This window comes from Bos indicus x Bos taurus, chromosome 7 (genome assembly GCF_003369695.1).
Source record: "Bos indicus x Bos taurus breed Angus x Brahman F1 hybrid chromosome 7, Bos_hybrid_MaternalHap_v2.0, whole genome shotgun sequence".
In the NCBI taxonomy this organism is placed as follows: Eukaryota; Metazoa; Chordata; class Mammalia; order Artiodactyla; family Bovidae; genus Bos; species Bos indicus x Bos taurus.
Genome location: NC_040082.1, coordinates 70144715 through 70285214, shown reverse-complemented (window position 1 = coordinate 70285214; position 140500 = coordinate 70144715). Strand labels below are relative to the sequence as shown.

The following is a 140500-nucleotide window of genomic DNA, read 5'->3' as shown; positions in this document are numbered from 1 at the left end:
TCATGTCCAACTCTGCAACCCCATGAATTGCAGCACGCCAGGCCTCCCTGTCCATCACCAACTCCCAGAGTTCGCTCAAACTCACGTCCATCGAGTTGGTGATGCCATCCAGCCATCTTATCCTCTGTCGTCCCCTTCTCTTCCTGTCCCCAATCCCTCCCAGCATCAGAGTCTTTTCCAATGAGTCAACTCTTTGCATGAGGTGGCCAAAGTACTGGAGTTTCAGCTTTAGCATCATTCCTTCCAAAGAACACCCAGGACTGATCTCCTTCAGAATGGACTGGTTGGATCTCCTTGCAGTCCAAGGGACTCTCAAGAGTCTTCTCCAACACCACAGTTCAAAAGCATCAATTCTTTGGCACTCAGCTTTCTTCACAGTCCAACTCTCACATCCATACATGACTACTGGAAAAACCATAGCCTTGACTAGACAGGCCTTTGTTGGCAAAGCAATGTCTCTGCTTTTCAATATTCTATGTGGGTTGGTCATAACTTTCCTTCCAAGGAGTAAGCGTCTTTTAATTTCATGGCTGCAATCACCATCTGCAGTGATTTTGGAGCCCCAAAAAATAAAGTCTGACACTGTTTTCAGTGTTTCCCCATCTATTTCCCATGAAGTGGTGGGACCAGATGCCATGATCTTCATTTTCTGAATGTTGAGCTTTAAGCCAACTTTTCCCACTCTCCTCTTTCACTTTCATCAAGAGGCTTTTTAGTTCCTCTTCACTTTCTGCCATAAGGGTGGTGTCATCTGCATATCTGAGGTTATTGATATTTCTCCCGGCAATCTTGATTCCAGCTTGTGCTTCTTCCAGCCCCTGTATGTCTTCTTTGGAGAAATGTCTGTTTAGTCCTTTGGCCCATTTTTTTATTGGGTCATTTATTTTTCTGGTATTGATCTGCATGAGCTGCTTGTGTATTTTTGAGATTAATTCTTTGTCAGTTGCTTTGTTTGCTATTATTTTCTCCCATTCTGAAGGCTGTCTTTTCACCTTGCTTATAGTTTCCTTCGTTATGCAAAAGCTTTTAAGTTTAATTAGGTCCCATTTGTTTATTTTTGCTTCTATTTCCTGGGAGGTGGGTTATAGAGGATCCTGCTGTGATTTATGTTAGAGAATGTTTTGCCTATGTTTTCTTCTAGGAGTTTTATAGTTTCTGGTCTTACATTTAGATCTTTAACCCATTTTGAGTTTATTTTTGTGTATGGTGTTAGAAAGTGTTCTAGTTTCATTCTTTTGCAGATGGTTGACCAGTTTTCCCAGCATCACTTTTTAAGAGATTGTCCTTTCTCTATTGTATATTTTTGTCTCTTTTGTCAAAGATAAGTTGTCCATAGGTGTGTGGGTTTATCTCTGGGCTTCCTATTTTGTTCCATTGACCTATATTTCTGTCTTTGTGGCAGTATCATACTGTCTTTATGACTGTAGCTTTGTAGTATAGTCTAAAGTCAGGCAGGTTGATTCCTCCAGTTCCATTCTTCTTTCTCAATATTGCTTTGGCTATTTGAGATTTTTTGTGTTTCCATACAAATTGTGAAATTATTTGTTCTAGTTCTGTGAAAAATACCATTGGTAGCTTGATAGGGATTTCATTGAATCTATAGATTACTTTTGGTAGTACACTCAACTATATTGATTCTTCTGATCCATGAACATGGTATATTTCTCCATTGATTTGTGTCATCTTTGATTTCTTTCATCAGTGTTTTATAGTTTTATATATATAGGTCTTTTGTTTCTTTAGGTAGATATATTTCTAAATATTTTATTTTTTTCCGTTGCAATGGTGAATGGAATTGTTTCCTTAATTTCTCTTTCTGTTTTCTCATTGTTCATGTATAGGAATGCAAGGGGTTTCTGTGTACCAATTTTATATCCTGAAACTTTACTATACTAATTGATTAGCTCTAGTAATTTTCTGGTGGTGTCTTTAGGGTTTTCTATGTAGAGGATCATGTCATCTGCAAACAGTGAGAGTTTTACTTCTTCTTTTCCAATCTGGATTCCTTTTATTTCTTTTTCTTCTATTACTGCTGTGGCTAAAACTTCCAAAACTATGTTAAACAGTAGTGGTGAGAGTGGGCACCCTTGTCTTGTTCCTGACTTTAGAGGATATGCTTTCAATTTTTTACCACTGAGGATAATGTTTGCTGTGGGTTTATCATATATGGCTTTTATTGTGTTGAGGTATGTTCCTTCTATTCCTCTTTTCTGGAGGGTTTTTATCATAAATGGATGTTGAATTTTGTCAGAGGCTTTCCCTGCATCTATTGAGATAATCATATGGTTTTTATCTTTCAATTTGTTAATGTGAGGTATCACATTGATAGATTTGCAAATATTGAAGAATCCTTGCATCCCTGGGATAAAGCCCACTTGGTCATGATGTATGATCTTTTTAATATGTTGCTGGATTCTGTTTGCTAGAATTTTGTTGAGGATTTTTGCATCTGTGTTCTTCAGTGATATTGGCCTGTAGTTTTCTTTTTTTGTGGCATCTATGTCTGGTTTTGGTATTAGGGTGATGGTGGCCTCATAGAATGAATTTGGAAGTTTATCTTCCTCTGCAATTTTCTGGAAGAGTTTGATTAGGATAGGTGTTGGCTCTTCTCTAAATTTTTGGTAGAATTCAACTGTGAAGCCATCTGGTCCTGGGCTTTTGTTTGTTGGAAGATTCTTATTACAGTTTTGATTTCTGTGCTTGTGATGGGTATGTTGAGATTTTCTATTTCTTCCTGGCTGTAGGTTCTAAAATATCCCAGAACTGGTGCAGACCCAGGTATCTGGGCTAGATACAAGGGCATCTGGCTGTCAAGTCCAAAGCATCTCAGAGCTGACATTGGTTTGTTTGTAAGTGTGGCCAAGGTTAGGGGGATCCTGAGAATGGTGTCAAACTGCTGGTGCATGGGGCTATGGCTCAGAGGATTCGGGCCCAGTACTGGCTCACATGTAGGTGGAACCTGGTCTGAGGATCTCTGGCTAGACAGCCTAAGTGTTCCAGCCCTATGGTGAGTGGTACCAGATCCCAGGGTAGCTGGCTGCAAGGCCCAGGGGATCCAAGGTCTGTGCTAGCAAGCTGGTGAGTGGACTGGGTCCTGTCACAGCCAGCTGTGTGATTGCAATGATCCTGAGGCTGGTGTCTGCCCACTTGGTAGCTATATCTGGATCCCAGATTCTCTGTCTGAAGAGCTCTAAGTTTCCACAGTTGGTGTGTTAGCCTGCTGGTGGGTGGGGCTGGGACCCAAAGGGTCCTGAGTCTGGTGCTTAACTGCTGATGGATGAGATTGGTCATGGGGTTAATGCTAGCCCACTAGTGGACTGAACTGAGTCAGTCTCTGGCTGCAGGACCCTAGGGGTTCCTGAGCTAGTGCCAGCACACTCATGTGTAGGGCCATGAGCTGGGCTGCCTGGTGGACATGACCATGTCTCCTGGTAGCCATGGATTCAAGAGGTCTTAAGGCAGCCTGTCAATTGGTGGGTGGGGCCGTGTCCCTGCCTGGCTAAGTGCTTGGCCTGCAGTGTCCTAGAACTCGTGTGGACAGGCTGTGAGTAGGGCTGGGTCCTGATGCTAATAAGCTAGAGGGAGGATTCCAAAATGGTACTAGTCAGCATGAGCTCCTAAAAGTGTCTTCCACCAGTGCTTATGTCCCCAAAGTGAGATCCAGTTACCTCCTGCCTCTCCAGAGACTCTCCAACACCAGCAGGTTGATATGACCCAGATTCTGATCAAATTACTGCATCTACCCTGGGTCCCAGAGTGTGTGAGATTTCTGATGTATCCTTTAAAAGTGAAGTCTCTATTTCCCACAATCCTCTGTGACATCTGAAAGTAAACATTGACAGCCTTCAAAGCCAAATGTTCTGGAGGCTCACATTCCTGGGGCAGGACCTGCAGGCTGAGGAGCCTAATGTGGGGTTTAAACCTGTTACTCCTTGAGGAAAATCTTCACAGTTTTAATTATCCTCCCATTTATGGGTCATTCATCTCAGTAGTTATGATCTTGACTATATCGAGTCATCATCTCCTACTTGTCTCCTTATGGTTCCTTCTTTATATCTTTACTTGTAGAGTATCTTTCCTGCTAGATTCTGATCTTTCTCATCAGCAGTTGCTCTCTTAAAAGTTATTTCTTCAGTTGGTCATGAGGGGAGATGAGCCTAGGGATCTCCCTATTCTGCCATCTTGTCCTGAACACCCCCACTCAGTTGTTTATAATTATTTATTTTTTATTTGCCTTGGGTTCAGATATTATGAATATCACCAAGGAAGCTTTATCATTTTATTAATAATACGCATTACTTCTTTTCTCAATTTGGTTTTTGTCTATGTAAAACCAGACCATGTCTGTTCTTTTATACAATAAGATATTTAGGAAAAAAATCTGGACCAAATATCCAGGAAATATCTGGGAAAATATCTTTTCATTGACATGTGCTGTGCTGTACTTAGTCTCTCAGTCGCTACTCTTTGTGACCCCATGGACTGTAGCCTGCCAGGCTCCTCTCCATGGAATTTTCCCTGCAAGAACACTGGGGTGAGTTGCCATTTCCTTCTCCTTGATTTCACAGTACTCTTGCCTGGAAAATCCCATGGATGGAGGAGCCTGGTGGGCTGCAGTCCATGGGGTCGCGAAAAGTCGGGCATGACTGGGCGACTTCATTTTCACTTTTCACTTTCATGCATTGGAGAAGGAAATGGCAACCCACTCCACTGTTCTTGCCTGGAGAATCCCAGGGATGGGGGAGCCTGGTGGGCTGCCGTCTATGGGGTCGCACAGAGTCGGACACGACTGAAGTGACTTAGCAGCAGCAGCAGCATACTGAAGTAGGATTACCTGCCCTTGATTTCAGCACCATTATATGAAAGCCCCAATCCTGGAGTCAGTCAGGCTCTCATTCTTCTTAAGAGGTTTGGGGACCAAGTCACTGCTTCTCCCTTGTGACTTTTCTATCACTCCCAATATAATTGACAACAATGATATCCAACTGCGACTCTTCCTTTTCACATGGGGCACTAGAGAGCCCTTCCTTTCTATATATATTTAAAATACTGCAGAGTGGCTATCATAACAAAACTCTAAGAACAAAGAGAAAGATGTAGACTAAAGATAAACTCATGCTTCATTCCCTTCCTTTTTATAACACATATAAATTGTCTCTTAAGAATTAAATGATTTAAGTCCTGTTAAACATAATTTTGGAGAAGGCAATGGCACCCCACTCCGGTGCTCTTGCCTGGAAAATCCCATGGATGGAGGAGCCTGGTGGGCTGCAGTCCATGGGGTCGCTAAGAGTCGGACATGACTGAGCAACTTCACTTTCACTTTTTCACTTTCATGCATTGGAGAAGGAAATGGCAACCCACTCCAGTGTTCTTGCCTGGAGAATCCCAGGGGCAGGAGAGCCTGGTGGGCTGACATCTATGGGGTCACACAGAGTCAGACATGACTGAAGTGACTTAGCAGCAGCAGCAGCAGACATAATTTACCAAGTCAATGTGCTCTCTGATAAAAGGCTCAGTGTAATATAGTAAAGCCAATACCTTCTCTGTTGAAGGAAATTGACCAAAAACCTATGAAAGATAAAATAATTCTTTCCATTCTTATTGACACAGATACATCCCAATACGGCTATGTAGTCCAATTCTGTATACTAGAAAGTTTCCTGTTGCTATGTTGGGGATATGAAGGGTTGCCTGCTTCAATGTCCCAAAGCTTATGTTGTTAAACATTCTTGAGTTACAAACATAACAGCTGCCTGAAGATGTGGAATATAGAGGAAGCTGAGGAATATATAGAGGAATATAGAGGAATTTATAAATAAATTTCAGTCAATCCAATATTTTTTGTCCATGTTCTCAGGTGACCAGGAACATCAGCTGAGCCATGAAGATATGGTTGAATCAATCATCTTCAGATGACTTTGTCCTCTTAGGCATCTTTTCCCACAATCCCACTGACCTTGTTCTTTTCTCAGCAGTCATGATGGTCTTCATAGTGGCCCTCTGTGGGAATGTCCTCCTCATCCGCCTCATCTACATGGATTCTCGACTTCATACACCCATGTACTTCTTCCTTAGTCAGCTCTCCCTCATGGACCTGATGTTAGTCTGCACCAATGTGCCCAAGATGGCAGTCAACTTCCTGTCTGGCAGGAAGTCCATCTCCTTTGTAGGTTGTGGCATACAAATGGGTCTTTTTGTCTCTCTCGTGGGATCTGAAGGGCTCTTGCTGGGACTTATGGCTTATGACCGCTATGTGGCCATTAGCCATCCACTTCACTATCCTATCCTCATGAGTCAGAGGGCCTGTCTCAAGATTGTTGGGAGCTCCTGGGCCTTTGGGATAATAGATGGTTTGATCCAGATGGTGGTAGTAATGACATTTCCTTTCTGTGGCTTGAGGGAGGTGGACCACTTCTTTTGTGAGATGTTATCCTTAATGAAGCTGGCCTGTGCAGACACATCTATTTTTGAGAACTTTGCTTTTGCTTGCTGCATCATCATGCTGTTTCTTCCCTTCTCCATTATCGTGGCCTCCTATGCTCGCATCCTGAGAACTGTGCTCCACATGTGCTCTACTCAAGCTGGTAAAAAGGCTCTGGCCACATGTTCCTCCCACCTGACAGCTGTGTTCCTCTTCTATGGGGCAGCCATGTTCATCTACCTGAGACCTAGGAGCTACCGGGCCCCAAGCCATGACAAGGTGGTATCTATCTTCTACACAGTCCTTACTCCTATGCTCAACCCCCTCATTTATAGCTTGAGAAACCAGGAGGTGATGGGAGCCCTGAAGAAGGGGCTGGACCATTGCAGAATTGGCAACCAAACCTGAACTTCAGGCCAGATATTGTGACTCTGTGATGTTGGATAAATAAACTCTATGTGAGGTTCAATTATCTTATTAATAAAAGAATCATGAAACCTGAAGCCTTGGAGAGGTCTTTTTCAATCCCAAGGAACTATTAGATGACTCTGATTGGAAAAAAAATAAAAAGGCTTTCCCCTTCCATTGTTTTTGAACTGATCATTTTGTTTAAAATGGAATGCAGGATTTTGTAAACTCAAGAGCAGTGTGGAAATAAGACATTGGGATTTTGGTCTCTTAAATTGAAATTGTTCATACTATCAGAGAATGCCCTGACCCTAACTTCCTCACTGGTAACCTCCACCATAGAGTCAGAGCCTGCTACTGCTGCTGCTGCTAAGTCGCTTCAGTCGTGTCCGACTCTGTGCAACCCCATAGACAGCAGCCCACCAGGCTCCCCTGTCCCTGGGATTCTCCAGGCAAGAACAGTGGAGTGGGTTGCCATTTCCTTCTCCAATATATGAAAGTGAAAAGTGAAAATGAAGTCTCTCAGTCATGTCCAACTCTTCGAGACCCCCTGGACTGCAGCCTACCAGGCTCCTCTGCCCATGGCATTTTCCAGGCAAGAGTACTGGAGTGGGGTGCCATTGCCTTCTCCAGAGTCAAAGCCTACTATATGCCAAACACAGTGCTTTGTTCCTTCTATGTTTACAGAGGTATCACTTGTGTTTTATTTATATGTATAACACAGATATACCCTCACACTACTGTCTTAGATGAAATACTTCTAGATGACAAAAAAAGAAGTTAGTAAAATTCTCTAGAGAATGTGAATGCTTCACTCTAGTACCAGAATCATTATAATGACTTTCTCAAAGAATAAAAATGCAGTCTTTTAGATTCATGATGAAAGAAGTAAGTACTTGCTTATTGGTATATTCACATAAAAATATGCATAAATGTTATATATACATATATGCAAACTTCCAATGAAATCAGTCATTTTTTTAATTTATTTGTTTTTAACTGAAGGATGATTGCTTTACAATATTGGTTTGATTTCTGCCACACATCAACATGAAGTAGCCATAGTTGTATATATGCCCCCTCCCTCTTGAAGCTCTCTCCCACCCCGCTACTCCTTTTCCTACCCCTCTAGGTTGTTAGAGCTCCAGTTTGAGTTCCCTGAGTCATATAGCAAATTTCCATTGAATCAGCCATATTTTATCATTTCAGTTTCTATCAATAAACTAGGAAAATTAGCTATATTATTTTTCTTTGGGGGATTAAGATTGAAACATAAATGGGAGAATTTGATTTGTTATTTCAAATTTATTTTCACACACTTTTATTTGAACCACTGGGATTATTTGTACTCATATAGCTAAGCTCTGGACTAGCTCTTATACACATTTGCAATAAAACCATCTTTTCCTGGGGTAAAAATAATCTTAGTTGCATGCAGACAGAAGAGAAAGGATAGAACTGGGTTCTGGAAGTTGGACCAAGCCACAGGAAGGCATTTGCTCTGTGTTCTGTTTTCAGGCTTGGAGAGAATGGAGACTAGAGAATGTCATTAGCAATGACACTAATAGTAATTATGATTCTTAGGACCAACCAGGGAGAGCTGACTTAATGACTCAGTTTAATGTCACCATAAACATTTCACGGTGAACATCATTCACTTTTTGCAGGCAAGAAAACTGGACCTCAGATTAGTTAAGTCACTTGTCCTCATGCCCCAGTTTTCCTCTCCACATCCCCCAGGGAGAGTTTGTTGGAGCAGCTGAGATGAAAAGAGAACTTTGCAAGAGGCTTCCTTCTGTTGGAGTTTAATTTGCAAACTGAGGGGAATGATGTAGCATGTGTGGAGTCTCTGGAAATTTGTGAAAACAGAAGTAACTTTCCTTACTCACATCAGAGGGGAGAATGATGGATGGCAGTGAGGAGTGGCAGAGAATAAAATCTCTGAGCCCGGAGGTGGACCTGGCCCAATGAGGCATTTTTTCCACTCCCTCACTGGCTCCCAGTAACAGGCACCCCCTCCTAGTCCAGTCCACTCCCACAGTGTTCCCCTCATGGATGAGGATGAAAGTCCTCCTCGTGCTATAATTTTTGTTTCTGGAAAGCTTTTTCTTACCCCTAAATATTCTGCCAGAGTTTTAGGATGAAGCTCTCTCAGGTTTTTCTGGGTTCCTTTTTTCAGATCTATTTTCTTCCCATTTTAACCAATCAGTACATTTCTTCAAAATGTTTCTACAACCCTGTGGATGAGCACCCCAAACATCTCCATCAACTCTTATTTTCAAATGATAAGAGGAGATATTCTAGGGGAATTCTGACTGTGCAAGACTTTCTTTCTTCTGGAAATTTCTCTATTCTACCTTTCCTAGGCCCCTCCCTCCATTTCAGGCCCATTTTCTTCAAGGTGATGAAGATAAACTGGTTTACCTACAAACCCAACTGACTGATCAGAGCAGCCCTCCCTGGATTGTGGAGTCAGTTCACCAAGGACATTGTGCCCCAGATTGGAACAATGCCCCCTGACCCTCTGGCACTTCTTGGTGTTATTGACTAGAAAGTTTCTATAAAACATTCTCCCTTTTTTAATATGTTCATTTACCATCTCTGTCATCGGATATTTTAAAATGTTCTTTATTCATTATCTTAAAAACTGTTAAGTAAAGTGTAAATTGATACAACCACTATGGAGAACTGTATGGAGGTTCCTTAAAAAATAAAAATGAAATTACCACATGACCCAGCAATTCCACTACTGGGCATATGCCCTGAAAAAACCATAATTCAAAAAGACACATTTACCCCCCACCAATGTTCATTGCAGCATTATTTACAATAGCTAGGACATGGAAGCAACCTAGATGTTCATCAACAGATGGATGGATAAAGAAGTTGTGATACATAAGCACAATAGAATGTTACTCAGCCAGAAAAAGGAGTGAAACTGGGGCAGTTGTAGGGAGATGGATAAACCTAAAGTGTCTCATATAGGGTAAAATAAGTCAGAAAGAGAAACACAAATATCGTATATTAATGGATATATATGGAATTTAGAAAAACAGTACTGATGACACTATTGCAGGACAGGAATAGAGACACAGACATAGCAGACATAGCAAACAGATTTGTGGACACAGCTGGGGAAGGAGAGGGTGAGATGAATTAAAAGAGTAGCACTGACATATATATACTACCACGTATAAAATAGATAGCTAGTGGGAAGCTGCTGTATAGCACAGGGAGCTCAGCTCACTGCTCTGTGATGACCTAAAGCGGTAAGATGGGTGGGTGGGAGGGAGCTTCAAGAGGAAAAGGATATATGTATACTATAGCTGATTCACATTGTTGTACAGCAAAAACTAACACAACGTTGAAAACCAATTATCTTCCAATAGAAAATAAATAATAAATAAATATATAAAAGATAAACTTGATGATTAAAAAAAACTGTTAAGGGGAGGATTGAACCACGCATCCCTTTTCTGGATGAGCTTGTCAAAGTTTTGGGTTTTTGTACAGACAAAAACACAATTCTTGCTCTTGTTGCAAGCAGGCTGGTGTCAGTGAGAGCTTCCTGTCCCCCACTGTCTGAGTAGGAATGGTATTGAGACCTGAGGAGTTCAGGGTTCCCATCACTTCCTTAGGGTCTTGACTCGAAGGTACCGCTCTTCCCACCTCAAACCATTGGACAACTGTGTGGAAAATGTGATGGCAAGTGTGCGATCTGTGAGTCTGAGTCCTCTATGCATCCTGCACCCTGATGTGCATATGCAATGTGTATAACTATGGCTGTTACCAGGGATGCTCTGTGATTGGTAGAGGCCTTGAGTTTGATACTGGAGTTCATCACCCAAGAGAAAGATAGAGATGGTTACCCAAAGATTGTCAGTTTGAGGAGCTCTAAGGCAAATCTCTTCTTTAAATACAAAAAGTATGGCCTCAAGAAGAGGCGATTGATGGGCTGCCACTTCCTTTCCTCATCAAACTGCTGCAGCTGCCAAGACAAATGCCTATGACTGCAAGCAGAAAGGAAGTGGAACACAGAGCCTCAACTGAATTGCCTATTAGTACACTAGAACCTATCCACCCTTTCCTCTTCTCTCACTCAGAAGTGGTAAGAATGAAAAAAAGATTCTTCGCAGCACATTCTGGCAGGCAGTATCAGAGAAAAACTGATAGATTAGTTTCATAGTGTTTCTTAAATTCAAGAAGCAAGGCTGTGTTATCCACATCGAAAAGTTCTTTACACCAAAACCCTCTAAAACAGAAGTATCATTTCAGTCTTCTGTTTGAGGAGTTGACTGTGACACTATCTGCAGTGAGATGCATGTCTTACAGCAGCTCTGATAGCAGTTGTCCTTGATGAAACATCTGCAGTGTGGTGGAGAGCTCTAAGAACTATAAATATAGACATTTCATCTTGCAATCATATTACTTTTCTGTTAGAAAATTGAAAACCCTTTCTGCTGCTCTTGTATTTTAAAGTAGCACACTGACTTTTAAAAAATTTTTACTTTCAGTTCAGTTCACTTGAGTTGCTTAGTTGTGTCTGACTCTTTGCAACCCCATGGACTGCAGCATGCCAGGCCTCCCTGCCCATAACCAACTCCCAGAGTTTACCCAAACTCATTTCCATTGAGTCAGTGACGCCATCCAACCATCTCAACCTCTGTCATCCCCTTCCTTTAAATTCTATTTAACTCATTAGTGAATGGGAAAAGTGAAAGTGAAGTTGCTCAATCATGTCTGACTCTTTGCAACCTCATGGACTGTAGCCTACCAGGCTCCTCGTCCATGGAATTCTCCAGACAAGAGTATTAGAGTGGGTTGCCATTTCCTTCTCCAAGGGATCTATCTAACCCAGGGATCGAACCCAGGTCTCCCACATTGCAGGCAGATGCCTTATCATCTGAGCCACCAGGGAAGCTATCAGACAGTAAAACCAGTTCTAAAAGCAACTGAGTCTGCATGGGCTATCAGAAAATTTCCTTTAAAAAATCAAAGAATATTAGAATAAGATTTCTAAGGTACACAAATGGTGAAAGTCCTATAAGATAATAAAACCATAACCTTTATAGCTGTGTTTTCTACTGGACATAAATCTACAAGTTAACATGGAACTTCACAGGGCCTGGCCTTAAGTTAAATAGCAAATATAAACACATACAATAAGAATTATTTTTCCCTATCATCCTTCTAGCATATATCAGCAAATGCATGAAAACAGATTCTCAATTTTTGCTGCTATCAATGGAGAATCAATTATCAGTCATGTGCAGCACAGAACTAATCTTTCCCAAGAACTAAAAACAAAAGCAAAGACACAAATACAGAACATCAAGAACAACAAGAAAATGAAAACCAGAGAGCCAGCAAAGAAAAAATTCTTAGCCCCCAGGGAATCATTATTCTGGGAGCCATGCTTGGGTTTAAGCAGCCCTGAGGTACACTTCTTCAGCAAAGTTTACCTGTTCCCTCAGGTGAGTCCACTCAAGCAAGTATATGGGACCTCCAAAGCTGTCCAAGCATAATTTTTTGAAAGGTAAAAACCTGACTCTCATATAAACATAAAAGAAACATGTCAAGTATTTTTATTTCATTTATATTAATTGATGAAGCAAGCAATAGGATGGTAAAGATGGCTCAAAGAGTAATTGAAGAGTTGAGAGTATGGGCTATCTAATAAAGAGCTGACAGGATAAAATGCTAGGTAAGGTAAAAAACTTCATGACCCAGATAATCACGATGGTATGATCACTAACCTAGAGCCAGACATCCTGGAATGCGAAGTCAAGCAGGCCTTAGGAAACATTGCTACAAACAAAGCTAGTGGATGTGACAGAATTCCAGTTGAGCTATTTCAAATCTTAAAAGATGATGCTGTGAAAGTGCTGCACTCCTAGGATGACCCAGAGGGATGGGGTGGGGAGGGAGGTAGAAGGGGGGTTCAGGATAGGGAACACATGTAAACCCATGGCTGATTCATGTCAATGTATGGCAAAAACCACTACAATAATGTAAAGTAATTAGCCTCCAACTAAAATAGATAAATTTTTCAAAAAAGAAAAGAAAGTGCTGCACTCAATACACCAGCAAATTTGGAAAACTCAGCAGTGGCCACAGGATGGGAAAAGGTCAGTTTTCATTCCAATCCCAAAGAAAGACAATGCCAAAGAATGCTCAAACTACTGCACAATTGCACTCATCTCACACACTAGTAAAGTAATGCTCAAAATTCTCCAAGACAGGCTTCAACAGTACGTGAACTGTGAACTTCCAGACGTTCAAGCTGGATTTAGAAAAAGCGGAGGAACCAGAGATCAAACTGCCAACATCCGTTGAATCACTGAAAAAGCAAGAGAGTTCCAGAAAAACATCTATTTCTGCTTTATTGACTACACCCAAGCCTTTGACTGTGTGGATTACAACAAACTGTTGAAAATTCTTAAAGAGATGGGAATACCAGACCACCTGACCTGCCTCTTGAGAAATCCGTATGCAGGTCAGGAAGCAACAGTTAGAACTGGACATGGAACAACAGACTGGTTCCAAATCGGGAAAGGAGTATAAGGCTATATATTGTCACCCTGCTTATTTAACTTATATGCAGAATAATCATGAGAAACGCTGGGCTAGATGAAGCACGAGCTGGAATCAAGATTGCCAGGAGAAATATCGATAACCTCAGATATGCAGATGACACCACCCTTATGGCAGAAAGTGAAGAAGAACTAAAGAGCCTCTTGATGAAGGTGAAAGAGGAGAGTGAAAAAATTGGCTTAAAGCTCAACATTCAGAAAACTAAGATCATGGCATCTGGTCCCATCACTTCATGGCAAATAGATGGGGAAACACTGGAAATAGTGGAAACAATGAGAGACTATTTTGGGGGTTCCAAAATCTCTGCAGCTGGTGAATGCAGCCATGAAATTGAAAGATGCTTGCTCCTTGGAAGAAAAGTTATGACCAACCTAGACAGCATATTAAAAAACAGAGACATTACTTTGCCAAAAAATGTTCATCTAGTCAAAGCTTTCCAGTAGTCATGTATGGATGTGAGAGTTGGACTATAAAGAAAGCTGAGTGCCAAAGAATTGATGCTTTTGAACTGTGGTGTTGGAGACAACTCTTGAGAGTCCCTTGGACTGCAAGGAGATCCAACTAGTCCATCCTAAAGGAGATCAGTCCTGAGGGTTTATTCGAAGGACTGATGTTGAAGCTGAAACTTCAGTACTTTGGCCACTTGATGCAAAGAGGTTATTGGAAAAGGCCACTTGATTAGAAAAGACCCTGATGCTGGGAAAGATTGAAGGCAGGAGGAGAAGGGGATGACAGAGGTTGAGATGGTTGGATGGCATCACTGAATCAATGGAGATGAGTTTGGGTAAACTCCGGGAGTTGGTGATGGACAGGGAGGCCTGGCATGCTGCAGTCCATGGGATCGCAAAGAGTCAGATACGACTAAGCAACTCGACTCAATTGAACTGAAAGTAAAAAATTTTTAAAAAGTCAGTGTGCTACAGAATAATATGTTAAATCTTTGGGATTATTTTTTCCATCTGACAGAAATTTACAAGTTCAGGGTAGAACCTCACAATGTCTAAGCTCTAATCAAATAGTAAGTAGCAAAGTCAAACATACATATTAGAATATTAAATAATCCTTTGACAATCCTGTGAAACACAGATACTGAAAGGATATGCCTAGAATATTAAATAAACCTTAGCTGAGCTTGTGAAACGACATTGAAAGGATATGCATTTATCCTCAAGCCATATTTCCAAACTTTGGATGACTTTTAACTCAGAGCTCAGATGATATTTAAAGCCATGAAACCAGATGAGATGGTTTATGAGTTGCCTAAAACTAGGAATGATTAAGCAATCCCTCTACCTTTTTGTGTTTCCGCAAATGGCTAAGGGACTAACCATGAAAGACAACTTCATTCTCACATAGTCTAAGAGCTGCCTCCGCTCTTCCTCAATGACTTTCTTGTTTTACAAAACCCCAGTTTTCTTCCTCTTCTTTGAGACTTTCCTCATTACTAAACATTCTCTGTATTATAATAGTCTGAATTAAATAATCTCTTTAGCTTTCTAGTGCATTTTGTCTTTGACAATCACTTAGGCATCATAAAGAAAGAAGAATCTGCTTTTTCTATGAAGCCCTCCATTCTTTGCCCCATTTCCCCAACTGCATTTTCAATGTAAATTATTGTATTCATTTTTAAAAGGTAATAAATACAAAACAGAGAAAAAGACATACAGTGAAAAATGTCTCCTTTTCTCCTCCTCCTTCTGCTGTCTATTTCACCTCCCAAAGCAACAATTTCTTTCATTCTTTTCAAGAACTTCAGTGTGTTCCATTGTGTGGATGAACCACAATTTATTTTACTGTTCCCTTTTGATAGCCAAACTTACTCCTTGGAAGAAAAGTTATTACAAACCTAGACAGTATATTTAAAAAAAAAAAAAGCAGAGACATCACTTTGCCAACATATATCCATCCGGTCAAAGGTACGGTTTTTCCAGTAGTCATGTATGGATGTAGAGTTGGACCATAAATAAGGCTGAGCACCAAAGAATTGATGCTTTTCAAATTGTGGTGCTGGAGAAGATTATTGAAAGTCCTATGGACTGCAAGGAGATCCAACCAGTCCATCCTAAAGGAAATCAGTCCTGATTATTCATTGAAAGGACTGATGCTGAAGCTGAAACTCCAATACTTTGGCCACCTGATGGGAAGTGCTGAATCATTGGAAAAGACCCTGATGCTGGGAAAGACAGAGGGCAAGAGGAGAGGGGGATGACAAAGGATGAGATGGTTGGATGGCATCACTGACTCAATGGACATGAGTTTGGGTACACTCCGGGAGTTGAGATGGACAGGGAGGCCTGGATTGCTGCAGTCATGGGGCCACAATCAGACACAACTGAGTGATTGAACTGAACTGAGAAGTCAGTGATCAAGAAGCAAAGAGGCTTCAGGTAAGACCCAGATAGGATTACAGTCAATATCTTGTAATAACCTCTGTGGACAAAGAATGATGCCTGCCATATCAGTAAACAAAGGATATCACAGTCATCACCGATTTCAGGCACCTCGAGGGAGAGCCCTGAGGGAACTCAGGAAAGAAACAAAGAATGCCTGCCATCTAGTGGTTACCAGTCTGCAGCCACCCCTCAAGGGTGCAGCTTTAGGAATCTCAGGATGCGAAAACATAAGATACTTGCCCCAGATAGCTGAGTTCAGTTCAGTTCAGTTCAGTTCAGTCGCATAGTTGTGTCCGACTCTTTGCAACCCCATGGACTGCAGCATGCCAGGCTTCCCTGTCCAACAGCAACTCCTAGAGTTTGCTCAAACTCATGTCCATTGAGTCGGTGATGCCATCCAACCATCTCATCCTCTGCTGTCCTCTTCTCCTCCTGTCCTCAATCTTTCCTAGCATCAAGGTCTTTTCCAATGAGTCAACTCTTCACATGAGGTGGCTGAAGTATTGGACTTGAGCATCTTCTTTCCAATGAATATTCAGGGTTGACTTCCTTTAGGATTGATGGTTTGATCTCCTTGCAGTCCAAGGGACTCTCAAGAGTCTTCTCCAGAAAAATGTTATAGTTAACCTGAGATATCTAGTTTATTTTTATTAACAGTAACCTTTTATTCAACCATCTGCTTTTTGTTGCAAAACTCGTATTTCCAAGCTCCCCTCTTGCCTCTGCAAAGAAGTTTTCTCAGTGTTACTTGAGATGCTGCCTCCCAGGCTTGATGTCCTAAAAATGTCCACTGAATGAAACATATCTCTCAACTTTTAGGTTGTGTGTATTTCCCAGTTGACACCTGTAGTGGAAAAGAATCTGATAAATGAGATTTTTATATATATATATATTTATATATATATATATATATATCATATATCAAACACAACATTGTAAATCAGCCGTACTTCAATTTTTTTTTAATTTCAAAGAAAAAACAAGAAAAGAAAACCCAGATAAGGAACACCCCCACCCCACCAAAAAATGCTGTAGGCTTTTGAAATATAACCTCTGAGGCTCCCTCCTGTTCATCGCAGCACTTTACACCATTCATCTACATTTTGCTCCCTGAATCCTTGCCTTTGAGGACTAACTGATGAGAACATTTCTGGTACATTCACCACAACTCTGTCCTAATGCGAGTAGGGTGAGGAAACCTGAGGGCAGTTTTCCCAGGCCCTCCCTGTCTTCAGGGACCCCATGTGGGTCCTTTTGAGACAACAGCTGGATATGTCCCAACCCAGAGCAAAGGAACCAGTAGTTGGAACAGCTCTGGTGACAGACTACTTCTTTTCTGAACTTCTGTGTCCCAGGCCCAGGCTGCGTAAAATGAAGAACAATGGTGGGGAGGTGTTGGGGCAGTTTAAGGTTGGTGCCTCATTACATGTCACAGAGGCCAACTTTGCCAACAGTACTCAGGCAGTCCAGAAAATGACCTCTTGATTTGGGCCTTTCAGTCACCCTGATAATGGACAGGATGCTCGGCAGAGACATTATTGGAAATAAGACAAATCTAAATGCCACAAGAGCAGGGAATTTCAGAGCTAGAAGGGACTTTTCAAGATCAACTTATTCTGCCCTCTCATTTTACAGATGTGAAAACAAGCTCAGAGATGGGGATGGATGGCTGGCATCACAGAGCATGTCCCCACACTCCATGCTCAGGTCTCCCAGGCCGTGCAGCCCTGGAACTGAATCCACATGGAGTTCCAAATAGGCAGAGACCAGCCAACATAGTTGTCCCATGGATGCCAGACTCAGAATGACCCTACCTGTGAAACTTCCAAAGCAAAGCTCCCCCCATTAAGTCTGGATTGCGCCTCTGTGCTCAATTTGACCTCTGGGGGTCAAAAGGACCTCAGATCTCTCAGGTTCCTTTCCAGGGTGCCTGAAGGCCAGGAGAAATGTCAAGGGAACCAGAGGCTGATCTCTGAGCATCAGAATATTTCCTGCCTTATCAGTAAACAAAGGAAGTCACAGTCATCAGGGATTGCTGTCATCCCAAGGGTGAGCCCTGAAGGAACTCAGGAAGGAAACAAAGAATGCCTGCCATCTAGTGGTCATCAGACTGCAGCTACTTCCTATGGTGAACCCTGAGGAAACTCCAATATGAAAACACAAGATACTGGCCCCAGACAGCTGAGGAGCATATAAAAGGAATGATTTCAGTGAGTCCAGACTCTTGCATCTTCCCATGAATAGAAAAGTACTACATTCCTTAACTTTGGATATCTGGTTTTCTTGAACTAACAATCATGTTTTGATGTTCCACCTACCTGCCCTTTGTTGCAAAACTTCTGTATAACTTAGCTCCCCTGCGCACTCCTCAGAGAAATGCTTTCAGCGTTACTTGAGATGTTTTCTTCAGGGCTTGAAGTCCTAAAACTTCCCACCAAATAAAACATGATTCTCAAATTCAGGTTGAGAATATTTTTCAAGTCAACACCTCCATGCCAGATGAACTTGGTACATGGGGAGCTAGTCTGAAACCTTCTCCAGAAAGCTGTTTTCAGTCCCCGGGTGGAAGGTGTCACCCTCTTCCCAATCCCTCTTTTGTCATGTGCTTCATCTTATCCTATCCTATCCTATCTAATTTGGGACATCATATTTACAGTCAGTTAAGTTTTGAAAACCAGTGAACATACCTAGCTCCCTCTGATCCTCAAACCAGCCCTAGGAGGGGATGATTCAGATGATGCTCCCATTAAACAGCCCTTCAAGGAGAGAAGTGTGAGCCATGGCATGTCAGTGTAGAAAGGAATGCCAGGGGGACATTCTCCTGGCAACAGAGAGGGGAAGTTCCTGCTCCTATGATGGGAAGAGCAGCAACTGTCCTCTACCCTGGAGCCCTGGCAGATCTCCCTGGAGCTGTTGCCAAGGACATGTGGCTTCCACCAGATGGGTGAGTGCTCCCAGTGGGAGTAGCCAAGACTCCAAGGCAGGGAGGGACTCTTTCTATCGAACTTGCATCCTTGGTAAGTTTCCAGTAAGACCAGGGACCTTTATGTCCCAAGGAATGCTTGCCTCTCCCAGCAGCTCTCTTGCTGAAACTTTCCTGTTAATGAGCCTGGAGTAAGGCACAAGGAGCAGGGAAAAGGAGAGAGAAGACTCTGCACTCTGAGCAGGTGTACCTGAAGCCTGAGGAGCAGGTTTCAAAGGGACCCCAGGATGACCTCAACCCTCCTTGGTCCATGTCCACCTGAAAGAGCTCCTAAAAGAGCTTTCAGAGTGAAAGGCTCAGGGCCATCTGCTTTACATAAGTTGTAACAGTTAAGAGAAAAGCAGAAGCTTAGGCTGCAGGAAAATGGGGCAACTACCAACACTTTTATTTTTTCTTTAGTATCCTTGATGATAATACACAGAAACCTCGGCCCAGCAGCCCCCCACCCACACATCCACCCACCCACGTCAGGCCGGTGTGTTAGTCCCCTCCACTGTTTGTGATCCCATGGACTGTAGCCTGCCAGGCTCCTCTGTCCATGGGATTCTCCAGGCAGGAATACTGGAGTGGGTAGCCATTCCCTTCTCTAGGGGAATCTTCCTGACTCAGGGATCAAAACCAGGTCTACTGCACTGCAGGCAGATTCTTTACCTTGTCTGAGCCACCAGGGAAGCCCAGGCCCCCATTTTGTCTTTCATTGTTCTAATCCCTCCCAGGGCTTCCTCTGGTCCTACTTCAGATGTCCTCCTCCCAGCCATCCTCCATTCTTGCTGGTCTGTATATTGTGTCTTCCTATTGCGCAACCATCCCTTCCCCCACCCCTCTGATTGTAGTGCTGGAGAGCAGGGTACTCCTCTGTCTCCTTGCCTTCCTGCTGTATCCCCTGAACCTAAAACAAAGCCTACCCTGGCACACCTGCTGATCCAGTAAGCATTTCTCAACTTGTGCTTTGCACTTGTTAATTCGTTTAACCCTCCTCATCACCCTATAAGAACACTACTATCATCTGTTCTGCAGATGAGAAATCTGGGACCTCCAGATGATGGCTAACTTGCCCAGGATCCACCCTGATGGTGAGGATGCAGAGGGGAGGCCTGACACCACCCCAGGTGGGAGTAGTCCAGAAGTCACACACACTCTTAACACTACAACTTCTCTGCAGTTCTAAGTGCTTATAAACAGAATCCTTTGAATTTTAATTTAAAAAGACAGTTATAGGGACTTCCCTGGAGTTCCAGTGGTTTAAAATTCACCTACCAATGCAGGGGACACAGGTTTGATCCTTTCTCTGGTGAGATTCCACATGGGCAATTAAGCCCATGTACACAGCTACTGAACCCCTACTCCGGAGACCATGGTCACAACAAGAAAGGGAACTGTACCTAGAGAGCAGCCCCTGCTCACTGCAACCAGAGAAAGCCCAGTGAAGCGACAAAGCCCCATGCAACCAAAACAAAGAGACAGTTAGAGCATATAAAAGGTGAAAATCTCCTACTTGTTCAAGCACCAGTAAATAGCTTTCACATCATGCACAAAACATCAACATAAACTGGCACGTCGTGCAGACACACCATGGGGTGTGTGCTCGTTTTCACCATAAACTGGATTTTTTTATTTCTGTGACATTCAGTTTTCATTTTTTAAACTATCTCATGGTAAGTTCTCTGTTTTGGTAATTTTATGTTGGATGACTTCCATCACTCTCATTCAACTTCTGCAATCTTACAATGGCTGCTCACTTCATTTAATTGACATTTCTTTAAATGTACTCATATCTTTGTTACTTATATAACTACTCTAGCTTCATCGCAAGCAATACCATCAATAAATTTCAACTTTCAAGGTGCAAGATACACACCTGCTAAGCTACATTGAAATGTTACATGAACAGTTGTCTCTGGGTCATTTAAGTAATTTTGCACACTACACTTGTCACCCGTGCCGTTCCCTGAAAAATGCCTGCACACTGTTGTGGCTTTGGTTTTTTGTTTTAGCATTTCGTAACAGCTTTCTTGAGGTATGATTAATGTGTAACAAAGTTCATTCACTGTAAGTATACAGTTTTGTGATTCTTTACTCAATCTTTTTTACAGATTTCTGCGACTATCACCACAATTCAATTTTAAGTGTTCCATTATGATAAAAATTTCCTACATCCCCATTTGCAGTCAGTCTTCGCTCTCTCCTTTAGGCACAGACAACCATTGGTCTGCCTTCTGTCTCTATGGATTTTCCTTTTCTGGAGATTTCATATAAATGGTAGCACTGGAATTGTCGTGTGTTAAGTTTTAACTCTGCTATCAAAAAGTCAAACACAGAGTTACCATTGCCTTCTCCGCAGAGTTACTATACAACTCAGCAATTCACTCCTAGGTACATATCAAAAAGACTGAAAAGCATGTGTTCATGCAAAAACTTACACGTGTAATATTCATACTAGTATTATTCCTAATAGCCAACAAGTGGAAACAATCCAAATGTCCATCAAATGGGTAAATAAAATGTAGTACAGCTATAAAGAGCTTCCCAGGTGACGCTAGATAAAGAACCTGCCTGCCAGTGCAGGAAACTTAAAGAGATGTGAATTTGATCCCTGGGCCTGGAAGAGGGCATGGCAACCCACTCCAGTATTCTTGCCTGGAGAATCCCATGGGCAGAGGAGCCTGGTGGGCTACAGTCCGTAGGATTGCACGACTAAAGTGACTTAGCACGCACTCATAGCTATACAGTGTGATATTATTCAGCCATAAAAAGAAAAAAGTGAAAGAAGCCAGACACAAAGGCCATATCGTACAGGCTAGCTCTCTTCCTCTTCCCCAGTGCCAGAGATGACTCAGCATTATTCACAAGACTCTTCAAGGCCACAGCAGATAAGAGGGTGGCTTGGTTTAAGGCCCTGCTGTGTTGAAATTCTTTATGATTTGGTCTTTGAAGGTGGGCTGCCATCCATGGGGTCACGTAGAGTCAGACATGACTGAAGCGACTTAGCAGCAGCAGCAGCAGCAGCAGCAGCAGGACAATGAAGCACATCTATGAACAGAGATCTATGCACTGTTGTGCATTATGTGTCCCATGTTCCTTGCCACCCCATTTGTACACAATCAACAACATCTCTTGGGCCCACAAGGCATGCTAATGTTAAGTCGCTTCGGTCGTGTCCGACTCTGTGTGATCCCATGGACAGCAGCCCACCAGGCTCCTCCGTCCACAGGATTCTCCAGGCAAGAATACTGGAGTGGGGTGCCATTTCCTTCTCCATAAGGCGTGGGAATTCAGTAAAACTCAAAGTCGAATTCAAGGTAATCTGTTAGCTTAGGACTGAGTAAGGAGAGACAAGGAAAGGGAAAGATAGGGAGACCCACTACTCCTTCAATCTTTTCTTGTCAGTAAGCAGAAGGTAGAATGTCATTTCAAGAAGTGAAATAAAAATAGTTGAGCTAGTTTTGTGTAGTGCTTCCACTGTTACAATAAGAATGAAGTACCTGTGCGTTTATGAGCTACCAAATGAGGATCTTTTACCAAATGGCAATTCTGTATTTGAGTGAAATGTTCTTTTATCTGCATTTAAAACCAGCATTGCATAATAAAAAGGTGAATAGAAAGCCCATGCTAATAATTTAGGTTTTTAATTTTTCTTTACTTAGAATGACATTGACTAGCAAAAGAAAAAACAAACAAAAAAACAAAATCCACCATGACAAGTCATGAGCAAGACCACAGAAGAGTGGGAAAGCCTTGCATTTACGGTTTTAGCTTTACTATCTTTAACTTTCTTGCTTGTTTGAACAAGAGTCCCTACATTTTTTATTTTTCTTTTTTTTTTTTTTTTTTTGCTCTGTGCCCTGCAAATTATGTAGTAGACCCTGTCCTTGAACCTGTGACCCATTATTCTCCGAGCATGCACCTCCAGCAATACTCACTGCCCACCCCCCTCCCCGCCCACCCTGTCCCACCCCACTCCACCTGGGGGCCACAGGTGAGGTCTGATGTAAGAATGCACCTGCGTGCACCAGAACCATGAATGCTGCCCCTGCTGCACTCTGACTCTCCCATGTGCCTGAAAACTTGTACTTCTCCCTTTGCAGCTTTCTGCCTCTCCCCCGCCCCCCCCTCCATTTAGGGCACATTCACTTGTCTCTCAGTATGAAACCCTATCTTCCCCACGAGTCCATGAGTTCTCTAAGGCACACATCCCTTTATGCTTAAGATCTAGAGCAGGGCCTAGAACAGGAGCAGGTCACAGAAATGTACGAATGAACTGAGTATATGAGTGAATAAAAAGTAAAAGTGTGGGTTGCGATAATCCTTCATTCCTTCAACAAGCAAATCCTGACCAGCCCATACTCTTGACGAGGGACATTTCTTGCAGAAGTAGACTTAACTCTAGCCCTGACCAGTCCCAGATGGCATGCCAGTTTCCACCAACTTCTCCCCAGTGTGCTAGTGGAGACCACCAGCACCTCTTTGCTACTTTACAAGTGTGAAACTCTCCCTAACCACCCTGGGTTCTGGGCCCTCCTGGTTCTTGGAAAGTCACTGCTCTTTTATTAAAGGGGGTTGTGTTCCACCTCTCTTGCACTATTTCCAAGAGTCTCAACATTTTTGGGATCGTGAACCCCTTGGTAAGTCTGGTGAACATTATGAACCTTCTCTCAGAATCATGTTTTATGTGTACAAAATACATTGCATCTTAAAGAACCCAATTCTACTGAAAAGAAAGAAAGAAAGTGAAGTCGTTCAATCTTGTCCAACTCTTTGCGACTCCATGGGCTGTAGTCCACCAGGCTCCTCCATCCATGGAATTTTCTAGGCAAGAGTACTGGAGTAGGTTGCCATTTCCTTCTCCAGGGGATCTTCCCAACTCAGAGATAGAAACAAGGTCTTCTGCATTGCAGGTAGATGCTTTACCATCTGAGCCACCAGTTACCATTAAATCAATTTTCAGTATAGAAATAAATATACTGCTTTATTAACACACTTAATAACAAGATCCAGAAGCATATCTAGTAATTATCATAATTTTTTTAAATACTAAGGAGCATAAAGGATAAAAAGTATTTACAACAACTGTGATGAGATGTGAAAACATCTGCAATTTCTATAGGCAGTGAAGTCACAGGTCCTGTTAATCCTACTGGGGTCTGTTTCCTGCATTAAGAATGGAAATAAAGACTGTATTTCACTTAGTGATTAGGAAGAATATGAATTCTGTTCTTTTTTCCCATCCAGGTTCACAGAACCGCCCCCTCACCTCCAAAGAATTCTCTTCCAAGATTGCAACTACCGCTTATTGGCAGTAGAGGGCGCCAACAGCAAGGGGTTCCCTCTGCCTGTTGGGAATAGAACCAGAACAGGCAGAATTGAGTCCTCAAGCTTTGACAGAAGAGTTTCCTTCTGTTAAATCGTGAATATCATTATTAGAAAAACTAAGAATGCTCTTATCTAGATGACCGTTATTTAGCTAAAAGTATTATTTTAGCTAAAAGATTCATCTAAATGATTTCTTCAATGAGACAAGACATTACCCACACGGTTTGAAAGGATTCTATCCAGGTGATAGAGTTTGTCATGCCGGGTACCTGCTCACCTATTACTTTCTGGTTTCCCCCCTTGTTGCTTAACACCCATCGCCAGTGTCAATTGTGTTTTATTTCTTACTGAAAATTCTGGGCTTTGTCCACACATCCCTTTGAGCTTGGTTAATAGAGTAAGCAGAGAAGAAATGGACAACTTTCTGATGTTCTGGAAGGAGGTGTTGTGGGGGTTCCTGATGAAGGGTATATCAACAATCCTGAAGAGAGATGATGGCGGCAATAGTGTTGGATGGAGCTACCCTGTGGGCTTGTGAGTTGAACAGCGGGGAGGATGCTGGCAGCACTTCCTGAAGGCAAAGAAAATGTGATGTATCTATAGATACAGGTTCCCACAATGGTGCCCATGCCTAGTATAATCCTTTTCCCATGAGTGGCTATGACCGGATGTCACTCCCAGGATCATGTTATGTTTTATAGAAACAATGATTTTGCAGAGGAAATTAAGGTTACTGGTCAGTTGGCTATGAGCTAATCGAAAGGGGAATCATCTGGCTGGGACTGACTTAATCGGTGGGAACCTTTTCAGTTCAGTTCAGTTCAGTTCAGTCGCTCAGTCATGTCTGACTCTGCGACCCCACGAGTTGCAGCATGCCAGGCCTCCCTGTCCATCACCAACTCCCTAAGTTCATCCAAACTCATGTCCATCGAGTCGGTGATGCCATCCAGCCATCTCATCCTTTGTCGTCCCCTTCTCCTCCTGCCCCCAATCCCTCCCAGTGTCAGGGTCTTTTCCAATGAGTCAACTCTTCGAATGAGGTGGCCAAAGTATTGGAGTTTCAGCTTTAGCATCAGTCCTTCCAAAGAACACCCAGGACTGATCTCCTTTAGAATGGACTAGTTGGATCTCCTTGCAGTCCAAGGACCTTTAGAAGAAGATAAAGTCTTAGAGAGGCCTTACAGTGACCTCAAAGGAGGAGTAAACTGCCCTACTGTGAGATGGCCAGTGAACCAGCAGAGGGGCTCTTAGAAGAGCCCCCAGCCAACAGCTAACAGGGAAATGGGGATTTCAGTCCTACAACAGCAAGGAACTGAACTCTGCCAACAGCTAGTGAGGATGGGATAGAACCTGAGCCTGCTGCCATGTAGCAGCAACAGCCAACACCTTGATTTTACCTGGTAAGCCATGAGGAGAGGACCTTGCTAACCTGTCGCCAGGCTCCTGACTCACCAAAACTATATGGTAATAAATTTGTGTTGTTTTAAGCCACTAAATTTGTGGAAAATTTTTATGCAGTAATAAAAAACTACTGCAGTGGTTTTCTCATTAACTAATATTCTTTATAATTTTTGTGCAAAGATATCTTTGTTATGTACTCTTATATGTGCAAAACTCATAAGTGCACAACTAAGTGAATACATGTCTGTGTCTGTGTGTGTCACCCAGATTAATACAGAACATTTTCAGCACCCAAAACACTTTCCTCATGTCACTTGTCAGTATCAGTACTTCCTTCCCCACAGTAACAAAATTTCTAACCTCACCACTGATTAGTTTTACTCATTCTTGAGTGTCATATGTATGAAATCAACAGAATTCAAACTGGTTTTTTGTTGCTATTTAGTCACAAAGTCATGTGTTGTTGTTTTTGTTTAGTTGCTAAGTCTGACTCTTTGCAACCCCGTGGACTGTAGCCCACCAGGCTCCTCTGTCCATGGGATTTCCCAGGCAAGAATACTGGAGTGGGGACTTCCCTGGTGGTGCATTGGGTAGAACACCGAGCTCCCAATGCAGGGAGCCTGAGTTTGATCCCTGGACAGGGGACTAGATCCCACATGCTACAACAAAGGCCTGGCACAGCCAAATAAATAAAAAAAAATTTTAAAAATACTAGAGTGGGTTGCCATTTCCTTCTCCAGAGGATCTTCCCAACCCAGGGTTCAAACCTGGGTCTCTTGCTTGTCAAGTGGATTCTTTACCTCTGAGCCACCTGGGAAGCCCGTACAAACTGTTTTACATCCAATTTATTGTGCTCGATATTAATGTCAATGAAATCATTCATGTTGTTGTTTGTAGCTGTAAGCCTGTCTTAGTCTGTTCAGGCTGCTGTGATACAATACCACAGACTGGGTGACTTATAAACAGAAAAAAATTATTTCTCACAGTTCTGGAAGCTGGAAGTCTGAGATCAGAGTGCCAACCAAGCCAAGTTCTGGTGAGGGCCGTTTTTCAGACGGTCAGTCAGTCTGTTCAGTTGCTTAGTCCTGTCCAGCTCTGTAGCCCACCAGGCTCCTCTGTCCATAGAACTCTCCAAGCAAGAATACTGGAGTGGGTTGCCATTCCCTTCTCTAGGGGATCTTCCCGACCCAGGAATCAAACCCACGTCTCCTGTATTGCTGGCAGATGCTTTACCATCTGAGCTCTCAGGGAAGCAATGTGTAGACAGCAAAAGCTCTGCTGCTGTCAGGGGCTGTGGTCAATTAATGATTCCGTGTAGTTTTACAGACACATTTTCTAATCCACACTGAGGTCCTCACTGTAGAGCAGAGGAAGGCCCTGTTATTAAAATGATTGAGAGGAAGTTCGTGTTATTAATATTAAAACAAAATACTTAGCCGAGGCCATCTCTGCAAGCCCATGAGGCCTGAAATACACACATGTTGGCTGAAAAACAGACAGCTATACAGTTCTAAAAATCACACCATCATCTTTACATTAAGGTTTAACATAAGCACCAAGAACACGGCCACACAATGCCGCAGTTATCTCAGTGTAGTCTACTCTAGCATTGGTAACCATCCTGTCTTTCAATCTCCCATTCAAAGTCAGGGGCCAGGGGCAGAAATCTGGCTACTTTTTTCTTCTAGAAATTGAGCTTTCAAGTGAAGTTTTGCACTCTGGGAAATGTGGGACTGTGCCATCTAGATTCTAGATTCTAAATTAAAGTTGAATATTCATAATCAGGAAAAAAAAGACAAATGAGATTTTGGAATGTTTAATGACACAAAATCTGTCATTTTTTTAAATGACAAAAATCTGAGTTTAAAAAAAAACTTGTCTCAAAGCATAGCTCCCTTCTTAGTATAATCGCCTTTTGGGAGGTTGAGCCACTTGCACAATATTGGAAATGTACGATCAGTCTCAGCTCTATGAAGAGAGTATTGACATGCAGACGGATCTGATACATGGCAAGACTGACCTTCCGCAGATGCAGGTAGGCAGCTGGAGCCAGGAGCATCCCCGAACCACCCACAAAGGAGAGCTGCCACAGCCGACCAGGAGGCCCAGTCGAGCAGGAGGAGACACAGCCAACGGCAGAGCAAGAGAGGGACCAGGGTTTTGCTAACTGGTCCAAGTCTGGGGAGCAGCCAAGCCAGATTGCCAGCCCTGGCTTCGAGAAGGGGGGTGGGGGTAGGCGGACACAAGGAAGGCTGGGAATTTGATGACTAGGACTATCTGGAAGAGGAGCAATCAAGTGGTGCAGATTACAGAATTTCAGCAGCCCTTGAAGAAGCCAATAAGATGTTTCTGAGAACATCCTGAGCAAGAGAAGCAACTCTGGATGGTGGGTTTCAGATGCATTATGAGAAGACCTCGTTTCATCAGTTGGCTTTTATCGAAGAGCTTTTTTCCACTCATGATTGTCAATCATTTGACTGAAAAACAATGATTAGGTTATCTATATGATAGTAGTTCAACGATGCTATAAGAGGAAACTAGTCGGAAAAGACCCAGCATTCCATTGTCTCTAGGGTTCATTCCAAATAGTTACTTGCCAATGCTTCAATAGTAAGTTTCCCCTTGGTCTCATGGCGCCAAGAATTGAACCTGTGCCTTTGGTAGCAATTCCAAAGAGTCCTTTCTGCTAGTTCAGTTCAGTTCAGTTTAGTCGCTCAGTCGTATCCGACTCTGCGACCCCATGGACCGCAGCATGCCAGGCCTCCCTGTCCATCACCAGCTCCCGGAGCTTACTCAGACTCATGGTGCCATCCAACCATCTCATCCTCTGTTGTCTCCTTCTCCTCTTGCCCTCTGTCTTTCCCAGCATCAGGGTCTTTTCCAATGATTCAGCACTTCCCATCAGGTGGCCAAAGTATTGGAGTTTCAGCTTCAGCTTCCAATGAATATTCAGGACTAATTTCCTTTAGGATGGACTGGTTGGATCTCCTTGCAGTCCAAGGGACTCTCAAGAGTCTTCTCCAACACCACAGTTCAAAAGCATCAATTCATTGGTGCTCAGCTTTCTTTATTATCCAACTCTCACATTCATACATGACCACTGGAAAAACCATAGCTTTGACTAGATGGACCTTTGTTGGCAAAGTAATGTCTCTTCTTTTTAATATGCTGTCTAGGTTGGTCATAACTTTTCTTCCAAGGATCAAGCATCTTTTAATTTCATGGCTGCAGTCACCACCTGCAGTGATTTTGGAGCCCCCAAAATAAAGTCTATCACTGTTTCCATTGTTTCCCCATCTATTTGCCATGAAGTGATGGGACCAGATGCCATCATTTTAGTTTTCTGAATGTTGAGTTTTAAGCCAGTTTTTTCACTCTTCTCTTTCACTTTCATTAAGAGGCTCTTTAGTTCTTCTTCACTTTCTGCCATAAGGGTGGTGTCATCTGTATATCTGAGGCTATTGATATTTCTCCCAGCAATCTTGATTACAGCTTGTGCTTCATCCAGCCCAGCATTTCTCATGATGTACTCTGCATAGAAGTTAAATAAGCAGAGTGACAATATATAGCCTTATACTCCTTTCCCGATTTGGAACCAGTCTGTTGTTCCATGTCCAGTTCTAACTATTGCTTCTTGATCTACATACAGATTTCTCAGGAGGCAGGTCAGGTGGTCTGGTATTCCCATCTCTTTAAGAATTTTCAACAGTTTGTTGTGGTCCACACGGTCAAAGGCTTTGGCATAGTCAATAAAATAGATGTTTTTCTGGAATTCTCTTGCTTTTTCATAGGTCCAACAGATGTTGGCAATTTGATCTCTGGTTCCTGCACCTTTTCTAAATCCAGCTTGAACATCTGGAAGTTCATGGTTCATGTACTGCTGAAGACTGACTTGGAGAATTTTGAGCATTATTTTGCTAGTGTGTGAGATGAGTGCAATTCCGCTAGGCCACCAGGGAATTCCCCAGACTGAGGGTATATTGAGAAACCTTTGAAGATTCCACTTTGTGCTCTATCCAAGTTGTGGTTATCAAAGGCTAAATTTGTAATGTAAGATAAACTGAGTATTCTTCAATATCTCAAAAGGATAATCAAGCCCCCAAAGACATATGTATCATGTGTGCTGTATCCAAAAATGTACTTCCAAGAGCATCTGAGATTTTGCTTGTACTTGTATCTTAAACGTTTAGAAAGCTACTGTGATCTGTAAATCAAGAAAATTCTTTGTCTTGACAATTTTTGAAAGTCAAAATTAAGACTTCCTTAATGAAGTTTCAAATTTTATACATTAAGATGTTTGTGAAAGGAAACCAAACTATTTCTAACATCTTTATACTCTAGAGAAATTGTTTATTTCTCTCGCTCTCTATTTTTCATTTGCTTTACAGGTAAAAGACTATTTCAACTTCATAATGTAAGAACTGTTAAGTGAAAATTGTCAAGTGGAAGGAAAGCCCTACATCTAAAAGAGATTTCGTGAACACTCATGTCTGTCAACCCTTAAATATTTTAAACCTGCCCAGAAATCTACCTCAGTATCTGAAGTTTCCCTCTGTCTTCTCCTCTAATTAAGCTTGTCATAAGTTATGCACTGGCATGGAGATAGATAATTTTTTTAAAAAAAGCTTAATTCAAATCTGTATCTGTAGCATGATCACAAGTAAAGACATAGCCTCACTGTTGTTCGGTCTCTAGGTCCTGTGGGACTCTTGGCGGCCCCATGGACTGCAGCATGCCAGGCTTCCCTGTCCTACACTATCTCCTGGAGTTTGCTTAAGCGCATGTCAGTTGAGTCCGTGACGCCATCCAACCATCTCATCCTCTGTCACCTTCTTCTCCACTGGTGCAGGTAAAAATCAACAGAAAAGCAAACTGGAGATTAGTTCACCAAGTATTGATGGTTGTCTCTGAGTTTGGGGCTTGCGAGGGGATTTTTTTCTATACATTTTTCTAGGATTTGCTATTTTTTAAGAAATTGGTTTTTATGATTGGTGAGGGGCGGGGAGGCGGGGAGGTCTCCATATAGTGTTCAATCAAGCTTGTTTTGTTAAGGCCCTATACCTCCACCTGGAACATTTGTTTCAAGGGTGGAAACATCAGGCAACAAAACTGCAAGGATGGAGGCTTCTGAGATGGTGGCCACGCGATCGTTAATGAGCCACTTCTGAATGTGTCCATGTTATTACCAAAAAATGTTATGGGGTAAACAAAAAAGAACCGGGAGAAGTAGTGTAGGGTTCCTTTCTGTTTTTTTTTTTTTTTTTAATTTATAAAACCAACAGAAGATCACAGTTAAAATATAAAAATAAAACAAGTGATAGTGTAGAAGTCTTCCCCTGCGTCCACGCCCACTTCCCAAAAGTGAAATGTCGGAGTGACTGGAATGTTCTTCCCCAAACCATTGTGTGCGGTGGTCTGGACTTCACGACTCATCCTTTGTCAGAGGAGCGCAGGGTGCAGATTCCGCTCCTGAGATTCTGGACAATCTAATTCTGCTAGTTGGGGTGTGGTTGGTTCTGCTCTGACCTGTAGAGGCACCGGAACACAAGATTTCCCTCAGGAGCCTGGGGACGTTATCTAAATTGAAAAACAACACCAAAAAAAGTCACTTCCCGGTACGGTAGCGTGGCCGAGCGGTCTAAGGCGCTGGATTAAGGCTCCAGTCTCTCCGGGGACGTGGGTTCGAATCCCACCGCTGCCAGCTTGTTGACAACTTTTTTTCTCCCGCCCCCTCGCCCCTTCAATCCTCCACACAAAAAGATTATGCATATTGGTCGCTCAATCGCGACCTTACCTTTATTCTGAACATGAGACTGTGTTTGCCAGCTTTCAGCGAAATACCCCTTGGATCATAGAAAAAGCAAGAGAATTCCAGAAAAACATCAACTTCTGCTTCATTGACTATGTTAAAGCCTTTGACTGTGTGGATCACAACAAATTGTAAAAAATTCTTAAAGAGATGGTAATACCAGACCTCCTTACCTACCTCCTGGGAAACCTGTATGCAGGTCAAGAAGCAACAGTTGGAACAACAGACTGGTTCAAAATTGGGAAAGGAGTAGACAAGCCTGTATATTGTCATCCTGCTTATTTAACTTATATGCAGAGTACATCATGCAAAATGCTGGAATGGATGAAGTACAAGCTGGAATCAAGATTGCTGGGAGAAATATCACTACCCTCAGATACTCAGATGACACCACCCTAAGGGCAGAAATCGAAGAACTAAAGAGCCTCTTGATAAAAGTGAAAGAGGAGAGTGTAAAAGCTGGCTTAAAGCTCAACATTCAAAAAAGGAAGATCATGGCATCCAGTCCCATCACTTTATGGCAAATAGAAAGGGGAAAAGTGGAAACAGTGACAGGCTTTATTTTCTTAGGCTCCAAAATCACTGCAGAAGGTGACCGTAGCCACGAAATCAAAAGATGCTTGCTCCTTGGAAGAAAGGCTATGACAAACCTAGACAGCATATTAAAAAGCAGAGATATTACTTTGCTGACAAAGGTCCGTCTAGTCAAAGCTATGATTTTTCCAGTAGTCATGTATGGATGTGAGAGTTGGACCATAGAGAAGGCTGAATGCAGAAGAATTGATGCTTTTGAACTGTGGTGTTGGAAAAGACTCTTGAGAGTCCCTTGGGCTGCAAGGAGAACAAACCATCAATCCTAAAGGAAATCAACCCTGAATGTTCATTTGAAAAATAGATGCTCAAGTTGAAGCTCCAATACTTCCGGTGTGAAGAGTTGACTCATTGGGAAAGACCTTGATGCTGGGAAAGACTGAAGGCAGGAAGAGAAGGGGACGACAAAGGATGAGATGGTTGGATGGCACCACCGACTCAATGGACATGAGTCTGAGCAAGCTCCAGGAGATGGTGAAGGACAGGGAAGCCTGGTATGCTGCAGTCCATGGCGACACAGAGTTGGACACGACTGAGCGACTGAAAACAAGCAAAATCACCCAACTTAGTGAGTGCAAAGTCCCAAAGTGAAAGTGGGGTGGGTTAATACTACTTTCATGGGTTAATGCCTCTTGAGTATGAGAATCCAGAGGTGTAAATGTTAAATTTCTCTTCCCTGGAAAAGTGTACACCTCTGTAACCAGGTGAAGGTGATGACTGGATGTCTTGGACTGGGACGTCCTGGACTAGGACTAAATTTACCTCCAAGTAATAAATTTCCAATAGTGGAAAAAAACAAAAACCCTCAAGATGCTACCAACTTTGTTTCCCCTCAGCTTCAAACTGGAGACCTTTCATCTGTTAGATGAAGATAATATCTACTACAATACAGAAACGCCTGAGCTTGGTCATCTTTGTGACACTATTGATTTTTAGGAAAACTGGTGGGATCAGTGAATATACAGTTCTGTGGTGGGAAAGGATGGTCCCACGACCCAATCAGTGGAAACACCCGTGGGAGGCTCTGCTCCCAGTCTCTCACCGGGAACCATGGGCTCTGAAGCGCCTCACCCACTCTACTACCCGAACTTCTTTCCCATCCCCGAACGTTTGGTAATGCCCATTACCCGTCCAGGACCAAAACTGTCCACATGAGAGATTTTTAGAAAGAAAGGGACAAAGGAAAAAAAGAAAAGGGCTCGTCTGGAGTCTGAACCTGGGACCTCTCACGTCAGAGGCAAAAACTGTAACCTGTAGACAAAATAGCCTGCCCCCCACTCGGGAATGATTGGGTCAGTCCCTGGTATGACGCTATGTGGACTCTTTTACCCACTGAGAAACCAATTTTTCTTTCTGGCACGTTGAAAATGTTCTGTGCATCTCGGACTTTCTCACGCCCGACCTATCCCAGTTCGACGATATCCACGTCCGCCTCCACGTCCGCCTTCTCAGCTGTTAGTTCTGCTGCTGCTGCTGCTGCTAAGTCGCTTCAGTCGTGTCCAACTTTGTGCGACCCCATAGACTGCAGCCCACCAGGCTCCACCATTCCTGGGATTCTCCAGGCAAGAACACTGGAGTGGGTTGCCATTTCCTTCTCCAATGCATGAAAGTGAAAAGTGAAAGTGAAGTCGCTCAGTTGTGTCCGACTCTTCGCGACCCCATGGACTGCAGCCCACCAGGCTCCTCCGTCCATGGGATTTTCCAGGCAAGAGTGCTGGAGTGGGGTGCCATTGCTTTCTCCGGTAGATAGTTCACTCAGCATCAATTCTCAGTATCTCTCGGCCCCTCTGAGACCTCCTGGAATGCCAACGAGCGCCTCGTTGCTAAGATTTCTCGGGCAGCAGGCAGGGGCACCCTTCCACTGTGGGGACTCTTTTCCCAGTGGAGCCCAAATAAGGCGCAAGTCTGGAGAACTGGAGGCAGGGCACAGAAGCCGGGAGAGCCTGAGGGTCCCTGAAGAGAGTCGGGGACGAGGAGAGATAGACTGGGTCAGTACCTGCCGCAGACGAAAGGAAATCTGGATAATCGCTTCCTATCGAGCGCCTGATAAGGGGGCGGGGGCTTTTCTCTATCATTTTATGAAAATGTTTTCTAAAACAACTACTTAATTGCAAAGTATTCCGAAAATGTAGAAAAGTGAGAAATGAAAAGCATACATGAGATGACCAGGAACCCCGCTCCTTCAAGGGTGACCGGCAGCGGCGGTTGGTGCACACCCGGCAAAGTTCGCCTCCGTGCCCTCGCGCACACATAGGCGCGGCGCCCAGGCCGCGTGTCCCGGCTATCCGCCCTTGCTGCCTTCGGCCGGGATCGTCCCACAACAGTCTTAGGTCGGGTGAACCGAAGGCCCAGACTCTGCGGGTGCTTTCCTGTTCCAATTCCACTGGGTAACCCAGTTGTGAAAAGCGGTTATTCTGATTCCTTGCTAGAAAAATTCACGAAAATCCACTTAGAGTTGACCCCAAAGTGTATTTTTGTGCCACTAGCAGAGAAATTCCCCTACACAGATGGCTGTTACAAAACAGCGTGGGAGATGAATGCTGGAAAACCCACTTCGGGATGGGGGTGGGAGGGTGGGGCAGAGAGTGCTCTTTTTTCCTATTGCCATTCTCTTAGATCTTAGCTCAGCGCTCTGCCGTGGCCTCTCCACTCAAGTGCTCCTCCTCTCGGCCTCTTCCTTGGAGACTACGATGCTCACGCACCTCATCTCCACGCGCTGTGTCTTCCCCTTCTCCATTGCGCATTCAGCAATGGAGGTAGGTGGGCTCACCTCTGCTTACCGCCGCGGTGCGTCCTTGGCCCCTTGGCCACTACTGCCTCGGTGTTGTAAGCATTCGCCTGTCTTCTCTATGGAATTATATAAAGAAAAATGCAACAAAAAGAAAGAAAGAAAGAATCCACATTCGTGATACCTGGACCTAAAGACCACAACTTTGTCACATTCACTTCCAATCTTTAAAAAAAAAAAAAAAAAAAAACTTTTGGTTTTCCTTTTAACGAACCAAAAGCAGTAATTCATGATGACCTGTCTGATTGATTTATTAATGCCGTGAATGGAAATCAAGTGCACAAATAAGCCTAAATCCTAAGTGAACAATGGGGGCCCTGCCCAATGGGCAGAACCAGGCCCGCTGGAGGTCTTGGGTGCCCGCCCGCCATGGCCTTCGCAGGCATGACCCATGGCAGGGGGTGGGGGTCTTGGCAGAGGCAGAGACGTGATTAATCCCGCCGCGCCATCCGGCGGGTGAGGACCCTCAGAAAAGCCCCGAGTGAGTCGCCAGTCCACATGAGGTCTAGCTTGGATCAGCTTTGGAAAATAGAGCCCGGGCCGTATCACCAGAGGAGAGAATACTGCTCTCGGGAACCTGGGCAGACGCCCAGGAGGGGTGAATGAGATAGGTGGGGTGAGTGGCAGAGGAGGGACTCGCTTCTCTCCGTCACACAAGGCAGATCTCACCCAAAGAATCACGCTTTGCGTCAAGAGCCGAATGGACCTGCCCCACACTGGCACGATGGGGCATTTGTGCGGCCCGAACTCCTGGATTCTTCAATCCCAAAGTGACTACCCTACTGGAAGGCCACCTCATTGAAGAAGCCAGATTTCGGGGACCAAAGGCAGACTTCCCGGGGTCTTAAACACAGCCCCACTCTCAACTAAAATAATAGATTCCCAGAGTACGGAGGTGGGTGTGGAGCGTTCACAGGTGCTCCCCGCTCAACGAAGAAGAACGAATTAGAGAACACGGCAAAGCCCCTGGCCCGAGTCAGTGACGGGAGGGGAACAAAAAGACTCGCTATGAATTTGCCAAGACGACGCGCAGAAAGAAGCGAGGGAGGGGTCGCTGGGGAGAAGGCGCGCGGAGCCAGCGGAATCTGTGACCGCAAGTCCAAGGGAGCAGTGGGTCTGGTTCTTAAAGAGATAATGTTAGAGGAGGGGTGGAGGGAGCGATAAGTGACGGCCACTTGAGGGGCAAAAGCACTCAGATCTGCTTAATTTAAGTCTACCCTTTCAGTATGGCGGAAAGTCGTGTTGGCAAGCGCATCTTCTCCTCTCCAGAAATAGGGGGGTGGGGGAAAAAAGGGCAATTAGGCCCCAGCGAGATTTGAACTCGCGACCCCTGGTTTACAAGACCAGTGCTCTAACCCCTGAGCTATGGAGCCAACTGCGATTCTGCACTCTGCGCACGAGCAGTTGATACCGCTATGGTCACCGCGCAGCCGCAGACAGAAGAGCGACGCGGAAAGGCGGGGCCCACGCTCCTCAGCCAGTGACCGCCCTGTCCGGCTGCCACAGCTGAGTCTGCAGCGTCAGTAAGTGTCAGTGTCACAGACTGAGCCGCAAATCCTGGGAGAAGTCCAGCGTAGAGGGGACCACGTGGGTGGGCGGAAGCTGGGAAGGATCGGGTGAGGGCGGGGCGCGCTGCGGAAGAGGGTGGGGCCACCAGTGGGCGGAATTGTTGGAGGGCCGGGGGCCTTCCTCCTGCCCTCGGGATCAGGGGCAAGACTTGAGTAGAGAGGTCCACTAGTAATTGTGTATGAGAACAGGGTTCAGGGAGAAGGCAATGGCACCCCACTCCAGTACTCTTGCCTGGAAAATCCCATGGACGGAGGAGCCTGGTAGGCTGCAGTCCATGGGGTCGCTAAGAGTCGGACACGACTGAGCAACTTCACTTTCACTTTTCACTTTCATGCATTGGAGGAGGAAATGGCAACCCACTCCAGTGTTCTTGCCTGGAGAATCCCAGGGACGGCGGGGCCTGGTGGGCTGCGGTCTATGGGGTCGCACAGAGTCGGACACGACTGAAGCGACTTAGCAGCAGCAGCATAGGGTTCAAGGCCGAGGCCCTGAGGGGAAGGCTAAAGGAATGGTGTCAACATGCCTGTCCTGAGAGGAATCCAGCTAGGCTGGTAGAAGAGATGATCAGGAGGGAGAGATTGGTAGAGAATGTGAGAAAATCAGGTGGTCAGTGTGTTAACAACTGCATCAAGACAGGAGACCCAGATCGCTGGGTAGCCAGGCCCAACGAAGTTTCCTAGGTGCCTTCCTGCCTGGATGCTGAGGACCAGTGTGAGGGTCTGGTGTCAAGGATGTGGGTTCTCATATCTATCGCAACTTAAAGCAAATTAGGAAAAAGCAACCCTTAGAAGCCTGTCTTGGACTTTGGGAAAGCTGGGTCCATCATGGCTCCCCAAAGGACCCACGGAGCAAAGGGCAGAGGTTGAAAGCCCAGGTAAGGGACAGGAACCCTAGCCCAGAAATGGTCAGAAAATGTGTCTGTAGTTGGTAGAACTTGGTCTGATGGCCCAATCTGTTCTTTGGTGCCTTCAAGGCCAGATGACTTTGATCACTGGGTAGCCAGGCCCAAGGAAGTTCCCTAGGTCCCTCCTGTCTGGATGCTGAGGACTAGTGTGAGGGTCTGGTGTCAAGGATGTGAGTTCTCGTATCAAAGTAGCTCTCAAGGATCTAGGACCAATGAACAGGTTGTGTCAGAAGGAAACCAAATTAGGCCAGTCATTGCTTTCAGAGGCCCAGACATCTCAGAGAGCTTACAATGGTCACAGGATGGAAGAGGAAAATGTATACACAGGCATACTCACACCAGTATTGTGACATCCTAAGTCACTGCACCACCCTGGAGACCAAGAGAGAACATCTCTCTTACCAACCACGTGTGATTGTTATGTACTGTTGTTACGTCTTCGGATATGTATATATCTATCTAGTTATTCTACAAACTCTGAAAGACATATAGTCATATTCACAAACATAAAAGCTGAAAATATACACACAGACAGCCAGCTCTGCAGTGCCCAGGCCTGATCCTACAGGCACCTCCACAAGTCACCCTACCTTCTGTGATCCATAATGTGTTGCCGTACTTCAGCACAGTTATTAGAGGATAGAAAGGGTAATTGTGACACTCAGTCAAAAAGCCATACAAGCCATACAGCCATACATAAGGGCTTGATGATTTTCCTTGTAGAAATCAGTATATTCAAATACATGGATTGGGTACAGTGTTCTAGAGCTATACAACATAGGATTTACCCTTTGGGATGCTGCTGTAGGCTGGACTCTTAAATGATCCTGTCCCCAGCCTATAGGACACTGGATTCTGATTGCCTGGTGTTATGTCCACTGGGTCTACCTCTAGAACAGTGTCATGCTGGCCTGACCAAAACATCTCTCTTACAGTCCCTTGTATGCAAAGTGTGCTTGAAGTATCTCAGGGACAGAGCATGGAAACTCCAAGATGCTTGTAAGTCAGACTATTTAATTGTCAGTGTCCCTGCATGCCAACAATATGTGCAGGACAGAATTAGGTCTGAGACTGGCTTTCATCTAGCTAGGTAGCTAGGTAATGGGGGAAGGAAACCTTTGACCTTCACCTAAATATGGGGTGGCTAATATTAATATTTTACAACAACAAATCAATAATAGGGTGTAACCATACTGACTTAGGTCTGTTCGTACCTAAACCCTATATGCATACTTATAAATGCCCTCTATAAAATTTACATGGCCCTGCACCCCATTCCTGAGATCTAAGACATATACACACATACAGATGTTCCTCACACACATAACACACATGGCCACCTAGTCTGGCAGAAACTTTGCTCACAACTGCTCTTGCATTCAAACTGGGGGAGTTAAGAATTCGCCAAGGCACCATACAAATGAGCTCACAGTCTGTATTTCCATCCTCTTTTCCAGGAGCATACTAAGCAGTGAACAGCCCACCTCCACACTCCCAGAAATGCAGCCATACAGAAGCTGGGGAACAGTTAGCCAAGGGAATAACACAGGCCAGGGTACAGACTGAGCAGAGCTTGAAACCAGGGTCTTCTGCCGTTGGCATACATTTGAGAAGCTCCAGGAACTGTCAGGGGTATGCCTGTGCCCTGCACATTTCCATTAATTGGAGTTAATTGCTTCTGTAAAATTATAAGTGCTGCCTTGAGTTTCAAAATTCCATAATCTTTGGTCTCCTTTCCCAGGGGAGACTGTACTTTGGCACTTGGAAAGGTTTAGGCAAATGTGAGAATGTGGGACTGTCATTGTGGCCAAGGATATACATATAATCTCATCAGGCTAAGCTGTGTTGAGTGACAGCAATGTCAATAGGCTGTTATCCTGGGCTGTTCCTATTGTACATATCAAGGGTCTCTTCCCACTTCTGGCCTAGACTCTCCTTTGGGCTGGGAATACCATGCTCCTCCCTGAGTAGACGACTTTGTCAAGCTAGCCAGATTCAGGTTCTGAAGGCAAAGCTGGCAGCTGACAAGAAGGCAAAGCAGAAGGGATCATGAAGCTGAGCAGTCTGGGAGGAAGCTGCTCCCTTGCACAGCCAAGAGCTTGGTTTTGTTCCATGAAACTAGAGGTCCTGGTGAATTGGGGCAGTGATAGGAAGCACCTCTGATGGAGCTGGGCTCCTCTCATCCACCTCCACCTCCTTACAGCTCATGCCAAATCCTCACCAGGACAACAGGCAAGAGACAGAAGGGAGAGTCCAAGGCCATATATTCCCCTGCTGAATTAACCTTAGAACACTTTTCCCCAGTAGCCCAATCTCATGTGTTTGATGTTGTGGTCTGCAGAAGCCCCTCTAAGGCAGCCTGGGGCAACAGTCAGGAAGACAGACCCAAAGTATCCAGGAGGTTCCATCCGAGGGCAACAACCCTTCCCATGGGCAGCCAGGACTGGGAGGAGTTCACCCTTGACTGGTTTACTCCCTCCGGGAGGCTGGACAATGACTCTCAAGGCCAGATTCGCAAGTAGGTGCCGGTAGAGCAGACAGAGAAAAGAGGGAACACGCGCTCTTGGAAGTTGACGCGGAAGGTATAGATGTGGCGCATGTCCTCTGCAGCGTAGAAGGACACAGCCCCCACCTCCAGGTCCAGGGCGACCCGCACGCGGGACAGGTGCCCACAGCTGAGGGGCGTCCGTTCAGGGCTGGTCACCGCCCAGTACTGCCCGTTGTTGAGCTGCAGCGCCCAGACGCCCTCCTCCGGGGTGAAGGGCGTGAGACCCTTGCGGCGCACGCTCTCACGGGCCACGCCGAAGGCCCAGCCGTCCTTGGAGCCCACTTCCACTTCCCAGTGGTGCCTCCCAGAGGAGAAACCGCAGGAAGCCAGAACTCGTGTGTTGGTGTCGAAGCGGCGCGGGTGGCTGGGCAGGTCCTGGGCTTGTTGTCCAAGGCGCACGCTCTTAAGATCCAGAGAGAGGATGAGGCGGGGGTTGGCCGTGTCGGGGTCCAAGGTCAGCTCCACTGCGGGGGATGGGTGGTTTAGGGAGGTGGGGAGACAGAGGACTTCCCATGCAGGCTCCTTGCACAGCTCCCCTTGCCCAACTGTCCCCTCAAATAAGTATATGTTGAAATCACACAGCTACAGTTTATGGGTTTGATTTGGATCTCAATTCACACAAATTGATAAATCCAATTTAAAACACTTGTATCATAATTTATGGAAAAGTTTTTCCATAAAGTTTTCTTTGATATTGTATTACCTTTGTGATACTATGTAAAATTTTACTTAAAACATATATGTATTATGAAACTGTATTTTATAGCAAAAAGACACCTGGGGAATTTTGGACACTAGATACTGGAAAGAATCATTAATTTTTTATTTATAACAATGGTTTCCTCTTTATGCTTTTTAAAAAGTATGTCTCTTTAGAGACAGCATACTGAGATATATATGAAATGATATATATGAAATCACAGTTATCTATGATTTGCTTCAAAATAATCCAGTGGCAAGAAGTGGGTAGGGATGTTTATGAAAAATACTAGTCATGAGTTGATAATTGCTGAAGGTATATGATGAATACATAATACTTGTTATGTTCTTCTCTCTATTTTAGTGCATGTTTGAAACCTTCCATAATGAAAAGTTAAAATACGCACAGTTGCTGTAAATACTACTATGTTCCACGTCTGTGCTAGGCCCTGTGAATCCCACAGAGGAATATCCCTGCCCTCCTGCAGCTTCCTTTCTATGGGGAGAAGGAGGAGAGACAATAAATGATAAAGGGATCAGAAGAGCAGGCTGTAATTTCAACTAGACAGTCCAGGGAAGGCCTTACCGAAAATGTGCATATGAGCATAGACATCAAGGAGATGAGAAAGCCAGACAGGTGGCTGTCTGTGGGAAGGGTGTTCCAGGCCCTGGCACAGCCAGTGCAGTGCAAAGGCCCTGAGGTAGCTGTGTGCTCCTGGTGCATTCCAGGAGCAGCAAGCACGTGTGTGACTGCACAGAGTGAACCAGGGGAAGAGTATGCAGTGAGGCTAGATTTCATGAGACCTTGAAGACCAGTTACTCCACCCCTTACTGAGTGAGAGGGAGAGGCAGGGCTGTCACAGAGTCCTGAGCAGAGGAGGACATAGTCTGACTCAGTTGGTTCACTAGGTAAGATATGACTTAGCTTAGTCATCAGCATCAGGAATATTTGCCTTCCCTTCCCCACTTTCCCAGCCCATTGGGGTTAGATCCCACTCACCCCAGAACTCTGCAAGAGTAATAACCGCTTCCCTTCCTGTTTTCAGTCTGACCCCTGACCCAGTACACAATCCCTGTCCCAAGAAGAGGTCTCCGTCTGTCTGGGAGTGGGAACAGGGAAGAGAGATTTGTCCAGGTGACTGACAAGCACTTCCAGATCTAAATACCCCAAGGTGCAGGGCACTCCTACTCTGGAATGACCCATAGCTTTATCAGCCTATGGGCCCCGCTGTGACATGAAGGAATCATAATTATGAGGATGAGGGAGAAAGGACAGCTGATGGCAGAGTTGCTTAGGTAGATGGGCAGAAGGAACCAACCATGCACAGAGCCCAGAGACAGTTACTGTATCTCCACATGGCCAAATGACAGGTACTCACTGTCACAACAACCATCGTACCTTTTTCCTCTTTGTCCAGCTCTCCCCGAAGATCCTCTGAAGAGAAGAAACAGAGCAGGTTGTGCATGAATGACATGGAAAATTTCTATCTGGCAATGACAGTGACACCATCTCTTGACTTGTAAGCCCCACTGACTCACTCACTCCCTAGATAACCTAGAGATGACAGGCAGGTACCGGGCCAAGCACAAGGGTGGAAAGGGGACAGTAGTCTAACTCTACCTCTCCCACTTCCCCCTCTTTTGTCTGGAGCCATTCTGAGCTGAGCTCTCCTTCCTCATCCTTCTTTCCGCCCCTAATGACCCTCGACTCCATCTGTCTTCAGTTGAAGCTTTGTGTCCTGGGGTAGGGATGGGGGTTCTAAATAAATTAGCCACCACTAACTGCCCAAACCAATCTGGCTTTGAGAGACACACTAGTTCCTGTTTTATCACACAGCTTCTGGAAAGGCACATCCTTAGGACCCTAAACCACCAACACCAGGACTGCAAGACCCAGCCCCACACACAGGCCCCTACCTTTGAACTTCTTGAGCAGCCCCTTTAAGACAAAGGTCTTGAGGGAAGCATTCCAGACTTTATTCTTCATCTCAGAAGAGACTGTGGTTGGCTTGGGGGCAGGCACATTGCTGCACCTGCAGGACAAGGACCCTGAAAAAGGCCCACAACCACTGTCCCACTCCCCCTGGGCTTGACAATTAGAATAGTGAGGTCCTCTGGGTAAAGAAAGGTGAAAAGAAGAGCCTGACCCTGTGCCAAATACCCATGGCCAGGCAGCAGATGTTTGCCTCAGAAAGTACTCAGGTAAGTTGGTGAGGGGAACAGGAGGTGAGAAGTCAGGATGGGGAATGACAAGAGGAAGCACAGTAGAAGAGAAGAGCCACCTTAGAGAGGCCTCAGGTATTGTTAGGTCCACTCACCTGCTTAGTGTGTTTTTGAATTCCTGGAAGGAAGGGTGAGAGAAAACCAAATCAGCATTCACCTTTGAGAAAATAAAACTGGTCCCTTGCCCTGCTTCCAGAGGAATAAGCAATACGGAGATGCATTACCCCCTCTACACACACTGCTTGCATGGGCCCCATGTGGCAACAGCTTCCTCATATGGCAGACCACTGCGTGTCTCATCAACAAGGTAGACCCCTCAACCCTGCCCACACCTCTGCAATTGCTCCCATCATTACAGAATCATCACTGGAGACAAGTGCCAGGAGTCAACGTTGCTTCTGCTTTTAACATAGCCTAAGAAAACTGATGGGGCTTCTCTAGTGGCTCAGATGGTAAAGAATCTGCCTAAAATGCCAGAGACCTGGGTTCGATCCCTGGGTAGGGAAGATCCCCTGGGAAAGGAAACGGCAACCCACTCTAGTATTCTTGCCTATACAGAAGACCCTGGCTGGCTATAGTCCATGGGATTGCAAAGAGTTGGACATCACTGAGTGACTAACACTTTCAAGAAAACTGACAGCCCCTATGCAACAACTGGTCACTCAGATCAGTGCTTTTTTTCCCCCATATATTATTATTTTTCTTCTTTTTTATTTTTCAAATTATGAAAGTATGATAACACATTTACCAGAGACTTGGAAAGTACAGAAAAAAGTTACATACAGTTCCATTATATATCACAATTATTTTTTAAGTAGATAAGAATTTTAGTTGAATTTTCAATATCAGACTCTCAAAAATTAAAAAAATGAATAGACAGATAAGTAGAAGGATATAATAGATCTGAAAAGCACTGTGAACCAATCCAACATAATTAAGATTTATACAATTTTCAGACAACAGCAAGATACAAATTCTATTCAAGTTCCTATAGACTATAAACCAGGAAACATTGGAACGTATCTAGGGACATAAAGTGTTAGTTGCTCGGTCATGTCCATAAAACAAGGTGAAAAAATTCTTAGACCAGTGCCTTTTAAATGACCCTTCTTTTTGGGGGGGGGGGCGCTGCATGGCTTGTGGGATCTTATTTCCCTGATCTGTGTGGAAGCACGAGAGTCCTAACCACCAGGGAATTCCCTTAAATGACCTCTCAATCCATTTGTCCATTTGTGACTTGTGAAGTTTAATTAGTGGGTTGTGACTATTTATTTTAGAAGGACATATGATAGGAAAGATCAAAGTGCATCATATGTAGTACAGGTGTTATTTTCTGAGACTTTTTTCACACATATGTATATAATAGAATGCATTGTAAGATATATTATTGTGGATCATGGTCAAGAAAAATTTTAATCACATCCTTTTAGACTGCTAACCCCAGGAAAATCAGGGCTTTTCTCTTCAATACCCTTTGGCTCCAGATTGTGTGATTCTACTAAACTAATTCTGTTCTCGCTGCTGTTTCCTCATTTGAAAAGTTGGAGGGATACATTCAAGCCTCCTGCCTTAAAATTAATGACTCATACCCCTGGCCAAGCCAGACTCACCTGGAGAAAGTCAAGATCAGGCTTGCAAGTTGTCTCCTGGATCTGACTGCTGAGCTTGGAGAGCTGGGCAATCTCATCCCCAAGCTGGGCCAAGTTCTCATTCTGCTTCTGTGTCACCTCCCGGGACAGCTCCTCCAGGCGGCCTAGGAGTCGACCCTCCTGCTCCACCAGAAAGGCCCGCAAAGCCTGGAACTCTGCCCCTACCTTCTCCTGCTCAGCTGCCATCTGCTTCTGTCTCAGGAGAAACGAAGTTGAAGAAGGCAAGGGATGTGGTCATCGATGGGTCATCAATCCCATCCCATTTGGATGGGAGCCTCTGTGCCATCTCACAGGACAGGGTTCCATCTCCCTCCGTGCTCGGGGGTCAGAGACTCATGTACACATACCCACAGTGCACACACTCTAGTTAAGTATCACAGTTCCGAGCATGCGGTAGCCTCGACATGTGCTTTCCCTTCCCCTGTCACAGTTGTGCCCGTGTGTCACTTTAGACCTGGGCTCTCCCATCAACCTAGAACAACTTCAAACTCACTCCAGAACCACCCAGGGCTGCAGTTTCCTCATTTGAAAAATGGAAGGGATAAATCAGTGCCTTCTGTAGTTACTGTAAAGATTAAGCTGAGGTCCCCAAACACATTTATTTTGTGTTAAAAACAAGACAACAGGCTCCAAATGGAGTCACTTATGCTAAGCCCCATGTCACCAAACCGAGACCTAATTACAGTTTCAGCTCTCCCAGAAATATTACCTTAAACCATCCTATAAGGAATGGCCTCCTCAACATTTGTTTAGTAACCTGTCTGATAAAACCATGCCAGCCACTACAAGGAAAGTAACTTTGCAGTAGCCAACCCACTTTTCTGTGTGTGTGACCAAATTTATGATCTTTATTCTGCGGAAATCCAAACACATTATGGTTTCAAGTTACTAGAGTTGGAAAGTTGGAAAACATTAAAGTTGCAGAGTTGGAAAGCACCTTTTATAGCACACAGTGAGATCTCAAACGTAATGCTGTCAAACTCTTCTCACTTCTTTTTAGTTCAACATTTTTGGCAATGATTTAATAGATGATTTACAAGGCAACTTTAAGGTGTGACTTTGAAGCAAAACCTTTGTGGAGCTGGGGGTGCCAGTGAAAATTCATTTTAAGACACAGAAATTTAAAGTGAACCAACAATGTCACTGGCTGTCAGACGGACAAGCCAACATAGTACCCTAAGTCATTGTTAGGCTGCGAGGCTGAAGCAAGGTGTGGAGAGATGGTGTCAGGTCTCACATTTAAAGAAGCACATTCAGTGTTAAAACACGTACTAATAGAATATCAAAATTGAAAAATTGGAAGTAAATTTTAAATAACTCTACTTTCACAGCTTTTTGTTTCGTTTTTTTTTGTTTTTGGCCACATGGCATGTGGGATCTTAGTCCCCTGAGTAGGGATTGAACCCATGCCCTTGCAGTTGTAGCATGGAATTCTAAACACCGGACCTGCCAGGGAAGTCCCTCAGAGCACTTCTGATATTTAAATTCCCTCTCTAATCAGACACCCAAGTCACTTTAGGACCGTAAATCATGTTGATGAATCAGTTTATAAGCCCTTACTAGTGCTGACTGAGGCTCCACAGGCAGCAAAGACAGTTCTTATTCAGAATATGTGTCAGTTTCAGCCAAGATAAAATACTTTCCCTTCCAGGGTGGAAGAGGTCCGAGGCTATCCATCTGCTACCAAGTAACTGGTTTCCTTCAAGGATGATGCTGTATCAGGCCTCCACATTGCTTCTGTTGCTACCAGGCTGAATATTGTGTGGATCACAACAAACTGTGGAAAATTTTTAAAGAGATGGGAATACCAGACCACCTTACCTGCCACATGAGAAACCTGTATGCAGATCAAGAATCAACAGTTAGAACCAGACGTGGAACAACAGACTGGTTCCAAATTGGGAAAGGAGTACGTCAAGGCTGTATATTGTTACCCTGCTTATTTAATTTCTATGCAGAGTACATCAGCCAAAACACTGGGCTGGATGAATCACAAGCTAAAATCAAGATTGCTGAGAGAAATAGCAAACTCAGATATGCAGTTGATACCACTCTAATGACAGAAAATGAAGAGGATCTAAAGAGCCTCTTGATGAGGGTGCCAGAGGAGAGTGAAAAAGCTGGCTTGAAACTCAACATTCAAAAAACGAAGATCATGACATCCGGTCCCATCACTTCATGGCAAATAGAGGGGGAAAAAGTGGAAACCAGATTTTATTTTCTTGGGCTCTAAAATCACTGCAGATGGTAACTGCAGCCATAAAATTAAAAGACACTTGCTCCTTGGAAGGAAAGCTATGACTAACCTAGACAGTGCAGTAAAAAGCAGAGACATCACTTTGCCGACAAAGTGGTAGCCATTTAGTCAAAGCTATGGTTTTTCCAGTAGTCGTGTATGGATGTGAGAGTTGAACCATAAAGAAGGCTGAGCACCAAAGAATTGATGCTTTTGAATTGTTGTAATGGAGAAGATTCTTGAGTTCCTTGGACTGCAAGGAGATAAAACCTGTCAATCCTAAAATAAATTAATCCTGAATATTCATTGGAAGGACTGATACTCAAACTGAAATTCCAATACTTCGGCCACCTGATGTGAAGAGCCAACTCGTTGGAAAATTGAAGGCAAAAGGAGAAGGGGGTGGCAGAGGATAAGATGGTTATATAGCATCACCGACTCAATGGACATGAGTTTGGGCGGACTCCAGCAGATGGTGAAGGAAGCCTGCTGTGCTACAGTCCAGGGGGTCAAAAAGAGTTGGACAGGACTTAGCGACTGAATACAACAGCAAAGAAAGAAGAAAGTGAAATCAATGCCAGTGATCAGAGGTAACAGCATATCCACAAGAACTAAGTGAGAATATGCTGTGTGCAAGCTTTATATTCTATTCTTTCCATTATTACCATTCACGGGATTTTCTCCCCTGTGTTTTTAGACCCAGACTCTCGCCCAGGGACGGGGGAGCCTGGTGGGCTGCCATCTCTGGGGTCACTCAGAGTCGGACAAAACTGAAGCGACTTAGCAACAGCAGCAGCTCGCCCCTGATCCTCTTGATTCTTTACACAAACACATGGGAGGGACTCTGTGTGATATCACAAGTGGGGCCTCTCGTGGCCAGTGAGAAGAATCCCATCCCTCCAGGACAAGCTCAAATGTCAAAGTTCCTTTTCCCTGAAAATGTTATGGGAGGAAAGAGTAGCTAGAAGAGCAGACTGTAAGTGAGTTCTGAAGTCAGGCGACCCGGGGTTCAGGTCACTGCTGCCTAGTCTTCAGGATGTTGGGCAAACCGGCAGCAGCAATAAGGGGCACTTTACAGGTATCAGCTCCCTCAGTGATGACAACCACACAATGGCATGGATATACTCTCATCCCAATTTACAAATGGGGAGACGAAGACAGGTGAATTACCAGGAAGCGGGAAGTCAGGATTCTAATCCAGGGAGTCTGACCTCAAAGTCCAAGCTTCTTACACAACAACACAAGTGGAAATAACACAAGTGTAACAATATTTGCCAAAGTACTCTAAATCAGGGTTTCCTGCCTGGGTGCTATTGACATTTGAGGCTAGATAATTATTTGTTGTGGAGGGCTTTGTCCTGTGCTTTGCAGGATGTTTAAGCAGTACCCTGGCCTCTACCAGTAAACACCAGTAGCACCTCTGCCCCAGTGTTGACAACCAAAAATATCTCCAGGCATTGCCAAATGTTCCTTGGGGCCCAAAATTGCCACCAGTTGAGAACCACTTCTCTAAATAGTAAGAGCATTTTCCAATAAAAATGTTCTTTCTCTTTGTTCTCATGGCAGCAATAATTGTTTCATTAAGCAGGTATCTTGCAGTTCTAAAGGATGTATGGGCCAGAGAGGGGTTGGCTGGGTGGGTGTAGGACAGAGTAGAAAGTGCTAAGCAAGGCCATGGGATGTAGGATCAGAGACCATGAAGCTGCCCAAGCTGGAGAAGGCCCTCTGGTCATAGATGTACAGTAATGGCCAAAGAACCACAGGTTTATTCCTTTTTCCAGCAGAGAGGGTGGAGGTGTGGAGGGGTAAGTTCTTCCTTATGGAGGGAAGTGAATTTTCAGAAAAGAAGGCCTGAGGTGTGCACCGAATGCAAGTGTACCCGATGCAGTTCAGGATCAGGAAAGAACACTGGGGCATCTATACACATGCCTCCCCTTCACCCCACCTGTCCTCCCTTTAAGGATAGAGGGGTCCTCAGATTCCTTTCCCTCCATTTTCCAACTTCACAACTACACAGTCCTGTGCTAACAAGCAGGAACTGAATTTTCGAGATAGAAAATAACAGTGACCCACATTTTCCCACCTTAAACAAAATGAACCCCATTTCACTTTCCTGTTTCACTTCAAGGAAGACAAAATACCACCCCAAGCTCTGGGCACAGGGGTGCTGGCACAGTCAGCTGCTGAAAACCCAAGTCCGCAAACCTGCCCTCTGCTGGGTGGGGAACAGCTCTGCCATCCTCTCCTCCACCCCCAACCCCCTCTCTCCTAGCCTCAATTTCAAAATCTAAAAAACTCTAAAAATGAAGAAAAAGTTTTTTTCATAACTCCTTTGGTGGTAAAATTTGCCCTAAAACTGACAGAAGGCTACTTATTTTCCATTTATATGTTTCTCTACAGGAATATTAATGTATTCAATTACAAGATGCTCCACAGACCCTAACTGAGGTGTTATGTCATATTAGGGGGACTATACTTCCTGATTCACTGGGACAGTTCCAGTTTAAGCCAGATGTTCGAAAATAATTATTTTAGCTGTCCCTTTTACTCTCAAAAGCTCTGGTTACATAATAAATTATATGGTCACACTATATGATATGCATACTATTATATTTCCAAGAAGAGAAATGCAAAAAAGCAAAATGGCTGTCTCAGGAGGCCTTACAAATATCTGTGAAAAGAAAAGAAGCAAACAGCAAAGGAGAAAAGGAAAGATATACCCATTTGAATGCAGAGTTCCAAAGAATAGCAAAGAGAGATAAGAAAGCCTTCCTCAGTGATCAGTGCAAAGAAATAGAGGAAAACAATAGAATGGGAAAGACTAGAGATCTCTTCAAGAACATTAGAGATACCAAGGGAACATTTCATGCAAAGATGGGCACAATAAAGGACAGAAATGGTATGGACCTAAGAGAAGCAGACGATATTGGGAACAGGTGGCAAGAATACACAGAAGAATTGTACAAAAAAAGATATTCATGACCCAGATAATCATGATGGTGTGATCACTCACCTAGAGCCAGACGTCCTGGAATGTGAAGTCAAGTGGGCCTGAGGAAGCATCACTATGAACAAAGCTAGTGGAGGTGATGGAATTCCAGTTGAGCTATTTCGAATCCTGAAAGATGATGCTGTGAAAGTGCTGCACTCAATATGCCAGCAAATTTGTAAAACTCAGCAGTGGCCACAGGACTGGGAAAGGTCAGTTTTCATTCCAATCCCAAAGAAAGGCAATGCCAAAGAATGCTCAAACTACCGCACAATTGCACTCATTTCACACGCTAGTAAAGTAATGCTCAAAATTCTCCAGGCCAGGCCTCAACAATACATGAACCGTGAACTTCCAGATGTTCAAGGTGGTTTTAGAAAAGGCAGAGAAACCAGAGATTGAATTTCCAATGTCCATTGGATCATCGAAAGAGCAAGAGAGTTCCAGAAAAACATCTGTTTCTGCTTTATTAACTATGCCAAAGGCTTTGTGTGGATCACAACAAACTGTGGAGAATTCTTAAAGAGAAGGGAATACCAGACCACCTGACCTGCCTCTTGAGAAACCTGTATGCAGGTCAGGAAGCAACAGTTAGAACTGGACATGGAACAACAAACTGGTTCCAAATTAGGAAAAGGAGTATGTCAAGGTTGTATATTGTCACCCTGCTTATTTAACTTATTTGCAGAGTACATCATGAGAAACGCTGGGCTGGAAGAAACACAAGCTGGAATCAAGATTTCCAGGAGAAATATCGATAACCTCAGATATGCAGATGACACCACCCTTATGGCAGAAAGTGAAGAAGAACTAAAGAGCCTCTTGATGAAAGTGAAAGAGGAGAGTGAAAAAGTTGGCTTAAAGCTCAACATTCAGAAAACTAAGATCATGGCATCCAGTTCCATCACTTCATGGCAAATAGACGGGGAAACAGTGGAAATAGTGGCTGACTTTATTTTGGGGGGCTCCAAAATCTCTGCAGATGGTGATTGCAGCCATGAAATTAAAAGACGCTTACTTCCTGGAAGGAAAGTTATGACCAACCTAGATAGCATATTCAAAAGAAGAGACATTACTTTGCCAACAAAGGTCCATCTAGTCAAGGCTATGGTTTTTCCAGTAGTCATGTATGGATGTGAGAGATGGACTATAAAGAAAGCTGAGCACTGAAGAATTGATGCTTTTGAACTGTGGTGTTGGAGAAGACTCTTGAGAGTCCCTTGGACTGCAAGGAGATCCAACCAGTCCATCCTAAAGGAGATCAGTCCTGAGTGTTCATTCGATGGACTGATGTTGAAGCTGAACCTCCAATACTTTGGCCACCTGATGTGAAGTGCTGACTCGTTTGAAAAGACCCTGATGCTGAGAAAGATTGAGGGCAGGAGGAGAAGGGGACGGCAGAGGATAAGATGGTTGGATGGCATCACTGACTCACTGGAGATGAGTTAGGGTAAACTCCGGGAGTTGGTGATGGACAGGGAGGCCTGGTGTGCTGCAGTCCATGGAGTCGTAAAGCGTCGGACATGACTGAGCGACTGAACTGAACTGATATTTCTAAAATCCACCTCTGTTCCACAGGCACACACTTCAAAGCCAGAGTGGTAGGTGGCCCTGTGTTGTCAGCCTGGGCACAGGGTTGGGGGAGGGGGAGCCAACCTGGGGGTTGCCATTCTCACCAGGAGCTCCTTGCTCTCCTTCTCTTCTGTGGAACGAAAGGCCTCATAGTCCTCCAAATCCTTCTTCAAGACCTTCAGCCTGGACTCCAGAAGCTCCTGCAGGAGGGTGAGAAGGAAGACATTGGAGGGAGAAGATTCTGGAAACCCCCACATGGGCCTTCCTGAAACCACCCAGAAGAAACTGAAGGCCCTGCTCACTGAGGTGGAGAAGGCAGGATTGAAGCCACCTCTGGAAGTTGGGATGGATACAGCCTACACAGTCTGCACTTAAGGGTACAGGGCAACTGCAAGCTGATTCCAAAGACCTCAGGGTCTCCGGTCCTCAAGATCATCTGTGCACAATCTAGGCTGAAATGCAAGCACTCCAGCGCCCAGTTTGCCTAGTCCTCTTTTCTACTCTCCTCACCAGCATCAGAAAGCCATCTGGGTAGGAGGGCTGGAGCAGAGTCAGAGCAAAGAGAGACTGGGGACTGTGCCGCAGGCCTCCTAGTGCACACTCCAGCAAGTTGGCAGGAAAGGGAGGCGGCAGGCACCCAGAATCCCAGGTGGCTCTTGGCACTCTACTCAACCCTGGATCCACTCACCCCCTTAGCCCAACCTCCTGGGAAGGTCGTCTCACTTGGCCACAAGAGGTGAGAGAACATTGAACAGAGCTATGCCCGTGGTAAGGGTTGATAGTAGGGGTAGCAGATATGGGGGTGTGAAGGAGGCACTACTAGAAGCCAGGGACCGACAGAAAAATCGCCAAATCTGTGCGGTATCATGCAGTTGGTCCAGTATGGGCCCCAGAGGAAATGATAGGGGTGTGGGAGGCTGGTGACGGAGAAGAGAGCCGCGTTGAGTCCCGAAGCTAATGCCAGGCAGCATGGGATAGGACAAAAAAAAGCAAGGGCTCACCTGGGCCTTCCTGCGTGCGCGGGAATGTAGAACCGGGACTGCAGGTCCCGAGAACCCGCATGAGTAGGGACGACGCTCACCTTAGCCTCCTGAACTGCCTCGTCCAGCGGCAACACGGCGTGAGCGCGGTGCTCGCGGGCGCGGTCGCACACCACGCAAATAGCCCGTCCGTCGTCCTGGCAGTAAAGCTTGAGCGGTTCGCCGTGCTGCGCGCACCCGGCCGCCACGGCCTCCGGAGGCCCGCGTTCTCCTGGCGCTCCGGCCGGCAGGCTGAAACGCCGCAGCAATGTGGCCACCGCGGCCAGCTGCCGGTTGGGCCGCAGCTGGCTGGGGCGCGCGGGCTCGCGACACTGCGGGCAGGGCAGCGAGAAGGACAGCGTGTGGGACACGGCGGTGGCCCTCGTCCCCGGGCGCTCCCAGCAGCGCGCGATGCAGGCGCGGCAGAAGCTGTGGCCGCACTCGACGGACACTGGCTCGCGGAAGAGCTCCAGGCAGATGGAGCAGGTCGCTTCTCCTTGCAGCTCTGCTGCCAGCGCCAGCGCCTCGGCCCCGGCGCCTGGGCCAGTCCGCGGCCCCACTGCCGCCATGCGCGCCCCCAGCTCACCGAAGTCGGGCGACGCTGGGGAAGTTGCTGGACCCGACAGTGCGCGGCCGGGGCGGGCGTCCGAGCGGCCGCTGAAAGAGGAAGGGCGGGGCTGACGCCGGCTGGCAGAGACTAGAGCTGAGTGCTCCAGGCTGAGAAACGCTAGAGGAGGGTGCGTCTTGACAGCTGGCGGAGTAGCACAGGTCAAGGGGATCCAAGCGCGGGCCAGTGCCTTGCGTTCCCGCTCTGAGCCCCCTCAATACCCCGCCTTGGCCAGCGGCCTCGGAGGTCCCGCGGCCCTCTCTCCGTCTCTCCCTTATTTCAGCTCTAACGCGAACCTACGCTGTCCAAGCCTGACTCCGTCGGCCGTGAGAAACGGGCCGGGACGGGTGGAAGCACACGCCCACCTGGGCGCCACTCCCAGTTGCTGCCCGAGGCCGACCCAGCACAGCCCGAGGGTCTGGCGCCCGACCACGGTGTCGGGTTCCCGGAGCACAGGTTTGTCCGGCCCTGTACTAAGTTAAATTTAGAATCTGGAACCTGGCTCTTGCTCCTACCCCCACCCACATGAGTGGCCTTTTATCCACTTTTGTAGCTACCTTTCTTGCATTTGTGTCCTCCCCTGCCCGTTTATTCTTTTTTTTTTTTTTAATGCAAGTAATACACTTACAGTCAATACCCCCGCTTTATTCAGTGTTATCCTCCTCCCCTAAAAAAAAAAAAAAAAACCCCATCCTCTATTGTCTCTTTATCTTTATTTGTACAGCTCTCTGCAGCCCTTCTGGAGCTGCCAATAATATTTGCTCACGCCCGGTCTCCCCTCGGGGGCTTCCCTGGTGGCTCAGACAGTAAAGAGTTTGCTCGCAATTCGAAAACTCGGGTTTGATCCCTGGATCGGGTAGATCCCCTGGAGAAGAGAATGGCTACCCACTCCAATATTCTTCCCTGGAGAATTCCATGGACAGAGGAGTCTGGCAGGTTACAGTCCCTGGGGTCACAATGAGTCGGACACGACAGAGCGGGTAACACACACACGTCTGTCATGACTCCCTCTGGAGGGCACTCGAAGCAGATTTCTTCCTCAGCCTCCTCAGAAACCGCGCTTGTCAAGGTCACGGGTGACCGCAGCGATCATAACCCAAAGACTAAGGCAGGCGGCTTCTTAGGCTTTACCTCCTCTCTCCTGGGATGTTTCCTCCTTCTAGCACCATCTCTTCCTTCCGGGGTACTGTACTCCCTGGCTTTTCTCCCACTTCTATGGCCTCCTACCAGCTTCTTGGTCACCATGGTTGTTTCCTCTTCCTCTCCCTGCCCTTGCTTGGTCCTTGGACTTTCTGTCTACGCTCACTTCCTTGTGATCTCTTCCACTTTCTTGCTTGAAAGACTTTCTCTCTGCTCTACGGACAAATCTCCAGCCCAACTCTTCCTAGGATACCTGGCTCCCACAGCCAACTCACTGGGCAGCATCTCCACATGAGGCGTTCTAAGGGAGAGTTGCACACTCGACACTTCCACAATGCACTTCTGTCTGCCCCTCCACCTGCTCTTCCCATAGCCTTCCCCACTACACTCCATTTAACAGCAACTCCATCCATCCAGGTGCTCAGGCCCAAACCGGTGAGTCTTCTGAGACTCCCCAAGAGACGGGAAATGTACAGGACCCACCCCTAATCCTCAGCATCTCTTCAGTTCTTCCACAGCATCATCACCTATAATTTGATGATCACAACATTTCTTTCCCCTTCTGTCCCTCTCCTGCCCTATCTTCTCCATCCAGCTGTGAGAACAATCCTGTTAAAATGTTAAGTCAGATAGGGGCCCTCCTTTCCTCAAATTCTCCCATGGCTCCCACCTCTCTCAGAGTAAAAGTTGAAGTCTTCACACCGTCTAAAGGTACTATCCATTCTTTCTCTCCATCCCCTGCATACAAAGTGATAGGGGATGCATCCCCTCACCTCCTGTCACTCTCCCCTGCTGCATGGACCCCCTTATTATTCCTGCAATAACATGTCACAAAGCTCCTACCTCAGGGCCTTTAAACTGGCTCTCACCTTTACTTGGACCTCTCTTTTCACAGACACTTTCATGGCTCACATTCCATCTCCTTTCAACCCTTTTCTTCAAACGTCACCTTCTCAGAATCATGCTTTACTCCATTCTCTCTCTCAAGGCTGGCTCTATTTTCTCTTTAGCACTCAACCTCCTCTGAAACCAGAGCTGAAAGATGTAATGAACTATGTCAGTTTTGCTTATGGCCGAACTCCCAGTTTTCTACAGCAGTTCTAGGTACACAACAGAGCTTGATTAACTTTTCTTGGATTCAATTAATTTAAATATGGCTCAAAATTCAGATGTACAGAGCATTTAACAGTGAAAACCTTTGCCCATCGCCTATGCCCCAGCCCCCTTCCAATCCTGAGCGTCAACTTTGCAATTCTGAATTACTTTGTACAAATATTGCACACTTTACTACACTCCCTCTTCTCAACAATACTTGAAACAAGAACTTCCAGATGTACAAGCTGGATCTAGAAAAGGCAGAGGAATCAGAGATGAAATTGCTAACATCTGTTGGATTATAGAAAAAGCAAGAATATTCCAGAAAAACATCAACTTCTGCTTCATTGACTAAGCTAAAGCCTTTGACTATGTGGATCACAACAAACTGTGGGAAATTCTTAAAGAAATGGAAATACCAGACCACCTTACCTGCCTCCTGAGAAACTGGTATGCATGTCAAGATACAACAGTTAGAATCAGACATGAAACAATGGACTGGTTCCAAATTGGGAAAGGAGTACATCAGGGCTGTGTATTGTCACCCTGCTTATTTAACATCTGTGCAGAGTACATCAAGTGAAATGCCAGGCTGGATGAATCCCAAGCTGGAATCAAGATTGCTGGGAGAAATATCGATAACCTCAGATATGCAGATGACACAACCCTAATGGCGGAAAGTGAAGAGGAACTAAAAAGCCTCTTGATGGAGGTGAAAGAGCAGAGTGGAAAAACTGGCTTAAAACTCAACATTCAAAAAACTAAGATTATGGCATCCAATCCCATCACTTCATGGCAAATAGGTGGGGAAACAATGAAAGCAGTGAGAGACTTATTTTCTTGGGCTCCAAAAGCACTGCAGATGGTGACTGTAGCCATGAAATTAAAAAACGCTTACTTCATGGAAGAAAAGCTATGACAAACCTAGACAGCTCCTTAAAAAGCAGACGTCACTTTGCAGACAAAGGTCTGCAGAGTCAAGCTATGGTTTTTCCAGTAGTCATGCATGGATGTGAGAGCTGCACAGTAAAGAAGCTGAACGCCAAAGAATTGATGTTTTCCAACTGTGGTGCTGGAGAAGACTTCTTGAGAGTTCCTTGAACAGCAAGGAGATCAAATCAGTAATCCTAAAGGAAATCAACTCTAAATATTCATTGGAAGGGCTGATACTGAAGCTCCAATACTTTGACCACCCGATGCGAAGAACTGACTCATTGGAAAAGACCCTGATGCTGGGAAAGATTGAAGGCAGGAGGAGAAGGGAACAACAGAGGATGAGATGGTTGGATGGCATTACCGACTCAATGGACGTGATTTTGAGCAAGCTCTGGGAGACAGTGGACGGGGAAGCCGGGCATGCTACAGTCCATGTGGTGGCAGAGTCGGACACAACTGAGCGACTGAACAACTCTTCTCTTTGTTTAACAAACGTAGCATCCTGCAGCTAATCTTACTTTGCTTCTTTCGGCTCACAATTCATTTTGGGGCCTCGTGCCGGATGACTTTCCCTTCTTTTTTCACCGCTGCCTCCAAGTGTTTATCCTGGTCCTGTGCTACCCTTGGTCGTCATCTCGGTCGAAGTCCACTCGCTTAGAGTCAGTAGAGGACCCTGGAATAGCTCCCAGCGCTGGCCGCTGGCCTTTGCAGCCTTTCGATTGTCAAAACCAGCAGATGCCTTTCGTTCGACCGTGCTTTTTGCCAATAACCACCTAACAGAAATTAGAGGAAGGTTTGCGGCGGGCTGGGGATGTAGCTCAGTGGTAGAGCGCATGCTTTGCATGTATGAGGCCCCGGGTTCGATCCCCGGCATCTCCAGAACAAGCAGCAGTTTCTGTTTTGCTTCCTCTCGACCCCAGAGTTTAGAAATGCAGAACCCAAGGAAACACCCTAAATCGTGGAGTTTGCGCAGGTTGTGGGCACGGCGGCGGCCTTCACCCACTCTAGGCTCAACCCCCGACGGTGCATTTAAACTTCGGACTGAAAATTCACGGATTAAGCTCTGCTATTGCATCAGGATGCAAACATTATCCCTCCTCAGAGCCTGTGTTTCTCAGGGATGGAAAAGGGCTAGGGTGATGGCAAAAAAGGGCGAGCAGAAAAGGGACGGAAGTGGAAAGGACGGTCAGTCAAGCATGATTGGTAGAGTTTGAATTTCTCAGGTTGCCAATAATCTTGTCTTTAGTGGCCCAATTTTGTCCCAATTAAATTCAACTTTAAACTTCAAGCTAGATACAACCGGAACCCTTCCTTCAAGTAAAAGTTAATGAAAAAGAAGTTCACGTGCCCGGCTAGCTCAGTCGGTAGAGCATGAGACTCTTAATCTCAGGGTCGTGGGTTCGAGCCCCACGTTGGGCGGCAGGTGTATTTTGCTCTTAACTACCGGAAGGTTGATAGGGAAAAATACTTCTGTTCTTGATCCATGTGTATAAGTTGATGTGGGCTTCTTGCTGTTATGCTCTTGTTCGTTGATTACTGTATCCTTTACCTACTAGCAAAGCAACATTTTAGAAATTATTTAAAGAATCCGCCATAAAGTGCAGGGGACGTTAGTTGGATCCCTGGTCTGGGAGGAAGCCGCATTGCCTTGGGCAACTAAGCCCATGGGTAACAACTGTTCAGCCTGGGCTCTGGAGGCATAGCCGCAACTTCTGAAGCCTAGGTACTCTAAGCCTGAGCTCCACAAGATATACCACTGCAATGAGAAGCTTGTGCACCGCAATTAGAGAAAGCATCCGCCCAGCAAGGAAGACCCAATGCAGCCAAAAATAAATATTTTTTTAAATTGTTCAAAATGTATGTAATAAAATATACTATTTTCACTATTAAAAAATAATTATAGCTGATACACAATGTGTTAGTTTCTGCTATACAGCAGATATATATATCAGTTCAGTTCAGTTCAGTCGCTCAGTCGTGTCCGACTCTTTGCCTGTATGTATATGTATATATGTCTATATACATATAGACATATGTATGTATACGTATATACTTTGTCATATTCTTTTCCACTATGGTTTATTAGAAGATAGTGAATATAGTTTCCTGTGCTATACAGTAGGATCTTGTTTGTTTTCACTATTTTAAAGTGCACAATTCTGTGCCTCTAAACACACTTACTTGCTAGGCAACCCTCATCACCATCCATCCTCAGAACTTTTCCATATTGCCCAACTGCAATTCTACCCAATGAACATTAGCTCCCTATCTATCTTTCTCCCAGTCCCTGGCAACCACCATTCTACTCTCTGTCTCTATGCATTTGGCTATTCTTTGTTGTTGTTGTCTAGTCACTAAATCGTGTCCGACTCTTTGAGATCCCATGGGCTGTAGCCCACCAGGGATCCTCCGTCCTTGGGATTTCTCAGGCAAGAATACTGGAGTGGGTTACCATTTCCTTCTCTGGGATCTTCCAGACCCGGGGATCCAACCCACTTCTCCTGCATTGCCTGGTGAATTCTTCACTGCTGTGCCACTCTAGGAACCTCATATAAGATGAATCAAAATTATTTTTCCTTTGTGATTGGGTTATTTCACTTAGTGTGATGTCTTCAAGATTCTTCCATGTTGTAGCATGCTCCAAATTTCTTCCTTTCAAGGCTAAACAACAGGGGGTTCCCTTGTGGCTCAGACGATAAAGAATCTGCCTGCTTTGTGGGAGACCTGGGTTTGATCGCTGGGGTCCCAAAGAGTCAGACACGACTGAGCGACTAACACTTTCACTTTTCAATATTCCATTGTATGTATATATCATATTTTGTTTATCCATTTATCTCTCAGTAGACACTTCAGCTCAGTTCAGTCGCTCAGTCCTGTCTGACTCTTTGTGACCCCATGGACTGCAGCATGCCAGGCTTCCCTGTCCATCACCAACTCTCCAAGCTTGCTCAAACTTATTTCCATCAAGTCGGTGATGCCATTCAACCATTTCATCCTCTGTTGTCCCCGTCTCCTCCTGCCTTCAACCTTTCCCAGCATTGGGGTCTTTTCAAATGAATCGGGGTCTTTTCAGTCCTTTGAATCAGGTGGCCAAAGTACCACAGTTTCAGCTTCAGCATCAGTCCACTTAGATTCCTTTCATCTTTCAGCAACTGTGAATAATGCTGCTGTGAATATGGGTTTACTTATATCTGTTCTGTTCAAGTTCCTGCTTTCACTTCTGCACATATATCTAGAAGTGGATTTGCTGATCATAAGGTATTTCTATGTTTATTTTTTTTAAATCGTCATACCATTTTCCACAGAGGCTGCATCACGAAATGAGTTTTTAAAACATCTTTTGAGTAGGTAATATACTGTACTGTTCAAAAAGTGAAACATCTATAAAAATATTCAGTGAAAAGTATCCAACTTCTATTCTCCTTTTTTAGGTAACAAGTTTGTATCCATGTACATATTCTTCCAGAATTTTTTTAATGCAAAGATATTTTTATTTTCCTCTATCTTACATAAAGATATAATTACAACTCTGTTATATTTTGATTTTCTTTCTATCTCAAGACATAGAAATTTTACTCAGTCTTTTTTGCAGCTGTCTAATATCCCACTGTAGATGAATCCTAGTTCATTCAGCAGATCACCTACTGATGGATATTTATAGTTTCCAATCTCATGCTATTTCAAGTGATGCTACATTAATAAGCATGTAGTGTAGTCATTTTGCACTTTTGAACTTACATCTGCAAGGAAAATTACCAGAAGTAAGATTCCTGGGTCAAGTAAGATTCATTATATATGAAGCTGTAATTTTACAGAAATAGACAAATTACCAGGCTAGGGCTCCTACAGGGTATTATTACTTCCCACCAGTCATGAATGAGACTGATTATTTCTCCACTGCCTTGGTGGCATCAAGCTGCTTGAAAAACAAACCTAACATGTGGCTGTCCCTATCCCCTTAATATTGCCAGGGTCCGTCATTGTCTGTCTTATAAGATAATAACCATTGCAGGGCCTACAGGATACTACCTACAGAGAAAGGGACCTTCCTTTTGCCTCTCATAGGAGCATACTTGGACAAAAGATTTTGAAGATCACATTGTCACTCTAACTTATGATTTCTAATCCAACTGTATAGGATAACACTGTTTTCTCTTTTCAGACATGTTTTTGTGGGAGCCATCGTGTTTTCTTCACTTGCAAAGCCATGACATCATTGGAAGGCCTGTTAAGTTATTTTTACTTGGCAAATTTTCTCCCTTGGGCAGGAAGACTCCAGTCAGATATAGGAAATTAAATTTGTATGTGATTTTCTATAAGGTCTCGATGTCATGTAGGGCATATATAAATTATTAGATCATGCATGTAGATTGTGAAGTGATCTCGAATAACAATTATATATAATTTATATGTAAAGGGGCTTCCCTGCTGGCTGAGAGGTTAAAGCGTCTGCCTGGAATGCGGGAGACGAGGGTTTGATCCCTGGGTCAGGAAGATCCTCCTGGAGAAGGAAATGGCAACCCACTCCAGTACTCTTGCCTGGAGAATCCCATGGAGCCAGGAGCCTGGTAGGCTACAGTCCATGGGCTCGCAAAGAGTCAGACACGATTGAGCGACTTCACTTTCACTGATCAACCATCTACTTTTTTATTTAAAAATCTCATTTGAAACAGAAAATTATCTTCAGGTTTACTATATTCATGGCTAGCGGGTAAAGAACCTGCCTGCAATGCAGGAGACACAGGAGATGCAGTTTTGATCCTTGGGTCAGGAAAATCCCCTAGAGGAGGAAAGGGCAACTCACTCCAGTATTCTTGCCTGGGAAATTCCATAAACAGAGGAGCCTGGTGGGCTATACAGTTCATGGGATTGCAAAGAGTCGGACACAACTGAGCATAAACAAGTAGACGGATATTCTGACCAGTCTAAAAATATTCTAGTATCAAAAATAAAAATACTCCTGTATCTTTAACAGTTACTGGTTTCCCTTTCCTTAACTTGAGAAAATCATTCTTCTATGGTCTCTGTAGCATCAGCAAAGATGGTTCAAACATCATCAAATGCTCACCCCATTATTTCAATGCTATTTATATCACATTGGTTTAAGGGTACAAGTCCCCCTAGAAAAAGGCATATCTCAGTCACATCATGGGGAATATGAATTTTGGGTAAGGAAGAAGACAAAATGTCAACTAGAGCAAGCTAACTCTGGAGGACTCCCTGCAAAAGGAATAATGGCCAAAAAAGATGACCCAGAATGACCTGCTCCTCTAGTCTGTGTCAGGACCAATTGGATTAAAATCACTGCCTATTTTGGGAAACCCTTTCTGCTGTCATTTGAGATGTTCAGTGTCTAAGGGCAGTGGAAGGCTTTTGAAAAAGGAAAGGAATATATACTTCTTTTGTGATTAATATTCATTGTATTATAGTTACAAATGTTAAAGTCTAGTTTTTCTCAAGGTTTTAAATTCAATTAAAAAATATTGTTGTTTTTCTTATAAAGCTAGAAAATGTTGAAACAACTGGAACAATCCCTTTCATTGGTTCTTATGTGAATTAAAGCCACCGAAAGGCATCATTCTGAACATCTAAGCCACTGATGATATTCTCTAAAACATTTTAAATGATAATTACAGACTTTATCTGAACCCTTAATTCACGACGAGGTGAGGGAGGCGCTGGTGAGGTCACACAGCTAGGACCTAGAGCTGATGTTTATTGTTTATTTGAAAATTTCTGAATGAACCTGTGTGTTCATCTTAAAAACTCCGCACTGTTAAAATTCCTACTGTGTTCATTTGCTTGGGAGTCCTCAAACACATAAAATCCTGTGTCCTCCACTCATTTTTCTACCCATCTGCAAACAAAACCAGCAAATGGTGTGGATGCAGTCATCAGAATGCGGGGCCTTGAGGGTATAGCTGTGGCTCCTTAACCTCCAAGGTTGGTTAAGGAGGTCTTGGTTTTTTCCCCCATCCTTAAATCCACCAAATTTATGCCTACTTCAGGGCCTTTGAACCTTCTGCCCCTTCTCCCAAAGTCCATTTCTCCACGATATTTCTAAGGTGGCTCTTTCTTATCTTTCTCAGCTCATTGTCACCTCTTGTGATGTATCTTTCCTGGACTCTCTCTCTAATACTGTCCTCTGCCTACCACTCTGTCAGATAACCCTCACTAATTTTCTCACAGTCTGTATCACTCTCTAAGATTCCCTTTCTATCTGCTTATTTGTTTGTTGTTTTAATTGCCTGTTAGAAGGTAAACATCAGGAGGTCAAGTCTTTTTCACTGGCCTGTCTTTTTCACTGCAGTGTAAATGAATGAAGTTTCCCTTTAATGGTGGCACACCATAGGTTTGTTGCAAGAGTGGAAAGAATCAATGTGTGCCCAGCATCTAGAACAGTTTTTAGTCCATGGTAAGGATTCAATTCACAAGGTTTGTAGCTATTAATATTATTTCCTAACACTGAAGTTTTATACAGTAACAGAATAACCAGAGGGAAAGGGAGATGATCAATAGAGTGACTATAGAAGGATATATCATGAGATCTACGAGGAATATAAAGAAATGAGCCAGTGGGGTGGGAACTGGTGAATGTAGAGATAAAACAGAAATGGTGAAAGAGAGAAAAGTGTTGAAGCTGAGTGATGAGTACTTGGGACTTCTTAATACCATTATGTCTACTTTAAATTTCTTAATAAAAGTTTAAAAAATAAAAGCAAAAAGTAACACAATTACTTTTGAGTGAGAGATTTAGGTAAATAATTTTGTAGAGTATTGATGTTGAGTATATTTGATTGAGGTTTATTTGGGGGAAAAAAAAAAAGGTAAAGATCCAGCAAAGCTACAATTAAATAGAGCTCTTAGTGTACGTTTACATCCTTTAAAGGATTTCCCTAGGGAACCTCAGAAGTGGGGGAGCCAACCTTTGGTCCCATGCATTGTGTCCTGGTACCCATATTTGACTCTTTTATTTTTTACTAAAAAAAAAAAAAAACCTTTCTGAACTTGATTCTTTCAAGAATTCTTCCAAGTGAGGTCCAAAATTATTCTTTATCTAGGAAAAATTAAAGATAGGCCTGAAGTGTGAGTTTCTACCAGGAAACAGTGTGCTTTCAAATTGTCAGGGCAGTGCTGAAAGGATAAAGGGGCCAATTTTAAAGGGGCTTCCACTGACAAGCAGCAACAATTTAAGCATCAAAAAGAGGATAACTTTAGCATTAATTGAAACAAGATGAAACTAATAAAGCTCTCAAGCCATATTGACAAGTTAGCATTAAATGTAACCCCAAAGAAATATGACCCACATGAGACAACTTCCTGTGGAGCTTATTGCCCAGCCCAGCTGCCTCTTTGGTGTTAACTGTGTTGCAGTGGATTTGTTTACTGTCTCCCCAAGGAAGTCAGAGGAGACTCTAAGGTTAGCTGAGGCAGGGACCAAAATCCACCTGGTGAAGAGTGACAGGACTGAGTGATGATCCTGGCCTCCCGGAGTCTTGGGTGGGCTTGGAGGGGATACAGCAAGAGACACTCTGACAGTCCAGAGCCTGGGATGCAGGGACTGTTCTGATTTATCTCAAATCAGTCAGTAAAATATGAGGGGGAAAAAAAACAGAAATTGAGTGAGCAGGGGAAACTCTGGGAAAATTCTTCCAAGTGGGGTCCAAAATTCTTCACTCTTCTAGGGCTCTAAGTTGTACAGCTGGGCCCTAGCCGTTTTGGTCGGGTTTACATCTGTAAACCAAGCTAACGCATATGAGTGAGTATTTTTTAAAAAGCACTGATAAAGATATGGGCATGATATTGATTTTGTGTCTGTGAAAGTTATGTGAATGCAGGTAACCTAACAAGCTTTGCCATCACGTAGCTAGTTTTGATTATGCATTATCTGCATTTAAGATGTGAAAGTGCTTTCACTGCCAGGGCCTGGGATTTGATTCCTGGCCTGGCAACTAAAATCTCTCAAGCTGCCCAGCACGGCATCCCAACCTTCCACCCCGCCCCCACCTCCGCACAACCAACACCCCCGGCCCCAGCCCCGCCCCAATGCAAAAAACAAAAACAAAAACAAAAACACCCTGTGAAACTTTATTTAAAAAGAATTTGATTTACCACTTAGATATTTTATCTATTTGACTTTCAAGCTTGACAGAAGTCCTAGGGAAAGAAGTAGTTGCTTTTCGCTCGTGTAAATTGTTGTACCGTCAGGTGTATGAAAGTGTAAACCCCATTTTCCATGCATAGAAGCAGGCTATACTTCTTCAGAAGTCCACACCGTGTGCCTGTCTGCAGACATCTTTCAGGCCGGGAACTCTGGCCTGGGGACTCCAAGTACCGCTGGTCTGCTTCTCTGAAGCCTTCGCTGACGTTTTGCCCTTGACCTCTGGAGCCCGTTTCCTAAACCACCCTTCGAGTCGCATAGGCACGCAGCAGATACGCAGCAAGTGAGGACGGATGAAGAAGGCGGCTGACCGAGACACCTGTGGAGAGGCTGATGTTCTTTTTACTGTTCTATTCTGCCGCTGAAGACGGATGCGTAGGTGCAGGCCGGGAGTGAAACCAGTCAGGATAGAAGAACTCAGACTCGCTCACGGTGGTGTCCCGTAAGGTGAAGGTTGTCGCGCTAATATTCGTCAGCGCTAAGCGGGAACGAGTCACCAGCACATCTCTGGCAGAACCAGGTACTTTCCCGGCTATGCTAACTTGAATTTCTCTCGGTGCCGTTTCATTCCGCATTCTCCGTCCTTTAGCTCCGTCTGCTACTTCCTCTACCCCACATTTAGTCACCTCGTGTGACGTGTCTGTGGCTCAGTGGCCTCACCTGCAGGAGAGGGAGACACCGACAACAGGACCAGTTAACGTGATTGTGATAGATGGTGAGGTTATTACTGCTCTTTCCTGTGAACTCTCTTTCCCAGTCTGACTTCCACTATATGATTCCAACGCACTTTTTGTACTTTCTACTATTTCATTTGTCTTTGAGTGGCATTCCTGCCTTCTGATCTTCTAGGATTTTAAGTTCTGTGAAGGATGGCTCTAATGACAGACCACCTTCTCTTGCGCTACAGACCTAGAGATCCGTAATATACTCGCTTGAAGTGAACTGGTAATAGATTGGAAAAGAGAGCGATAGTATAAAACTGTAAAAGCTAAGCATACTTTTACGCACACACATTCCAGGGACAGATGATAGAACTTGACAAAATGACTAGAAGAAAGTGGTTGTAGCTGGGGAAAATAGAAACATTCTTGCTGTTTCCGCCCGGTTTCGAACCGGGGACCTTTCGCGTGTTAGGCGAACGTGATAACCACTACACTACGGAAACACCTGATGATCACCCCTTTCAAATCCCTTATAGACTATAGTCATTGTCATTGCCCGGGCCCTCCTGGAGCCCTTGGAACAATTCTACTCTAGGACATCGGTCCCCTGGTGGCCCCAGGTAGCAGTGTTTGTCAAACTTGTGGAGCACGACAGGTTGGTAGGTTATGAAATCAGTCAAGTTCAGCAATTTTTAAAAAGGCGTGAATGAAAGCAGCGAGCCTCGCCGAAGGGAAGGTAAAACGTGGATAACCCTTTTCATTATCTGTCTTCTAGGGAGACTGCTGATGCTGGGTAAGATTGCGGGCAGGAGGAGAAAGGGACGACGGAGAATGAGATGGTTGGATGGCATCACCGACTCAATGGACATGAGTTTGGGTAAACTCCGGGAGTTGGTGATGGACAGGGAGGCCTGGCATGCTGCGGTTCCTGGGGTCGCAAAGAGTCGGACACGACTGAGCAACTGAACTGAACTGAGGGGGACTGCTGCCGGGTTTAAATTTTCACATAATTTGTGCTCTATTGATAGTTACACTCTAAAGGATTCAAATACAAAGTACATGAGATTTGAATATATTTTCATCAAAATATATATTAAATACGAACAAGCAACAAGGAAATTAATTTTACATATGCTTTCAGAATAACTATTTCTTAGAAATAATATAAAATTATTAAGAATAAAGAGGAGATTGAAACATATCAAGTTTTAAGTCGATGTTACTTAAATAAAGCTGAAATTTTTATTAAATTTTGAAAATGTAGTGAAATCTCTTAAGTACCTTATAAAAATAAAATTCATCAATCCTAGCATTCGATGCCCAGAATTGGGATGAAATTTAATGTATATTATATGTAGTTTACACATATGCAAATTTAAGAGCAGTATGGATGGTTTAAAATACTGCAAAGTGTTTTTCTGCCACCAGCGCTGGTTGCCAAAGACCAAGGTAACCAGGAATTGGAAAAGAGGCTGGGTCGTACTGAGTGGGGATTCTTAATGTGTGAGTAGGGATTCTGTGACAGGGAAGCCCCTCTCCCCCAGAGCACTGGGCAGGAGACTCTCTTGTCAGAGTCTAGTTCAAGGTTAGCAAGGAGACTGCAAGTGGCTGAATTCATGCACGCGTTACAATTTTCCCTTCCTAAACCATAATTTGACTCTACCCATTTGTCCTTCCTTTTTTTGCACATCTCCACTCCCTTGGCTTCAGTGGAAGTTTTGCTGCTGGGTTTCCATCTAATCGGACTCTTCCATGTACTTGAGGCCATGTCCCTGAGGGTCAAATCTCAGCTCACACTTGACCCACTCTCCTTCCCTGCATCTGTGACTCCAGCTGTGACTGCTCTCCCCAAGCTTCAGAACTTCCTGCCTTGGACATGTCCTTTTAGACATCTCCCAACCTGTGCAAGACTGAACTGACTAAACCTCTCTCCTCCCTTCCCTAACAGCCCCAATCTTCAGTATCTGATCTTGATTATTAACCCATATAAAACAGAAATCCAGGAGACCCCTTTCCTACCCTGAGTACAAACCATACATCCAGCTCCTTTGCCGCTTCTCCGTCTGGCTGCTGCCTTGACCCTGGCGCAAGCCCCTTCCTGTCTGGACTGTGGTTGTGTCCTTCCAGCCCCTCTCCCTGAGGAAGTCTCACTTCCCTCACACCTTCAGCTCTTCATTCCTGAAAGGCTCCAAAATGTACATCAGAGTCTTTCTGCCTCTTCGGCCTTTAAAGAGCAAAGATCCTACCGTGCATTAGCCTGATTTCTGAACTGCTGAACGCCAAGAGCCTCATAGGTTACTTACTAGCAGAGGGATCGGAGAAGACAATGGCACCCCACTCCAGTACTCTTGCCCGGAAAATCCCATGGATGGAGGAGCCTGGTGGGCTACAACCCGTGGAGTCGCTAAGAGTCGGACACAACTGAACGACTTCACTTTCACTTTTCACTTTCATGCATTGGACAAGGAAATGGCAACCCACTCCAGTGTTCTTGCCTTGAGAATCCCAGCGACAGGGGAGCCTGGTGGGCTGCTGTCTATGGGGTCGAACAGAGTCCGACACAACTGAAACGACTTAGCAGCAGCAGCAGCAGCAGCAGAGGGATTCCAAACAAGACCTGACCTGAGGGGCTTCTGTGGAATGGGTGGAGAGGAGAGAAAAGCAGAAATTGTAGCAAAAAGCTGGGGAGGGTGTGGCCTTGGCTTGTTGGGAGACAGGGAAGAGAAATGTGCACATTTGGACATTCTCTTAATGAAAAAGTCAGAATCTTTTAATAATGTTTTCCAGTCCCAGTAAAGGTGGTAAAAACAAAAACAAAAACAAAAACAAAAAAACCCTAAAGCAACTTTGCAGATGAATTTGCAAGCCTTTTGCAACACGAAATGCCAAAGTCCGAACTATTTCAACACTGGCTTGTTTAGACCCGTCTATTCCAAGAAAAGATGGTAATAACAGTAACTCCCCAGGGATCTGTGAGTTATGACTGTACTAGGAACTCTACCTGTTTTACCAGCTCTGCCCAATTCCTGTCTTGCACTGTCTTCAGAGGGTGTCATGCTAAACTCTCCCTAACTCTTCCTTTCCATACACTTCTGAGACTGAAGGTGATAACTATCCTTCACTTAGCGAGTTTAATAAACCAGCTTTATATAATCAGCCGACTTCTGTTGTGGTCTGGAATGTATGTGGGGAGACTTCTACAGATGGAAAATAGAAAATGAGATGAATTTACAGGACCGAGGAACAATAAATGGAAAAGAATGAATTCATGTGAAGTTAAGGAAGAAGCTGGTGACAAGACCTGCTGAAGATGTTCATGTTAGGGTCTTTTTAAAAAAGGGCATTTTAGCTGGAGAGGATGTGAAGAAAAGGGAACACTCTTACATTGTTGGTGGGAATATAAACTAGTACAGCCACTATGGAGAACAGTGTGGAGATGCCTTAAAAAACAGGAAACAGAACTGCCATATGACCCAGCAATCCCACTGCTGGGCATACACAATGAGGAAACCATTGAAAGAGATTGAAAGAGACATGTGTACCCCAGTGTTCATCAAAGCACTGTTTACAACAGCTAGGACATGGATGCAACCTAGATGTCCGTTGGCAGACAAATAAGGAAGTTGTGGTACATATACACAATGGAATATTACTCAACTATTAAAAAGAATGGATTTGAGTCAGTTCTAATGAGGTGGATGAAACTGGAGCCTATTATACAGATTGAGATAAGTCAGAAAGAAAAGCACCAATACAGTATATTAATGCATATGTATGGAATTTAGAAAGATGGTAACAATGACCTTATGTGCAAGACAGCAAAAGAGACACAGATATAAAGAACAGACTTTTGGACTCCCTCGGAGAAGCCAAGGGTGGGATGACTTGAGAGACTACCACTGAAACATGTATATCACCATATGTGAAATAGATGACCAGTCCAAGTTTGATGCATGAAACAGGGCACTAAAAGACATTGCACTGGGACCACCCAGACGGACGGGATGGGGAGGGATGTGGGAGGGGGGATCCGGTGACTGATTCATGTCAATGTATGGCAAAAACTACAATATTGTAAAGTAATTAGCCTCTAATTAAAATAAATTAATAAAGAAAACAAAAAATAATTTTTTAAAGAACTGTAAAGACCTGTCATAAGCATATCCTCCAACGCTGACCAAATGCCTTTTCCCAGAATAATGTGTTTGATAGGTCATCAGTCTTAGAACTCTATAAATAAAATGTATCATGATTTTAAGATTTAAAAAGGGGGGGTTATTTTAACATTCCTTTACGTGTGGGGGGAATGTGGAGACTAGGATGTGTAGGGCAACATTTCACAAAAGATCGACTCAGTATCAAGCTTAAAGAGAATATATTGAATGTGAGGGCTTCAGACTTCGAAATAGGGCCGTGGCTTTAAGAGCCCGGAATACTAACCTCAAAATCACCTCGTAAAGTGGTCGCTAATCAGGGTGCCCTGTCGCCCGGTACTCAACCTTCACTGTCCCCTTAGAGCTTGGTGCACTCCATCTGTTCTGTAGCCCAGCTTCTGGGCATCATCAGCGGGAAGATGGATCCCAGAAGGGTCTCGGACTGCTGCCCTTACACTGAGATCTCTTTTATTGTCTCATTTTCCAAAATCAATCATCGCCCAACGTGGGGCTCGAACCCACGACCCTGAGATTAAGAGTCTCATGCTCTACCGACTGAGCTAGCCGGGCTACAAGTAGACGCATGCCTTCTGTCCCAGGAGACCAAAATCCACAAGCAAGGATGCAGCTCACTACTGCTGCTAAGTCGCTTCAGTCGTGTCCGACTCTGTGCGACCTTGTAGACGGCAGTCCACTAGGCTCCCCTGTCCCTAGGCTTCTCCAGGCAAGAACACTGGAGTGGGTTGCCATTTCCTTCTCCAATGCGTGAAAGTGAAAAGTGAAAGTGAAGTCGCTCAGTCGTGTCTGACTCTTAGCGACCCCATGGACTGCAGGCTACCAGGCTCCTCCATCCATGGGATTTTCCAGGCAAGAGTACTGGAGTGGGGGACCATTGCCTTCTCCGGCAGCTCACTACTAAACAACTACAAAAGTACTATGGAGCTCCTACTGTGCGCCTGGCGAAGGGATCTGAAATCTACACCCTCTCAACGTGGGACAGCTGGCCTTGCAGGCTTCCGAGGGGAAGAGCAAGGAGATTAGCTAAGGTGCCAGAACCGAATTTCCACTGGAGCACTTAGGTAGAGTATTGCCTGCTACAGTGCCGCTTCACTGCCTGTCTCCGAGAAACAGAAATACAGGTAAACATAGTCACACACACACTTTTTTGATGTGACGGTCTTCAATCCAGGACGCGAGAGAGGTAATGACTAGAATTGAAAAGTAAAACATGTTTCCGCCCGGTTTCGAACCGGGGACCTTTCGCGTGTGAGGCGAACGTGATAACCACTACACTACGGAAACGCCCACAACAACTCTCTGGCTGATTACTCCCTGAATCTACACATGGCCCCTACTGGTCAGGATGATACAAGATTCCAAAGGGACATGGGGCTCCGTTTAGGGGCCGTCTGAACCACGTTCAGGTCTGGTGGTCCCATTTATCTGCCACAGTAGCGCTTGCAGCTCCTGGCACGGCCTAGTACATAGTTTATGCACGAAGATTCGTAGTTTGGGCGCGTTCCGACCACCATTTTATAAAGTACATGTCCTTTTGTGGAGTTTCCACAAGAGGCGTGAAGCGCCTCGCGATCAGGGTCAATTCTGCGTGCCCAGTTCTGGCATCGCGCAGCGCCCGACACTCACTAGGGAGTCCCGTAAGTTTCCCTGCTGTTTAAAAAAATTTTTTTTAATTAAGCAAGATCATGTTTTTTAAAAACATCAAGTATTATTTCTATCGCACAAATAATCCATTTGGCTGAGATGCTCCAGGTACCACAGTAGCATCTTTACTGATACCGTTCTACATCCTAGCTAGGATTCTCTCAAGTAAAACCCAATGCCGCAAACCCAGTTTGAGCCCCTGCTCTTACACTGGGACTCCACGAAGACAGACCTCGAAGTATTCTGGGCGTGCAGCACGCGTGGTGCACAGCTCAGAAAGAGTTGAAAGACTCAATAGCACTTTGGGGGTGGGAAACAAAATTATTATTTTTTTCTTTAAGGCAATAAATTGACTTGGTTCAAGTTCAAAAGATACAGAACAACATTTACAGAAAAGTGTCCTAGATAAACTAGTATTCATCCAGAGATAGACAACAACGATGATAATGATGGATAACTAAACCTTGTATCTCACTTACTATGTGCTAGGCAATATTATAATAGTTCTGCACGACAGTAATTTCACTAAACCCTCTGAGAACTACCTTTATGAATTAGTACAGGACTATAAAGCTATTACATACATTTAACATCCTATCCCCCTCCCTTCTTTACAATTATACTCTACACATTGTTTAGCACCTTGTTTTTTTCATTTCATTTGTACATTTTGGGGAGGATTCCCTTTTCTACATCTGAAGTGTTCCACTGTGTGAATGTGCATGTCATGATTTGCTACGGTTCCTTTACTGATGGCAGTTAAGAAAGTTCATCCAAACGAAGCGACAGTGACCGATGGTAGTTTCTACAGTGTTTGGAAATGCCAACTACAGCGGGGAGTATGGGAAGGGTCTCCGGTCCCACCTCCACCGTACTTCTACAGACCCCGCCCCCTAGTCAGTCTCGGACCGACTCTCGGAGTCTTCAAACAACAAAGTCCTTCGCCTAGATGGGCCGGAAGTACTTCAGGGTTCTCACCGACACCCGCCCTTCCCATTTCCGGCATCGGCCTTGGGGAGTTCCTGCTGCAGTTCTCCGTGTCCGGTCGGTAGGATGGCGCCGGGCCGATACGGTCATAGCAACGAGAGTAGACGGGTGCCAAGCCCTTCCAAGGTCCCCCGAAATTTATCCCCAGTGGCGGGCGATGGGGGAGGCCGGGCTTTCAGTTTCGTCTTCGTTCCCCACTCCCTCGCATTACAGAGTCGTACGCCTCCGTCCTTCTAGGCCTCCCTCCCTGTTCCTGAGTGCCTGCTAGAGCGTCGCCCCACCGTTTCCTGTCATCTGGGGACCCGGGGCGGGGAAGCGGGGGGAGAAAGGGGCGTAGCGTGACCTAGGAAGGAGCTCGCGATCTTGGATGGTTAGCAGCACCGGAAGTGTTAGGGGAAGCCGGAAGTGAGGGGGCGGAGCCAGGAAGTGAGGAGGGGCGGGGGTTTATGAGGAGGCCAAGGGAGCGTTGGGGCAGATTTGCACTCAGGGCCACCTGAGGGACTTGGCGGTATAGCTCAACTCTGTCCCCTCCCCTTTCAGGGACTCGGTTGTGGTTTGGGAGTAGGGAACTCTGTGTGCAGGGGTGTGTTGTCGGGAGGACATTTCTTTGGCTGCGCTTGAGGCGAGGTGTGGAGGGGCAGGGCTGGGGGTGGGGCTGGGTCGTCAGGGAGTCTGAGAGGGAAGACCCCCCCCCGCCCCCTACCACCCACCACCCGTCTATACTGGCTGACTGGACACTTAAGATGGCTGCCGTTGCCATGGCACCCAACCCTGTGCAGACCCTTCAGGAGGAGGCGGTGTGCGCTATCTGCCTCGATTACTTCACGGACCCCGTGTCCATCGGCTGCGGGCACAACTTCTGCCGAGTGTGTGTAACCCAGTTGTGGGGAGGGGAGGATGAAGAGGATAGAGAAGAGTTAGACCGGGAGGAAGAGGAGGAGGATGCAGAGGAGGAAGAAGTGGAGGCTGTGGGGGCCGGTGGGGGTTGGGACACCCCCATGCGCGATGAAGACTATGAGGGCGACATGGAGGAGGAGGTCGAGGAGGAAGAAGAGGGTGTGTTCTGGACCAGTGGCATGGGCGGATCCAACTGGGACAACATGGACTACGTGTGGGAGGAGGAGGAGGAGGAGGAAGACCTGGACTACTACTTGGGGGACATGGAGGAGGACCTGAGGGGAGAGGAGGAGGAGGACGAGGAGGAAGTGCTGGAGGAGGACGAGGAAGAGGAGCTAGATCCCGTCACCCCACTGCCCCCGCCTCCAACTCCTCGGAGGTGCTTCACCTGCCCTCAGTGCCGCAAGAGCTTTCCGAGGCGGAGCTTCCGGCCCAACCTGCAGCTGGCCAACATGGTCCAGGTGATTCGGCAGATGCACCCAACTGCTGGTCGGGGGAGCCGTGGGAACGAGCAGGGCATTTGTCCTAAACACCAAGAAGCCCTGAAGCTCTTCTGCGAGGTGGATGAAGAGGCCATCTGTGTGGTATGTCGAGAATCCAGGAACCACAAACAGCACAGCGTGGTGCCATTGGAGGAGGTGGTGCAGGAGTACAAGGTGAGAGTAGAAGATGGGAGTTTAGTTGGGGTGGAGAAGAAGTAAGAGGAACTGGGGAAAGGAGATGGTGTCTTTCCCGTTCAGAGAGCCTCGTGTACTGTTGAGCTGATTCTCCTTACCTAAGCACTTACTGGCACCAGGATGATTAGAATGAGAAGGATCCTGGACACAAAGTAGACACAGTGAAGAAGACCAGGGAAGACTGGCTTCCTCAAACGAAATCTGGTGATGTCATATCACTGGACTTTGTCTTTTGGGGAAAAGCCACTGCTGTTTTGCACTTCCACTGTCCCTAAGTTATAGAAATGCAAGTGACAAGCCCTTAGGGCTTTACTACCAGTCTTATTTAACTGTGAATGACTCTTACAACTCTATCCTTGATTAAAACCTCTAGAATTGGAAAGAACTTGCTCAGTCACAAAGTCCTGGCCGACTCTTTGCGACCCCATAGACTGTAGCCTGCCAGGCTCCTCTGTCCATGGAATTTTCCAGGCAAGAATACTGGAGTGGGTTGCCATTTCCTTCTCTAGGAAAGAGCTTGGGCCTCAAATAATAAAGTGCTCTGAGGAACAGAAGTGTATATTGACTAACTACTAGTATTAGACTCATATGCTCTGCTCTTGTTCTAATGGGTTCCCCACCCACTCCAAGATATGGCTTTGTTTTCCCCTTGAGGAATTTTGTTGGATCTGAATCATTCTGATGTACTGGCCAGGACTTCTTACCTTTCCTGGGTATTTAGAAAAGAGGGATAGGCTTTTAAGTCAGAAGATCTGGCCCTTAGTCTCTGAATGTCTTTGAACTTTAATTTCTGCAGGATTAAAAGTTAATATTTACTCTACACTTACTATGTACCCCTGCACTGTACTAAGCACTTTTTCATGGACTGTCTCATTTAAAATCGAAAACAACCCCGTGTGTTTGCTGCGGTTTGTATTCCCGTTTTACAGATTGGGAAACGGAAGGGAAACAGAACCAGAGAGATGTAAGTAATATACACACAGGGCCACACAGTTACTAGTAACTACACCCCCCACCCCACCCCGCCTTTCCTGGCCTATACTGTTTATAACATCACCACTATTAGGTGTCTGTTGTTTGATTTTTCTGACATGTGACTTTTCTTCTCGAAGTTTAATTCTAATTTAGTTAATATCTTTTTGGACACAGGTAAAGGAGATTTGTGTGTGAGATAGCTGGTAGAAATAACATTTACCGAAGGGCCAGATGGTTTGTAGAAGTGGAACCAGGAGGAGAGGGTAGCTTCTTCTGTGTAGTCTGCACAGAGCTTTTCTGTTTCATGGCTTGTGTTTTCATAATCTTCTCCTGATTTGTACAGTAACTTCATTTGGGTTTTATTATCATTACCCCAGTTTTAGAGTAAGATGTCTAGAGCTTCTCAGCTGGAAGTGGTATGTACAGTTAAGACAAACCTACACACCTTATGACAAGTAACTGTTCCTCCCACAGAGTGATTGTCAAACCTGGCTGATTGTTCCAGTTATTAGTGGAGGTTTTCAGAAGTACAGTGGGCCCTACCATCATTGATTCTGAACCACTGACAGGGAGGGTTATCTTTAGGAAGCCCAGGCTACTATGGAAATCACTGCACTGGTACTACCACCTGCCTTTTGGGCCCTACATTAGGGGACATTGTGAGCTCCTTTTGTCCTTCCCTTTTGTATCCTCTTGGCTTCTAGTTACCTGTACCCATCAGTGTGTAGTCACTTTGTTAACTGGATCCCAGGGTGGCATATCCATGGGGCATTCCATCCCTTCTCCACCCTCTCCTTGCAGAACTCTTCTGAAGAGCTTCTGAAACTGGATTTTAATTTGTGTTAGCCGTGGCTGTTGAATGCCAGCCCAGTAGAGCTCTGCAATTTGAAAAGGCCACTAAACACCAAGTCTGACATTAACTGATCAGTAAATATAAATACATAAGTTTTATTGACTAATTTGAGTCTCTTCTAAATTACAGGGTATTTTACAGGCAGGTAGTTTCTTTTCAGATACATACACTAACTAGCACTAGCTTAGCACAGTGTTGTTTTGTAGAAATATTTCTTTATTGAATAGGTAATAATGCACAAGTGATATAAAGCTTCAAAAAGTTAAAGGTTCTTGAAAATTTCTCTTAAATGGTACTCTATTTGGATTCGTGTATGAATTTTTTGTCCATAATTTAGGAAGAATATTAAATGAGAAATATAAGCATAAATGTTGAATTAATAGAGTTGAAATTATTGACCCTACTGGAAAAAAGTAGAAAATAATAGCAAAAGGCAAATTTTTGTGTTGTTTATGCTATTTTTATGTTATGGATTGTAATTCTATTACGATTTTTTTTTTCAACTATTTAACCTTGCAATGACTACCTTTTGTGCTCTGGGTCAGGAACCTCTTTAGATCAAGGGTCATTATCAGATTGTCATTGGAAGCTTAGGCCTGGGTAGGGAATTGTAGATAACATTTAGTACTGATCTTTTGCTCTGTGCCAGACATTGTGCTAAGCGTCGTGTCCACAAGGTAGATTCTGTTATTCCTTTTTAAGATGAGGTAACTTGAAGCATGGTCACCTGCCTGCATTCAGGTTCAGATCAGAGTCTAGGCTTGAGCTCTTCTAGGCTGTATCACCCCCCAAGGAAAAGGAGGCTGAAAGGCAGAAGTAGTAGAAGGCACAAAAAAGGAAAGGGCACAAAAACCAGGCTTATCCATTCTGGTCTTTAAAGCACAAGATTCTGTTACAAACGATTAGAACACAGAGCTCAAGTGCATTTTCGTTGCACAAGTTAAAACTGTAGGAGGAGAGTGTATTTGTTTTCCATTTAGCAAGTAATTGAGTGGGAGAGAAGCATAGAAATTAAAATAAGTGGGGTCCGTGCTCCCATGAGCCTGTGTGTCCTAGGGACAGAACACATGTAAGTGATTACAGTGCAGGGAAGTATTGTAAAGGTGTATTCATGTTCCTTGGGATCACAGAGGAAGTTGGGGGTGGGAAGCATCAGGGGCATGGACAGGTAGCTGGGTTTTAAAGGAAGAATGCCTTGGGCTAAGTGTAGAAGGCAGTCCCAGACAGAGGGAGTAGCATGGATAAAAGTATGGAATTATGCTCAGGAAAAGACTAGAAGTTTTATGACTAAAACTAAAGATTCTGTGTTTAGGAGGTGTAGGAGGGGAGGCTAGAAATGAAGGTGCAATGAGAGCCTCATATATTGCAAGTCATGGAGAACTGTTGAAAGATTTTTAGCATAGGCATAAAATCATCAGAAAAGTATTTAGAGTTGAAAATTATGAGGAAGATTGCTCATGAGGAGGAAGGGACCATATGTAAGAGCAGTCATATGGAAAGACTTTGTGCATTGAGGGGCTCAAGCCATGTTCACTCCCAGCTCTTGAGTGTGGTGCTGTGTAGTCATCAGGATCCTAACTTTATTTATTATTTTGACCAGGCCGAGTGGCATGCAGGATCTTATTTCCCTGACCGGGGACTGAACCTGTGCCCTGTGCAGTGGAAGTGCAGAGTCTTAACTGCTGGACTGCCAAGGAAGTCCCAGAATCTTAACTTGCAGACTTTGTACATGAGTTCAGGAGGAGGGTTGAAAGCCTTTGTCATCATCTGAAGAGAAGAAAGGGGAGGAAGGGAATTTGATGCTCATTTAATACCTGTAATGGGTATCAGGCTTTGAGCCCAGTCCACTGCAGGGAGAATGGGGGATATGGCCTTTGAGGGCAGGTGCTTCTCCTATCCAAGACCTCTAACTTTCCTTTCTCCATTTCTTTAGGCCAAACTGCAGGGGCATGTGGAACCACTGAGGAAGCACCTGGAGGCTGTGCAGAAGATGAAGGCCAAGGAGGAGAGGCGGGTGACAGAGTTGAAGGTGAGTGAATGTCCTTGACAGGGCTGACTGGTTCTGTGGTTAAACCAGAGCAGGAAAGATGGGCTCTCACAGGTGGTGACTGGATCCTCTGAAGAAGGACAGCCAAGCCCTGGGAGAGAAGTAGACACCTTGGGTGTCTGTGAGGAGAGGTGTCTTAGCAGCTCAAAGAAAGAGTTAGTTGCTCAGTTATGTCCGATTCTGTGATCCCATGAAGTGTAGCCCAACAGACTCCTCTGTCCATGGAATTCTCCAGGCAAGACTACTGCAGTAGGTTGCCATTCCCTTCTCCAGGGGATCTTCATGACCCAGGGATTTAAACCAGGTCTCCTGCATTGCAGGCAGATTCTTTACCATCTGAGCCACCAGGGAAGCCTTAGCAAATCAAGAGGCATGTTTATTCCTAGGTTCCAAAATGGAATGAAATAGGTTTAGCTTGGAGAGGGCTGGTCCCTGGCTCAAGGTTGCAGAGCATGTTTACCATCCCAGACACTTAACCCTAGACCTGCTGCCCCATACTATCACTCCAGATAGCACAGAGGACAGAAGAGGGCAATGCAAAATTCACATATCAGCTGTCAGAGAAGCTCCAGGCTCCAAGACAGATGTCAGGTGGTGGGCAAGGCATAAGTGAGAGGAACATGAGTGGAGGAATGTCAGCATTGCAGAGACCTATTATCTTCTAGTCTGGTGTTTTTCAGCCTTTTTTCATTATTGCTTACCCCTCCCCATGGAGTATTTTTAAATATTTTCCCCCTAATTCCAGCCCTTTACTCCTGCCTCTTTTTGTAAAGCTGGCAGGCACTGGAATGACTTGGCAATGAGCTTTGGACACCAAGCCAGGGCATCCCTCCTATCTGACATCTTTCCCCATCTCTCTAGTGCCTGCCATCCTGGCAGGATGGCTGAGCCTTGCCACTTTCCAGGACCCATGCTCATTCATTGCCACCTATACATTAGGGACTTTGTTGCTGGGCACCTAGTAGGAATCTTGAGTCTGGGAGTCAGGGAGTTTCTTGTTTCTAGCCTGCTGCCCAAATTGAGATTTTTGGGCTCCTGGGGTGCAGCGGTGTCAGGAACTGAGTTTCACTGGGATAGAGAGTGAAACTATTTTCTTCACACACTTGACCAGCCAGGACTTCCCTCCACACTCTGGTCTTTTAACTCTTTTTACATACCCTTAAGAATATCTCCAGCTTATATCTGGGTGAAAAGTGTGCTGATCATCCAGGGTTGCCCGGCCGAGGCAAATGGGGTGGCAATGGGTAGAGGTCTTCTCTCTTTATATATTAATGTTATCTACATAATATTTTTTATTTTGCCTCATGGCCCATAAAGTGTAAAATCTTATCTGACCCTTTATGGAAAATTTACTGACATCTAACCCAGAAGGATTGGGTGACTTTCCCGTGGTCATTAGTGGAATAGCCAGGACCCTGATTTTGTATCTTGATTCCTGAATTTTTTATTTATTTCAAAAACTTCTCACCAAGCACCTACTCGGTAGTCGGCACTGTTCCAGGGTCTGAGGACCCTGTGGTAACAGAGCTTACAGAGCAGTGGGGAAAGAGGATTTTAAAAGATACTCCAGTGTAAATATAACCTTTCAAATTGAGGCATATGCCACGAGGAGATATTTATATAAGTAACCCTGATTTAGATCTGGAAGAGAGATAAGACATTTCTCAGGAATATTTAAGCTTAGACTTGAAGAAAGAGTCAAGTAGCCAAGGTGGAGATAAGCATTGCAGGCAGTGGTTGGTGGGTTTGGGACCATTGTGCCAGGAGCATGCTAAAGCCTGCTAAAGCCAGAAGATGGGGAAGGGGTCAGGGGCTCTTTTCCATTCAGAATGTAGGGCTCCTTTGCCTTGGATTGAGGGGCAGCAGTTACCAAATTGGAGGTTTGTTTCTGTGTGTTGAGGTGGTATCCACCATCCCCTTTGCATCATCCCAGAGCCAGATGAAGTCAGAGCTGGCAGCTGTGGCCTCAGAATTTGGGCGGCTGACACGGTTTCTGGCCGAAGAGCAGGCAGGGCTAGAGCGGCGCCTCCGAGAGATGCACGAAGCTCAGCTGGGGCGTGCAGGAGCAGCGGCCAGCCGCCTCTCAGAGCAGGCTGCTCAGCTGAGCCGCCTGCTGGCTGAGGCCCAGGAGCGAAGCCAGCAAGGGGGCCTGCGGCTACTCCAGGTAAGCAATGGCCCCTTCCTTGTCCACCCCCGCCCCCTCCCCCCAGCCCTGTGTCTGCTGTAAAAGGTGGTGCTTACCAAACACCTGTCCAGAGCTACCTCTCTTCTCATTGGGAGGAACCCACAGTGATTTAACCCGAATTTTTGAGGCTGGAGACAGATTGATTGATACTGAATGTGGTGTGTGATAATTGTACCTAATGAAAAGAATGAAGATTCAGTTTGTAAAAGGATTTTAAGAGTTTGGAAAAGAATTTTTGACATTAACATCTTGAAAAATAGGACCAAGTCATATTGTGAAAATTCTTTTACGGGGGCTGTAAATTCTGCTGGGCTCACAGCAGGATGGGTTAAATTAGGCATAATGAGTCATATGGGTGATTGAAATGGATGCATGTTTATTGAAGGCCTTGTGTGTGCTTTCTCACTGTCCAAGTTCAGTTCTTTCTCTGGCTGGAATCAGATGGGGAGAAGGGAACCATCCCTGTGCAGCTGACTCTCTGTTTCTTTCTCCCTCTCCCTCTTTTTGTTATTCCCAGGACATCAAGGAGACTTTCAATAGGTGTGTTCTCACCCTTTATCCTTTGTGACCCAATGGCATCTGGTTCCCCATCCCTGCATCTCTTGGATATCCCGCTCCTCTCCTTCCTTCCCCAGGACCTGAGTTTCTGCCTCCTGGACCCTCTCCTTCCCCTCAGCTTCTGCTCTTTCCTCTGGGAATATCATGGTCCCACCCCCTGCCCGGTCCCCTTCTCCAGGTGTGAAGAGGTACAGCTGCAGCCCCCAGAGGTCTGGTCCCCTGACCCGTGTCAACCCCATAGCCATGACTTCCTGACAGACGCCATCGTGAGGAAAATGAGCCGGATGTTCTGTCAGGCTGCCCGAGGTAGGGAGGTCACCTGTTCGACCTTCCTTTGCCTTTCCCTTCACAGACCTGAGATTGGGTTCTGAGGGGAAGTTGGGCCCTGCGGGAATGGGTGCTGAAATTGGAGCAGGATAAAGGCAGGCCAATTGGGGCTTCAAGCTGAGAGCAGCTTTTGTGCTAGCCCAGGTGGGTGGTGGGGAGTAAAAGCCAGGACCAGAGGGAAAACCTGTCTGGTGTCCTGAAAACAGAGTGGGGAAAAGAAATGGAGTCCCTAGGAACTTGAGCCCAGACTCTGTCGGGGCAGGGAGCTGAAGTCAGTTGGATGGTGGGGAGGGCGAGAGGTGAAGGGGAAAGCAGGAAAGGCCAAACTTTGGAGTTAGCCACCAACAGTCATTCCAGCCCTGGCGTATTTGTCCTCCCTCCTCCCAAGTGGACCTGACGCTGGACCCTGACACGGCTCACCCGGCTCTGATGCTGTCTCCCGACCGCCGGGCGGTCCGCCTGGCAGAGAGGCGGCAGGAGGTTGCTGACCATTCCAAGCGCTTCTCGGCCGACTGCTGCGTGCTGGGGGCCCAGGGCTTCCGCTCTGGCCGGCACTACTGGGAGGTAGAGGTGGGTGGGCGTCGGGGTTGGGCGGTGGGTGCTGCCCGTGAATCAACCCATCATAAGGAGAAGGTGGGCTCTGGGGGGTCCTCTGTGGGCAGTGGGGATGCCAGCTCCTCTCGCCATCACCACCGCCGCCGCCGCCTCCACCTGCCCCAGCAGCCCCTGCTCCAGCGGGAAGTGTGGTGTGTGGGCACCAATGGCAAACGCTACCAGGCACAAAGCTCAACGGAGCAGACACTGCTGAGCCCAAGTGAGAAACCACGGCGGTTTGGCGTGTACCTGGACTATGAGGCTGGGCGCCTGGGCTTCTACAATGCAGAGACTCTGGCTCATGTGCACACCTTTTCGGCTGCCTTCTTGGGCGAGCGTGTCTTCCCTTTCTTCCGGGTGCTCTCCAAGGGCACCCGCATCAAGCTCTGCCCTTGATCAGCCTGCCACCCGCATGGGCCCCTCTGGTTAGCACTAGGGGGGCGGGTGGTGGTGGAAGGTGGCCCATAAGTTTGGGGGCTAAAATGCTCCCGTTCCTGCGTTGCTTCATGCTCCTCCTCTGACCCCAGGCCCCTGCTTCTATTTCTAGGAGTCTAATAAACTCTCCTAGCCTCCAGCTCAGCTTTCTCTCACCTACTGGGTCTGTTCAACAGGTCTGCATGGGTCCCTGATGACAACAGCTGCCTGGTGTTCCCTTCCTGTCTGCCCAGGGATCTGAGTTTTTGAGTAGGGGATAAAGGGAGGTCGTAATCTCATTACTAAACTTCCCTTTCCCCATTTCCTGTTCAACTTTCATGTCAGTTCTGAGGCTGGAGGATTTGGGCAAGACTCATGACAGCCCTCATTCCATTTTCTGATGCAAATTTTAGCTAAGGGATTTGGAAGCTTTTTTGGGGGAGGCAGGCTGGGAAAAGGGTAGAGCTGGATAATCAACAGTCTACTCTCTGGGGGAAGTAGGAAGGATTCTAATTTTCCTTCCATCCCCAATTTCTACCTCCATAGACTGGCCAGAATTTAGCTTCAGTGAGATCTGGAATGGTCGACATGATGGAAACTACATACATCATCCAATTATTTCTTCCCCCTTCCTTTTTCAGCATTAATCTAGGAGCAAGGCTCCTCCCCCACCCCAATCCCTCAGGTCTTTTCACCACCAGGCTCCTTTCATTTTCTGTAAAATCCCCTTGTCAGTTTCCAGCCTCTTTTCATGTGCTTATTTCCCTCCATTTGGTGAGCCCTGGAGGGGAGCCTTGGGACGGATTTGAATCCCTAGGAGAGCCTTGGGCAGAATCTATTTTTCTAGTAACCCTTTGCCTTCTGTCACTTATCAGCTTTTGTCCTCTGCTTTGATGGCTGAGGTCAATTTTATGCTCCTGGGAGAAAGGAAGATGGGTTGTGTTGTGAAAATAAAAACTATTTGCTGCTTTTGTGGAGTCCATTCCTTTAGAAGAGTAAGGTGTTGCTAGTGGTAAACAATCTGCCTGCCAATGCAAAAGAAGCAAGAGATGTGGGTTCAGTCCCTGGGTGGGGAAGATCCCCTGGAGAAGAAAATGACAACCCAGCGACAGAGGAGCCTGGGGGGCTATAGTCCATAGGGGTTGGAAACCAGAGTTGGACATGACTTGAGTGTGCATACACACACAAAGGAGATGCCACAGAATGGAGGAGTGCTTAATTAGATCTTCTTTGTTTCAACAGAGCGAGGTATAAATCCTACCACCCTCCATCTGGGTCCTCTGCCTAGCTTGTTATTGGCAGGCTCCTCAGGTCTACTTCAAGATCATCTGCCACTTCTTTTCTACCACTGCTTAAGACTTTGGTTTTCCTAATAATCTCCATACTGTGGCCCTCATGCCCAAGACTCAGGCACACTACATCTCCAATCTTTTAATGTATCTAGTTGGAAGTCAAAGAAGTCTCGTTGCCATTATGAGTTGGAGGGTATATATACAGTAGACCTCTATGTGCCACACATCTGTCATTTAGCTGCCACCTGAGGAAAAGCCACCATCTCCAGATCACTACACCTAATTTTAAATATCTATGTAAGATGAGTACAAAGGAGTCCTTGCCTTAAAGGACTAAAACAAAACCTTTTTAATCAAAGCCCCGGTTTGATGCAGACTAAGCTAACGTGATGAGTCCCAAGAAGTTTTCAGAGAAAGACACTCACTATAGAAAGTCAGAAAACCAGTTTTTTTAATTTTTAAAGCTCTGCCATGTTTGTTCCTAGCGGGTGCCGATGGTTACCTGCCACACTCGCACCAGGTTGTCCGTGTAGCCAGCAAACAGTGTCTGCAAGGGAGAAATGACAACATTAAGTTAGAGCCATGCAATTCTACAGTCCTGTTAGTGCAACAAAGATGACCCTTGTTTTAAGATGTCCACTCTTCTACTATTCACAGGTGATTATGTATTCCTAGAGGAAGCAACAGCTGGTCGTAAGGATTCACTTGATCAGTTGTAAATTGATAAAGTTAATCAAAGTTTTAATTGAAGACAGGTAATCACTGTCCCTCCACAATTTTCCTACTGACATTAACACATGAAGGCTGATCTGTGTTCACTGGCACAGTTATCCAAGTCCCGCCAAAGGCAATCACCTATGTCACTAGTTTTGTAACTGGCTGAAGCGCAGAAAGGTTAAAAGCTGAATCACCAGAGGATAGATCCACTTACCTGGCCATCAGCAGACCAGGCCAGAGAGGTACACTGGGGAGGCTCTGCCTTACTGCTGGTACTGATAACTTCTTGCTTCAGTTCATCTACAATGATCTTGCCCTCCAAGTCCTGGGGAAGGGGAAAAACCAGGATTAAGGACACTTGACCCTTTCATGCTATTATCGGTTTTTAAAAACCAAGATAGACACGTCCCCTCTCAAACGCCCCTTTAATTGTAATTCAGTAATTCTCAGCAGAGAATTACTTTCTGCCTCTTTGGGGACCCTTGGCAATGCCTAGAGGCATTTTTATTTTTCACTAGTTTGGTACAGGCATCTTGTGGGGAGTAGAGCCTGGGATGCTATTAAACATCCTAAATAATGCACAAGACTGCCTCCCCTCCAACAATGGATTACCCAGACCCAAGTGTCAACTGCACTGAGGTTGAGTAGATCGCTACAATTGGTCTTCCTTTTTTTCCCCCCAATCCCAAGAAGTTATAATTCATCCTTCTTGGGTATCCATTGATAGCATGATGGTTCTGGAGTTGTTTAGGAAGTTCAAATCCCAGCAGCGAGTCAGAAGACACACTGAAAATTTACAACATTGCCAAGGCTTGCACAGCCAGATATCTAGCCTCAATTGCAGCCCACACTCACCCAGATCTTGATGCTGGGACCCGTGGCAGCACAGAGCCAGTAGCGGTTAGGACTGAAGCACAGGGCATTGATGATGTCCCCACCATCTAGTGTGTAAAGGTGCTTGCCTTCATTGAGGTCCCACAACATAGCCTGCCCATCCTGGGTGACAGGAGAAAACCAATCAGAGAAATATGACTTCTTCCACATATTAATCCCACCCATCTTGCCTCAAGATGGGACCTTTATTCTTAACTGTTTACTGCAGTATCCTGTCTTTATAAAATTAATTTCACGAGTATCACCAGTTATCTTTTTATGTAAGAGATGACACTTCACCAACCCTACAAGAACCTGACTTCAAAATGCATCACTGTAAACTCCAAAAGCACAGGATTCTAATCTCATCAACAGCTTTAAGAAACCAGCCTCACATAAGACAATCTCTTAATGCCTTAACTCATTTTCAAAATGTTTCTCCCCTGGACTGCTATCCCATTATCTTAAGTATCCAATTGTTCCCATTGATTAGGGGACTCCTGTGTCTATGAATCACCTTGCCTCCAGAAGCACAGAGGGATCCATCTGGAGAGACGGTCACAGTGTTCAGGTAGCCTGTGTGGCCGATGTGATTGGTCTTCAGCTTACAATTTGCCAAGTTCCATACCTAAAATTGGGTCAAAGGTGAAGAACCTGGGCTCTGGATCTATCAAGGTCAAAAGGGTTCAGGTCAAGAAAAGGCATGGCATCATGCTTAAAAGGCATCCCTGGATAGGACAGCCAATTTCCATTCTGTCATTGACAAAAAAGTTCAAGAATTATTTATCTTGGCCACTTAGGGAAAAAAATGCTTTCCGTGTTGCCACCTTACCAGGGACTCTGGGCTCCCAATTAGCTACTTTAGACCAAATATCAAAAACTAAAGGCCTGTACTGAGAAAGTATCAGGAGGAAAATGGTCAGTTAAGGGACAAGTTGGTCAGTTAAGCATTCGAAGTTGATTATGACCAACTGGGAGGCAATGGGAACACATTCTGGTTGGTAAAGGCCTCACACCCTGGCTCCAAGCTCACCTTGACCAGCTTGTCCCAGCCACAGGAAACAATAATGGGATTGCTGCTGTTGGGCGAGAAGCGGACACAAGACACCCACTCTGAATGGCTTTCATCCTGCAGAGGATGGAAAGGAAATAAGGAGAAATTGTCTTGTCTCATGAAACTCCAGACCCCACACTTCCCCCTCAGTTATGTGGGCTATATATTCAGTATGTTGACAACCTATATTCACACTTCAGAACCCAAACCTTTAAGATAAGATAGAATCCCTTTAGGTTCCAGATGAGGCTTGAAATCACCATATAAAAGCATCAGTTAAGAAGGATAGGGGGAAATGTTCAACATATGCTCCCTGCATGTGCCTTTACTTTACCTGGACAGTATACTTGCATACACCCAGAGTATTCCATAGTTTGATGGTTTTGTCTCGGGAGCCAGAGACAATTTGCCGGTTGTCAGAAGAGAAGGCCACACTCAGCACATCTTTGGTATGGCCTACAAATCGGCGAGTGGTGGTGCCCCTGAGAGGGAGGACTTGGTTACTCTCTAGACAGACTCTGCAAACATTCTTCCACAGTCAGACTGCTTCCCTAGCCCAGTTCCTCACCCAATGGAGCTGCGTTACCCACACAACCCTGGATATGACTTTGATAAATGGCAAGCCCTTGGCCGAGAATATGCCAGAGAATCCCTTCAGAATTGCAGGACATGTCCTCACTCCCATGTGGGGATTGGCTGACAATGTCATCTGTCATCACCAGGATCCTCCATTATGCCTGACCACCCAAGACTGAGCTCCCAATATACAGCATGTTCAAACATGTTGTCCACTCCCAAATACAACATCTGATAAAACTGCTATAACAGACCATTCTTCAGCAATTCTGCGTCTCTAATTAAAAGCAACGGGGAGGGAGGCGGAACAACCACAAATATCTTCTCCAGGTACTCTGCCTTACAGTTCCCACTCAAGTACCAAATCACTACCCTGGGAAACCTGATGGTATCTACCTGCTTTCTACCCAGCTTCCCCCCAGTGCCCCAGAGCAGCTACTTGCGTTGTGAGATCCCAAAGGCGAAGGGTTCCATCCCAGGAGCCTGAGAGGGCAAATTGGCCATCTGAGGAAATGACCACATCACTAACAAAGTGGGAGTGACCCCGAAGAGCACGCTGTGGGATACCATAGTTGGTCTCATCTCTGGTCAGCTTCCACATAATGATGGTCTTATCTAAGGGCAGGTAAAACGAAAAAGAAGACCCAGTGAAAAAACCCCACGGCTCACCATCTGACCTTCTGGATCATAAATCAAGGGCATTTAGGGGTAGGGAAACTACCTAAAGGCTGAGAAAGTAGTTTTTAGCCAAGTCCAAGTAACTCTAGTGAAGAGTCAAGCAGAGCTAAGTTGCACCCTCAGAATTTAACTCAGGTGTGTGAAACCTTACCAGGTTATGGATGCCCCTTTCGGAAATCCAAAACGATTCCACATCTATTTACTGGGCTTCCCTAAGTGGCTCAGATAGTAAAGCATCTGCCTGCAATGCGGGAGACCTGGGTTCAATCCCTGGGTCAGGAAGATCTCCTGGAGAAGGAAATGGCAACCCACTCCAGTACCCTTGCCTGGGAAAATCCCATGGACGGAGAAGCCTGGTAGGCTACAGTCCATGGGGCTGCAAAGAGTCGGACACGACTTAGCGACTTCACTTCCACAATGCATGCGCACAGCAGGCTGGATATGGAAGAGTAGCTGTGGGCCTCCTGAGACTACTGCTAGGGGATGCAAGAAATACCTGCAATAGAAAATTCACTTTAGACGCTAAGGATTGGATGCTTTCACTGCAATGTGTTCCACTGAACAAACTTTCCTAGTAAGTGCCATACATGATGGTAGCCTCAGATGAACTATTTTTAAATAGCGTGAATGCAAAAAGCAATCGACAAGAAGTCTCCAAATGCAGTCAGGTACAGAGAGAATGAGAAGAAAAAAAAGCGGGAGTGGGGGGGGGGCGGGGCTGGAGAAAGGGCTGCCCTGAAGTAGCCGAGAGACTAGACACGAGGTCCGCCTTGAAGTCCACTTTTTAATGAGCAGAGGGTCCGGGCAGCAGCTCAGAAACAGCCTCTGGGTTTCAGCATAGGCACTCAGATGGCATGTTGGGATCATCACCGCGCCGCCCGACCCGAAGGCTCCTGGGCTCACAGTTACATACACGGGTTTGAGAGGTAGAGATTAAAAAGGCCCCAGCCTTGCAACCCTCCCGGCAGCCAGCTGTTTCGGAGCTCGCAAAGTCGGGGACGCCTCATGGGTTTATCCGCAATGAGGCCTAGGCACAGGTCAATTCACAGCCCACCTCGCGGCCCACAGGCCCAACCACGTGACGCGCGCCAACGACCCCTGCCCCTTAATCCAGCACCTCAGCCCGTACCTCGAGAGGCGGACAATATCATGTCCGGGAACTGGGGAGTGGTAGCGATCTGGGTCACCCAGCCGTTGTGGCCCTTGAGGGTGCCACGAAGGGTCATCTGTTCAGTCATGGCGACGGAGAATGCGGGTGTCGCCGCAGCGACAAGGATGGAACTGGATAACTCAGAGAGGCGACCCGCGCACCCGCTTCCACCGCGGCCCTGCAGAGGAAAAGAGCGAGCCGCCCACGCCGGAACCGGAAATACCCGCCCTCCCGAACAAAATGGCGCCCTCCCATAATTCACTTCTGCTCAAGATGGCAGCCCCATGTAGTTCAAAGGGAGAAATAAAAGACTTTTTGTCCAGACCGTCGTACAACGTAATTTGGTAGCACCGTACAAATTCCCTTATTAAACCAACATGCCTGAGTATTTAAAAAGGCTCCTTATGGTTGGGGCATGATGTCTCAAAAGCGTCAGAGAGGAAGTACACGCCCCAGAGCTTAGTAAGGAGAGCCTAGTGGCTTCACTGGCCCTACGTGGCACAGCCTGAACCCCTCCCTTTCCGCTTGGTGTTTCGGAGGGCATCGCAGAGGGAGCTTAATTTCATGGGCACAATTGTGAGTAACGGTGGGCAATGTGAATAATACTATATTAAATTTTCAAAGTAAACTGCGTTCAGGTGAACTATTAAACCCTAACAGATTCCATGCGCGGGCGGCGACTCTTCCCTCAAGAGGTTTATTCACTGATGGTGTTGGGTGAGGAAAGACAGTCCACCCAGGACTAAAGCAGGAATGGGTTACAGAGAGGAAAACCGGGAATGAAGGATAAGTTAGTCTGTGGGCTGCTGGACAGTAAACCCCACTCCCGCCTAAGCAGAAGCGTGGAGAGCTCTCGCAGAAACTGAAAGGCCCCAAGAGGAAGGTTGGCTCGCGCAAAACCACCTCATAGAAAGGTCCTTGGGTCTGGGTGTCCAGGCGTGCCCAAGTATTTCTTTTCTGTTTGTCACATGTATTATTTTCTCATGAAATGAAATTGGGAATAATAGTACCTACCTCACATGGTGTGGAGAGTATATTAGATAGGTAAAACACCCAGAAAGATCCCTGGCAAAGCAAATGCACAGAACTTAGTGAGCACCTCTTGGCTACCAGACACGGTTTTAGGTCTTGGGAACATAGCTGTGAACAGGATAAAAGGGACCTGTTTCTTTGTTTTTTGAGTTCACATCCAATGAGATGGGGAAAAGAGAGCTCAAGGGGGAGATTTTTAACAAAGAAAGATATAGGTGAGAGCTTTAGGGATTTATGGGTGGATGTTCCAATTCGAGGAAAGAATCAGTGCAAAAGTTCAGAGCTGGAGCGTTGAAGGCCTTGGGGACCAAACCAATGCGATGGAGGTGGGGGCGGGGGTGGCAGTTGACAGAGGGCCTTGCAGGCTGGGGGAAGGACCTTGCAGACTACTAGAAGGCCTGCCTTTGGGAAGGAACAGTGTGGGACGGTGGCAAAGCTTCTACGGGCTATGGCTGCTCAGATGTGTGAAGGCCAGAATCCATCCCTTGAAAGCAGCTACTCTCCTGGTGCCTTGCACACCTCTGCCTTCCTCCACAGCCAAGTTGGGCTCATCAGGAACAGCCTTCGCTGTGTTCCTGCACAGCCTAAGGGCGCCCCCAACTGGCTGTCCTGTAGTTTTTCCAACACTGAACTCTACCCCTACCCATGCTTTTTATTTATTTATTTAGCTGCACCCTGTCTTAGTTGTGGCATGTGGGATCTAGTTCCCTGGCCAGGGATCCAACCGTGGCCCCCCTGTATTGGGAACACAGAGTTTTAGCCACTGGACCACCAGGGAAGTCCCTACCCATGCATTTTGTTTCTCCTGTGATGGTGAGAGATCCTTGCCTTTACCCATCTTAGTATCCAGCTTGCTGCCCACAATTTAGGCCATGATTAAGCCTTCTTGGGTACTCAGCACAATGGAGAGGTGAGTGATTCTGTGGTTATCTCTGTGGAATGTGAGATGTGTTATGCAAAATTTCCTCTGTCCTCAAAAACACTTGCTCCTCCACCTCCTACCTCTACTCTCCAAAGACACCCTCACTCAATCACATTATTATATTTTTTTTCCCCCTCGAAAAACCTCATTCAGCTGTTTTTTGAATTTTGTCCAGGGTACCCCTGTGGAATCTGCATCCTTGAGGCAGGGTGCCAGGAAACCAGGTTTAAAAGGAGCCCAGGTCCCTCATACTGGCTCAAAGATGGGACCTTTCTGTAACACCAGACTCTTTTCCAGAAGCCTCCCAGACGATCCTTGCTCTCCCAGGTTCCCAGCCTGCCCCTGCCCAGCCCCTCCCAGGTCCTCCCTGTCCTGCCTCTGCTCTGAGACAGTTGAAGGTGACTTTCCGAACCCGCAGGCTTCTCCCCACACTTGTCTCTAATCTTGAGATGATTCTGGCGGGAGCCCCTCCTATGGGGTCAAGGAGGGAATTCGGGTTTTGCCTTGGTGCTCACCAGGACTAAGCTGGCAATGCCAGTAGAGGAGAAAGAGAAATAGTGGACTTCCCCATAGACCAGAGACCCTGCAGGATTCAGGCTTTCCACTTCAGAGCTCTTTTACAGCCACCACCTGGTCTCTCCTCTCTTGAAGGTGAGGCTGGCAGGCCACAGTGCCACTGAAGGACAGTCTTTAGCTGAAGGAGGCCTTGCCTTGACCCTGGGGACACTGGGCACCTCTTTGGCATTGGCTCTGGGTAGAGATCGGGGTGGAGTGACCTTTGCAGCCCAGCCACATTCACGCCTGCTTCCCTCAAGGGCACTCTGTGGCTCCCTGCTACAGTGGTTCCCAACCTTTTTGACACCAGGGACCAGTTTTGTGGAAGACAGTTTTTCCATGGACGTGGGGGTGAGTAGTTTTAGGATAATTCAAACACATTGCATTTATTGTGTACTTAATTTCTATTATTATTACATCAACTCTGCCTCAGATCAACAGGCTTAGATCCCAGATGTTGGGGACCCCTGGCATGGAAGCCCTCACTTTGCCCTGGTTAGGGATCTGCTTGGACTCCTCACTCCTGTTGAGGAGGCTGTAGGTTGTTTTGGTTAGCAGAGAGATCCTGCCCCCTTCCAGCAGGGTGGTGTCCCTCAGCTGCTGGACAGTTTGAGAATCAGCTGCACCTTTCTCAACAAAGTCTATTTACTACCCCGGCCAGACCTCTTCCTTCTCATTCAGGGCATTTCTTCTTCAACCTCAGGGAGGTGGAAGGCTGCTGGAGGCTCTCATCTGCCCTTTAGGGAAGACTCAGCTCTCCTCCAAGGTATCCTCCCACTTTTCGAGGCAGCCCACACCCTGTAGGTAGAACCAGTCCTGGCTCTGAGCTTACTGCTGTCTCACCTACTTATTGTCTTAGCCCCTGGGCAGCCCCATCTTTCCCTTGTCCCCATGGGCACCACCTCTAGTCCACACAAGGTAAGAATCCCACAGAAGAAATTGGAGATGCTCTTCTAAGTAAGTCTGTCTCACCATTCATTTCCTGAAGGAAGCCCCTAGGACCCACATAGCTGGAAAGGGTCCTTCAGACTTCTTATTGGATGCTCATGATCTCCAGGAGCAGAGGCTTCTCCATCCCCTCCTGCCAGCATTCAAGAGGTAGGAGAGGTCTTCCCTTGAATGCTGAGGTGAGGACCTTAAGGAAAAGGTGTATGGCCGGGATCAGAGGGCCTCCTGACTGCCAGCCCTGGGCAGATGGCTTCCTTTTGTTTTACTGTCCTTCCACAGACTTAGTGTGGTTGGCTCTGGCATACCCCATACTCCATTGTTATGACTACATTGGCCCTCCCTTGCTCCTCCAACTCATCCATCAATTCTCTCCCATACAGGATATGCATTGTTCTGTCTGGAAGGCCCACCATGTCTTATTACCAACCCCCTCCCCCCCCCCCCCCCCCCCACCCCAACCTTAGTTAAATCTAAGCTTCCTTCAAGTCTCAGCTCAAGTTGCCACATCTGGGAGGCCCTCTGTGACCCTCAGGTGTATGTCAGGCTCCTTTATTTAATGCTGTCCTACTAGTGGTGCAGTGTGTGTTGGGTCTCTTAAATTCTGCCAGCCTCTCCTGTGAGTGCTGTAAGGATAGGGATTAGGCTGTTTCTGCTCACATTTTGCATTCCCAGCACCAGGTAGAGGGTTTCACATGTGGAAGATTCTAACTTTGGTGGTCAGCCTCACAGGCTGAGTACTTATGAACAAATAGTTAAAGGCAGGACATTCTAGGCAGAGGGATCAGCTTGGGAGGAAATGTGCAAACTTGTGCATTGTTTGCATGCACAAGTTTGAGCATGATTATTTCAAGAGAGAAGGCAGAATGAAATCCAAGGTGGACAGTTCACCCTAGTGATTTTGTCCTGAAGCTCAGGACAGTCTCTTAAAGATTATCTCATCCCTCTCCTGCCTACCCTTGATCTTACTGAAAGGCATTTGTTGTCAAAGTGGAGGCTAGGTTGGAGGAGTAAGACTAGAAAAAAGTAAGAATTCAGAAGCTGAAGAGGGCCTCCTGGAGGATCATGAGACTCTTATAAAGGAAGGAATAGAAGATTTACCAAAGGTCTTATGAGTGAGGGGTTGAACATCTCTTCCAGTCCATCTCTACCCTGCTTCCTCCATTCCAGGGTCTAGAGTCAGGTTCTGTATACAGAAGCTATGTAATGATTGAGGCCTAAAGAATTAAGTTAAAAAAGGCTGAAGACAGGGAAATGTGAGACTATAATTACAGGTTTTGTTCCATTCTTCCTAGTCAGAGGCAGGGATGTGGCATTAAATCAATGTTGGGAATAGATCTTGAAATCACATGCCATTTTTTAATCTCTTGAAAGGTCCCCTGTCCATCTAAGGCAGAAATCTGAAGTCTAACAGTCTCCCAGAAAGCTGCTAAGATATCCTGTGGGTCTTTCCTGAGAGATGGACTGGCATTCCCCAGGCTCTGGGTGCTTTAGCACAGTGGTCCCCAACCTTTTTGGCACCAGGGAACATTTCATGGAAGACAGTTTTGTTACAGACGGGGGCAGGGTGGGGAGGTGGTTTTGGTTTCTCTCATCACTCAACTCCTACTATGTGGCCCTGTTTGGGACCCCTGCTTTACCAGATGTGCAGAGTCACAGGCTATGAAAGTGGGCATGATCTGGGCAAGTGGCTATATTCCAGGCAAAACGTAAGAAATGCCAGCGAAAGGAAAACTTCTTTGCTTTGTTAAAGGATTTAAAACAGCACTCGATGGAAGGGAGAAACAAAATGTGACCCAGGGTGCTTGTTCTCAGCTTTTTACCAGGAAGAGAATTTCATATGAACCAGGGTCAGGAGATTGTGCTGGAATGGAAACTTGAGGCTAACTAGCTTACTACAAGATATGAGGGCTACGAAGCAGACAGCCCTCAGCCCATGTAACCTTTCCCTGCTCACACTTGGGTTAAATAGCCAGAGCGTGCTGAGAAATTCCATCCTTTGCTATAGAGGGAGAGAAGGGATTTTACACACCTAGGAAATGGTAGTCAAAAAAGGGGTGTGACCTCCAGGGATCCTCTTGCAGACCACCTGGATCCTCCTTTAACTTTGCAGGGCCCTGCTTGATGCCAAGTGGAACTGTTGACCAGAAGGCCCTGACCAACTCTGGATCTGAATCTTTTAGGATGGGGGAAAAGGCAAGGAAGGTCTCAGCCTGAATGCAGCTAGGAGGAATAAGCCTCCTTGTTCTTTAAGGCTATTTCTAATTCAAATCCCTAAGGTATCCATTTTTCCCCTTCTTTGGAAGCAGGAGAGTTGGGGAGAAGAGTAGCAGGTCTCCTGATAACAGGAGCCTTGTGGCATCTCCACCTATACTTCCCACATGCACAGGTGAGCTGTTGCCCCAAGTCCAAGATTCTCTGAGGGCTCTGATTTGTGGGCAGACACTATCATTAAAAAGTTAAACCAAATAAAAGCTTATTTATACTTAAACTTGTCCTGTTTTGAGGTTCTAGCCCCAGCTCTTTTGGGAAAGTGGGTAATAGTTTTTAGCTACTTTCCATTAGAATTCTCCTCTGTCACATCTCCCACATGTGATCTATATGGATCACAGGTGTAACTGGCTCAAGACCATTTTGGTCAGGTTTAAACAAACAAATCGCCTTTTCTCCTTTTATACCTAAAAATATAACCTTACAGCCTCTCTCCTGATTGAGAAAAGAAAATTGTCTTTTCATCTTCCCTTTGGACTTTACTACTCTTGAGAGTCCTGCTGCTGCTGCTGCTGCTAAGTCGCTTCAGTCATGTCCGACTCTGTGCAACCCCATAGACAGCAGCCCACCAGGCTCCCCCGTCCCTGGGATTCTCCAGGCAAGAACACTGGAGTGGGTTGCCATTTCCTTCTCCAATGCATGAAAGTTAAAAGGTGAAAGTGAAGTCACTCAGTGATGTCCGATCCTCAGTGACTGCAGCCTTCCAGGCTCCTCCGTCCATGGGATTTTCCAGGCAAGAGTACTGGAGTGGGGTGCCATTGCCTTCTCCGCTTGAGAGTCCTAGGAAGGATCAAAATTCAACCTGTTTTTGTATAGAACTATATAGTCCAACATGATTTGATTCCCTTATAGCTCATTCAGTAAAGAATCTGTCTGCACTGCAGGAGACCTGGGTTCAGTTCCTAGGTCAGGAAGATCCCCTGGAGAAGGAAATGGCAACCCACTTCAGTATTCTTACCTGGAGAATCCCATGGACAGAGGAGCCTGGCAGGCTACAGTCCATGGGGCCACAAGAGTCACACACGACTTAGCAACTAAACCACCACCAGCCATATGTAACTAAAATAAATGAGTTGTACTAATCATGTTGCAAGAGCTCAGAAGTCCTATGTAGTCAGTGTTTCCTCTATCATATTGCATAGCACAGATTTAGAACACTTCCATCATTGCATAAAGTCCTTAGAGCTGGTATAGAGGGCTACTGTCCCTGTCTCCTCTTTGTAACCCAAATTTGTTGGTCAATAACTATCTGTGATAATTTCACTGTTATAGGATAGCTTCCAAAGGGGGTCAGGGATAAGGGGTGGGAGGCAGCATAGAATCTTTAGGTCCTATAAAGGCTTCAGGAGGCATGGCACAGGGACCAGAGGTTGATGGGCAATGGCAGAGGAGCCTTAGGTTTTAAAGAAGTGCTTTAAGGGCTGATGGATCAGTCCAGGGCTACTCCCACTCTGACAGGAACAGAGGCTCTGGTCATAGTTCTGAATACTTAAATACTGCCGTATGGCTCTGCTGAAACTAAGGAACAGATGAAGTGAATGCCTTTTATTATTCATTGTTTCTAGATCTTATTTCATATACTGCTTTATCTTAGTCCTTGATGGCAGTGATATAGGCAACTCAGTTTAAAAAAAGGCCTGTTGACCCTGTTACCTGTATGCCAAGAACTGGGAGAAGTAGGGGTCTTAGTTAATCCACTGATGCTATGACTGCATTTAATAAAATTCCAGCTGGGTGAGGCTATTCTTCCCTGAACACTTTTAAACCCCCCTGCCAGGTACTGACTATACGGCCTAAGTGAGACTAGTAATGGCAGGTCTGCAGACAGGACTAACTTTTCTGAGACTAAAGCAGTGATTCTTAAGCAGGGATACTTTTGCACCACTCCCTCCAAGACATCTGGCAATGTCTGAGACATTTGTGGTTGTCACAACTGGTGGAGGAGTGCTACATACATCTTGTAGGTGGGATCCATAGATGCTGCTGCTGCTAAGTTGCTTCAGTCGTGTCCGAGTCTGTGTGACCCCACAGACGGCCGCCCAACAGGCTCCCCCGTCCCTGGGATTCTCCAGACAAGAACACTGGAGTGGGGTGCCATTTCCTTCTCCAATGCATGAAAGTGAAAAGTGAAAGTGAAGTCGCTCAGTCGTGTCCAACTCTTTGCGACCCCATGGACTGCAGCCTACCAGGCTCCTCCGTCCATGGGATTTTCCAGGCAAGAGTAGTGGAGTGGGGTGCCATTGCCTTCTCCTATAGATGCTGCTAAGCATCCTCAAATGCATAGACTATCCCCCACCCCCCAAAGCAAAGAATTATCTCACTCAAAATGACAAGAGTGCTGAAGTTGAGAAAACCCTGGTCTAGAACACAACATGGATCAGTTCTTCATGCCAAGACTAATCATGAGGTACAGGGTCAGAAGGATAGTAAGTAAGGCTAGCAAGTGTCTGATAAATTGGGAAAGGAAAAAATTAGGAGTCAGTGGAACACTGGCCTCCATAAGATGAAGGGCATGTATAACTGGAGTGTGTTTAACTGTACTGGAATGAGAGGTCATGGTACAACTGGAGTTCAGGATTTCAGGTGTGTAGCAAGTCTGTGTGAAGAAGAGGTCCAGGGTACAGCCACAGTAGAGAGGAGCAAGTTTAAACAGTCTGACTTGTGATACAGCAGTCAACAGCTGAACCTAGTAGGGAAGACATTCAATAAACAGATGAGCATCTGATGGATTTGGATATGTATCAATTTTTCTCAATGTTTTTGTAACCCACACATGTTTTATAATCCCTTTCCCCCCCACATATCTTAACACCTCACATTCTCCTTCCTTCAATGTTATTTAAAATTACAAACTTAAGTTTCATGACTAAAATTAATCAAAGCAATGGTAAATTTTGGAAGGCAAAAATTTATTCAAATGATATAATAACCATGTCACTGTTAAGCCTTTTCTTTCCTGGATGGTGTAGAAAATGCAACAAAACACAAGCTGCTTTGACAACACTCTTGCAGTGTTTTCTCCCACAGTTAGTTATACCAATTTAAAAAAAAAAAAAGCTTTTAAGATACAAGGAGAAAAATGGAATAATGAAGGATTAAAATGTGAAAATTTCTAGTCAAAACAATCCAACTTTGAGTTCCACAAACTCTTGAAGTTCTTCCAGTGAGAACTGAACATTAAGTGTGAAACATGAGACATTCTTCCCAAAGCTACCACAGGTAGGTTTTAAGAGGTCAACAAAACATCACCCAAAATAGTTTTACATTTTCCCTTTTTTTCCCCTGGAAATAACATTCACGAATCTGGTTCTCGAAAGATTAGCCAAGAAAATTGACATTTTTCACATGAGTGTGCTATTTGTAGAGATTTTTGGCAAGTGCTTAAAGTGCTCATTTCATAACAAGCAGTGATGTTGGTGTCTGTTCCTTGACATTTCAGGGTCAATGTATTTTAAGCTTCAATGTGTTAAATTCTGCTTAAAGTTTTAAAGTACAGATTCTTTATCATTGGTGTCCCAAGTTAGTTGTTCTGTCCATAAATTCAGGTGAACCAAGTTTTCTGATCAAGGAAACTCAGTGCATGACAGAAAATACTCTGAACAGCATTCAGATTTTTGAAAACCAAGGCAAACTGGGATCAGATGGACTACTTTTCACAACAGTTATGCTGACAGCAAGGTTTAAGATTTCCAGTAGATTATGGGCAGGCTGATGAAGTCAATGCTTGGTGATGACTGCTACGGTACATCTCACCAGTTTTCTTCAATTTTTGACAAAGACCCATATCTAAAACATATACTTCTCTAATTTTTTTCTTCCAACCAATTTCATTTCATACAACTTCAAAAATACTGTCTTTAGTGCTAGGCTTAGTGAAAATAGCACATCCAGAGTTTTTAAAGCCTTACTCTGAACAAAGCAAAGTACAATTTTCTTCATCAGTAGATTAATCTCAACTAACAGCAAAGAAGGATGAGCTGATGTTTGTTTTTTGTTTTTTTTTTTAAACCTGATGTTTGCTAGGCTCAGTCAATGAATTCAGATGCAGAAGTTGATGAAGAAATTCTGGAATTCCTCAATTTCCTCTCAAAGTTATGGCAGCACTTGGAATGCAAGGTTTCACTAGTTTCTCCATTTTTTTCTCCTTTGCAATTAAAAGAGTTATTTAGTATTAGGTAGGCATTCATGGCCTTTGAAGATTCTTATTAATATTCCAATACTGTCCAATCTTAAAACTGCAGAGAACTGTGCTTTGCAGAATACTTCACTGTTTTAGTGGCATAACTTTTAACAGTGTTTGGCATGTATCACTGCTCAACACTTTCAGATAACTCAGCCGAAGAAGCTGACCCTATCTTCTGCATCATTCATGAATACATACTTGATAAAAGCCTCAAAAAATGTTTTGGCTGCCACCTTTAGCTACCTTAAGGAAAAAAACAGAAAAACAGGAGTACTGATGATGGAAGCCTCTGGTCCCTCTTGTAGAGCGATGAATGATTTTACCCGCGGCAGCTGGGTGGCAGGGCAATACAGGCATCCAGTTATGCCTGAGCCTCAACAAGTGACATCTTTGTTCATTTTCTTTTTATACACCCATCTGCTGGCTAAAACCTGACACCATTTAACAGTACCCTTGGTCAATCTAAACGATCTTACTTTCATAATCCTCTGATTCTAGCTTGAAGAGTCAAGACGAACTCTTAACTCATGGGGTGAACAAAATGGAAGATGTAAATAAGTAAGTGTTTCAGAGCTAAAAAAGCCTCTTATACAAAATTAAACTTTAAGGAATAGCAGTATGAATGGTACCATATCCACAACAAACATCTCTGCGTATACAGTTTGTTATATACCTCACTGATTATAGATAGGCTTTACTCTGAATACTTCTTGGTCTGTCTTTGTATTCCCACCAGCCAAGGAGCTCTTTCCAATTTATTTCTTATATTATGAAAAATTAAATATTTTTTCTTTTTAACATTACAATATTAAGTATGATTTCATAAACTATAACTTTCCTCATACCCTGCAATGCTGATATAATGTGTGAAGGGAGGGGGAGAGAATGCTTTCTTTTCTATTTCTGAAAATCACTAACCTGTTCCTTGAGTCTATGAGTAACAACTTCCTACTGTAGCCCCTAAAACTAAAAAAGCTTGATCACCTCCAAAGGAGATTATAATTTTGGTGAATTGGGAGATGGTGATGGACAGGGAGGCCTGGTGTGCTGCAATTCATGGGGTCGCAAAGAGTTGGACACGACTGAGCGACTGAACTGAACTGAGAGAATTTAATGTAACCAGAACTGTGTGGTGGCTAATGTATAGCAAATTAAATAAAGCATTATACAAAAACAGTTCCATATAACGTTAACTATTATTGTGAGAACTTTGTATCATAAGGCTCTAAATCATGCTACTGTAAGATGCATGTTTACCAATAAAAACCAAAACTATAAACCATATAAAGAAGGCCTACACAATTATTACCTCTTCAGTGTAATTCCTGTGTTTGGTAACACTATCAATCTAAGTTCTGGTATATGTTTGAAAAAAGAAAGTTTTATACTCTTTTAAATAGTATATATTTTGAAAGGGATTATTTCCAATTTAACTTGATTGTGCTGTTTATACTTACAAGTGTGCTTTATAAGTAACTTCCGAGGTTTCAAATGAGTGTTAGCTGGCTTCCCAAGATAAAGAGATCACCTCTTTTTCTCTTGTCTAAATTGGCTTTCAATTAAAATTTTGGTTCAAAAATTCTTTTCAGGAAATCCTAGCAGAGGAATGAAAGGTTACCTCTTCTCCTTAGCGTTAGGTACTAAACCCCAGAAGTACAGGACACAGTTTCTTCTATAGGCAAACTTAATTATTACCCTGGGGGGAAAGCAGATACTAGGGTTTAATCCTTAAATCATATTAATATGATGGAATTAGCAATGGTTTGTAATGAAGATTTGTGTCTTAACTGTGTACTTACCAACAGTTACTGTGAAATGGGGCGGGGGTGGGGTGGGGGGGGGTGAGGGATGATAATATCTAATATATAATACCTGTAGGGCAGGGTTCTGTTTGTGTTTTGACTGCAACCCAGAGTAAGCGATATGTTTTGTGGCCCAAGTATACACCTGTGTACGTATAATTTAAAAGTTTCATAAAACAATACTTACCCTTACTATGCTCCCGTGCACTCGATATTTTCTCATTTCATTTAAAAATAATGCTGGGCATTGACCCATTTAAGACCCACTAATTGGTCAAAACCCACAGTTTGAAAACCACTGCTGTAGAATATGAGAAAATACACTTTATAAACTGTAAAGCACTACTGAGACATGAGCAACTGCTACTAAGACTTTTAGGGACCTGAAGACAACCTTTCTCTCCTTTGGGTACTGCTAGGAGTCATATCCATTTAGGCTTTTTGACAGTCTTCATGCTGTCACTGAGATAATTCTCTAATACTCAGATCAGAACTAGAAATCAAGGTTTTAACCATATCAGAACCCATAAAAATTAGAGGAAACTAGAGGAAAGCCAAAGAAACATCTGTTTAGTGCTTTATGGTTTATAAAATACTTTCATATAAGATCTCTTTTAATTTTAACAAGCTTAGGAGAAAAGTAAAGCTAAGAGGTTGAGGCTTGCCCAAGATTAGACAGTAAGTTTTAGAGCCAGGTCATCTGATCCTAAATCCTTAACTTCTTCCGCTATGATAAAGTAACAGGTAAGGAAAATGATCGGGGCAGGTTTATTCTGATGTTTATGTCCTCTGCCTTTCTCTACAGGGGAAATGGGCCCCACTGAAGGTAGCAACGTAACTCCAGACTTTACTAGGCAGGTATGTCCAGCTGCTCTTATTAGCAGGAACCACACCCTGGCTTTTTGGTCTACCAATTAGTCCTCAGTTTTGACACTGCTTGTGCTGATGTCCTAAATGTCTAGTTATTTACAAGCATATGGCTTTCCATTCCTGTGTATTAAGGGTCCTAGAGTCTTGGTCAGGTATAGACTCAGTACTTACATAAGAGGGAAATTAAGTCGGGGAGTGGGGAGGAGTCTGTCACTTGTACCCCCTTACACTTGGGCAAACTGAAAGGGAGTAAGGACAGTGGTCAACTCCTGATTACTGTCTTTAGTCTTTACTCAGTTTCCTCTGGGGAAGCCAGTTAGCCTCCGCCAATGTTTCTTTTCTCCACATATGTCCATCTCTCTTCACCCTGTGCCTCATCCCTCACAAAAAAAGAGGCTCAGCTACAAAGTACCCAGCTGCCCTGGTTTCTCCTCCACTTCCTTCAAATCCCCACATTCTCCCATGCTGCTCACCTTGTACTCGTGCACCGCTTCGTCTAATGGCACCACACTATGCTGTTTGTGGCTCCTGGATTCTCGACATATCACACAGATGGCCTCTTTGTCCACCTCACAGTAAAGTTTCAGAGCTTCCTGGTGTTTGGAGCAGATGTCCTGATCATTCACCCGGCTCTCTCGATTAGGAGTGGGACACATCTGGCGAATTATCTGGACCATGTTCGCCAGTTGCAAGTTGGGACGAAAGCTGCGACGCTTAAAGCTCTTTCGGCATTGGGGGCAGGTGAACTGCCGTGGAGGGGCTGGAGGCGGGGCCAGGTGAGTGTCAGGGTACAGCTCTTCGTCGTCCTCATCGTATTCTTCCAAAATCTCCTCCTCTTGCAGGTAGACGTTAATTCTCAGGTCATGTCTCAAGCCTCCCAGGTAGTAGTTCGTATCTTCCTCCTGGTCCCACACATAATCCATGCTGTCCCTTATGCCACCGTCACCGACCCAGGGTTCATCATCCTCTTGGTCCTGGAACAACTCCTCGTCAGCATTCCCCTGGTATAAAACCTCCCGAATGGAGTTGCCCCATCCACCGATGGCCCCTACTGCCTCCTCGTCGTCCTCGTCCTCCTCCCATTCATCTTCCTCTTCCTCCCTGTCTTGCTCATTATCTTCCTTGCCCCACAGCTGGGTCACACACCCACGGCAAAAGTTATGACCACAGCCGATGGACACGGGATCCTTGAAGTAATCCAGGCAGATGGCACACACGGCTTCCTCCTGAAGTGTCTGCAAGGGATTAGGAGTAGTGGCACTGCCAGCCATCTTAACGCGCGGCCGGTTGGTGTGGATGCGTCGTCAGTTCAGAGCCGAGGAGCAGGGGACGCACCTGCGGACATGCCTCCAAGCTACGCTGGTGATTCAAAGCTGTCCCCAACTCTGCTCTCCCTCCTCAGGCTCTCAGAGAAGCCTTGCTTCCTTCTCTCGGGCGCTCCCTGAACTCACAGCTGCCCTCTGAAGGCAGTGGGAAAAGAACCAGGCTGCGGCCCCCCACTTCCCTTCGAGACCCAGCGTTCAAACTCAGACCACTCCACGCTTCTCGCCTGCCTCCGGGTGTACGCGACCCGGCGGCGTTCCCCTCAGAAGCCGGCCCTCCTCACTCCGTCGGAGGCAACCGAAAATGACGTAAGCACGCTAACACGCGGGAGACGGCGGACTGGGCAGGCGGAGGGCCACGTCTCTATGGTGCCCCCGGAAACGCGCCAGGCAAGAGCACCGGCCGCCCATTCAGCTACCACATAGAAAAAACTGCCTGGTCAGAATGGGTGGAGGCGGCGAGAGAATCAATTTAAGCCACGATTTCTCTAATCAGCCAGACCCAGAGGGTCCAGCAGCTGCTCAGGAAAGCCCGTCCCCGCATGCACCCAAAAGGGCCGTAAGTGCGGCGACCAAGCTCTGGTGCTCTCCTGTATTTCCGACCCCGGTCTACCCAGAGTCTTTTGTGGTAGGGAGGACTCCTCCGAGGCTCCCGCGCTCGAGGGTGTGGTCTGTAGGAACCTGGCGGGATTGAGTTCGCTGTGCCCCTGAGTGGCCGTGAAGTGGAAGAATCTCGCATAAAAACCCGGGTGCTTCCAACTTTCCTTCTCAGATCAATTCACCCCTTTCTTGCTACCTGCCCTCAGACACCTTAGACTCGGCATACCCTACACTGACTTCGTCTGTGGATCTTTTCATCTCCATCTATAATCCTTCCGTTCAGCATCTACTCTCCATGCATGCGACTTCCCTGGTGGCTCAGACGGTTAAAAAGTCTGCCTACAAAGCGGGAGACCCGGTCTTGATCCCTGGGTGGGGAAGATCCCCTGGAGAAGGCAATGGCAACCCACTCCAGTACTCTTGCCTGGAAAATCGCATGGACGGAGAAGCCTGGTAGGCTACAATCCATGGGGTCGCAAAGAGTCGGACACGACTGAGCGACTTCACTTACCCAAATAACCATTCATTTTTCATCCATCCCTCTGCCTTTGCATTCATCCATCATATTCATGAATAACCCTTGCATCCATTTATCCACCCACTTTCATCTGTCCACATTATAAGAACAATAACAACAGAAAATGAGTAAGGCATGATAGGGTCCTTCAAGGAGTTACAGAATTATAGACGTTTGGTCATCTGTCACCCAAGGTTTACAGGGTTTGTTTGTTTAACTTGGCCCTCAGTAAGAAGTACATTGCACATATTGATCCAATACAGGCTTCCACATACATGACAGAAACAAAATTTGGGGAAATTGTTCTTTTCCTTCAGGCATTCATATCACTCTGATATGTTCTGCTTCAATAAGATGCTGTTCAAGACCCACTGGAGTGATTGCAAAGTGACCTCACTAATTGGTCACTTTGGTGTGAGGAACTCCACTTGCCCTAACAGAAACTTCAGCCAACCCTGGATCCCATGCTCTTCCTCTCTGGGCCTGAGCTTGAACACAGAGTAAGAATGATAAATGCACTATTCAACATTGTGCACACAGCTCCATCATAGTGCTGAATATACAGCTAATACTCCCTATATATCTGCAAAGTAAATAAAGGAAACCCAACAAATTGCTAGGATCATGTCCTGCTGATTTTTATCTCCTCAAATCTAGGTCTTCTCTATTTCTGTTTCTTCCAGCCTATATTTTACCCTATCAGCTTCCAAATGGACAAAACATTTTCTGAAGGGTCATTTGCACTCATTTCAGTGCATCCTTCAGCTACCAGTACCATTTACCTGAAATGAAGGTCTGACACACTCTTACCAGGCTGTTGCCTCTGTCTTTGGACATGTTCACTCACCTAGAAGGCTTGCACTTCGCTGCTTCACGTAGGTATAATGCCTAATTAAGCTTCAGGTCTCTGCTTAGGCATAAACTCCTGAAGGAGACTCTTCCTAGAGGATGGCTGCTGCTGCTGCTGCTAAGTCACTTCAGTCGTGTCTGACTCTGCGCCCCCCGTCCCTGGGATTCTCCAGGCAAGAACACTGGAGTGGGTTGCCATTTCCTTCTCCAATGCATGAAAGTGAAAAGTGAAAGTGAAGTTGCTCAGTCGTGTCCGACTCAACAACCCCATGGACTGCAGCTTACCAGGCTCCTCCTTCCATGGATTTTCCAGGCAAGAGTACTGGAGTGGGGTGCCATTGCCTTCTCTGCAGAGGATGGCACTGAGAGTCAATTCCTAGGCAGGCTGATAAGAAGTCCGGGGTTCCTGAGGAGGAGGAGGAGGAGAAGAGAGGGGTCCCGAGCCCTCGAGAAGGAGAAAGGGGTCTGGGGCTCTTAAGGAGAAAAGGACCAACAATTTTTTCTACATTGCTTTGTCTTAGTCAATATAACAATTTATCTTGCTCAAGGACATGTTTCTTCTTCTTGAGAACCTTTTGACTAATCCTGTCATCTTAAAATGTATATTATGGGAGCGGGTCTGGTGAGACCTTTCTGTTGTTAGTTCTAATCTTGTTAATTTAAGATGTATGTTGTGAAAATGGGTCTGGTAAAGGTACATAAGGCCTTGATAATACTAGCAAGTGGGGGCACTCTCGTCCCCCTTCTGATGTCTATGTCAGCTTTCTCTGTCCCTTTTTATGCTTTAATAAAACTCTGCTACACAAAAGCTCTTGAGTGATCAAGCCTGGTTCCTGGTCCTGAAGCTGCACGTTTCACAGTGAGCTATCAGCACCAGCCTGTGTTCAGACCCCAACTCTGTTACTCATTTTCTGTATGACCTTGGGTTAGTTACTAACATCCCTATGCTGCAGTTTTCCCACATGCAACATAAAGATGATAGTAGCACACACATCATGTGTGTGTTAGTCCCTCAGTCGTGTCTGACTCTTTGTGATGCCATGGGCTGTAGCCTGCCAGGTTCCTCTGTCCATGGAATTCTCCAGGCAAGAATCCTGGAGTGGGTTGCCATTCCCTTCTCCAGTGGATTTTCCCAACCCAGGGATTGAACTCAGGTCTCCTGCATTGCAAGCAAACTCTTTACTGTTTGAACCACCAGGGAAGCCTAGCACCTACTTCATGGGTTGGTATAAAATTGGATTAGTTGTAAAATGGTTAGAACAGTGCCCACTGGAGTTATTTTTGTGTTTTTATCACCTACCACTGTATTACTTTCCTGTAGTAGATAAGTCTCAGAAGAAACTCTCCCTTATCTCCTATTCTCTCTTACTTCAAGTATGTTCAAGTGATTGGAACCCTGAGGGGAAAAATAACCCACCATATGTCATCCTACTTTTTTTTTTTGTCCTCAACAAGCAGGGTCCAGAGCAGGGATCAAACTCCTTCCCACTGAAGTGGAGGTGCAGAATCCTAACCACCAAACTGACAGGGAATTCTCTGTTATCCTAGTGGTTCTGAGAGCCTTTATTCTGGAGAGGGCAGGAGTAGAAACCCAGGTCTTCCCTGTGTAAAGTGGGACACATATCCATGTTGTCTATTTGTTAGAAAACAAACATGTGAGCTCCCATATACAATCTGAGAGCCATCCTGGAGGTAATGACTGAGAAGCCATAGTGGGTAATACGTGCAACAGGAACTGGAATTGAGTTTCAAGGCTGGAATACTTCCCCATCCCTGAATTCAGGTTCTCCCCTGCACATGGAAGGGGGTTGGCAAAGAGCTGGGGAGCAGACCAAGAGAAGAGGGGCCTGCTTATGAAAGCAAGTTCCTGTTTGCCCCAGGGAGCAGAGCCCAGGTGGGAAGGAGAGCTGGAGAAAGAGCAAGGAGGAATGAGTGAAAGAAGATGGTGAGAGGAGGCTAGAGGGAGCATCCTGAAGGAACCAAAGTGACTTAAACATATAGTGGACACCCATTCTCAAGAATACCTAGCTGAATGAAGTCCTAATTCAGTACCTATTTTATTTTGCTTCTCTTCTGAATTACCTCCCCTCAAATCTAAGTGGCACCTGAGAGAGGGACTTTGTTTAATTTCCATCATGTAGTGAAACCTAGCTGATATTTTCCAGGGTATACAGGCGGCTTGGTTTTAAGCCCTCTTGCAACCTGTACACCCTCAGCAACCAGGCACACTCTCCTATTCACAGAGGACTGCTAGCCTTCTCTTGAACTCAGCTGGGGGCTGTGGGTACTTGGAGCAGATCACTTGGCACACACAGGGCCTCGGTGTCATTGTCCCGGGGCACTGGGAAAACAGAGCTGTGGAGGGCACTCAGGAGCTAGGGCTCAGCAATGAAGGTGGCTGCCAGGGCATTTTTCTCAGGATTCTGATTTCAGAAGACTTATCCATGGAAACTCACATCAGCCTTTTTAGGCTGAAGTATCCCATACAATGGCAGATGATTATATTCCAATTTATGGTGAGGAGGCAAGCATTTGTCACACAGACACTGGAAACCACTTTGTCAGAGGTATCCGAGAGGCAGTAGAGCATGGGCTTGACCACACAGGGGTTGGCAAATCTGGCCCTTGGTTTCTTTTTGTAAGGCTCAAGAGCAAAGAGCAATTCTTGAATTTTAAAGGGGTTATAAAACAAGAAAACAAAGGTGAATATTTAGACAGAGACTGTGGCCAGAAAGGTCTAGAATATTTACTGTCTGACACTTTACAAGAAAAGTTTACTGAACCCTGGGATATGGGGTTAGAATGGAGGACCTCTAGAATGCCTTGTTGTTTTTTTTCAAAGTAGTTGATTTACAATGTTGTGTTAGTTTGAGGCATACAGCAAAGTGATTCAGTTACACATATATACTTATATATATTCTTTTCCAATACGGTATATTAGAGGTTATTGAATATAGTTCCCTGTGCTATACAGCAGGACTTTGCTGTTGGTGGTGGTTTTTTTGCTGTGCCACGTGGCATATGGGATCTTAGTTCCCTGACCAGGGATGGAAGTTGCAAGCTGCTGCATTGGAAGCACAGAGTCCTAAGCACCAGAATGGCAGGGAAGTCCCCAGAATGCCTTCTAATGTTACAATTCTGGTTTGTCTCTACCTTCTGGGTTCAAGACTCAGGCTTGTCCACCATGCCCTAGCACCGTCTTCTCTCTGTCAGATTCCAGAGGTCCTGGCTGGACAGAGTGAGTATGACCAGTGGGTCAGCCTTGCTTTTCCTTAATACAGGCCCAGCTTCTTCTCTGCCTTGGCTGCGGTGCAGAGAGCTCGGGCTTCCTGGGTCTCTTCCCTATCCTGACTCTGGCACTGTGGAGTAAAAGGACCTGGAGGGACAGGCCTTTGGCATAGACAGCTGAAAGGCTGACCCCCTCCTCCCTGGCTGTTTGCTTTGAGATGAGGTTGTGTGGTTCCCTTTGTACTGTGTGGCAGTTTGGGGCAAGGAGAGTCTAGAAAGACACAGTTGTGAATGAGCCTATGTCCTTGATTATGCTTTTGTTGCCACACTGATCTGTGAACATTTCCAGAAAGTTAGAGGAGAAAAAAAATACCAGGCCAGGGCTGGGCCTTCCTGTTGGCCTTTGTCATTAGTTCCCATCTGACCGGGCTGTGGCTGCTTGGATATCCTGCATAATTCATCATGGTACCCAGGGCAGGCACGTCCAGGTCTCTGAGTTCTGGATGGCCTTGGGAGGAAGGGAGGCAAGGCTGGAACACTGATGGAAACTGGGTGAGTCAAGCTGCACTGGAGATGATATTGTAAGAAAGCCTTGCTGTTTGGAGAGTTTGGATTCTAATGATATTCTTTGAATACCCATGATTCATATTATTCATTAGTGAATTCCTTCATTCGACGCATAATCACAGCACCGGGCCATACTGAACAACCAGAGAATTCTGTTCTGAATGGAATAGCCCCTCAAGAAGTTGTGGTTTGGGACAGGACTCCTGAGTGAGTGGTTAGCATGTGAGACTTGCGCAAATGGGGGTAGGGAGGCCATCAGGGTGGCCTGAGGCTTAGAAGTATGACTTAGCAGTCCACCCACAGGTTGAGCCAGGGGTGTGTCTGTGAGTAGAGACCTCACAGTTCTGAGCCACAGCCCAGAATGGCTGACAGAAGGAAGCAGTTCCCTAGAGAGGCCTGTGGCCGTGCCCTCAGGACACAAAGTCAGTGCCCTGCTGGATAGGAAGGCTGTTCCCTCAGATCAAGGATTTGAGGGAGGAGCTCTTGCAAAGCTGCCATCCTACCCCTGCCAGATTCCTATGCCCTTTCTAGGGCACTCAGAACCCTCCTTACTTGCCTTCCTGCCTCTGTCCACTCCTGAGACCATGGTGTCCATCGGTGAAGCTGAGAGGAACACTCAGAGCTAAGACAAACTCCCTGTGCATTTTCCTTCTGTCCCCTCACAAGTTTCTCTCCTGGCAGCAGTGGCTGGGGAAGGAAGCCAAGAGAGGCAGATGTCCAGGTGGGTTCAGCTAGGCTCAGAGCACCAGACTTTGGTTGACACCATTGACTAGCTGCTACTAAGCAGTGAAACAAAAATGGGGATGGAGGGACTTCCCTGGTGGTCCAGTGGTTAAGTGTCCACCTTGCAATGCAGGGGACTTGTGTTTGATCCCTGGTTGGGGGCCTCAGATGTCACACGCCCCAGAGCAACTGAGTCCACACTCCACAACTACTGAGCTGGTGTACCACAATGCATGACACAGCAAAGGTCCTGCATGCTACAACCAAGACTGATGCAGGCAAATAAATAAGTATTTTTTAAAAAGCCAAAAAACAAAAATGGGGGTTGAGCAAAACCTGGGTTATGGGAGACAGCCATGCTTTCTAAGCCTGCTCATCCCTTGGTGCCATTAGATCCCTGCGTTCACTCCTACTGTTTGTGGGGTGGTAACTGAATCATGTTCCTTTATTTCAATTTTTGCAACTGCACCAGACATAAACCAATATATGCTGGGGTGTGGATGGAGGTAAAAGAAATGTGCTTGAGAGAGAGCTCACAGCCTGGACAGGAAGGACTCTAACGTGAGAGGCCTCAAAACCTCAGCAGAGGGAAGTAGTGTGATAGGGGTGGGGCAGTTAGTGAGAGGGTCAAATTATCAGGGGTTCAAAGAAGTGCTTCAGGATCTTTTTAGGTCCAAAATGTATTATTTTATTTTGTATTTATATATATTTTTTATTTTGTTTTGTTTTCCTAAAATGTATTTTATGGTCCTTTGGGCCACCACTGAACTAGTCTATAAGGGAGGTATGATTAAAACAAAATAAAAGCGATCCAGTTACCAAAGACTTCATAATCTGTTTATGGAACACACACTTCTTGAACATCAGGACAGTGGTGCCACTGGCAGCAAAAAGGCTGGTAGGTTCTGCCTGGGGTGTCAAGTTTGGGGTGGGGGCTACTCCACCAGGGAAGGGTTAGTGGGACTCAGGAAAGGGGAGGAAGGCCCCTCAGGCCAGGGTAGGCAGTGTAACAGCTGTCTCCTTGCCTCAGGCATTTCTATCAGACCCCTGGTCCCAGAGCCCCAGGTTTTCTTGCAAATGTTATGTTCTGATGAGGAGATCAGAGGCTGGGTGGACAGAATGAGTAGAACCAGCAGGATAAGGCAGTGAGGTGTAAAAACCAGGGTTTGTGGATGGATATCCAGGACAGATGTAGACTGCACATCCCTTGCCCTCTGGCAGTTTCTAAGCCAATTAGCCAATGAAGCTAATGGAAGAAGGAAAGACCATACCTTTAAGGGGCAGGTGCTTGGGGCCCTGCTGCTGTCCTACAGGGGCTCTTATGGCACTGTTCTAGTTTATGGCCTCTCTGTCCCTTTAATTCCACAGCCCCAGAAGTATTCAGGGTCCTAGACACAGGGAAGCCCAGAACTGGACATGAACTTCCAGCCTATTCTGCCCAGTGCATAATTACAGAAGCCAGACCCTATATCTAAGACTCCCTGAATATACCACCTCCTTGCATCAAAGAAGCCATGCAGATTGTCAGTCTAAGGGCTACACTTGGTTGGGTGAGATCAAAACTGGGAGGTGGCTCTGGAGGGTCTATAGAGGAACCTGAACCCCCATAACCTTGGGGTACAGAAGGGTGACCAGGCTATACCAATTTAAAGAGAGAAAGACTAATCAGAAGCCTCCTTCTATCTGCTTCTTCCCAAAAACGTTCTGCCTCTACTCCTTCCCCAGAGAAGAAACTTCCACTTTTTCTCAGGAGGCCCTAAGTGTACCCAGGGCTGAGGGAGCATTGAGGGTCCACCTGGGCACTTGTGCCTCCCATTGCTGGGGACCAGACCTGACCTTTGTTATAACTCATCTCACCATACAGCCAGAGAACTGAAAAAATAAAACATGTTTATTACCACAAAACCGTATTAATACAGGTCCACAATCCCTTACCCAAAACCCTTAGAGTCGGATATAGTTTAGAATTTAGAATTCTTTAGGCTTTAGAAAGATACCAAGATGTGAATGCTGAATATTATATAATGGAGAAGGCAATGGCACCCCACTCCAGTACTCTGCCTGGAAAATCCCATGGACGGAGGAGCCTGGTGAGCTGCAGTCCATGGGGTCGATAAGAGTCGGACACGACTGAGCGACTTCACTTTCACTTTCCACTTTCATGCATAGGAGGAGGAAATGGCAACCCACTCCAGTATTCTTGCCTGGAGAATCCCAGGGATGGGGGAGCCTGGTGGGTTGCCGTCTACGGGATCGCACAGAGTCAGACATGACTGAAGCGACTTAGCAGCAGCAACCAGAGATGTCTGGGGTGACATCTAATAATCCCCCAAATCAATATTTCTGTGAAAAAAATGTGAAAAGGCACATTAGAGGAAGTAAATGAAGAATATGAATAACCCCACTTGACTCTTTTTTGCTCCATAATGGGGCATGTGGGATCTTAGTTCCCTGATTAGGGATCAAAACTGTGCCCCTGGCAGTGGAAGCACTGAACCTCACTTCCCTTTAGGATTTTTTTTTTCCCTTCCTGCCCCTCTCCCAGGTCATGTTTTGATGACAAATTTGGAAGACACTTCTAGCTTCCAGAGGTTTTTGTAGATTTCAGAATTGCAAATAAAGGATTATAGACCTGTACTTACTTGCCCATTTACAGAACAGCTCAGTTATTGTTGAGGCTTTGGTGCAGTGGTGAGGTGGCCAGGCTGCAGCAGTCCTCACATCCTAGCTCTGGCATGAATCAGCTGTGGGACCCTGGGCCTCAGTTTCCTCATCTGTACCACAGGAGTATTAATTCCCCCTCACAGTCATGCTTGGAAGATTAAACAGCTTAGTATACAATAAAGTATAAAATAAAGGGCTTCCCTGGTGGCTCAGATGGTAAAGAATCTGCCTGCAATGCAGAAGACCCAGGTTCGATCCCTGGGTCAGGAAGATCCCCTGGAGAAAGGAATGGCTATCCACTCCAGTATTCTTGCCTGGAGAAGTCCGTGGACAGAAGAGCCTGGTGAGCTACAGTCCATGGGGTCTCACAGAGCTGGACACGACTGAGCAACTACCATGTAATAAAGTGCTTAGAACTCTGCTTAGTAAGTGGTTTGCACAGCATATATGGGGCATGACAACATCAGTGAGAAAGACAGACATATAAGACATGTCTTCAGTACAAGTCAGTCATTACAAGCTCACTGCTTAGGTCCCACAGGCCACCAGGGCAGGTTGAGTCTTTTTCTAGTATTACAATCATTCACATCCTTGGCCTTTGGGCCTCCCAGGGCTATAGACACAGAGGTTTCAAACTCCCCACAGGAGGCTCTGTCACACTTTGGAGTCAGCTGAAGGGGAGGCAGAGGGTGCTCTGGAAGGGGTCTGACCTTGTGTCTTTTATGACAATGGAGCACGCTATCTCTCTGCCTCGGCTCTGGAGTCCCAACTGCTGGCACATCAAATGGCCCTAAGATTGGATTCTTGTTCATAGAGGGGACAAGGGGTTTCTGCTCCACTGAATATGCAAAGGTGAGGCTGGGCCTTCTCCAGACATATCCTTCATAGGCATTTTCACATGACATAGAGAAAAGGGGTCTTTCCTTACTGTAACAGTAACCTGTGCCTATTGTAAAAATTCAACCATTCAAAAGGATAGGACATAGGGAAACTGAATTGTTTCCCAACCTTCAGTTGCCTGGGACTAACTAACAGGTCTCCAGGTACCTGTCTTCTGAGCTTCTCCTCAAATACAAAAGAATACCACACACCACACATACCACTCACCCTCACATGCACCCCATATATCCTCTCACCCTCAAACATACACACCCACACATCCTCACCTTAACACACCTCCTCAGTTTCACACACCTACCCTTACTGCCTCCCCTATACCCTCACACACCCAACACTCTAATCTATACAAAAGGAGATCATACATATATACAGAACACACCTATGAAAGAGGCAGGCATTCAGCCATTTCTTTCTGATGCTAGCAGCTTCACACATGATGCTGCCGCTATAACTCTTGGATATTTTTCGGGTTTTTCCCTGACTGCCCAGACCCTTGGTTTTCATGTTGGGCAAGTGGGAATAAGAGTAACATTGCCAAACTCATAGAGTGCCTGAGAAGCTCAAGTGGTATTTACAATTAACATGAAATCACTCTGCAAACTGTCAAGTGTAAGAGGACCTGAGGGATTACTACTGCCCCCCCTTCCCACCCCCCAAGCCAGAAATAATTAGACGGCAGGAGGCCTTCAGGCCCCCTAACACCCCACAAAACACTTCCTTGATCTGTGACAGTGACTTCTGTCAGGAGATGAGTTGAGCAGCTCCTGATCTTGCTGGGCTTTGAGAATTATGGGGGTCCTCTTAACCTGCAGGAAGAAAGGAAGGGAGGTGATCCCAACAGGCTCCCCAGCCCTCTTCCAAACCCAGATGGTGGCTCTCTGGAGTGCTCCCTACCCCCTCTGCCTAGGGGCAGGATGGTGGCATGGGGCAGGGGGCTGAGGCCTGGGAAAGCATACACCCCATGCCCCACCCCCATCCTGAGTTCTAAGGCATCTCCGCCGTGTTGGGAACATTTGGGGTTTCCTCTCCCCAACTGGTCCATACCACAGTCACCTGGGGGTTGCTCGTAAGGTTCCTTATTCCTGGCTGTGGAGAAAAAGAACACAGGAGACCCAGTGAGTGTTGGGTCCCCACCATCCCTCTTCCTCTCCCCAGCTGGGCCTTTTCCCAAGTCAGTCCCAGGTCTCCCCTGACTGTGGGATCCACAAGGTCCTCCTGGTGGTGTGCAACTGGGGTAGGGTGGGGACATGTGGGCTTTTCTACAGGTGGGAGACAGGGGGCAGGACCTCAGCAGTAGTTGCTGCTCCCAGGAGAAAACAGTTCTTGCTGTCGCAGGGAAGGATACATTGTATTGTTCCCTAAAAGGCTGTACCAGCCAGAGGGCTTCCCACTCCTTTGTTCCTTACCCACCTACCTTGAAGGCACTTGGTCAAACTCACACCACCACCAATCACCAGCAAGATCAGGATGAGAGAGATAACCATGGCCGTAAGTCCTGGATGAGAGGGCATTTCTAAGAAAGACAGAGAAAAGTGAGCACTCCCAGATCATGGGCCTGTCTCTGGTCCCCTAGGACCCTCCCCTTCCGCTCCTCAGCCCCTCCTGGCCAAGCCCAGCTTCTCACCCCAGGACACAGTGAGTGTGTGATTCAGGCTGCAGTGCTGCACGTGGCATGTGTATTGGGTCTCATCTCCAGCCGGCACCCACACCGCCATCCACGTCTGATAGGTGCCATCTCCACTGGGGCGTGCCTCCACATACTCAAGCTTTGAATTCAACTTCTTCTCACCCAGCCACCAGCTCAGTGTGATGTCTTGTGGATAGAAGCCCAGGGCCCAGCACCTCAGGGTGGTACCCCCGTCCTGGGCTGAGTGCTTTGTCACCCATACTGTGGGTGGTTCTGCAAGGAGAGGAGGGAGGAAGACTGCTGAGTGGCTGTTCTCTGCCTATCCCTTATGCTTAATTCTGGGCTCCTCCAGCATCTTCCAGGGTGGAGGACAAGGAAATGGGGACAAGGTCTCTCTCTAGGGGAGGTACCCAATCACTGTTGCAGGCAGGGATGACTGATTTCCAGCTGTTACAAAGAAGCACTGACCTGTTAATTGCCATGAAGGGGACTGACTTCCTGTCCCCAACCTCCAAGGACCTACCTCTGTGGGGCTGTTGGGTCCTAGATACACCCCCTTCTTTCTACAGAGATCCTAGGGTTTTCTCAGTGACTTTATTTACTTCCTCTGTGACTTCCTGCATACAGTAGGTATCTAATCAGTTCAGTTCAGTCACTCAGTCGTGTCCAACTCTTTGTGACCCCATGGATTGCAGCACTCCAGGCTTCCCTGTCCTATCACCAACTCCTGGAGTTTGCTCAAACTCATGTCCACCGAGTCGATGATGCCATCCAACCATCTCATCCTCTGTCATCCCCTTCTCTTCCTTCCTTCAGTCCTTCCCAGCATCAGGGTCTTTTCAAATGAGTCAGTTCTTCCCATCAGGTGACCAAAGTATTGGAGTTTCAGCTTCAGCATCAGTCTTTCCATTGAATATTTGGGGTTGGTTTCCTTTAGGATTGACTGGTTTGATCTCCTCACAGTCCAAAGGACTCTCAAGAGTATTCTCCAACACAACAGTTCAAAAGCATCAGTTCTTCAGTGCTCAGCTTTCTTTATAGTCCAACTTTCACATCCATACATGACTATTGGAAAAACCATAGCTTTGACTAGATGGACCTTTGTTGGCAAAGTAATATCTCTGCTTTTTCATATGCTGTCTAGGTTTGTCATAGCTTTTCTTCCAAGGAGCAAGTGTCTTTTAATTTCATGGCTGCAGTCACCATCTGCAGTGATTTTGGAACCCCCCAAAATAAAGTCTCTCACTGTTTCCATTGTTTCCCCATCTATTTGCCATGAAACACAGTTCTGCCCATCAATAGAAAATTGGATTAAAGATTTGCTGAGCATGGCCCAGTAGAAAAGAGTTTCAAAAAAACATCTACTTCTGTTTTATTGACTATACCAAAGCCTTTGACTGTGTGGATCACAACAAACTGTGGAAAATTCTTAAAGAGATGGGAATACCAGACCACCTGACCTGCCTCCTGAGAAATCTGTATGGAGGTCAGGAAGCAACAGTTAGAATTGGACATGGAACAACAGATTGGTTCCAAATAGGAAAAGAAGTACGTCAAAGCTGTATATTGTCACCCTGCTTATTTAACTTATATACAGAGTACATCATGAGAAACGCTGGGCTGGAAGAAGCACAAGCTGGAATCAAGGTTGCCGGGGTATCAATAACCTCAGGTATGCAGATGACATCACCCTATGGCAGAAAGTGAAGAACTAAAGAGCCTCTTGATGAAAGTGAAAGTGGAGAGTGAAAAAGTTGGCTTAAAGCTCAACATTCAGAAAACGAAGATCATGGCAGCCAGTCCCATTACTTCATGGTAAATAGATAGGGAAACAGTGAGAGACTTTATTTTTCTGGGCTCCAAAATCACTGCAGATGGTGACTGCAGCCATGAAATTAAAAGATGCTTACTCCTTGGAAGGAAAGTTATGACCAACCTAGACAGCATATTAAAAAGCAGAGACATTACTTTGCCAACAAAGGTCCATCTAGTCAAGGCTATGGTTTTTCCAATAGTCATGTATGGATGTGAAAGTTGGACTATAAAGAAAGCTGAGTGCTGAAGAATTGATGCTTTTGAACTCTGGTGTTGGAGAAGACTCTTGAGTCCCTTGGACTGCAAGGAGATCCAACCAGTCCATCCTAAAGATAAGTGCTGGGTGTTCATTGGAAGGACTGATGTTGAAGCTGAAACTCCAATACTTTGGCCACCCGATGCGAAGAGCTGACTCATTTGAAAAGACCCTGATGCTGGGAAAGATTGAGGGCAGGAGGAGAAGGGGACAAAAGAGGATGAGATGGTTGGATGGCATCACCATTCAATGGACATGGGTTTGGGTGGACTCCAGGAGTTGGCGATGGACAGGGAGGCCTGGCGTGCTGCGGTTCATGGGGTCGCAAAGAGTCGGACACAACTGAGCGACTGAACTCAACTGAATAATGAGTGACATTGAACATCTTTTTATGTATTTGTTGGTCATCTGTATGTCTTCTTTGAAGAAATGTCTACTTAGGTCTACTCATTTTTTGATTTTTTTTTTTTTTTAAATATTTGAGCTGCATGTTCTATTTGTATATTTTGGAAATCAATCCTTTGTCTGTTGCTTTGTTCACAAATATTTTCTTCCATTCTGAGGGTTGTCTTTTCCTCTTGTTTATGTTTTCTCTACCATGTAAAAGCTTTTAAGTTTAATGAAGTCCCATGTGTTTATTTTTGTCTAGGAGGTGGGTCATTACTCTAGGAGACAGGTCAAAAAGGATCTTGCTGCAATTTATGTTGAAGAGTATTCTGCCTGAGATTAACATTTGAATCATTGGACTCAGTGAAGCAGACTGCCTTCTGCAGTGTGAGTGGGTCCATCCACTCAACTGAAAATCTGAACAGAACAAAGAGGTTGAGTAACAGGGAGCTCCACTAGCGTGACTGCTGAGCTGGAACATTGGTCTTTTCCTGCCTTCAGACTCAAACTGAAACACTGACTCTTCTTGGGTCTCAAACTTTCTAGCATTTGAAGGAACCATACCACTAGTTCTCCCAGTTCTCAGGCCTTTAGTCTCAGACTGGAACTGCAACATTGGCTCTCCTGGGTCTCCAGCTTGCCAACCGCAGATGTTGAAACTTAGCCGCCATAGTCACATGAGCCAGTTCCTTAGAACACAACTCTTTCTCTCTCTCCATGTAGCCTGTTGGTTCTGCTTCTGTGAAGAATCTCACTAATCTCCCAGGTGAAGGACATAGGACAAACCTGGTGCTAAATGAGAGTTCCACAGTACTCTAATGCACACCTAAATGAGAGTTCCACAGTACTCTAATGCACACCAATATGGTGCTTTGGAGAGGCAGTGGCTATTATTACTATCCTCATTATACTGATGAGGAAACTCAAGTGCAGAGAAGGCGAGTAACTGGCAGGAGGTCACACAGCCAGTTAATCTTGGAGCTGGGATGTGCTATCTGGAGGCTAGGCTCCAATGCCTGAGCTCTGTCCACCATGCCCTGCTCTCACAATCACATCTTCTACTCCTGATGTTATCTGTCCTGTCCTCCCTTTGAGGAATATCCTACTACCTCAGCTGATTCACGTCCCGCCATTCAATTGCCAGCATCCATGGTGTCCTGGGTGTTGTGATCAGCTCCACCCCTGGCAACCTCAGCCAGAAAGGCTTTCACCCTAGGCACCCCCAAGCACCCACTTTCCCTAGTGTCCACCCCAGCCTTTGTGTCTCTAGCCTTGTTGGCTGGGGTCAGGAGAAGTTTATGATGCACCTGGAGTCTGGGGAGCACATTGAGCATGAGGGGTGTGAGGGCAGAAAGGGGAAAAAAGCTTAAGCTTTCCTGTCAGTCCCCAGTGGTCTAGGGAGAGGTGAGGGCTGCTGTTCTCCTGGAACCTGAGATCTGTTTCCCAAGGAGCAGAGTTACAGGCTGGTAAATCCCCAAAGGATTTTAGGAGGACCTAGTTTAACCCACTTTCTCTGCAGATGAAGAAAATGAGACCCAGATTAAGAGACTTTATTCCCAAGACCACTTTGGAACAGGGGAGACTCCAGAACTCTGCACTCTATCTTATTTGGAGCGAAGACCTGAGGTCTGGGCTTTGCTCTTAGTCTGCAGCAAAAAACAGTTGGCTAGCTGGCCATCTTTCTGGATTCCAGAGGGCTTGCCTGGGCCAGGGGGACACAGCCTGGGGACGCAGCCCACCTCTCATTCCCCAGAGACTTGCCTGTCAAATGGGATGGCTCTTGAGAATGGGAGCATGGGGCCAATCTACATTGCCACAGGCTGAACCTTACCTCTCCGGGTGAATCTCTGGCCTCCCAGCTCCAGGTATCTGTGCAGGGAGGCGAGGCAGGGGCCTTCCAGGTAGGCTTTGTTGTACTCAGCATAGCAGTGCTCTGTCTCCATTCTACGCTTGGTCAACAGAGCCACGGGGTTAGCTGACACCCAACTCAGAGTTTCCATGTCCAGTGACACGTGGTCTTGCCCATCATAGCCAAACTGCCAGAAGCTGTTGGAGTGGCCATTTTCCTGGATCTCACAGCCAAACATGCGGTGAGTGCTGTGCATGCCTGTGAGTACAGGTAAGAAAGCTGTCACTAGTGGGGACTGGGGGTCAAGTCCCTGATAGCCAGGGAGAAGCCCACCACCCACAAGGACATCAAAAAAGTAGAGGGACAGGGCATCATCATTTAGATAAAAATCCCCCAAGTAATTTTCATAAGCACCCTGGGTTGAGAAACCTGCTAGGCCTCTCATGTGGGACAAACACCCCAGTTCATAATTAGACACATCCTTATTTCATATCCCACACTACTTGAAAGTGAAAGTGAAAGTTGCTCAGTTGTGTCCGACTCTTTGTGACCCCATGAACCATACAGTCCATGGAATTCTCCAGGCCAGATACTGGAGTGGGTAGCCTTTCGCTTCTCTAGGGAATCTCCTCAACCCAGGGATTAATCCCAGGTCACCCACATTGCAGGCATATTCTTTACCAGCTGAGCCATCAGGGAAGCCCACCTGTGGGTGTAAAATGTTCTCAATGGTAAGACTAAGTCATGCCATGCTTATTCTGGGGGCCCTTGGCTGATGCACAGCCCTTCTCAGTCTCAATCTTTTATATCCTTTGTATCTACTGATTCTGAGGCCTCTGGGGACCTGAGGCTTTTAGTCTGGGCATTTGGGTATCCAGGCACAGAGAGGGATGGTGTTGTGTAAACAAGCTGTGCTCCATAAGCACTTCATTCAGAATAAGCAGCGGCCCTGGTGGTGGGCCCAAGCGCACTGTTGCTGAGAGGGGGAAGCTGAGGTGGTGCCAGAGGGCCTGGGGGTACTGCATGAGTGAGGATGAGGCAGGAAAATCCTCTCCCCATCAGCTGAGTTTCAGAGCCCAGGTTAGCTAAGGGGTAGGCAAGGGGTGAGGGGGAGACATCATGGGCCCCCAGCTCCTATGATGCTTGCTGCACTGGCCTGTGTGCTGGCTGCTGAAGCCACAATGGATTTTGAGGCCCTGAGGTCCCTGCTTGACTGTGGGGGAAGGAGACTGAAAAGAGCCAAGTATCAGAGGCTTGCCCCACACCCTCTGACAAACATAGCTGCCCGGAGAGTGAGTGTGCAGAGGGTGAAGGAAGGAGAATGGGGCGTCCACCCAACGTACCGCTGCTGTGGTTGTGGTAGCCCATCATTTGCCATGTCTCCACCTGATGAAGCTCTGCCCATTTCTTCTGCTTCTTGGTCTCCTTCTCCCAGTACTTGGCATTCATGGGCATAATCCATGGAGCCTGGGGCTCAGCTTTGTCCACATGACTGTCATACCGGATAAAAGGCTGATCATCCAAGTAGCCTACAGCCTGAAACTTAGGGAGGCTCGGGTCCGGCTCTGACAGGTCCAGGTAGTGGTAGCGGAGGGAGTGCGTCCCTGTGGAAACACAAACTGGTCTTGGGTTCACATAGACGACCAGGATCTGCACCAGGCCTCAGTGTGCTGGGTGAGGTTGGCAGTAGAAACTTATCCAAGAGAATTTATTATGAGCAAGAATGTGTGTGCGCGTGCTAAGTTGCTTCAGTCATGTCCAACTCTTTGCAACCCCATGGACTGTAGTCCACCAGGCTCCTCTGTCCGTGGGATTCTCCAGGCAAAAAAACTGGAGTAGGTTGCTGCTCCTCCAGGGGCTCTTCCCAACCCAGGGATCAAACATGAGTCCCTATGTTTCCTGCATTGGCAGGTGGGTTCTTTACCACTAGCACCACCTGGGAAGTCCATTAGCAAGAGTAAGCACTAGCAATTTCAGTGAAAAAAAAACATAAGGGCATCCAAAGAGATTAATATAGAGAGAACCAGTTGAACATTGAGGCCAAAGGTCATGCATTAAGGCTTATGGACTTTATTCTCAGAAAGTTTCTCAGCTCCTCACGCAGGGCCTACTTACTCATACTTTGTATTCATCTCTAGTGAGTGTGATTGTCTGGTTTCCAATTTCTCACAAAAAGGGTGGGATATTTTTAAAAAGTTGGTTGCTTGGGAGCTTAATTTATGTGGTTGCTGCTGCTGCTGCTATGTCGCTTCAGTCGTGTCTGACTCTGTGCGACCCCATAGATGTCAGCCCACCAGGCTCCCCCGCCCCTGGGATTCTCCAGGCAAGAACACTGGAGTGGGTTGCCATTTCCTTCTCCAATGCATGAAAGTGAAAAGTAAAAGGGAAGTCGCTCAGTCGTGTCCAATTCTTAGCGACCTCATGGACTGCAGCCCACCAGGCTCCTCCGTCCATGGGATTTTCCAGGCAGTAGTACTGGAGTGGGTTGCCATTGCCTTCTCCAAATTTATGTGGTTAATTAAGCTTAATTCATTGCCCAGATATGCTTGAGAAAGGTTGGACATCATTCTTAGCTTGAACCATTACTGCCAAGCTGGTGGCACCTTGACTCCATTCCCCACTCCCTTCTGTTCCCACAGCAGACATTACTGTGTGTTAGTTGCTGAATCATGTCTGACTCTTTGTGATCCTAGGGACTGTATCCCAGTGGGCTCCTCTGTCCATGGGATTCTCCAGGCAAGAAACCTGGAGTGGGTTGCCATTTCCTTCTCCAGGGGATCTTCTTGACCCAGGGATCAAACCCAGGTTTCCTGCATTGTAGGCAGATTCTTTACCATCTGAGCCACCAGGGAGGCCCAAGACTAGTTGATCTCTTATCTCTTTGAGTCCAAATGCTGCCTCTCTACCATAACTCCAAACTCATTGATTTAACTTGGTGCTGGAGATGAAATCTACTTAGCAGCCAGTCCTGACTCAAGCTATTCAAATAAATGCTGTATCTTAAACTCAGGTCACATTTCTCAGAGATATCCCTGGCTTACTTTCGTATTTTTAAAAAACTTTTGCTCAGAAGTTTTTATCCCCTAATACGCCTGTCTCTGTGTTATTTTTCTCCAGAGCACTGGAGAGAGTATGCATTTGCACTGACTAGAGAGTATGCATTTGTTTGTCTTGTTAACGGACTCTTTCCTCTGCAGTGTCAGCTCTCCAAGGGCAGGGATTCCTGTATGGATTGTTCTGTTTCCCCAGCACCTAGAACAGCTTCTGGCATACAGTGGGTGCTCATTGGTTGAACATTCACATGTGAAAAGAGTCAAACACATCTCTACACTCACAGCTCTCTTTTTATTGCCTCCTTGTTACTTCAGGCTATACCAAACTCTGGCCAGGTCCTCTGTACCTGCTGTTTCTTCTGCCCTAGGCATTCCCCTTTCTGCTTTCTCTCAGCCACTCTCCACATCCCTCAGGTTGCAGTCAAGCATCCCTTCCTCCAGGAAGTCCTCTCGATTTCAGCCTGATGTCTCACAGAGGGATCTCAAGAGTGTCCTGTGCTTCCTGTGAAACTATGGATTTCATGAGGGTGGGAAGTCCATCTGCCCTCTATTTATCCAGGACCTAGCACACAGCTGGCAATGGCACCCCATTCCAGTACTCTTGCCTGGAAAATCCCATGGATGGAGGAGCCTGGTGGGCTGCAGTCCATGGGGTCGCTGAGGGTCGGACACGACTAAGCGACTTCACTTTCACTTTTCACTTTCATGCATTGGAGAAGGAAATGGCAACCCACTCCAGTGTTCTTGCCTGGAGAATCCCAGGGACAGGGGAGCCTAGTGGGCTGCCGTCTATGGGGTCGCACAGAGTCGGACAAGACTGAAGCAACTTAGCAGCAGCAGCAGCAGCACACAGCTGGAAGTTGCTAAATTGGACAAAAAACAAGAACATGAATGGTATGAGGATAATCAGAGTTGCTATTTTTGGTGACTGCTGTGCCTGCACTGGTTTAACTCCTCCTCATTCACTATTTTAGTTCATCCTTACAATAAACCTAAGAGGTCAGTGTGATTGGTCCCATTTTACAGATAAGGGAATCAAGGCCCAGGGGAGACCAAGTGTAGTACTCAAAGGCATGTACTAGAATGAGGGCAGCCCAGATTCTCTCCCCAGGGACTGCTGTCTTCTTCTAAACTGAGAAAAGGCATGCTGTCTTCTCATGCCTGGAGAACCTCCTCATGGGAGGCAAGAGTGGTCAATGTTAGGAGTGTTTGAGTGAAGGTTAACATCAGGCCTGAACTGATGTGGGCCTCCTGGGAAATGACTGAATTATCTCTCGTGGTGCTGTTTCCATGCACATCTTTGAGTTGCTCAAAGGGCAGTGTGGGGGTACTCCTGTGCTGGCAGCTGTGAATGGGCACAAAGTTCTTTGGGGGAGAACAGAGGCTATGATTTCTCCACGTCAAGGTGATCCACCCACTCCTTGGCTCTGATCTGCAGCAGCTCTACCTGCCCTGGAAGTGAGGGACAGAAAAGATCCTGTGTCTTTGTGTAGCTGCTGGGACTCCTGGGTAGTGAGGAAGCCGTACAAGCTGGGCCTCTGGTCCTGCCTCCCTCTCCACAGCTCAGAAAGCATAGTGGGGTAGGCTGAAAAATGCCCCCCGAGATATCCCTGCAACTGTTGAATGTTAGTTTATATGGTAACAGGAGTTTTGCAGATTAAATTAAGGATCTTGAGATGGAGAGATTATCCCAGATTGTCTAGGCAGGCCCTAAATGTGTCCCTAGAAAAGGGAGGGAGAGGCAGATTCCAGCAGAGAAAGATGCAGGAAGGCACTATGTGCCAAGAAATACAGTTCTAGAATGGAAAGGCCTCCTCCAAAAGGGAATTCTTTATAAAAGACAGGAAGGAACCAGCCATATAAGGATCTGACAGCATTCCAGGTCTGCAGAGGGGAGAGCCAGTGCAAAGGTCCCAAGTCAGAAGCATATGTCAGGTGTCCCGAGGCTGCTGCAAGAAGGCAGGGAAAAATAAAATGGTGCTGTGATTCAGTGTAGCAGATGTGGGGTGAAGGAAGGGGCTGAATTCTGAATCTTTCCCAGGCTTGTCCAGATCTGGCCTGGCCCTCCTTGCCATGAGGGGTCTGGTTCCTGGAATCTGCTCTGCCCTGGACTACTTACCATGGCCTACATCCTGGCATCTGGTACCCATCCTGGGAGTCAGGGACCTGCTTTTTAGAACAAGTTCATGACTGTGGCCTGCCTCAGTTGACTTTCAGGTACTGCTTCCCATGTACCCAGTGAGGGGCCTGTCACCCTTCCCTCCCTGAAAATCCTACCAGTCTCTGCTCTGCCTACCAGATAGTCTTGAGAGTCCAGCCTGCTCTCTGTGGGGGCTCACATACTGCTCATTGCCATTTTTGCCTAGGAGAACAATCTCAGCTGGGACTAGATTGCCACCTACTAACTGGACCCAAGTGGAATCATCATGCCTTGGGCTGCAGCCCACAGTAAAGCAAAAACAGCTGAGGAAGGCCACCTCCCTGGCTTTGGAGGTGATACCACCTGCCAGGCTGGGGTCAGTGCCAGGCACTGTGAGACCAAGGCAGGAGGAAGTGGGGGCTACACGGCAGGCATCCAGCAGTATCTGCTCCTGCAGTGACATGGCCTAAGGAAGTTGCTACATGCCCACTGTTGTTTCAGGGCCTGCGTGAACATTAGTTTTTCCCCACTTCCACCCTAACTCTCCACTTCCTAGTCTCTTGGCCACATGGCTGGTCTTCAAAAAGGAGCAGTCCTATACCCCATTAGCCTAGCCTCCTTCTTCCTCTGACCATGGTTGGGGAGGAAGGAGCCAGTCCCTTTGCCACCCAGGCCAGGAGATGTTTTTGTGTCTGCCCCACCTCTGAAAGAGATGGGAATACAAGACCACCTGACCTGCCTCTTGAGAAACCTATATGCAGGTCAGGAAGCAACAGTTAGAACTGGATATGGAACAACAGACTGGTTCCAAATAGGAAAAGGAGTACGTCAAGGCTGTATATTGTCACCCTGCTTATTTAACTTCTATGCAGAGTACATCATGAAAAACGCTGGGCTGGAAGAAGTACAACCTGGAATCAAGATTGTCCGGAGAAATATCAATAACATCAGATATGTAGATGACATCACCCTTATGGCAGAAAGTGAAGAAGAACTAAAAAGCCTCTTGATGAAGGTGAAAGAGGAGAGTGAAAAAGTTGGCTTAAAGGTCAACATTCAGAAAACTAAGATCATGGCAGCCAGTCCCATCACTTCATGGGAAATAGATGGGGAAATAGTGGAAAGTGTCAGACTTTATTTTTTTGGGGCTCCAAAATCACTGCAGATGGTGATTGCAGCCATGAAATTAAAAGATGCTTACTCACTGGAAGGAAAGCTATGACCAACCTAGATAGCATATTCAAAAGCAGAGACATTACTTTGCCAACAAAAGTCCATCTAGTCAAGGCTATGGTTTTTCCAGTAGTCATGTATGGATGTGAGTTGGACTGTGAAGAAAGCTGAGTGCTGAAGAACGGATGCTTTTGAACTGTGGTGTTGGAGAAGACTCTTGAGAATCCCTTGGACTGCAAGGAGATCCAACCAGTCCATTCTGAAGATCAGTCCTGGGTGTTCTTTGGAAGGAATGATGCTAAGGCTGAAACTCCAGTACTTTGGCCACCTCATGCAAAGAGTTGACTCATTGGAAAAGACTCTGATGCTGGGAGGGATTGGGGGCAGGAGGAGAAGGGGACGACAGAGGATGAGATGGCTGGATGGCATCAACGATTCAATGGACATGAGTTTGAGTGAACTCCAGGAGTTGGTGATGGACAGGAAGGCCTGGTGTGCTGCAGTTCATGGGGTCGCAAAGAGTCGGACACGACTGAGTGACTGAACTGAACTGAACTGAACACCTCCCCTACGATCCATATAGCACTGCCAGTCCGTAGCTGCGTGGCTCTGAGGAAGTTATTTCAATGCTCCAGGCGTTGGTTTTCTCATCTGTAGGTAGGCTCAATGAACTGACCTGCTCCACAGTGCTGGAGCATCCAATGAGATAATGAACATAAGAAAAAGTTCAGGCATGGGGCAGGCTTCCCAGGTGGCTCAGTGGTTAAAGAAAAAAATGCCCACAGTACGGGAGACTCAGGTTAAACCCCTAGGTCAGGAAGATTCCCTGGAAAAAGACATGGAAACCTACTTGAGTACTCTTGCCAGGGAAATCCCATGGACAGAGGAGCCTGGTGGGCTACAGTCCATGGCGTTGCAAAGGGTCAGACATGACTGAGCAACTAAACAACAGGCATGGACACAGCACCTTCTTAGTCTCAGTCTTTTCCTATTCTGAAGGGAGAGGTGGCCTTGGGAAGGAGACAGCTGGAGTTTGGGGTGGGGTGAGGAAAGATGCTTGGGTCAGCTCTCTGGAGGCCAGGTCTCAGTTCCTGGGACACTGTCCAGAGGCCCTGGCCTCTGTATCCTCTATCCTGGCAGAGTTTCCCCACCCCAAGACAGTCCTCCAGATTCCTAGACAGTGAACATGGTCTCCTGCAGGCTGGGGGCTCCTGGCCTCCACCATCCTATCCTTGCTTTAGCAGGCGGGCAAGGTCTTACCTCTAGGCCATGACTTGTTTTCCAACTTCAGGTTTGCCAGTTCTGCCATCACCACCTTTGCCATGGAAGCTGGGCCATCGGCCACCAAGGGCAACCCCCAGGGACTCTCTACAAGGGGAAAATGGAAAAGGATAGTATGAATCTTAAGGCATAAACATCCTTCCCATCCTTGTGTTCGCTGGGAGAGATAGTATGGAATGACAATGAGAGGCACATTGGAAGGGAAGAGAAACATGGGGGTCTTGTCTCAGGAGTGACGGGAAACTTCCCCAGCAGGCAGGCACAAAGCCAGGAGAGCAGCCAGGACTGGGATGTCTCCGTCTGGCTGCCTAACACCACCCAGCAGCTTTGACAATCCTGCCATTGACATGGATTTAGTTGGTTTGGAGGTACAGGAGGGCTGGACACTGGCAGGCGTTGAAACCTCCCAGGAGATGCTCATATGCTGCCAGAAGGAGAACCCATGCACTCCTGCCTGGCTCAGCCCTGCCCAGCTGCTCAGCTAGGCAGCCCTGACCTCTCCCTTTGCAATATTACTCATTTGACAAACATGTTTGTTGTTTAAAGAACACTGGAATGGGTTGCCATTTCTTTCATTTTTTTTTAAATAACAGATTATATAGTAAATAGGAGAAATGGAACATGCATATACATCTTTGGAAAAATACATATTCATTTTCTGAGGACAGATGTATATTTAGTATATGAAACAGAATACCCAGATACAGAAATCCTCCCCCACATTTTTTATGTTCAAGGACATTTATTATACCATTCTTTTTTAAAAATTAATTTAATTGGAGAATAATCACTTTACAATATTGTGCTGGTTTTTGCCATATATCATCATGAATCGGCCATAGGTATACATGTGTTCCCCCCATCGAACCCGCCTCCCACCTCCCTCCCCACCCTATCTCTCTGGGTTGTCCCAGAGCACCGGCTCTGGGTGCCCTGCTTCATGCATCAAATTTGCACTGGTCATCTATTTTACATATGGTAATGTACATGTTTCAATGCTATTCTCTCAAATTACCCCATCCTTGCCTTCTCTCACTGAGTTCAAAAGTCTGTTCTTTACATGTGTGTCTCCTTTGCTTGGCAGGTGAATTCTTTACCACTAAGCCCCCAGGGAAGCCCTGAATCCTCCTATTGCATTCAAGAGCCTCAACTTGGAGGAAAAAAATAACCTCTTTATTTTCACTAAGCTCTAGCTGAAGTTTGGCCCATTTTCCATGCTGAATGGAAGTTCAGCAGGATTAGCAGAACCTGTGCAGTGGTCCATGATAGAATCCACAGATGTTTTCCAATCATATGACAGTGATTTCAGACACCTGTAAATATGCTTTACTCTCAATACTTACAAATTCTGGGAACTGTAGCTATTTAATTGGTGATTTAATGTGTTAACTTAGAAGCATATATATTACATATCACAAATTTATACTTATAGCTAAAAATTTTAATAGCTTATAAAAATATAATTTGGATCCTTAGGAATCATATGTATTTCATTTATGTATAAAAAACATTCTGAGACAAGGCCCAAGTACAAATATGGTTAAAAACTCGGAGAAAAAGAAAGGAAAAAAATTTCCGAATCTGGATCCCAGTGTTGCCCCCTAGCGTCCTCTCCAGGCCCTATTTTAAATCTGTAAATTGTACATTTTGAATTTTCTACAGCCGAAATGGCTACTTGTACTTGAAGCTTTTAGTACAGAGCCTGGAATAAAGGACATCAGCTATTATTACTGCCGTGACGGTGGACACTCCCGGTCTGTGCTAATAATCTTCAGGCCTCTGGGCAGTTAGGATGGGTGGTGCTCGGTGTGGTGGTAGGGAATCTGGCATGGGAGGGGCGGGGAGAGGATCAGCCCTGCAGTTCTGCGTGCAGAATGGAAATTGGAAAAGGATGGAAATTCCCCGCCAAGTCAATTAAATCCTTGCTGCTCCTCTCACCCGCTACCTCAACAAGGAGCTGCCCGGGCCACACGCGATAACCTCGGCAGGGAGCCAGGGAGACCTACAGCAATGGGCAGGTGCCTAGTCAAGCAAGTAAGCAGAGGCTTGTGCAGATTCCAAGGCCGCGCTCAGATTCCTGCCCCCAAGGAGCTTTTCTCCGGGGCCTTCCTGGAGGACCAGGTCTGGGAGCCGAGAGCGAGCGGTATCCTCCAGACTGGCCAAGGGATCCCCAGGAAACTGTGGCTTTGGCTATCTTGGGTCAGTCAGCTCTCCAACTGACCATGCTCTCCTCTCCTCCAAACCCGGAATGGCCTCTGTATTCTTGGAGGATCCTTCCCTAGCAGCTCCCCCGCGGCCGCCGCCGCCCCGCGTTACCTGCCGCTCCCTTCTGCACCAGTCCTGACAGCAGTAGCAGCAGCCGCAGCAGTGATGGTGGTGGCGGCGGCCGCGGGTGCTGCGCACTCCCGGAACTACGAAGCCACATGGTCGCCAGCCTCACGCACCGCCCGAGGGCGCCGGTCCCCGGCGGGGTGGGGGCCGCCTTCAGTTGTGCTAACGCCGGCCGCGTCCGCTCCCGGGTCCCCGGCGGGTGAGCGCTCAGCTCCCTCTGGGCCGCGGAGGGTGCGACCACATCCTGGCTCAGGTTCAGACTTCCGGCTGGGACACTATCGCACCACTGGGACCCGCCCCCAGCTCCTCGATGGCTCCCTCTGCTGGGCCTCGGATGAAAAACAGGAACGAAAACCAATCGATTAATTGTGAAATACAGCCTCACAGCCTTTCGTGTATACTACCTCACCAAAGTAGACCAGGCGGTGAAGCTCACGTTACAGCCGTCTGGCAAGTCGAGAGGTGTCTCCGACTACTGTCGTCATTCTAAAACTCTTGTGGTTTCTGTTGGGGACCAAGGCACCGCTCCTGCTAACCTCACTGAGCTTTCTTACCTCCATCCATCAGGGAAGAACAGCGAAATTTCAAATAGAAGTTAGTGAAAATAAAGGTTATTTTCCCCATCTGGGTTCACAGAACCCCTGAATTCTCACTAGGGACTCTCATGTTCAGAAAAATGGTTTTCAGCCCAGCGTTCTCTGATATTTGAAAATTCATAGGGAGGGCTCTGGTGATCCTGATTGGGGTGAGTGAGGAGGACGATTTTCACATCGGAGGGAGGGAGCAGGAGTGTCAGATGTGCAGTCCTGTCTGGGGACCACCACACAAATGGTGTCCTGCCAGCTAACAGGAGGAAAGGAACCAGACTGTAATGATCTGAGTCTAGAATACAATGTTTGTTAAGTTTTAATATTGTCAAAAAAACACATGGAGTGAAAAGAATAGAGGAAGGTGGGCATCAGAAAATTTAAGCAAATACAAATTTGTGTGTAAAGGAAAAAACCTACAAAATTAATGAATCTGCTTTATGATATGACTATTATATTCACAAAGATTGTGACATAGCTGCAGACATTGTTGTTTTTCTCTTGTTCAGTGGTGTCTGACTCTTTGCAACCCCATGGAACTGCACCTCTACAGACTTCCCTGTCCTTCACCATTTCCCAGAGCTTGCTCAAATTCATGTACTTCGAGTTGATGATGAAATCCAACTATGTCACCTCTGTCACTCCTTTCTCCTCCTGCCTTCATCCTTTCCCAACATGAGGGTCTTTTTCAATGAGTCGGCTCTTAACGAGCAGGTGGCCAAAGTATTGGAGTTTCAGCTTCAGCATCAGTCCTTACAATAAATATTCAGGGTTGATTTTCTTTAGGATTGACTGGTTTGACTTTCTTGCTGTCCAAGGGACTCTCAAGAGTCTTCTCTAGCACCACAATTCGAAAGCATCAATTCTTCAGTGCTTAGCCCTTTTTATGGTCCAACTCTCACACCCATACATGACTACTGGAAAAACTATAGCTTTGACTATATAGACCTCCTTTGCTGGCTAGGTGATGTCTCTGCTTTTTAATATGCTGTCTAGGTTTGACATAGCTTTGAAAGTTATTTTTCTAGATAATCCAGGTTTATTTGGGGGGCCAAATGGTGGCTCAGATGGTAAGGCATCTGCCTACGATGCAGGAGACCCGGGTTCCATTCCTGGGTGGGGAAGATCCCCTGGAGAAGGAAATGGCAACCCACTCCAGCACTCTTGCCTGGAAAATCCCATGGACGGAGGAGCCTGGTGGGCTACAGTCCATGGGGTCACAAAGAGTCGGACACGACTGAGCGTCTTCCCTTTCTTTAAATCAAATAAAGCAACCCAGTTAGCTTTGGTTTGTTTCAAGGTATAAAGTAGGGTAACCAACTGTCCTGGTTTTAGTATTGAAGGTTCTGTTGGCTATAGGACATGATGGGCCTACTCATAAGGAAGCAAGCAACTGTCATTTTTTGCTTCCTTTGTACACACTGACGGAGAAGGCAATGGCACCCCACTCTAGTACTCTTGCCTGGAAAATCCCATGGACGAAAGAGCCTAGTAGGCTGCAGTCCATGGGGTCGCTAAGAGTCAGACATGACTGAGTGACTTCACTTTCACTTTTCACTTTCATGCATTGGAGAAGGAAATGGCAACCCACTCCAGTGTTCTTGCCTGGAGAATCCCAGGGACAGGGGAGCCTGGTGGGCTGCCGTCCATGGGGTCACACAGAGTCGGACACAACTGAAGTGACGCAGCAGCAGCAGCAGTACACACTGAATCTTTCAGGAAGGCAGCTGTGCTGCAGATAAAAGAGAGGTTGTACTTAGTGCTGTGGGGTACTTTACCAAGAGAGGCTTTCTGTAGTGCTGTGTCACCCTCAGGGATGCTCCAGATTGTCCACACTGCATACTCAAATCAATCTGCATTTATAGCTATCATATTTACAGAATTTTTTTTGCATACATGTAATTACTTATGTCATCAGTTTATTTTGTATATAGTCAACTGAAACATTTAAGTATTCAAACACATGCTATTATTTTACATATTATAATTTAATTTTTAATACTTTTTGTTATAATTACAGTACTACATTGACTCCAATTTATAATTCTATGGGTTGTTGTTCAGTTGCCAAGTCGGACTCTACAACCCCATGGACTGTGGCACACCAGGCCTCCCTATCTCTCACCATCTCTCAGAGTTTGCCCAAGTTCATGTCCATTTAGTCAATGATGCCACGAAACCATCTCATCCTCTGTCACGCTCTTCTCCTTCTGCCTTCATGAATCATTGCCTTGTTATGGTGAAGGGGCTTGGGTAACTCAATGAAGCTATGAGTCATCCCATGCAGGGCCACCCAAGACAGATGGGTCACAGTGGAGAATTCTGACAAAACATGGTCCACTGGAGGAGGGAATGGCAAACCACTTTAGTATTTTTGCAGTGAGAACCACATAAACTGTATAGAAAGGCAAAAATTCTATGGGTATATAGATTAAATTATCTTTGAATTTCTTTTCAGAAAGAAAATGATGTTATAAAATATTTGTAACAAGGAGAGCTATTCTGATGGGGCTTTGATACCCACCACTGGTAAAACTTGGATACTGAGCAGGAAGAGGGGCCAGGCTCTTAGAGGTGGTGAGAATTGACCTAGTTCTTGACAAAGGGGGCAAGGAAGATGAAGGTGTAGGATGAAAGGCAATTCTGGGCAGGGATATGCAAATAGAGTGGTGTGTGGGGAGCAGCGGGAGGTGCCGGGTGGCGGAGGGGACAGGTGGAAGGAAAGCTCACAGAGCTGAGGGTTGCTGGGGGCCTGATCACAGAGGGTCTTGAGTGAAGAACTAAGGAATCTGCATGCTGGCCTCAAGGTGTAAGCAGTCAGATACAACCGTCCATTCAGCTGGGCAGGAATGTCTGCTCTGCAGCAGGTGCTTGGCACAGGCAGGAACCAGGTAAGGTTACTGCCAGGAGAAAGTCCACAGTCTGGATGAAGGTGATTTACATTAATTATCCTAGTAAACAGCTAACCCCAACACATAAATAATGGTGGATGGATCAGACAGGTCCTGGTCCAAACCCTTCACTTACAGCTGCCATTTATTCCACTCAATAACCTCTGAGTCAGGAGCATCGTTATTTCTCCATTTTGAAGATGGGTAAAGTGAAGCAGTAGATATAATGGTCATCTGAGTTAAATTCACCCATTCCAGTCCATTTTAGTTCACTGATTCCTAGAATGTCGACATTCACTCTTGCCATCGCTTGTTTGACCACTTCCAATTTGCCTTGATTCATGGACCTAACATTCCAGGTTCCTATGCAATATTGCTCTTTACAGCATCGGACCTTGCTTCTATCACCAGTCACATCCACAGCTGGGTATTGTTTTTGCTTTGGCTCCATCCCTTCATTCTTTCTGGAGTTATTTCTCCACTGATATCCAGTAGCATATTGGGCACCTACTGACCTGGGGAGTTCCTCTTTCAGTATCCTATCATTTTGCCTTTTCATACTGTTCATGGGGTTCTCAAGGCAAGAATACTGAAGTGGTTTGCCATTCCCTTCTCCAGTGGGTGAATTTAACTCAGATGACCATTATATCTACTACTGCGGACAGGAATCCCTCAGAAGAAATGGAGTGGCCGTTGTGGTCAACAAAAGAGTCCGTAATGCAGTACTTGGATGCAATCTCAAAAACAACAGAATGATCTCTGTTCATTTCCAAGGCAAACCATTCAATATCACAGTAAGCCAAGTCTATGCCCCAACCAGTAATGCTGAAGAAGCTGAAGTTGAACGGTTCTATGAAGACCTACAAGACCTTCTAGAGCTAACACCCAAAAAAGATGTCCTTTTCATTATAGGGGACTGGAATGCAAAAGTAGGAAGTCAAGAAACACCTGGAGTAACAGGCAAATTTGGCCTTGGAATACGGAATGAAGCAGGGCAAAGACTAATAGAGTTTTGCCAAGAAAATGCACTGGTCATAGCAAACACCCTCTTCCAACAACACAAGAGAAGACTCTACACATGGGCATCACCAGATGGTCAACACCAAAATCAGATTGATTATGTTCTTTGCCGCCAAAGATGGAGAAGCTCTATACAGTCAACAAAAACAAGACCGGGAGCTGACTGTGGCTCAGATCATAAACTCCTTATTACCAAATTCAGACTTAAAGAAAGTAGGGAAAACCACTAGACCATTCAGGTATGACCTAAATCAAATCCCTTATGATTATACAGTGGAAGTGATAAATAGATTTAAGGGCCTATATCTGATAGATAGAATGCCTGATGAACTATGGAATGAGGTTCGTGACATTGTACAGGAGACAGGGATCAAGACCATCCCCATGGAAAAGAAATGCAAAAAATGGCTGTCTGGGGAGGCCTTACAAATAGCTGTGAAAAGAAGAGAAGCGAAAAGCAAAAGAGAAAAGGAAAGATATAAGCATCTGAATGCAGAGTTCCAAAGAATAGCAAGAAGAGATAAGAAAGCCTTCCTCGGCGATCAATGCAAAGAAATAGAGGAAAACAACAGAATGGGAAAGACTAGAGATCTCTTCAAGAAAATTAGAGATACCAAGGGAACATTTCATGCAAAGATGGGCTCAATAAAGGACAGAAATGGTATGGACCTAACAGAAGCAGAAGATATTAAGAAGAGGTGGCAAGAATACACAGAAGAACTGTACAAAAAAGATCTTCATGACCTTGATAATCACAATGGTGTGATCACTCACCTGGAGCCAGACATCCTGGAATGTGAAGTCAAGTGGGCCTTAGAAAGCATCACTATGAACAAAGCTAGTGGAGGTGATGGAATTCCAGTGGAGCTGTTTCAAATCCTGAAAGATGATGCTGTGAAAGTGCTGCACTCAATATGCCAGCAAATTTGGAAAACTCAGCAGTGGCCACAGGACTGGAAAAGGTCAGTTTTCATTCCAATCCCAAAGAAAGGCAATGCCAAAGAATGCTCAAACTACCTCACAATTGCACTCATCTCACATGCTAGTAAAGTAATGCTCAAAATTCTCCAAGCCAGGCTTCAGCAATACGTGAACCGTGAACTTCCAGATGTTCAAGCTGGTTTTAGAAAAGGCAGAGGAACCAGAGGTCAAATTGCCAACATCCACTGGATCATGGAAAAAGCAAGAGAGTTCCAGAAAAACATCTATTTCTGCTTTATTGACTATGCCAAAGCCTTTGACTGTGTGGATCACAATAAATTGTGGAAAATTCTTCAAGAGAAGGGAATACCAGACCACCTGACCTTCCTCTTGAGAAATCTATATGCAGGTCAGGAAGCAACAGTTAGAACTGGACATGGAACAACAGATTGGTTCCAAATAGGAAAAGGAGTATGTCAAGGCTGTATATTGTCACCCTGCTTATTTAACTTATATGCAGAGTACATCATGAGAAACGCTGGGCTGGAAGAAACACAAGCTGGAATCAAGATTGCTGGGAGAAATATCAATAACCTCAGATATGCAGATGACACCACCCTTATGGCAGAAAGTGAAGAAGAACTAAAAAGCCTCTTGATGAAAGTGAAAGTGAAGAGTGAAAAAGTTGGCTTAAAGCTCAACATTCAGAAAATGAAGATCATGGCATCTGGTCCCATCACTTCATGGCAAATAGATGGGGAAACAGTGGGAACAGTGTCAGACTTTATTTTTCTGGGCTCCAAAATCACTGCAAATGGTGACTGCAGCCGTGAAATTAAAAGTAAAATTAAATTACTCCTTGGAAGGAAAGTTATGACCAACCTGGATAGCATATTCAAAAGCAGAGACATTACTTTGCCAACAAAGGTCCGTCTAGTCAAGGCTATGGTTTTTCCTGTGGTCATGGAAGGATGTGAGAGTTGGACTGTGAAGAAGACTGACTGCCAAAGAATTGATGCTTTTGAACTGTGATGTTGGAGAAGACTCTTAAGAGTCCCTTGGACTGCAAGGAGATCCAACCAGTCCATTCTGAAGGAGATCAGCCCTGGGATTTCTTTGGAAGGAATGATGCTAAAGCTGAAACTCCAGTACTTTGGCCACCTCATGTGAAGAGCTGACTCATTGGAAAAGACTCTGATGCTGGGAGGGATTGGGGGCAGGAGGAAAAGGGGACGACAGAGGATGAGATGGCCCTATGGCATCACTGACTCGATGGACATGAGTCTGAGTGAATGGGAGTTGGTGATGGACAGGGAGGCCTGGCGTGCTGCAGTTCATGGGGTTGCAAAGAGTCGGACATGACTGAGTAACTGAACTGAACTGAACTGAAAGTGAAGCAGATTGAGGTTAATTCAGGCAGCTTGTAAGAAGCTGAGCTAAGATTTGAACCCAGGCAATCTGAATCCAGACTCCAGGCTCTCAAACACTCTTGGAGCACATAAGGGCCACAGGGCACTCTAAGCGCTATGATAGAAGTTTAGAGGAGACATTGGAAGGGATTGGCCATTGCCTAATGGGAATTTACAAAGGGTGTACTGACAGCTGTCCCTGGGTCCAGGTAAGGGTAGGACACTAGCTCTGTGACAGAGGAAGAGAAAGACCCCAAGAGGCCATCCTCATCTAGCACCCCATGGGAAGGGCTTTCTGAGAAGTCTGGGCACCATCCAGCACCTTGCTATGTACTTGCTGGTTGCCCTGGGATCAGCAGTGTTTCTAGAATTTCCCCTAGACCTCCTCTACTTGCATGGTTACTTAGTCTTGGTCCAGGGGCCCATTCACCTAAGGTCTTTGTTTTAGGGACATTGGCCAAACTCTTCCCCATCCCTGGCTCCATTTTCTCCTCTGGATCTCCGTCCAGACATCCAGGGGTGATTCTCCATCAAATGCTTCTCATGAGAGCTGAGGGCTGAATTCTCCTGTAGGTGCACCTGAGATTCTCAGAATTCCTGATCAATCCCTGTAGGACAGCTCACCATCAGGGCTAAGGACCCAGACATTGGAGCAGAATCCCTTCTAGGTCTACTCCTAGAAGGATGGGAGGCTCACCATCAAAGTTAAGTTGTCAAAATCAATTACCTTCTATCTCAGTCAGTTAATACAATAATCAACAATTCTGAAATTAGCAATGTTAGCATAAACAACATTCATTACTTCTGCGGAGTGAGTCTGGGCCAGGATTTCTACAGCCAGGACTTCCACAGGCTTTTGTAGTATATGTTGGCTTCTACAGAGAGAACCCAGGCAACCTGGATTTCAGAGGACCTCATTTGATTGTGTAAACCCCTTGTTAAAGGAAGAAAGGAAAACTTAAAAGCTGAGACACAAAACTGAATGTGAGATTCAGTTAAGAGATTAAGCATGGACAGCTTATAAGACACTGTCTCTTTAAGCAAAGCTGAAGTGGGTTTTGGTGTGGGTTTTGCAGAAGCCAGTGCTCAGAGGTTGGGGATTTTCAGAGTTGAGAGTGTTTACTTTCCGGACTCTGGCTGACTGGCTGACTTTCAGAACTGTGGTCACAGGGGACTTGTTATAGATTGGTGATCACACAGGTTGAAAACAGATTCCGGTGGTTTCTTTTTACCATGGGTACATGGTAAAGGCAGTAAGAGCTTTTAAATTCTCACCCTTCACAACCTTATCCTTCACTACCCTTCATCCACCATAGGCTCCCTGATCAAAGTCTTCACTGCTCTGGCCTGAGATCTTTGAGGAGAGAAGGAAGAAAGGAAGTTGGTGAACAGGTTGGGGAGCATTGCCTGAGAGCAGGAAGGAACCTCAGAGTGCTCCGAGCTGGAGGTCTTGCCCTCTCTCACACCTTTCCCACCTTCCGAGGTCTGCTTAACTCACCTTTAGAGTAAGACAAGGCAAGAGAAGAGATACTAAAGGTGGTCTAGGTCCACAGTCAGGAAGCACTGGGGCATGTGTGGGGCTGGAAGGAGAGAGAAAAGTGGAAATGGATGAGGACCCCAGGCCAGTAAGCATGAGAAGCTAAAATGACCATGGTCCTGGCAACCTTATCTAAGAAACTTGCTTTATGGTAGCAAACCCACGTGTGCGTGCATGCTAAGTCGCTTCAGTCGTGTCCGACTCTTTGCCATCCTATGGCCTGTATGTAGCCCACCAGGCTCCTCTGTCCATGGGATTCTCCAGGCAAGAATACTGGAGTGGGTTGTTGTGCTGTCCTCCAAGGGATCTTCCTAACCCAGAGATCAAACTCACGTCTCATACATCTCCTGCATTGGCAGGCAGGTTCTTCACCACTAGCTCCACCTGGGTAGCCCAGCAAACCCTTGATGGAGGGAAAGAGATGGCTACAGGTGGGATGCAGGGTGCTGGAACTTCCCGCCAGAGGGTCTTAACATCCACACCTTGGACCACGAGGAGCCACATGGGGTACCCAAGTTTGATTAGGCCTTTTATCCTTTCCAGGGTGAGAGTACATTCCTTGTCCCTGTTCCCCCCACCCCTGATTTCTGGGGGCAAACCCTGAGCAAGGAATACTTGTAGCCTAGGGCTTCTTCTCTGGGAACCCAGAACACTTGGCTTTTCACACTTGCCATTACCCTCCCCTTGGAGCCCGAGACTTCTCTCTGTGTGGTGAGGACCCCACTGTACCCCTGCTTGAAATGCTTCACCTGGGTGGCCTCTACTGCCAGTCAAATGACTCTTCTATATGTCAGATCTTTGAAGTTCTGGCAATTCACTAAATGCAGAGATAAACTGTAATATACTGAAGAGTTTCGGAGAAGGCAATGGCAACCCACTCCAGTACTCTTGCCTGGAAAATCCCACGGGCAGAGGAGCCTGGTAGGCTGCCATCTATGGGGTCGCTAAGAGTCGGATATGACTGAGCGACTTCACTTTCACTTTTCACTTCATGCATTGGAGAAGGAAATGGCAACCCACTCCAGTGTTCTTGCCTGGAGAATCTCAGGGATGGGGGAGCTTGGTGGGCTGCCATCTATGGGGTTGCACAGAGTCGGACACGACTGAAGCGACTTAGCAGCAGCAGCAGCAACTGAAGAGTTTAGCAAAGTGTTTTGCTTAGGAAGTGTTAAAAACCACAAGGAACTGAAAGGTTGGTTAGCTGAGACGACACACATTTGAGCGTGGGGTGCACAGCAGATACTCCATCATGTTTGGTGCTAAATTACTATTACTTTGAACTTTCTGTGAAACATGATGATATTAATGTAGCTGTTCCTTATATGTCAATGGAGTTATATGAGATTGATTTGTGGTGACTTCAAGTTTTCAAAAAAGGCTCCAAAAAATAAATGCAACTTGTCCATTAAAAAATTTACCCTCATTTTCCAAATGAAGAGATGGAGATATATATGACTCGTGCCTGGAAAATCCCATGGACGGAGGATCCTGGTAGGCTGCAGTCCATGGGGTCACTAAGAGTCAGGCACGACTGAGCGACTTCACTTTCTCTTTTTACTTTCATGCATTGGAGAAGGAAATGGCAACCCACTCCAGTGTTATTGCCTGCAGAATCCCAGGGACGGGGAAGCCTGGTGGGCTGCCGTCTAGGGATCACACAGAGTCGGACACAACTGAAGTGACTTAGCATAGCATAGCAGAAATGGAATCAAGACAAGTGCTATATGCTCTTGCTTAAGTTAATTTTTTCAAAGCTAATTAATTTTCAGCCCTTCCTGTAGGAGAACAACCTCTGCCCAGGAGACAGTAAGGCCCAGGTGGACCCTGGGATATCCTCAGCCTCGTATCCCCAGAAGCCCTGCATGGGGAACTGCTTTCACATTTGCTGAATGAGGTGTTGATACTGTGGATGCGCAGCCTCTAATCACTGGAAAAGCAGTGAGCAGCATAGCTTGGCCATCATTCTACAAGGGCACAGTGAGCTGCTGTGATGAGGGGTTGGAGGGAGAGGTACCAGTCTGGCCCATAGGCTTGCTCTTGTCCTTTAGGAACCTCTTCAGAAGGTAGACACACTCATGCTCCAGTCCAGACTCTGCTTCTCAGTGGCCATATCACCTCCCAGTTGTACTTGGTAATGAGAATGACAAGGCAGATATTGGTCTCTAAGTTAGTCTCTAAGTGATGCAGTAGTCCTTCACAAACTGGCAAAACCCTTGGATGCTGCCATCAGCCAGGATCTAGAATCTGACCATGAGCTGGAGAACATGGCCCTGGAAGGCTCCAGCCTTATTATGGTTTCTCTGGGGCAGGAGGTAGGATGGGGTGTAAGAACCCAGGGAGGCTGCCTCACAAGACTGGCTTTCTGCTCAAAGCCTGAGGATCCTTTCAGGTACAAATGAACTTATTTACAAAATAGAAATAGAGACACTGATGTAGAAAACAAACTTATGGTTACTAGGGGATGATGGGTGGGGAAGGGATAAATTGGGAGATTGAGACTGACATACACACTACTATGTAAATGAGATAACTAATAAGAACCTGCAGATTAGCACAAGGAACTCCACTCAATACTCTTAATGACCTATACGGGAACATAATCTTAAAAATAAGAGTGAATATATGTATACATATAACTGATTCACTTTGCTGTACACCCGAAACACAATATTATAAATCAATTATACTCCAATAAAAATTTAAAAATAAAACCAGAAGGGACTTCCCTGGTGGTCCAGTGGTTAAGAATCCACTTGCCGATGCAGGGACATGGGTTGAATCCCTGGTCCAGGAAGATTTCACAAGCCTCAGAGCAACTAACCTCATGTGCCACAATTACCGAGCATGAGCACCTAGAGCCTGTGTTCTGCAAGCAGAGAAAAGAAAGAAAGGGCTAAGTCGTGTCCAACTCTTGGGATCCCATGAACTGTAGCCTGCCAGGCTTCTCTGTCCATGGGATTCTCCAAGCAAGAATACTGGCGTGGGTTGCCATTCCCTTCTCCAGGAGATCTTCCTTGCCTAGGAATTGAACCCAGGTCTCCTGCATTGCAGGCAGATGCTTTACTGACTGAACTACACAGAAGAGAAGCCACTGCAATAAGAAGCACCAGAATGAAGCCCTGCTCGCCACTACTAGAGAAAGCCTGCACAACAATGAAAACCTGGCACAGCCAAAAAATAATTAATTTAAAAAAGGAAAAATAATGATGCATATTCAAACACACTGTCACTATTAAAATTTTATTATTAATGAGAATATTTACTGTGTGAAAAGGTTTTAAGTATATTTAATATGTAAAATAAATGTTAAAATGTAAAAAATAAAGCCTGAAGACCCTTTCAGGATATGCAATTTGTATTTGTGCTTTTTGGTACATTGAACATGGATAACTGGAAGCTCTCTGAGTCTGTTTTATGATTCTCTCCTCCACACAGTGCTTTTATGTGAACTGCCCTACTTCAAGGCTGCTTCCACCACTCCAACCTTGACAGCCTATTCCTCCCCAGGGTACCGGCACTGGTCAGCCAAGCAGGGAATGTCTTGCTGCCCCCTGACCTGCTGGGTGAGATGAGTAGTCCTGGACCTCAGGTCTGGGGTCTCTACGGGGTGATGATGTGCTGCTTCCTGAATCACTCACCCTGGCTCTCACTGAAGTAGCCCATCATGATATGCAGGCAGTCTTGGAACCAGCGTAACTCCACTTTCCAATGCTCAGTGTCAGCCTGGGTGACCATTAGGTCCTCCAGGCACATGAAGGCACTGTACCCAGGGATTCTGGGGGTGAGCCTGTGATATCACACGGCAAGAACAGCAGAGAGTGGGATCCTGGGAGGGGAAGAAGTTCCTGTCTCTAGGTCATGATGGACCTGAGTTGTCCTGACTTCACTTGTTCAAGCCTTTTCATGACCCCCACTTTAGAGATGAGGACACAGAGACACAGAGAGGTTAGTCTTCTGCTCATGGTCACAGAGCTGGGAAGCAGATGAACTGGGTCGGAAGCAAGGCTGTGAGGTTCCAGAACACACACAGGGTCCCTGCAAATCTGAAGGGAAAACCCAGTGATCTTGCCACCATACTCCCACCCTTCATGGGCTCAGAAGCCCTGGGATCCAGCTCTGGGTTGGTCCTTATTAACTGTGTAACTTGGACAATAGTCTCTGCACTGGAAATACTAAATCTCTTTGTGAGGCAGGAGAGTGGACATGGGTGAAGGGCTGGCTGGGACTGGAAAAGGTGGGTATACACAGGGCTGCACAAGAAGAGGTATATCATGTTACTAGTAGAAGAGCTGGGCTTTAAGGCTTCTTTGGGAAGTAGGGATCCTGGGTAATCACAAGGGCTCCACATCCCTCTGCATCTTGCTACACATAAAATAGGCTCAGAAGGAAATGAGACAGGGAGGGGAACAAAAGCCACACTAGGAGGGTTTGGACAAGGGGAAGCAGAGGACAGGGGCCAATCCAGGTTCCTACCCCTAGAGATGGCCCCTTCTCAGGAGCCACTGACTGATCTTGAATTGTTTTCAGCTCCTCAATTCTCCATCCCCACCACCCCCCTAGTGTGGGCAGTGCTGTAAACCCTCAGGAGACAATAAAATAGAGGTGACCTGGGAAACCTAACTGAGGTAAGTTATACTTGGCAGGAGAAGGAGGGTCAGGGAATAGCCAGGCTTATTTGGGAATGGCATTCTAGGGACAGATTCATCATCACTGGGAAAGAGTCTTCCAGACAGGGGTGTCCTGGAGACCTAGGAACAGGTGTTGACAGAGTGGGATTTTAGAGAGAGCCATGGAAACTAGCTGCTGGTCAGAGGAGCTTGAGCCCAGGATGCAGTAGAGGAGGCACTCCTCTGGTTCACCCAAGACCCCCTTTCTCCACTGGACCTTCCTGGA

General features: G+C 45.9%; 6 protein-coding genes, 1 long non-coding RNA gene and 9 other non-coding genes across 22 annotated transcripts; 6 read left to right on the top strand and 10 right to left on the bottom strand.

The window, feature by feature from the left end:
* Positions 1-5884: 5884 nt before the first annotated feature.
* On the top strand, positions 5885-6832 carry LOC113896312 (olfactory receptor 2V2-like). Its single transcript, XM_027548546.1, has one exon. It carries the CDS (start codon positions 5885-5887, stop codon positions 6830-6832), a length of 948 nt encoding a protein of 315 aa, XP_027404347.1.
* Positions 6833-31132: 24300 nt separating this feature from the next.
* Positions 31133-31214, top strand: TRNAL-AAG. The gene has a single exon. It is a non-coding gene; the product is annotated as a tRNA-Leu (tRNA).
* Positions 31215-36001: 4787 nt separating this feature from the next.
* TRNAT-UGU lies at positions 36002-36074 on the bottom strand. Its single transcript has one exon. It is a non-coding gene; the product is annotated as a tRNA-Thr (tRNA).
* A 2521-nt stretch (positions 36075-38595) lies between these two features.
* On the bottom strand, positions 38596-53093 carry TRIM7 (tripartite motif containing 7). Of its 2 annotated transcripts, XM_027546777.1 has the most exons (7): positions 52172-53077; positions 51195-51290; positions 44255-44485; positions 42740-42762; positions 42339-42454; positions 41821-41856; positions 38596-40186 (listed from the first exon to the last, which is right to left on the bottom strand). In XM_027546777.1, the coding sequence occupies exons 1-7, from the start codon at positions 52676-52678 to the stop codon at positions 39675-39677; spliced, it is 1521 nt and encodes a 506-aa protein (XP_027402578.1). In that variant the 5' UTR covers positions 52679-53077; the 3' UTR covers positions 38596-39674. The 2 variants fall into 2 exon arrangements, 1 of the variants encoding a protein (XP_027402578.1); XR_003511850.1 differs by lacking the exon at positions 38596-40186 and having other exon boundaries at positions 42339-42470; positions 52172-53093.
* Positions 53094-56694: 3601 nt separating this feature from the next.
* TRNAA-UGC lies at positions 56695-56766 on the top strand. Its single transcript has one exon. It is a non-coding gene; the product is annotated as a tRNA-Ala (tRNA).
* A 467-nt stretch (positions 56767-57233) lies between these two features.
* On the top strand, positions 57234-57306 carry TRNAK-CUU. Its single transcript has one exon. It is a non-coding gene; the product is annotated as a tRNA-Lys (tRNA).
* A 7834-nt stretch (positions 57307-65140) lies between these two features.
* On the bottom strand, positions 65141-65213 carry TRNAV-AAC. Its single transcript has one exon. It is a non-coding gene; the product is annotated as a tRNA-Val (tRNA).
* Positions 65214-69361: 4148 nt separating this feature from the next.
* Positions 69362-69434, bottom strand: TRNAK-CUU. Its single transcript has one exon. It is a non-coding gene; the product is annotated as a tRNA-Lys (tRNA).
* Positions 69435-70093: 659 nt separating this feature from the next.
* On the bottom strand, positions 70094-70166 carry TRNAV-CAC. Its single transcript has one exon. It is a non-coding gene; the product is annotated as a tRNA-Val (tRNA).
* Positions 70167-71523: 1357 nt separating this feature from the next.
* Positions 71524-82011, top strand: TRIM41 (tripartite motif containing 41). 4 transcript variants are annotated; one of them, XM_027546760.1, is made up of 6 exons: positions 71524-73066; positions 76849-76944; positions 78896-79126; positions 79665-79687; positions 79884-80011; positions 80421-82011. In XM_027546760.1, the coding sequence occupies exons 1-6, from the start codon at positions 72257-72259 to the stop codon at positions 81020-81022; spliced, it is 1890 nt and encodes a 629-aa protein (XP_027402561.1). In that variant the 5' UTR covers positions 71524-72256; the 3' UTR covers positions 81023-82011. The 4 variants fall into 4 exon arrangements, with proteins under 4 accessions (XP_027402561.1, XP_027402560.1, XP_027402563.1 ...); XM_027546759.1 differs by having other exon boundaries at positions 78863-79126; XM_027546762.1 differs by having other exon boundaries at positions 78863-79126; positions 80390-80533.
* Positions 82012-82761: 750 nt separating this feature from the next.
* Positions 82762-87815, bottom strand: RACK1 (receptor for activated C kinase 1). The gene is made up of 8 exons (XM_027546782.1): positions 87360-87815; positions 85996-86167; positions 85311-85458; positions 84956-85051; positions 84440-84550; positions 83905-84045; positions 83264-83374; positions 82762-82879 (listed from the first exon to the last, which is right to left on the bottom strand). Exons 1-8 carry the CDS (start codon positions 87466-87468, stop codon positions 82814-82816), a joined length of 954 nt encoding a protein of 317 aa, XP_027402583.1. The 5' UTR covers positions 87469-87815; the 3' UTR covers positions 82762-82813.
* On the bottom strand, positions 85624-85702 carry LOC113896717. Its single transcript, XR_003512089.1, has one exon. It is a non-coding gene; the product is annotated as a small nucleolar RNA SNORD96 family (small nucleolar RNA).
* LOC113896727 lies at positions 87039-87106 on the bottom strand. The gene has a single exon (XR_003512097.1). It is a non-coding gene; the product is annotated as a small nucleolar RNA SNORD95 (small nucleolar RNA).
* Positions 87816-95993: 8178 nt separating the features above from the next.
* TRIM52 (tripartite motif containing 52) lies at positions 95994-101597 on the bottom strand. Of its 3 annotated transcripts, none has more exons than XM_027546788.1 (2): positions 100434-101597; positions 95994-97249 (listed from the first exon to the last, which is right to left on the bottom strand). In XM_027546788.1, the coding sequence occupies exons 1-2, from the start codon at positions 101229-101231 to the stop codon at positions 97181-97183; spliced, it is 867 nt and encodes a 288-aa protein (XP_027402589.1). In that variant the 5' UTR covers positions 101232-101597; the 3' UTR covers positions 95994-97180. The 3 variants fall into 3 exon arrangements, with proteins under 3 accessions (XP_027402589.1, XP_027402588.1, XP_027402590.1); XM_027546787.1 differs by having other exon boundaries at positions 95994-97246; positions 100430-101579; XM_027546789.1 differs by having other exon boundaries at positions 95994-97531; positions 100434-101579.
* LOC113895507 lies at positions 97668-101184 on the top strand. The gene is made up of 4 exons (XR_003511856.1): positions 97668-97846; positions 99896-99948; positions 100604-100736; positions 101094-101184. It is a non-coding gene; the product is annotated as an uncharacterized LOC113895507 (long non-coding RNA).
* An 8045-nt stretch (positions 101598-109642) lies between the features above and the next one.
* LOC113896311 (H-2 class I histocompatibility antigen, Q10 alpha chain-like) lies at positions 109643-127727 on the bottom strand. Its single transcript, XM_027548545.1, has 9 exons — positions 127684-127727; positions 127228-127571; positions 124891-124998; positions 118608-118868; positions 117247-117522; positions 112955-113230; positions 112745-112843; positions 112384-112416; positions 109643-112136 (listed from the first exon to the last, which is right to left on the bottom strand). The coding sequence occupies exons 1-9, from the start codon at positions 127725-127727 to the stop codon at positions 112132-112134; spliced, it is 1446 nt and encodes a 481-aa protein (XP_027404346.1). The 3' UTR covers positions 109643-112131.
* Positions 127728-140500: the final 12773 nt, after the last annotated feature.

What these genes read in the sequence shown, in the direction of transcription:
- LOC113896312 (XM_027548546.1), top strand. Translation starts at nt 5,885, where the DNA reads ATGAAGATATGGTTGAATCAATCATCTTCAGATGACTTTGTCCTCTTA.
- TRIM7 (XM_027546777.1), bottom strand. Translation starts at nt 52,678, where the DNA reads ATGGCGGCAGTGGGGCCGCGGACTGGCCCAGGCGCCGGGGCCGAGGCG. An exon ending in TTCAAAAACACACTAAGCAG is followed by an intron (nt 42,455 to 42,739) that starts GTGAGTGGACCT and finishes CTTGTCCTGCAG; the next exon opens with GTGCAGCAATGTGCCTGCCC. An exon ending in GCTGGACAAAGAGGAAAAAG is followed by an intron (nt 40,187 to 41,820) that starts GTACGATGGTTG and finishes CATCCCCCGCAG; the next exon opens with TGGAGCTGACCTTGGACCCC.
- TRIM41 (XM_027546759.1), top strand. Translation starts at nt 72,257, where the DNA reads ATGGCTGCCGTTGCCATGGCACCCAACCCTGTGCAGACCCTTCAGGAG. An exon ending in GGGGCCTGCGGCTACTCCAG is followed by an intron (nt 79,127 to 79,664) that starts GTAAGCAATGGC and finishes TGTTATTCCCAG; the next exon opens with GACATCAAGGAGACTTTCAA. An exon ending in ATCAAGGAGACTTTCAATAG is followed by an intron (nt 79,688 to 79,883) that starts GTGTGTTCTCAC and finishes CCCCTTCTCCAG; the next exon opens with GTGTGAAGAGGTACAGCTGC.
- RACK1 (XM_027546782.1), bottom strand. Translation starts at nt 87,468, where the DNA reads ATGACTGAACAGATGACCCTTCGTGGCACCCTCAAGGGCCACAACGGC. An exon ending in TATGCAAGTATACTGTCCAG is followed by an intron (nt 85,052 to 85,310) that starts GTAAAGTAAAGG and finishes CATCCTCTGCAG; the next exon opens with GATGAAAGCCATTCAGAGTG. An exon ending in TCTGTGCTTCTGGAGGCAAG is followed by an intron (nt 84,046 to 84,439) that starts GTGATTCATAGA and finishes CCTGTCACCCAG; the next exon opens with GATGGGCAGGCTATGTTGTG.
- TRIM52 (XM_027546787.1), bottom strand. Translation starts at nt 101,231, where the DNA reads ATGGCTGGCAGTGCCACTACTCCTAATCCCTTGCAGACACTTCAGGAG. An exon ending in GGTGCACGAGTACAAGGTGA is followed by an intron (nt 97,247 to 100,429) that starts GCAGCATGGGAG and finishes ATTGCAAAGGAG; the next exon opens with AAAAAAATGGAGAAACTAGT.
- LOC113896311 (XM_027548545.1), bottom strand. Translation starts at nt 127,727, where the DNA reads ATGACGACAGTAGTCGGAGACACCTCTCGACTTGCCAGACGGCT. An exon ending in GGTGCAGAAGGGAGCGGCAG is followed by an intron (nt 124,999 to 127,227) that starts GTAACGCGGGGC and finishes TTCCCCTTGTAG; the next exon opens with AGAGTCCCTGGGGGTTGCCC. An exon ending in AAACAAGTCATGGCCTAGAG is followed by an intron (nt 118,869 to 124,890) that starts GTAAGACCTTGC and finishes GTGTTTCCACAG; the next exon opens with GGACGCACTCCCTCCGCTAC.